General features: G+C 43.3%; 3 protein-coding genes across 16 annotated transcripts in view; all 3 read left to right on the forward strand.

The window, feature by feature from the left end:
- The first annotated feature begins 12,421 nt into the window (after positions 1-12,421).
- LOC148001475 (uncharacterized) lies at positions 12,422-53,515 on the forward strand. The gene is made up of 2 exons (XM_087584698.1): positions 12,422-14,763; positions 53,478-53,515. The coding sequence occupies exon 1, from the start codon at positions 12,443-12,445 to the stop codon at positions 13,382-13,384; it is 942 nt and encodes a 313-aa protein (XP_087440824.1). The 5' UTR covers positions 12,422-12,442; the 3' UTR covers positions 13,385-14,763; positions 53,478-53,515.
- Positions 12,572-67,393, forward strand: Peli1 (pellino E3 ubiquitin protein ligase 1). Of its 4 annotated transcripts, none has more exons than XM_087583529.1 (7): positions 12,572-12,910; positions 56,025-56,164; positions 58,034-61,081; positions 61,194-61,509; positions 64,104-64,301; positions 64,386-64,574; positions 65,053-67,393. In XM_087583529.1, the coding sequence occupies exons 4-7, from the start codon at positions 61,501-61,503 to the stop codon at positions 65,617-65,619; spliced, it is 963 nt and encodes a 320-aa protein (XP_087439655.1). In that variant the 5' UTR covers positions 12,572-12,910; positions 56,025-56,164; positions 58,034-61,081; positions 61,194-61,500; the 3' UTR covers positions 65,620-67,393.
- A 68,850-nt stretch (positions 67,394-136,243) lies between these two features.
- The window catches only part of Vps54 (VPS54 subunit of GARP complex), a 78,736-nt gene continuing 70,800 nt past the window's right edge, over positions 136,244-144,179 (forward strand). For 4 of the 11 annotated variants that reach the window (XR_015636504.1, XM_087582374.1, XM_087582373.1 and 1 more), the window contains exon 1: positions 136,540-137,303. The gene's annotated coding sequence lies outside the window, so the exon portion shown is untranslated. Of the gene's footprint in view, positions 136,340-136,539; positions 137,304-144,179 lie in introns of those variants that run through there. The other 7 variants (XR_015636501.1, XR_015636502.1, XM_087582372.1 and 4 more) reach the window with 5 other exon arrangements.

Consider the following 144,179-nt stretch of genomic DNA (forward strand, 5'->3'; position numbering starts at 1 on the left):
TACTTGAAATCAGACTCTACCACCTTCCACTGTGTGACCTCAGACAAAGTATTCAATTTCTCTATCTCGTTTTTCTCATCTAGAAAATGAGGTGGACCATATTACCCACCTCAGAGATTTTAAGTTACCAATTCATGGAATCATCCCTCAACCATAGCTAACGCAGATGACAGGATTTATGAAGGCTAGCAAAGCATTTCCATTGCTGCCAGCCTTGGGATCTGGAGAGGACAGAATCATACTTAAGTTGATGTTTTCTACTAGTAAATTTTGTGAGCATTAACTATATCGCTGCTGCTGCTGCTGCTGCTGCTGCTGCTGCTGCTGCTGCTGCGCCGCCGCCGCCGCTTGGCCTCCCCCTCCCCTCCCCCTCCCCTCCCCCTCCCCTCCCCCTCCCCTCCCCCTCCCCTCCCTCCTCTTCCTCCTCCCTTCTTTCTTCTTATTCATTATTAACAGCTCTGATCTACTCTGATTTATGGAGTCCTGTTTGACTATCGGGTAGATGGTCTCAAGACATTTAACATTCTCACCCTATAGAACTGGAGGTAACCTATCTCTCCCTCTTTGTTTTTCTTATTATGTGATTTGGCTCCATTTTCTCTGTTCCATTTACAAGGATAGGCTTAAGGGTTTTTCTCTCAGCCAGCCAGTTTGCCAGCATTATCATGTATAAATGTTTGCCTTTTACTCACAAGTGGCCATTATGTCAACAGCCCAGTCTAAAAACTCACCCTGTTATCAGTAAAAGTTCCCAGTGGTTATGTTTATAAAGCTTAACACCTTCCTCGTTTCAGGACGGAGAATATTGTAAAGTATTTGCGTTGCGCCCATTCCACTTCTTTGTGTCCAAATATCATCTGTTTGCCTTCAGCCATTAGCACAGATCTAATCCTCCAGTTGAATAACTTATTAGAATTTAGAAATGGAGAGGGAAAAAAACGAGGGTGAATCGTCACGCGTCTCGACAAATTGCTTGAGACGGTGCGATGATCTCATTAAATGGGGCGCATTTGCGGCTGTGTTGAACAATTAAATCTAGAGGTTGCATAAACAGAAGTTTGGCTGAGCTACAAGTTATGAAAGAGCTTGTTTTGTGCGTATCAGTCTCATTGCTCAATGCTCTGCCTATCATACATCGAGACCGACTATGCCTGCTGCTTCTGACATCAACAGAATTCCAATAGTGGTTTCTGTGTCACATATAAGGAATGGGTGTCTGTACCACCTCCTCCAATTATCTCCTTCCCTTGGGCATTTCCCCCAAACTACCTACGAGGCTGGTGAAGACACAGACTCTGATTAGGGTTGGGTGGCCAGGATTTAGGTGTGGCCTGCTAGAGACTTGGAAACTCAAAAGCTTTCCCATAGAGGAGATAAGAGCTTGGGGAAGAGGGTATTCTTGGCGAGAGATGAGAACATCCCAGAAGGCATTTGGCATTTGCTCAGCGACTATACTGAAGCAAACATTTTTATCAGTGGGTGAGAGGCAACGGTGAGGACCAGCTAAGGACCTTTTCCAAGTCTCAGATCTGAACTTAAATCTAACATTACACATAACTTACTCGTCTTGCCCTTTGTTACTCTTGAAGCCGCACACAGGATCTGCCTTCAGAATAACTAGACGTGCTCCGATTCGACTTTTTAATAAGTGCTGCCTGCTTGTCCACAAAGCCTAGCCCAGTCTAATCCCACAGTCGAAAAATCTGTTGGGGTCTGGGACTGAGGAATAAGAAAGGTAAGTAGATAGCTATGGTTGGAATCTGAACAGCACACGTTGTTTGCAACGGTCGGAAAATCGTCTCAAGAGCTGTGCATAACTCAGTTACAACAGTGAGATGCGGAAGCTAGATTAATGAAAGTTCTGAAGTTGTGTGTTTTTATTTTACAGCAACCCCAATACTTTAAACAGAACGAGGTTTTAGCTGCCTTCCCTTTTATGTTCATTGATTAGTAAAACTATCCGTGATTGATGGGGCTCCCTTTGATTTATCTTCTGAGAGGAAGGCATAGCTTATCACAACTTTCTTGAATCTTGTTAAATTCTGCCAGTCAGGAGTAACAGTGAGGGCATCTGTTTACAGTGATCATGTAGGATCCGTGGTTTTCTTTAGGAGACTGCTTTCGCCCCCTCTTCCATCTGTTTACCATTAACTCTTTTTTTTTTTTTCTATTCTTTTTTTTCCGGAGCTGGGAACCGAACCCAGGGCCTTGCGCTTGCTACACAAGTGCTCTACCACTGAGCCAAATCCCCAACCCCACCATTAACTCTTTTCAATGTCTCTACATACTCTTTGGAATTCCCACATAGAGGCAAACAAACAAACAAACAACGAAACCACGCAGTGAAAGATCTCCAGTGAGAACAGGATACCCGGGCGTGCTGCACAGGTTGTCAGGACAGTGTCAACATTGTAGGAGGGGAGTCTGGTGGAGTCTCCCAGGCTGCATCTCAGCATGGGGTAGCCCCCCCCCCCCCCCCCCCCCCCCCCCGTGTGAGTTAACCAGGAAGCTTCAGCTGAGAGGTTTTCAGTCCAACAAGGATCTCAGGGTGCTTATCTGACTGGAAGGGAAGCTTAAGGTGAAAGTGAAACAAAAGTCTATTGATACATTTGCTGTTGCCACTGCCGGAGAGTAATAATAGACCTAATTCAGGAGAGATGATACACGTGGGAGGAGAGGAAAACGCTGTGTTCTGACGTCACCGCTGTGCATTGTGTAACGTTCCAGATCCAATAAATGCATATGAATATGATGTGCCGAGAGAGAGAGAGAGAGAGAGAGAGAGAGAGAGAGAGAGAGAGAGAGAGACTATGTGTGTGTTAGTCCAGTGGACAACTTCAGGTGTCTTCCCTCAGGCGTTAGCCATTTTTCTTTTTGTGGCAGGGACACTCACTGGCCGCGAACTTGCCAATTAGGCTAGATTGGCTGGACAGGCAGCCCCAGAATCTGCCTGCCTCTTCAGTACTAAGACTGCAAGCCTAGGCCACCACAACTGGATTTTTTTCTTTTGTTCCAAAAGCACGGGTTCTGGGATCAAATCCAAGTCCTTGTGCTTGCAAAGCAAGCACTTTACCAACTCGGCTATATCGTCAGATCTTGATTTTTATTTTTAGCAATAATAATAAATAGGTCTGGCAAGATGGCTCAGCATGTAAGGGAATCTGTCACCAAGCTTGATGTCCTGAGTTTGAGCCCCAAGGTCCATATAGGAGAAGAAAAAACATATGGACTCCAGTAAATGGTCCTCTTCTACACACGTACCACGGTAAGAAGGGAAACACACACATATATGAACACAAAAACAAATTAAACATAATTTTTAAATAAAAAATATTAAAGTCAAGTAAACTACAGCCTGTGAGTTAATTCCAGCTACATAGTTGCTTTGACAGTAACATTTTATAAGAATTGAACACACACACCAAGAGTAGCAATGGGGGTTAGAAGCAGGCAGTAATAATTGGTCCACAGATGCATGGAGAACATGGCCTTTATGCTATATGTCATTTTCATTGTATTGAATTTTTCCTGCACATGTGTGTGCACGTGTGCGTGCTTGTATGCATGCATGCTCATATATGTGCGTGCTTGTGTGCATGCGTGCCTGCGTCTGTTTTAGGCACTGAGGGTTAAGCCTAGCACCTCATATAGACCAGGCAATCACTTTGCTAACATCCTCACCCTCTTTTCTTGTGAGACAAGGACTCAACAAATTGTCCAAGTTGGTCTTGAACTCATTATGAGCTGTCCCTGAACCTTGAATTTGTAATCTTCCTGCCTCGGCCTCCCTAGTAGGATTAGAGGCCTGCACCATTAGGTTTGTTTTCAAGAAAAATGGAATATAATATGTATTTATATATTTATGTATGTATGCAAACATTCTCTTACTTAAACCTAAAATTAAAAAAAAAACCCGTATATTTGAGAATATTAGGGGATCACTTAGAGTTTTTATTTTTAGATGCGATAATGATATTATACTTTGAAGGGGCTGTTTCCTTTTTCAGAGTGGCATGTTCAGATATAAAAGAACTTACACGGACGGCATTTGGAGTTTGCTTTTAAATAACCAGTGGTTGTGGTACAGGTAGAAACAACATGAGACCGACCACCATACGGAACTGTTGATGGCAGTGAGGGATACTTGTGGGTTGCTGGGCTACGCTCTTACCGTATATGTTAAAGTTTTCAATAAAGAAAAGGTTTTAGAAGAACACTTTGGGTTTGATACTTTTAAGGAAAATCATTGTTAAAGCTCAGGTTGGCGAAGTCTAGCAAATAGAACTGCCTGTGTGCTGATCTGAGATATCGATTTTATCACAAATAGAGGCAGGGCCTACGGCAGGAGCCCTGGTAATAGCAGAAGGGGGCGTGCGGTGACTCAGGTCAGTGGGAAGGACGGGGAGTATTCTGCTCTGCGTGGCTCAGTGGGTGGAGGTGTGCAGCAACTTCTCTCAGCAGCAACTGGAGGCAGCACTTCTAAGAGAGTCAGTGAGTAAGGCAGGAAGTGAAACTATAAGGGTGACTCCCTGGAGGAAAATGGCAAAGCTGGAGTTCCAGAAAACTGCTGCAAGGAAGCCAGAGAAGGCCCAATTCCGAGATCCTCAACCTGCAGGAGTTGCTCCCCAGGTCTGTGGCGAGATTAAAAAGAAACAAACAGAGGTGTTCAAGGAACAGCTTACTACTTGAATTACTAAAGGAGCAGAGAACTAGTGGAAATTAACAGGAAGAATCAGGCTATTTGGATCTCCATTTCGCTGGAGGATCAAACAGAATCAGACTGTCACGAACTTATATTTCTTCAACTCCTCAAATCTAAGGAAGGTAGTGTGTAGCTGGAGTTTGGCTACTGTGGGTGTTTGTCTGTCACCACGGTACTACTAGGTCTCATCTGCTAAATTTCTGTCAGTGGACTAATCCAGAATACAATCGCTTCCTCAGGGCCCCGCCTCCAAATGTTGCTACACTGGATGACTAAGCCTTGAACTAGGGACTATGAGCCTCTGCTCCCACCTATCCCCGCCCAACCATAACAAGAAGTCATTGATCTTGATAGGTTCTTTCTACCGTACATAACCAAACCTGAATAAGTCGTTGTACCTTAGAAACAGAAATCATTACTATTTGTTTGGTTTTTGTTCATTTTTTGAGACAGGTTTTCTTTCTGTGGTCCTGGCTGTCCTGGAACTTGCTGTATAGATCAGGCTGGCCTCGAACTCACAGAGATCCACCTGTCTCTGCCTCCCAAGTGCTGGGATTAAAGGCATGCACCACCACAAGCACCACGAGTTCTGTTACATACTCTTAGTCGCTCTACTCAAACACAGACAGAGTTCGTGCCACAGATCCCATTGCCAAACGTCTTGGGATAAGTTGATACGCAGGACTTCTGTGCTGTGCATCTAGATTTTCCCCGGTTACCATCCATACTCTAATGGTCCAGCTATTTCATCCTTCTAAGCTTTCTGACAGCTGGAGCTGTGTTCAACCTTCCTGTTAGTCACCTGCCGGCTTAGCATCTGCTTGTTTCCTGGGTCCAGCAGGACTGCTACTTTCTCTGACATGGTCATGCCTGCATCCTCAGTCAAATTGGTTATTTTCTTTTGCACATTCCTGCTATTCACATAGTTCTTAAAAAGCACCCATAAAATATGTTACTTTATTTACTCAATTAAAAGGGTTTAGAGGGAGGCAGCTGGCTGGAGGGATGACTCAGTGGTTGAGAACCCTGACAGCTTCTAGAGGATGAGGGTTCGATTCCACATGGCAGTTTGCAACTGTTCTATCACTCAAAGATCTGACACCCTCACACAGACATACATGCAGGCAAAACACCAATGTATGTAAGAAATAAAACTAGATACATTGTTTTTCTTTCTTTCTTTCTTTTTTTTTTTTCTCTTTTTCGGAGCTGGGGACTGAACGCAGGCCTTGCGCTTGCTAGGCAAGCGCTCTACCACTGAGCTAAATCCCCAACCCCGATACATTGTTTTTTAAAAAGGGTTTTGGGAGGAGCCAATAATGAACCAGTTTCTGTATCAATAATCTGTAACCATAGTTGACAATTAAGACAAAACGATAGGTGTGTGTGTGTGCCTGTTGTGTGTGTGTGTGTGTGTGTGTGTGTGTGTGTACATGTAGTCAAGGGGACATTATTCCCCTAACTATCTGAATGATTTGCTTATTATTAATGCACTGAGTGAACTCCTTTGTGCATTAGGAAAAAAATGAGATTTTTGTGTTTTTAAAAAAAGACAGATGTGGTGGTAATTAGTGCTATTACTTGGGAAGAGGAAGCAGGATGATCAGAAGTTCAAAGTTATCTTCGAATGCACAAGGACAGCCTGCTTTGCATGAGACAGTATCTCAAAAAGGAAAAAAAAAATCAATTAGTCCATTGGCAAAAACAAAAAAGAAAGAAAAGGAAAGCCAACTTTAAGGATGGGGAACTATGTTTCCTTTCTTCATGAGTTCACCACTTGTCTCATTCCACAGTTCATTTTGCTTTGTTTCTTGAGATAGCCTAACCACAAACTCCAGTCTGGCCTCTGGTTCACCATTCTCTTGTCTTTGCTTCCCAAGCACTGGGGTTACCAGTGTGTGTTGCCCCCAGGCCCGGCTTCATACCATCCCTTAACGTTCTAAAACAAATGACCATATACATATCATTATTTTTCTAGTGCTGAGACTACCCAGGCTGTATTCCTGTTGTACAAGAATTTTCCTTTAAAACATTAAAATCTTAGAGAGCTTGTCTCTGACATTTTCCAAATATACCTAAAATGTCATAGCCAGTATTTGGGGCTTACAGATCCTTTGAGCAGAAGCCCAAGCCTTTAAATTATGTGCCATTCACAGGTTTAAAATAGGAGCATGCTCCATGCTGACCAGGAGCTATTTGGAAACTGTGGATAACTAGGAGAAAATAATTTTACTATGGGAAGCAATGTTGGAAGGTTGGAAGCAAACTGCTTGTAATTTGAACATCAGATTGAACACAAAGCAAACAAAGTCATCACTCAGAAGTTCAGGAAGCTGACAGAATGTTATTTGTGCTCTCCATCTTCCTGGAGGAAGATGCCTATTTCAGATTTTTTTAAATTTGAGAAGATAATAAAGACAGGTTCACTTGCACCAGATGAAGCATTGCCACAAAGGAAGAAAAGTAAGCTTGCAATCATTTCCTCAAGTTGCAAGAAAAGATTGGTATGCCCCGATAACCCTAGGGTGGTGAATGTTGTTTTGAGTGATTTGAATCTTCAGCGTCTCCTCAAGGCCCATGTGGCAAATGCTTGCTTCCCAGGGTGCTGTGGGGGTGGCACTGTGACTCTAAGAGGTGGCACAGGTAGCACTTTCTAGGGTCCAAGTGAGCAACTTTGCTGTGCACCGTAATATGTGGCTTCACACAGGCTGGGAAGCAACCAGGCCATTTGGATCCCAGACTGAAACCGCCATAAATATGGGCCAATGAACCCTTTCTCTTTCCAGCTGTCTCTCCCAAGGCATTCACCGTCCTTAATGGAAAGTTGAGTGGTACCATGTCCACATGAAACACCTTCTGTTCTTATCCTAAACATTGTTTGTGTGTGTTAGTTTGAGGACAGAGTAGAGACAGGAATTTGGTTGATTCTTACAAAGTCTGACAATAAAGCAAAAGCGGAACTGCTTTGGTGAAGGAAACGGAGACAGGAAACTACATCTGGAGACTGGATAGACAGGGTTTGGGAGTGCCCTCATTTTCCATGACAGAACTGTAAGTGTTCTGAATTCAAAGGCTTGCCCTTTTTTTTTTTTTTTTTCTTTTCTTTTTTTCAGAGCTGGGGACCGAACCCAGGGTCTTGTGCTTGCTAGGCAAGTGCTCTACCACTGAGCTAAATCCCCATACCCCCCCCCCTTTTTTTCTAAACAGGGTTTCTTGGTGTAGCCTTGGCTGTTCTGGAATTTGACTTGTAGACCAGGCTAGCCATGAACTCGAAAAGACTTGCCTGCCTCTGCCTTCTTTAATCTTCTACTAAGATTAAAGGGGTGCACCACCAAGCATAGCTCAGGGCTTGCCAATTTTTTTTTTAAAGATTTATTTATGTATTCTATATAAGTACACTGTAGTTGTCTTCAGATGCACCAGAAGATCTCATTACAGATGGTTGTGAGCCACCATGTGGTTGCTGGGATTTGAACTCAGGACCTCTGGAAGAGCAGTCAGTGCTCTTAACCACTGAGCCATCTCTCCAGCTCCCGGCTTGCCAATTTTGAAGAGTTGTATAGAACTATATTGTGAAGGTAAAGACATAGTTTCAAGACTTCACAGATATATATATAATCATTGTAGTTCAGACCAAAGTATTGTGAAGTTCTATTTACTATACCTATATCCTAAGGACTATACTACTAAGCATTGGCAATGTATTTTATCCTGCAAGAGACATCAGAGTTGGGCATTGTGGCACATGCCTGCAATACCAGTATTCCAGCAGAAGTAAGAGAATATCAAGTTTGAGGCCAGCCTGGGGGGCATACAGTGTTCCTAAGACAAGCATAAGACACTTGGAAAGACACTGTGTCAAAACAAAACAAAAAAATGAAAAAGGAACCAGAGGGTCAGCTGGGCAAAAAGAGGAGCTAGCCCTGATCGCATGTGATTCCTAGAACCCACAGGAAGGTAGAAGGCAGGAATCAGTTTCGCAAAGCTGCCCTTTAGTATCTACGCCTACTCACGTACAGAACAATCGTCAGGGAGTAAGAAAGAAAAGGAAAAGATGGAAATAGACGGTGGCATTTCTCTAAGAGATGAGCTTATCCCTAAGTGTTTGAGCCTCAGAGTGAGGGTGAAGTTGCTGGCGGGGCGGCCAGATCCAGTGCAATATGAGTCTAAGGAACACACTGTATTTCATGAAACTGATGTAGGCTCGTAGCTACTTTGCTTATATTGAGCTATGTAGAACTGGGAACACCTTTAAACAAGACAGAAATTTGTTTTCCACGGAATCTTAAGTCAGGAGGCAGAGTCCAGAGCAGTTGTGCCAGCCCGATGACCATTAGGGACGTAACTTTTGTGTTTCTGCTTCTCCATCCAGGGTTTGCTTGTTTTAGGGTTAGACTTTCATCTCATCTTCACTGTTGTGTGTCCATGTTTGTTTTACTTCTGACAGCTATTCCGTGTTTTAGAATACTAACTTACCATGGTTCACTCTAAGCGATATGATTCCGTTTCCTCCTTCGATCCTTTGAGTTATTTGTTGCAAAACATCTTACTTCTGCACAAGGTATGGTCTTATCATACAGTGTTGTGGTGTTGTGGAAGATATCAATCCTGACCTGGGTTTTTACCCTACTTTGATGATTTAGTTCTCATGTGAAACACACACACACAACCTTTATATGTCGTGTGTAGTTTTTGTTATTCTACTTTAAACTCTAGGTGGACTGCACCAGCTCCACCCAGGTTCCCTCAGATCCGTGGATGAAACACACACACACACACACACACACACACACACACACACACACTCACATACACACATGTGCACACAGACACATGCACACGCATGCATGCACACACACACATACACACACAAGCACACACACACACACGCATACACACGCACACACACTAACTCGTTTTGATATAAGCTCAATGGCTGGGGTCTCCTAAGCCTTCCTCAGCTATCATGCCCTTCTTTTCACTCCTAGCTCAACTCCTCTAATTCTGCCCTTTATTTTGTTGTTCAGCTACCTTCTTCTTGTTCTGCACCCTAAATATGCCCTCAGCTTAGTTATGTTTCTAATATATTGTCTGCTACCCCAGGCCCATCTGGGGAAGCGGCTGATGGCCACTCCGCCTGAGACCTCACACGGCTGATGGCGTTCTCCCTCTGAAGCATGGCGAATCTTTTTCTCCTCCTTGAGTTTGCTAGCCTGCCTAGGGGGGAAACTGCAAGCCCAGCCTATTCTGCCCAACTCATTGGCTGCTAGCATCGTTACTGATCGATCGAGAATCAATTGGGGAACAGGACCTTCAGGGTCCACACACAGATTCTCGATCGGAGCATCAGAACAATCCCTACATTTGTAATAAGTCTTAAACAGCACAAAAGCTGGGCAGATGTCTGCCTTCTGTGTTATCAGAATATACTTTCCTATAGATAACCCTGAATTATTACTTAATATTTACTATGTTTCATCTGGGATGCACTTAACTCCCACTAGACAGCCACATTTTTATGGCTCACCTAACCCGTGGTGGCTTCTCCTTCCTCCTCCTGCACACCTCCCACACTCGTGGTTCTTTTTGGACCCCCCAAACCCAAGAAACATAAATGTCACCTATATCTCTTCTTCCCAGCTATTGGCTGTTGGCATCTTTATTTACCGATCTCAAATAAATTGGGAGCAGGGCCACAGGCCTATGTGCAGACTCCAGATCTTGGGGGCCTGCACTTAGCATTACAACAGACAGCAAGACCAAACCTCAACATTATTGTTTTTCCTTTAAATTATCTTTAAAATGGTTTTGATGAAGGGGGATCTTACATATTTATAATCTTTGGCATTCAGCCTGCTAGGCTTAAGAGTGAGTACTGAACCCCACCGACTCGTCTTGAAAGTCTTGGGGTGGTTACATGTGTGTGCATTTAACTCTGGTTAGGGTTGGATTTTTAGAAGTGCAAAAGCTTCTCAAATTTATCTTCTCAAATATATCTTATTTAAAAAATTCATGCTTGAATACTGCTTCCAGAGGGGGGAAAGATGGCATTCTTTTTTTTTTTTTTTTTTTTTTTTGGTTCTTTTTTTTCCGGAGCTGGGGACCGAACCCAGGGCCTTGCGCTTCCTAGGCAAGCGCTCTACCACTGAGCCAAATTCCCAACCCCGAAAGATGGCATTCTTGAGTGTATTACCCAAGACCTTCATGGGCTTAGCTGTCTCCTTCAGTTCTTGAAGTTTCCTCTTGCCTCTCTCCCCAGTGCCCTTCTGCCACTGTCAGCAAATGTACCCATCAGCCTTTGCGCCCCCATGTTCCCTGCTCTCCTTCAGTTCTTTCTCCCACTTTTGCCAATAAAAGACACAAATGTGAAAGCTGAGAGTCAGCCCACATTCAAATGATCTTTGAAGCATTTCCTGACCCTGCCCAAGTCTGAGGTAGTCTGAATTTTCCTATGACAGCATAGATCACACTGAGTCCGTTTCTTCCTTGGCAGAGAAAGGGGACACTGAGTACAAAGCATGTCTCTCTTATATTTTTACAGCTCTGTTTTTGAGGCCCAGTAAAGTGCCTGGCACCTAGTAAATACCTTTACTTGGTTCTTAGTATTTTAAATATCTACACTAAATATTTTAAATATAGGTGTTTTGCCTGCATATATGTCTATGGGCCAATGAGGCCAGCATCGGTGTTGGATTCTCTAAAGTTACAGGAGGTTGTGAGTGTCCATGCTGGTGCTTGGAGTTGAACCCAGGTCCTTCGGGAGAGTGGCCAGTGCTCTTAACTGCTGAGCACTGCTGAGCCACTCTCCTGCCCCTGTGTACTTGCTTCTTAAATTACTTATTTCTTCAACAAGCAAATAATTATGTGGTCTGTGGGCACCCAGACTTTCAGATCCTAAGATGATTTGAAAATGCTTAGTTTCCCGTCTTGAAATGTATGTCTGACTCCTTGGCATGAATGTTTTGTTTTGATTTTTTCTTCTAGAGTGTCGGGTTCTAGGTTAAGAGAAATTGAGGCAGGTTACCACTAAGCCTTCTGGAGAGCCAGTACTGTATCCTGGCTTTCTCTATGCTTCTCACCATATATGCATACCTGGGTATTTAGCATGGGTGTAGACTTAACTGAGTACCCCAACGACATACCCATACCTTGGTTCTGGTTTCTCATCAAACTAAAATTGGCATCGAACAGTTCTGAACTCTCTCCAATTACGTTTTGAATTTATATTTATGGAACCTGAATGTCTGAAGAATTAGAGATTTTCAGATGAACGAACTGCAGTAGAATGATCCAACAGTGTTATTAACGCTGAACTTGAAGTTAAGTGTAACTAACCAAACAAATTATGGGATTGTTAACGGTCATGCTCCCTGCAGTTGTATAACCTAATTTTTAAAACACTAAAAACAAGTAGATTTTTAGTACCTTGGGTACTAAAGGAGGCAAAAGAAGGGGGTATTTATGATTTGCAGAAGAAATCTGAACAACCAGGGAGCCTGCCCTGTAGAGAGGAAGTGAGATTTCACTGGGCACTTGAAAGTGGTTGGGGGTGGGGTGAAGCAGGAGAGACTGGCTGTGGGCAGGAACCCAATGGCACCAAAGACACAAGACCAGCCTTGTTTAGTCAGCTAGGGTCCTGAACCTTCAGGCTTAGTGAATGGGTGACTATGGAAACAGTCCCCGCCCCAACCTCGTTGCGCATGCTCAACGCAGAGCCAGCGGTAGGCTCCTCCACAACAGATGCTTCCCCCCATCAGAGAACTACAGTTCCCAAGAGCCCTCTCGGCACCACCTACCGATGTGGCCCTGCCCCTTACCCTTATGCCCCGCCCTCCTGCTAGTCCCGGTCCCTCCTTCCCAGTGTGTGTCAGTGACCCAAAGGCGGTTCGAGGTGGAGGGACGGTCGGGGGCGCCGCCGCCGCCTTCTCCAGCGCCAGCAGCAGCAGCAGCGGCAGCAGCGGCCGTGAGGCGCCACTGGATTTGCCTGCAGCCCGGGGAGCTCACTACAAAGCGGGCCCGAGCCTCTCTCTCGTCCGCGCTCATCCGCGCTCGGCTCCGCGTTCCACTCGGCCTCGCGGGGCTCGGCAGCTGGCGGGAAGGCTGCAGGCTCCGCCGGTACCTACGTTCAACCGGTGCTTGCGCCGCCCCCGCGTCCCGGGTGTCCGCGCGGCGGGCCGAGCTGGCGTTCCGGCCCCCAGCAGTCGTCCGGTGAGTGCGGCGCGGGCGGGGAACGGGGGCGCCAGGGACGACGGCGCGGAACTTCCTCCGAGCCTATGCCGGTGGCGACGCGCGCGCCCGCCCTCCCGCCCGCGGGGAGGCGGCGGGGAGCAGAGTTTGCGGCGCCGCATCCCGCGAGGTGGGAGGAAGCGCCTTTGTGAGGAGCTGCCCGGAACGCCCTCCCCCACGGCTGGAGCGGGCGCGCGGCGGAGGGGAGCCCCAGCCCGGAGGCCCGGTTCTCGCTCCCGCGGCCCGGCTGCAGGCCGGCGGAGTGGAAGGGGGAACAAAGGGGCGGTGGGCTTTTCTTTTGTTTGTGTGAATCTGATAACTTCTCTGCTCCCTTACATAACGCAGACTTCCAAGTTAGTCATTCTTTTTATTGTTCTGATTATTGTCATCATCTCTGCGTGCCTCTACGTTTCCTTTCATCTTAGGATCTCAGAGCATTTTAAAAACACTAATTAATTTCACCTCCCGGCCCTTGCCAAGCCCGTTTCTGTAAGTGGGTAAACTGAGGTCTGGAAAGCTCTCAAATTGATGGATACGCTCGATGTACCGCGCCTGGTGTCTGAGGCTCCGAAAGCGTTTATGAGTAATAAGTCATCCTCCAAATGCCCTGTGGAAAAGTTGAAGATGCTCATTTTCCTTACAGGTTAAGTGAAGTCTGGAAGAAGTCTAGGTAATTGTTAGGTAGTTGAAACAATAATTCTTTTTAAATAGTGTTTGAATCTTAAAACCTCAGAGGACTTTCTGAAAAAATGTTCCGAGTGGTGAAGATACTGTAAGTCATAAACTCACTTCGCCATTTTTTATGTTTATATGTGCAAGTCTCTTACGAAGTCAGACAGCAACGATGAGGGCTGGGGGTAGTTTTTACTTAACCTACATTTAACATGTTTAATCACTCCACACAATAGTGCGCGGTGGTTTGAGCCTCAGCACTCTTCCCATCAACAAATATTGAGCATCTCATCCCCGGGACGCTTCATTTAAACCAAGAATTGAAGCTTTTGTGTATCAAAGATTGTTTGTTTTGATTCAATGGCTCTTTACTTTCTAGTAGTAGAATGTTACTTTGTCTTCGTAGCTGGTGATCTTTTGCATCAGGTAGGACGATGTTTTTTCTCCACATTCACCGACTTTGCCTAGTAGTGTGAATTTGAAGTTTTTGAATTGTGTAAAGGGTACAGTTCCTCAGTTTATTCTGTTTCGGCTTATGATAACAACATATTTTCTCAGAGTACTCAAATACTTGAAACATTCTCCTCATTGTCTAAATACAGCATATAAATTTTTTTGGGGTTTTTTTTTCCTCCCCGCACCCCTACAGTTAACATCTGTAGTAAATACTCTGAGGGCAATTAATCTCAGTACTTTTAAACACCAAATGGAAGGTGTGAAAAGTTTAAATCAAGTGTTACTTCCTCAAGTTCTTCCCTAAGTTGTGTGAGCTTTAGACGTGTTATAGCATTATTTTCATTTACACACTTAATTTTGTAATGCCCCCAGATTTTAAATGTAGTAGGTGTGTCAGAAAACGAAAGTGAGACTTCAGGTATTTTCTCCTCTGTTCCCCAACCTATCCCCTTTCTGAAGTTTGTTAAGAGGTCTGTTTAGCAATTTGAAAATGGAACAGTTAGGTGTATGGAAGATTGCGTATATGCTTATAGTGTCTCTTCTGATAAATTTAAGGAAACGTACCACCTAGTTTTTTAGTGCAAAACAGTAAACTGGAAATCACCTTAGTTGCAGATTTGGGGGTTATTCACGTGTTCCTTAAAATTGGCATTTAAGTAAACTTTTTTTTTAAAGATTTATTTATTTGTTTGTTTATTTATTTATAAGTACACTGCAGCTGTCTTCAGACACACCAGAAGGGAGCATTGGATTCCATTAGAGATGGTTGTGAGCCACCAAGTGGTTGCTGGGATTTGAACTCAGGACCTCTGGAAGAGCAGTCAGTGCTCTTAACCACTGAGCCATCTCTCCAGCCCTTAAGTAAACTTATACTGAGCTTTTTCCATAGTACTTACCGACCAGCTTTACTGGGGCCTTTTGTACTTTTAAGGAAACCACTACAGTGCCTTTGCTCTATCGGATTACAAGAGTCCAGAGACAGAAGTTAGTGAAGTCTGGCTTTGCTGCTTTTCTGAGTTCTTTAGGAACAAGAAATGTCTCCTTTAAAACAAATGGCTGAACATTACTGGGCAGGAAATAGAGCTACTGAGGCAGTTTTCAGGGGGAAGCCTCAGACTGTTTCTCTTCTTAGTTTCTGCTTCTGTTTCACTTGTCAAAATGTCAGTTGTGTTTTAAGTCCCTTTATTTAGAATGTGGGCACACATTCTGTGGTTGCCCTGTGAAGGGCTGTAGAGTTCTCCTCTGTGAATGGTTTTTCTGTTCGCAGAGAAATGTAAAGCGGATTGAAAAACCAATTGATAGAACCAAACTTAAAAGATGAGGCAGCTGACAACGATTTTAGAAAGTATATTAAATATTCCTGCAAACATTTATAAATAAGGAACAAAATTCTAGGTGAAGTCCCAGACAGTAAATTACACATAGACAGTCTTTCAGTTTATAGATTTATAGCCATTTCTCTGATTCCTTCTTCATATATCATAGAAAAGTATATGTATAAGATAGTCTTTCAGATGACTCGGGTTCTAGAGTTTCTTATTACACTTTGTGGGAGAGGTTTTGCATTGTTAAAGTCTGACCTCTGCTAGGGAAAGTTCACCTCAGCCTACACTAATTTGTAGGACTTTAAAACAAGAAATACAGGTCATTCAAAAGATCTGGACATGATTTCAAGTTACCTATTAGCCTTTCCCAGGTTGTTTTAATACATCAGTGGTTGGAAATACTGCCTAATATTCTATACTTAGTAAATTGTAAGTCATTTTTGTTCCGGTGAAATGAATGTGCACTGAAGAGAAGAAGTGTGAGATTTCTTGGGGGAATTTACAGGTTTGGTTTTGTTTGAGAGTTTTCTTCAGATCAGATTTTGCCTTGTAGTATTTCCCACCGTAGCCTTGAACTGGAAATCCTCCTTCCCTAGCCTCCCCAGCAATGCTCCATGCCTGGAATATTGGAATCTTTGATGATATAGGTAGCTACTTTCAGAAATAATTTAGAGAAAAAGAGCTCCATTGGATGGCTTAATAGAAATGAACTGCACGTGATTTTCAGAACATTTTTCTCTCAAGAATGTTACATGGGATATTTTAGGTGATGGTAGTGATGGTGGTTGTGGTAGTGGTGGTGATGATGGTGATGGTAGTGGTGATGGTGGTGGTAGTGATGATGGTGGTGGTGGTGGTGATTTTGCCATAGTAAATGCCACTTCAGACAGAGGTTTGTGTTTTATTTATTTTTGTGTGTGAGCAAGATGCCCGCCCACAGAAGCTTTTTCTTACAGGTAGATTCCAGAGAAGAGTTGTGGGAGTTCTCTTCTTCCACTGTGTGGGTCTAGAGATTGAATTCAGATCTTCATCCAGGCTCGGCTGAGGGCTCATTTACTCTTTACTCTTGTGTCTTGTAATATTACATTTCAAAATACCATTTATAGAAAAATAGAATGTTACTGATGCTTCTAGATGAGAAAATTCCAACTCCGCACACATGGGATTTACTTCCTTTTCAAGGCATTTGTTTGCTGCTTTTATTTTATAACGGATCTCTTGGGATGGGACTGTTTCCCTAGCTTCCCATGATTTTCTACTTTACTCCTCCTCCTCCTCCTCCTCCTCCTCCTCTTCCTCCTCTTCCTCCTCCTCCTTCTTCTTCTTCTGCCACAATTGTTTTCCCCCACCCCAACTTTCTAGAATAAACAAAGGAATATTTAAAGACACGTAAACACTCTTAATTTATTATGCTAACTACCAGTTGAATTTCAGCATACAAAGTATGGCCTACTCTGTTTTAGAAGTAGAAGTATACGTTGGAGGGCATTAAAGCAAACAATGTCAAAAACGCCATGGTGTATTCTATTTCCGATTGTTTGGTAGTGGCTGCTTATTGTACCGTGTTTAGAAAACTGGGGTTCTAGGTTTCATTTATTGCCACTAGAATTTGATAAGAAAGCCAGACTCTTTTTTTCAGTAAATACTAAGTTTAGGGAAGGGTCTAGTTGTTGACACGTCACACTAAGTGCTCACTGTTACCTCACGCTCTGGTCACAGGACGCAATAGTGAGTGAGCACACTGAGGGGGCTGCTTAGCAGCTGCACCCTCACCACCCAGATTTTAAAATGTTTAAAGCATTTCTCATTCCAAGAGGGAATAGCCAGGCTTACTTCAGTCATGCACTGCAAGCAGTAAGAGAGTAATAAACTGTTAAGATTTAAAATTGCCTTAAGAGGGATAACAACCAAATATGTGGACTTGAGTTGAACGGTGCTTTGAGCAAGTAAACTGTGGAAGGAAATCTGTGGAGAATAATGACAGCTTAAACTCCGGATGTTTAATGAAGAGGAATATAAGTCTTTACTTTGTAGAGGTAAAGTATAATTTTTAGGGGCAGCGGAGATGGCATAGCAGTAGGGGGCTTCTTGCAAAAGCATGAAAGCCCAAGTTTGATCCTTGCATCCATATAAAAGGCTGGCATGGCGTCACCTGCCTATCGGTCCAGAACTGGGTAGGTATAAACAGAATGACTCCTGCGGCTTGCTACCAGCCAGTCTAGCTGAATCAAAGCACCTATCTAAAAAGATTAGGTGGAACCAAAAACCAAACCAAACCAACCAACCAAGCAGACAAAGGATTGAGGTGGAGAGCCTTTGAGGAAGGCATCCAATGTATGTCAGCCTCTGGCCTCCTAGTGTAGATGCACACACCCAATAGGATGTCTTGAAGGTTTCGGTTTTAAGTTATTTGAAAAGGGGAAAACACTGGTGGTATGTGTGTAATTGGCCTAGATTGAAAATGGTTGGGATGGATGTCACACAATAGACATGAGAATTTAATAATTCTTTGTACTTTTGTGTAATATTTAAAAATGTTGTAATGTATGGAAATATTTGAAGGAAGTCATAGAGGGACTGTGGAGAGACAGGAAGGGAAAGGGTCATCAGGAAAGGCCGTATAGGGAAGCATCTGTGTAGGTGGATAGTGCTCCTCTCGCGAGACTTATGCTAGGAAATAGAAGTTCCAGTGCCCCATGTGGGATACCGCATTACGAGTTGTCAGTCACGCAGGGCCCAAAGGTCCCCAAACAATACAGGCTACAGCCAGTTGCTCTTGGTTACCCACCAGCCCCGGAATCACCTTTCACCTCGGTTGCAGGGCATAGGGAGTCATGCTGGAACTGAGTTCAGAGCTTCCCGTGCTTTCATTAAAGCATCTAAATAAGTTTCATTTCTCTGTTTGGAAACATTAACTGTATATAGTACAAAGTAACATTACATTTTCAAAATTAATATCTACACATACAATGTCCTATGGACAAATTTCCTAAACATCTCTGATGGCAGGTGTCTAAACATTTGGATAAGATTCACTTTTTCCAACCCGTGATTCCAGAACCCACTACTACTGTTCTGCTAAAATGACATAGGACTGAACTGCCCTCTACATTTGTATCTCTATGTCCAGATTAGGGCAGCTCTCAGGCCTCATCAGAGAAGTTTCATCGTGCAGTGTATGGCGGCTAATGCAGAAATTCACAACTTGTCAAAGTACAAAGAGTAAGTTATCAGTGGAGGGCTCAGTCACAAATGACACATCTGTCCTACATATCTCCTCCAGGCTCAAGGACCACTGCGGGGGAGGAGGCAGGAAGACTGTTAGTGAGACTTCTGGACCGGACAGGGCAGATGCGCTCATGAACTCATCACAGATGCAGCTGTCTGCACAAGAGCAAGCCAGTCAACATTCCAACGTGGAGGGACCTGAACCCCTAGACCTGGAGGGCTATTGACAGTTGATGGCTTCTAGGAGAGAGAGGGTGTTCTCTAGAGTGTGGTCCCTGGTAGGCCAAGAAGGCTCCAGTAAAGGGTCTTACACCCAGGAATATATGGCAAGTTACTGGATGGACGATTATTATTTTTAAGGCACTGAGTTGGAGATGGGGTGAGGTGGACATGGGAGTATGAGAGTGAATAATGACCAAATATACTGTATGAAAATTCTTAAGGAATTAATACAAACATTAAAGATCTGATCTGCCTATAGTTCTGATAAAGATTTTATTAACTGATCTGAGAAATTAAGCATGAATCCACAATTGGTAAGTCAGACTCATCTGCACATGCACACGTGTGATGGCCAGAGGCTGATGTTGGTGCCCTCCTCAACTGTTTCCCTTACCTTTGAGATACAATCTCTTCCAGAACCTGGAGCTCACCACTTCAGCAAAGTGGTGGCCAGTGAGCTAGAGATCCCCTTCCACCTCTGCAATGCTAGGACACAGGTACAGGACACAGGTACGTGCCACGAAGCTCGGCTTCTGTTCCATGGGTGCCAGTGACCACTAGGTCTTCACACTCACATCCGGCCGAGCCCTCTCCCTGGCCCCACACTCCCCTCTTGACATCATACTTGTTAGTCTCCCAGCTCCCCAGAGGTGTGCCACACCAGCAAGAAAGTCCTACTAACTGGTCACCACTGAAAGTTATGTTCAGCCTTAAACACTATATTTACGAGACCTCTGTGCAACAACTGTTTTTGAGTACTTAGCATCAGGAAATGTTCACGGCCGTGTGTCCTAATTCTCAGAACATGAATATCCAAGCAAGTTTATTGCTTTGCGCACGGTCATATTCAGAGTTACGCCTCATTTCAAATACTGTGATGTCCAGAACATTTTTAAAACTCCTTCTAGGATCACAGGTGGATCGAGTTTTTAGAAGTGGTAACTTTCTTTTAGAAATGCTTTACCTTACTTCCTATTTTCTGTCAAAAAACAAATACAAGGTAATGAACTATTTTCATGTGTGGCTGTTAGACTGGCTTTTAAGGCAGTTAAAAAAAGAACTTTTAAAACTATTCTGAGCAACCTTAATGTTGAATAATACATGGTTTTCATAATAGCTACTCTAAAGACAGTTCATTTTATATGTGTACACACACACACACACACACACACACACACACACACACACCTAAAACAGAAATGGATAGCAAGCCCTATTTATTCATACCCTCTTTATTCAATATGCTCTTTACCATCCTGACATCTCCTAATAGTGGTGGATGTGCGTGTGTGCAAATTCATATTCACATTCTCCTCCCTAGGGCCTATGGCCTCCTTCTCTGGGACTTTTGACAGGGTTAATTTTAAGAGTATGAACTTTCCCCCTGTAGTAGGCTTACAATACAACCTATAGCTGGCTGGTGACCACCGTGATGGCTATGCCACTACTGTAACAGTAGGTGCATCTTGCCTGGTAGAGCAGAACTGTAGATCACATGATTCGCAGTTGCTTTAGACGTCTTTAGAACGTCTTCACTAGACACCACACAGCTCTGAACTTTACATTTTTCTAGTTACATCTAATAAGGGGGGAAATGCTACCTTTTCATTCATGTTTTTTAGAATTTAATGGCAATAATCAGAATTTATGAACTTTAATTTTATAATTATGTAGTGGTCATTAAGACTATGCATATCTGTATTAAGAATACTTTATGGAGTCAGGAAGACAGACGGTCCTTCATAACTGTGAGAAGGCCTCAGTGCTGATGAATACTGCCCTGACTTGATGCCTCGGTTAGCCAAGTCTTGGCCCTGTGCCAAGGTTGAGCTGGTTTCCCCAACCCCTGCTGAACTTCCTCCAGATATTCAGAGAGTGAGAGGTAGAACAGAGTGTTGGAACTGGTGGCTTCAAACAGCTTACAGCCAAGGAGGCTGTGCTGAGTGGTTTGGTGGCCACTGAGGTATGGATGTGGTTTTATATCAGAGAGATCATAGGCAAACGTGGCATTGTTGGCTATGATGTTTGAAGATCAGTCTTTAACATTTCATTTTATTTGAGCCCTTATTTGAATGTTCTTGGACCATGTGTAATGAGACTGCTATCTGAACAAAACACTAGCTTTCAAGTAAAGAAAAAAGGAATCCTTTATTGTTTGTGGGTTGATTGGTTTGGTTGAGACAGGGTCTCTCTCTTTATAGTCCCGGAACTCATTATATAGAACAGACTGGCCTCGAACTCAGGTCTTCCTGCTTCTGCCTCAGGAATGCTGGAATTACAGGCATCTGCCACCATGCCCAGCTGTATTAAGAATACTTTAGCAAAGCTCTGTGTTAAAATACCTTCTGTAAATTGTTAGGGGTGTGTGTGTGTGTGTGTCTGTCTGTCTGTCTGTGTGTGTCTCTGTGTGTGTCTGTGTGTGTCTCTGTGTGTGTCTGTGTGTGTGTGTGCATGTCTGTGTGTGAGCGTGTGTTGTGTGTCTGTCTGTGTGTCTCTGTGTGTGTGTGTGTCTGTCTGTCTGTCTGTGTGTGTGTCTGTGTGTGTCTCTCTGTGTGTGTCTCTGTGTGTGTGTGTGTGCATGTCTGTGTGTGAGCGTGTGTTGTGTGTGTGAGCGTGTGTTGTGTGTGTGAGCGTGTGTGTGTGTGTATGTGTGTCTCTGTGTGTGTCTCTGTGTGTGTGCATGTCTGTGTGTGAGCGTGTGTGTGTGTATGTGTGTGTGTGTGTGTATGTGTGTCTCTGTGTGATTGTGCGTGTGTGTGTGTTTGTCTGTCTGTCTGTCTGTGTGTGTGTCTCTCTGTGTGTGTCTCTGTGTGTGTGAGCGTGTGTTGTGTGTGTGAGCGTGTGTGTGTGTATGTGTGTCTCTGTGTGTGATTGTGCGTGTGTGTGTGTGTGTGTGTGTCTGTGACCCAGGCCTGGTCTTTATATAAACCTACTATCAGGATACAGGAACTAAAGTGTGTAACTTAATGTATTTTAAACACTTTTTTTGCTGGTATGAAATGTAGAGCAGCCCGTGTTTAATTCTTGGGCTTATTGTTAATTCTGAAAGTTTTAAAAGCTGTCTTTGACTCACCTGTAAAATAAGGCAGTTTAAAAAAACAACTCTTATAACCAAACATGTTTAGAAATGTCTTTTTTTTTTTTTGAAAGAAAGAGTGGTTTTGTCTGTTGATTTGGTGAGAGGATTATAAATCTCATCCTCATGTTTTTGTGTGTGTGGAATAAATAATATACAGAAAAAACAGAATTGCTAGAGAGCAAAAGAGGGCAAGAAAGAAAAGGGGATTGTTATTACAACAAGATAGCATGCCAAGAAAAGCTTTTGTACCTGGGTACTATCTAAGTGCCTATGACCTAGAGAAGTAAGGTATAAATTTATAAACTAGGTAAAAAATAGAAAAATATAGCTTCCATTAAAAGAAAACAGTTGCTATGCAAAAAGTATATCATTTTAACACTGTAACCATAGTAAAACCTGCACTTAATTTTGGAAATAATGATTAATAGTAATTAAGAACATTTGAAAACCAGTCTAGAGATGGCCAGATGGCTCAGCTGGTAAAGCTGCTTGCTGTGCAAGCCTGGAAACCTTAATTTGGGCTTTGAAGCCCACATAAAGTTGAAAGGAGAGAACTGACTTCACAAAGTTGTCCTCTGGCCTCCACTCATGCCCCCCCCCCCCATGTACCATGCTCCTACACAATCACAATAATAATACGTATCTTAAAGTCCAGTCAGTTACTTAGGCTTTGTACTTTTCATAGCAATAGGTTCCAGATTGCTTTTCTCAGCCTATGTGGGGCAAGGTGCCCTAACTTCACATCCCTGCCTCATTCACTTTCATCTTGCCAATTTTCTGCCACTGGCTTTCCTTCATTTTTTAAGGTTTATTTATTTTATGTGTATATTTTGCCTCCCTGTATGTATATGTGCCATGTGGAAGCCAGAAGAGAGGTGTCCAATCCTCTGAAGTTGTAGACAGTCATAAGCCACATTGTAAGCACTGGGAACTGGATACAGGTCCTCTGCAAGAGCAGAAGTGCTCTTAACCCCTAAGCCACTCCTACTCCTCTGCTTGTGTCTTTTATGCTCCTTTGCCAGCCTTAGTTGTGCCTGTTGCTGTTGCCTACTGTCTCCCACCCAGCCTGCCACTGTGCTGATAAAATGTACTTGAAATGAAGGGCCAGGAAGTAAGGCCAGCACATGTGGCAGTCCCGCTTCTGCTTGCCTGATGGCGTTGTTAACTTCTTTCTTTATCTTTGTTTTTGTTTTCCCCCATGTGTCATTTAGACTCTATACAACTATTTGACCCGAGGAATATATATTTTCAGATCAGTGTAGGAAACAAATAGGCATTAATAAATACTACGTTCAGGTAGAACTATATTGTTAGACCTATATTTGATAGCAGAATTCATAGCTGAGTAGAGTATTTTCAACTCTTGGTATTGGTAGTCTTCTCCAAAATTGTACAATTGCAGACTTAAGAGCACTGTGATAATATAAATGCATATGACCTTGGGGGGAATGTCCATATTTCATTGAGCCTTTTTCCCATATTCAAGCAGAAGACCGAAGATGGTGAGGCCTTCCTTCCACAAGAGTAAGATGCGAAGTGATTGGCCTTGACTTCTGCTTGTTTACTGTAGTTTCAGCACATCACTGGGGTTGCTTTTGTGAAGGCTTAGTTAAGTTCAGTTTTATGTTCTCACGTAAGTGGAAACATTAGAAGGCACTTGGTTCTTCAAAACCTTAATGCTGCATCCCTGATTCCTAGCAGGACCCACCTTTAGTGCTTCAGTTCCTGTGGGGTTAGCCCAGATTTAATGAATTGTGACTGCTGGAAGTTGGTTTTCTTCATTTCCGGCTATGGTAACGTGGTGAATTTTCTTCAGATTGTTTTCATTACCATTCTGTGTGTTTACCATAAAAGGACAAGAACATCCAAATTACAAACCTATTTAAGTTTATTACTCATAGGAAAATGTGTTAAGATACCTTTCTTTGCAAGGTAGTAGCTGTTTTTAATTAGAAACCACAGCCTTTTCTATATGCTGACTGGATCCATCAGAACACTCTTTACATGTACTCACTCCTTTACTGTAATTCTCACATAAGGTAGGATGACTCAGTCTCTGAACCAGTTCTCACAGTTTAACCGAGAGCTGTGACAGATGTTGAAGATGCTCTTAAACCGTTGAGTATAGGGCATACGCTGACTTCAGTGATCCCCAAATCAAAAAATGTATCACTGACATTTCAAGAAGAAAACATTTCTGCTGAAGTTCCCTAGTTGTGTGTCTTTAAATCAGAGGTTGGTTTTCTGGTATACAGATTACCCTCTTAAAGAATTTGCCTCCTAAAGCTGCCTTGAAAATGGTTTCCAAAAAGGATTTGCTGGGTTTCATAACTGTGTGGGCTGTTAATGATTCAGTAGCCCCCGTGTTCTCCTCCTACCCCTTATATTGAAAGCTCTTTCATAGCATCGAAGTGCCTTGAGTCATAATGGTTAAACTCTAAAGAAGATCTGTCATATGGATAAATTTACCATGTGAAGTGAAATTGTCAGGAAACAGTTTGAGTCAGAGATTCATTGATCACAGTGATGGAGCCTAAAGATTGTGAGCTTCATTTAAATCTTTGAGTGTACTTACATGAACATGTCTTTATTATTGGATTGCAAACCTTGTAATAGTCTCATAAAACCTTCAAAGGTGTGTATTCCCTCCCTTTAAATTTTAATTAGTTTGGTTTTTATCATCTGTTACATAAAACAGTTATTCTATTTTAACTTCATTAGGGAGGAGAGACATTATAGTGCTGAGTTAAAATCCCAGTCCCTGAAATTGAGGGACATAAGAATTCTGATACGTTTGATTATTTTTTGACTGTGTTGTATTTCATTTAACCCACCTTAGCCTCAGTTCCCTATCTTTACAAAGTCCGTGCTCTGGTAGTTAGGTTCTCCATGGAGCCACTCATGAAAGCTACAACTAACTGTTGATCACAAACCAGCTCAGAAGGCTTTGGCTCTGAGTCTGAACCTTCTCTGGGTTACCTGGGCTGGCTTTATGGTCATCCTGCCTTAACTTCCTGAGTGCTATGTTGGAATTCTAGATGTTCACAGCAGTACTCACACAGACTCCTTTTTTGATTTAATATAGCGTGGGCATTTTATATGAAGTCTATTTGCCATCTTCTAGCTTCAAGAGTCCATGACTTCAAATAGTTTGCCTATGGATGTCTCTCTCTATAGAGACTCTCTTTACATTGATGATTCCCCCTTGACATGTGAACTTAAGAATTCTTTATATTCAGGGGTAGCATTTTAATGTTTTATAAAAGTGTATTAAAAGGTTGAAGAAAATTTACATGGACACTACAAATTCCAAAAGTGATGGAAACAAATTAAAATAATAGTAATAACGTGATTTAAATTAATATCAAGTTCTAAAGACTCTAACATAAAGCTCATGTAAATGAAGTTCAGAATGATGCTTGTAGGCAAACCGTGAACCCAGACATGAAAAGCTTGCTTTCCAGCTCTGTGGACTGGCTTTTGATGTGGTTGTCATCTCTATCTACTTAGAGGAACCATTCGTACCATTGCTTTTCAGGTATTGTGTGGATATCAGGGGCTTGTTCTCAGTAAATGTGTCTGAAGGTATTTGCCTACTTAGGATTGATTTGTGGGACATGTTCTCATATGTACTCTCACAAGTTGGCTTTGAACTTCTCTTCCTCCTGTCTCAAACGTCCCCTGTGTTGAAATTATCGGTGTGCTGCTACAGTGAGCCTTGTCCCACATTTACTTAATGAAGCACACAGTGATTCCAAGGCTGTTTTGATTTGGTGGGAGAAGGGGGCTCTCAAAGGCACTCTTGTTTCTTTCTCCCCAGTTCTTCTGTCACCACTAAACTGTGTTTGGAAGTCACTTCTGGACTCACCCCAGTTTTAAGTCTACTAGCTCCTTTCAGTTTGGTCTTTTTCCAAGTCTGTATAATAGTCACTGTGGAAAAAAGCTTTGATTAGAGGAAAACTGAGTCCAGATCCCTCCTTCACAGAATTAACAGCTCTGTCCTGTCTCTCCTGGGCAGTTGACTTGTTTAACTTAACCTCTCCAGGATCTAAACTCCTTTCTACCAGCACAGAAAGGGATAAAAATAGTTTTTTGTTTTGTTTTTTTGTTTTTTTTGTTTTTTTTAGTTTACAGCACAGGGCTAACATAAAGGAGATGTCCAGAAATTAGAAACGACGTTTATTACCCTTATCAGCATCCTGCTCTGATTATTTTTGTCTGATGTCATTGGTTCTAGTGGCCATGTGCTTCTCATGAGTCTGCCATGTTGCTGTCAGTTATCTTCCTGTGAGTCAGTTGCGCTGTGCACACATCGGGTTATAGAGAAAGAACAAACTGAGGCAGTTCTTTCTGAGTGAAAATCACAAATTAGGGAGGGAGATATTAAAAGCAACTAAGTGTACAGGTCAGTACAGAGCAAGGCACTGAGAGAACAGCAGAGGGACCCACGTTTCATTGGATAATAAGAGAGGGCGTTTTGAGGAATTTCATCTGTAAACTGTCAGGAACAAGAAGACCCCAGTTAGTTTGGGCTAGAGTAGTATTGTTCAGGCTTAGCATGTGGCATGAGCAAAGACTGGGTAGTGTGTGCTGAGACTGCTTCAGAAGTCAGACAGTGGCATCGCGGTAGGGTGGGATCCGAAGGATTACAGAAAAGGAAGCACTGAGGACATCAGTTTTCTGCTAGGAGTCATCGCTAGGTTAGTTTTGGTAATGGTGCCATTTACCGAGCTGCAAGTTCTGCAGTGGGCCAGGTGGGGCCAGGGTTTGACCCCTTGAGCTTAACAGTGGAGAATCTGCGCAGATAAGACATGGCTCTGTCAGCCCCCTGCACTGCAGCTCTGTTTCCTGCTGTGTGCCCGAGTGCACTGCCTTGGCTCACAGAGTCTGTGTGGCCTGCTCTAACCTGACTTGCTTGCTAGCTTGCTCCCCTTCATCCTCATGCTTGACTTAGTTTCTTTTCTGTTGCCATGATAAAACACTGACTTTGGCTCAGCCACTTAAAGAAGAAAGGGTTTCTTTTGGCTTATTCTTTCAGGGAAAGAGAGTCTGTCCTGGTGGGGACAGCATGTCATGTCATGTCAGCAGGAGCAGGGATCTGGTTGATCACATTTTATCAGCACGTAAGAGGCAGAGAGAACAGGAAGTGAAGGGAAGCTGTAAACCCTCACGATCTGCCCCTCTCTCCAGCGACCTCCTCCTCCAGCAAAGCGCTGTCTTCTGAAGATGGCCTAAACTTCTCAACAGTGCTGTCAACTGGGGTCCAAATGTTCAGATAGTTAACCTGTGAGAACGTTTCTTTGAAACCACCACAGCGCCTAAACCATAAAGAAATTCTCTTTGCCAAAGCAGTTTTGATCCTCTGCATAGGTTTGTCCCATTGTTTGAAATAAATGCCTTTGTCTGCGCCTTTTCCATTAGTCGGACATTGGTGTGTTACGCAGAGAATCTTCCAAGTTTAGGGTCTCAGACCATTTACTGTTCGGTTAATGTCTTTGTGATAGCACTTAGTAATACCCTTCCCTTTCACCATCCTCTCCTCACCCTCCTTCCTTCTCCCCTCGGCATTTGTAGCCCAGGCTGGCCTCCAGGATGATCTTGAGCTTTTGATCCTTCTTCCACTTCCCAAGCACCACAGCTCCAGGCGTCAGTACCACCTCAGACCTAATACAGGCTAAAAGCACTCAGCAGCTGAGCTGCTCCCCAGCCCTGGGAGTCTCTCTTAACTCACCCGGATTCACTCTAGAGGGCATGAGATGTATGTATGGAGAACTAAATTTATTATGTTTTCTTCCTAGGGCCTAGGCACTCAGAAAATCCAGTGAGTGGGCGTTGTTGTTGTTGTTGTTGTTGTTGTTATTATTATTATTATTATTATTATTATTATTATTAAACCAGTCAGACCTGAACCTCTACACTCTAGAATTGGATGAATGTTCTTTGCTCCATGATGTCCAAGCAAGGTTTTACCAGATTTTAGCTTTGTAAGGATACGGATCCGCTGTTAGTTTCCTTGTTTCCCTAGCGCCTAATATAGCACTGTGCAGGGTTTTTTGTTTCGTTTTGTTTTGTTTTCTTGTTTTTTTCAGTTTGTATTTGACAGGCATCTTACTATTTAATCCAGGTTGGCCTTAATCAGTCTTCTTGCCTTAGCCTGAGTTCTAGAATTACAGAATTATAAGCACTTAGGTGCTAACTTGCAGTTGGGAAAATCTTCATTTTAGATCATAGTTTCACTGTTGAATGCTTATCCAGTGTTCTTAGTATATAGTAGTATTGGTGGCTAGCAGAGAGACAAAGTTTGAATGTAATATCAACATGTCTCAGATTGTTTGCAAGATATATTAACTTTTTTCATATGTTTCTTAGTTATGGTGTCTATTGCTGTGACAAAATACCACGACTAAAAGCAAGTTGGTGTTGGTGCCCCATGCCCGCACAGACACGGTACTGAGAATCGGGCGAAAGCCTGCGGGATTAAAGAAATACACACACACACACACACAGGTTACTCGTGTCAAGCCCAGAGAGGAAGAGAGAGACTCCTGTAGCTTTATTCACCACTTATATACCCAAGTTCCCCAGGTAGAAAATATCTGGGAAGCACAGTGGGAAACCCTGGCACGTGACTACCTGGCTCCTGACTTCTTTGGTAAAAAGACCAACTACGTGACCTGAATTAATTAGGGAGAAATCCGGGAAGACCAACCTAAACTCTAGAAGACAAAAGGCAGGAGCGAATTGACCACCGCCCAGGTGTGGCCCAGGTGTGGCCCAGGTGTGTCGGCTCCACATGCATCAGCTGGGCTCAGCAGGGGTCAAACCTAGAAGGCTCTGACAAGTTGGGGAGGAAAGGATTTATTCTACATACATGTCCACATTTCTAGTCATCACCAAAGTCAGGACAGGAACTCAATTAGGGCAGGATCCTGGAAGCAGGAACTGATGCAGAGGCCACGGAGGGATGTGACTTACTGGCTTGCTTCACGTGGCTTGTTTAACCTGCTCCCTTATAGAACCCAGGACCCTAGCCTAGGAATAGCACCACCTACAGTGGTCTGGGTTCTCCCCCACTGATAACTGAGAGATGCCTTACAGCTGGATGTCATGGAGACGTTTTCTCAACTGAGGCTCCTCCCTCTTGGATATCTCTACCTTGTGTCAAGTTGACACACAAAACTACCCAATACAGCATGTATGAGTTTTGCCTGCTTGCACGTGTGGGCACCACATACGTGCCTACCGCCTGTAGAAGCCAGAAGAGAGAGTTGGATTCTCTGGAGCTGAAGCCATAGGTAACCATGAGTCTCTTTAAGTGCTAGGATGTGAACCCAGGTCCTCTGCAAGAACCACAGACTCTTGTCCACTGAGTCATCACTCTGGTTTCTCAGAAGCTTGCTTTCTAATTCTGATTATAAGCTATATAGTGATGTTAATAATACTGACCTCCACAATCCCTTGGAAAGCCGCGAGGGTCACTTACCTCTTCGCCTCCATGTTATTGTCATTTCATTGTCTTAGGACTGCAGCCACCATGGTTTTAGGCCCTCCCCTTCTTTCCTGTCTTCTCGATGCTCTTTCCCTGGGTGTGGTTGCTCTATCTGTAGACATTGTCAGGTTTCTATTCTCGCACATCTCCCCTCCAGGTTCTAGAGTTAGACATGCATTCGTTTCTCACTTCCTCATGGGTGTTTGAAAAGCATCTTAAATTCCAGTGCTTAGGACTCGTAAGAATTTCCAGCATTTTCTCCCTCTTCAAGTAATTCTTTTCAGCAGAAAATGCTTTCTATAAATTATTTTAAAGTAATTGGTAGTATAAAGATTCTAGTAAGTAGAAACTTTTTCAAAAGAGCACTAATCATTAATCATTAAGTCATACTACTATATTCTAGGTGTTTAATATCTTGTAATAATACTTTAAAATTAAGTAATACTGGTTGCATATATAGGTCCTTAGCCAGATTTCTCATGGTCTAGTCCTAAATCTCACTTTATGTATATAAATGGTTTTCCTGCATGTGAACCATGTGCATGTGTTACCTGTAGAAGTCAGGAGAGGGAATCAAGCCTTCAGGCGATGGAATTTCACACAGCTGTGAGCCACCATATAGCTATTAGGAATAGAACCTGGGTCCTCTGGAAGGGCAACCTGTGTTTTAATCACCTCTCCGACTGTCTTAAATGTCACAGTTTTTAGTTTGTAACTTCAGGTAACTAAGGTCAGTGTCAGTGGTCAGACATAGGACAGTGTGAGTCCTGGACTCTTTAATATCACTTTACCTTATTTCATCCCAAGTGATAACTTACCTCATCCGCTTGCACGCGGACTCTGCATTAATGGCTGTGATGAGAAGAGTGTTGTGACGCATTCAGGGATGCATGCCTGGTGCTTTAGGATGTAGATGCTTTAATGTCCTGTGACGTCTCACTTTGTGTGATCTGGGAAGCACAGTGCACACCATAGTTCCTTCTTATTTTGTGTGCATTGTTTGCTTTTCTCTCAATTTTAAGTTTAAATTGCCAAAACTCTAGCAAGTGTGACTGCTATAGTCTCACAGTATTATACTGACTTCAGTTATGGTTTACTTTGCTAAGCCTTTTGCTAACCATTTTCAGGACATCTTGGGCACTCAGTAACGTGTCATAACCCCAGTGTGCATGAAGTCAAGGATTTTTATTTTATGGTTAACAGTTTTCTCCTGAAATTATGTAATGATTTGCCTGGTTGTTAGGGTTTGTTGTTTTCATTTTAGTCTAAGACTTGTAAATCCCAGGGTTTTTGCTCTTTTTTTTTCAATTTTTTATTGATTCTTTACCCTAGTCCCTCTCATCTCCCCTTCCCCTCCCCTCCACCCTTGCAACCTCCCCACCCAAAATAAAACACAACCAAACAAAAGCAAACAAAACGAAGCATAGAAATAGAAAACCTCTAATTGGGGAAGGGTAGTGTGTCACAGAGTGTCCCACAGTTTATCCCTCTGACCCCATCTTCACTTGCATGTGTCATTGCAGTGAGTTCATCGGTGTGCTTCAAGGCCTCTAGCTTCTGTGACACCATCAATACTGGGTCCTCACTGGGACTCCTCACACACACACACACACACACACACACACACACACACACACACCCTGTGTTGCCCTGTACCCCTGTACCATAGAGTGGATCGTACAGTTTTACTATACCACTTTGGATTCCTGAATGAAAGACACACACACTGGGTTATTTTTGAAATGCCTTGGCTACCTCAAAGGCCAGGCATTCCTAAACTTTCCCTGCTACCCCAGGCCCAGTCGGGGAAGTGGTCACCCATCCAAGTTCTCACATGACTGGTTGGCTTTCTCTCCTGCAGCTCCCGCATCCCATCCTTCTTAATGGACTCATGGCAATCTCTCTATTGCCCCCTGCCCCCATGTCCTAGCCTGAGGAACTCTAAGGGTCCTGTCCCATCTCCCTTTGCCCAGCCATTGGCCACCAACATCTTTATTGATCAATCAAAATCCAGTTTGGAGACAAGGACGTTCAGAGAACACACAGAGTCCCGATTTAATCTCCAACGATGGAGATCTGCAGGTTTGGATCGGCAGAACTGTCCCTTTCAGACATCCCAACCATTTGAAAATGATATAAAATGTGGGATGATCCAGCTAGGCTATGCCTCCATCTGCCGGCGGCAGGGTTCTCTCCTGCTCCCATGCCCTCAGGTTGGCTCATCCTCACCTCCAGAGCCAGCTCCACTGTGCTGCTCAGTCAAGGCTCAAGGCCCACTGTCCCAGGGGCTGCCCCTGGAAGGGATTGGTCAGCTCTCCATTCTCACAGCCTCAGGAAGAGGCTGGCTCATCTGCACCTTTGCCATCAATGCCAGCTCCACTGTGTTGTCCAGTGAGGCACAGGGCCTGTTCTCACTACCTCCTAACCTAGGGGGCTGCTTTCCCAACAACCACAGGTGGCGAGGGCTGAGGGGGAGAGCATTTTCCCCTGCACCCACAGCATCTCACAGCTGATGAGTGGTGGGGTCAGCTTTCCCTCACTCTTGTCCTCTGGGCTGGCTCACCCGTACCTCCTCCACCAGGGCCAACTCTACTGTGCTGCCCAGGCAAGGGGCAGGGCCAGCTTACCTGCTCTCTCAACCCTGCTGCTTTTACATAGGAACTTTCTTTTTTTTTTTTTTTACTGTTTTTTTTTTTTTTTTTTTTTGGTTCTTTTTTTCGGAGCTGGGGACCGAACCCAGGGCCTTGCGCTTCCTAGGTAAGCGCTCTACCACTGAGCTAAATCCCCAGCCCCGGAACTTTCTTTTTTTTTCGGAGCTGGGTACCGAACCCAGGGCCTTGCGCTTGCTAGGCAAGCACTCTACCGCTGAGCTAAATCCCCAACCGTACATAGGAACTTTCTTGTTAGTACCTTGATGCCTTTGTATTGGAAGTTGTGTATCATTGGATTTACTTAAGTTTACCGTAAGTAAAAGCACACCTGCTTGCACCATAGCTTACCATAAGTAAAGGCATACTTGTTTACAGCATAGCTAGATAATTCACACCCTCATCGTTCCCGCCTGTTACTTGTTACTTTTTTTAATTGCCAGTTTCTTTGTTCCTTTGTAGGATAAAATTCTGCTTATTGATGATCATATGAGGCAGAAAATACAAAGTCCCACGGCCTTGAAAGGAGCGCAGACCTAGAAAACCCAAAACCCAAAACTTTTCCTCTTTTCTTGGAACTGAATTCTATGACCTAATAGATTTACTCAAGGAAAACAAACATACTTGAAATAGTTTTTTTATTAGTTAACACCATTGTCATTAAAAAAAAAAAACCCAGCTTATAACAGAATTAAGTAGGACGGGAATGTATTGATTTGTATAAATTAGAGTTCCACCTGAAGCTCAAATAATGTCACCAACACTTTGTACTCATTAAAAAGTTTTATATGAGTTTGAATCAGCTATATGCCCCCCCCCTTCTACCTTTTCCTACCAACCTCACATGTTCTCTCTCTTTATAAAACCTCACACGTTCTCTCTCTTTATAAAATACTCACTGGATCCATTTAATGCTGCATGTATAGGCTTGGGTGTGAGACCATTCACAGAAGCTTGCCTGAATCCTGAAGAAAACTGACTCTCCCTTTCTCAGCAAGCATTCATTGCCAGTGGCTCCTCAGACAGGGGCAGTCTGTGTGGGATTTGGCTGGCCGGATCTTGTAGAGGTCATAGGCACTACACATTCATGTTTACAATGACCCTGTCACATCTGGCGAATACTGTTCCCTACAGATGTGGCTCTAACAATCCTCCACTCCCTCTTCCGTGAAGCTTGGCAGGAGGAGGTGTGATACAGATGTCCCATGTAGAGCTGAGGACTGCACAGTTCCTTATCCTTTACACAGGAACTGGTTGTGGGTTTCTGTATTAATTGCTATCTACTCAGAAAAGAAGATGCCCCTGCAGGCATTATAGGCTGTCAAAAGACCCAGTGGGGGGCACCATTACTGCCCTCAGACATGACAAGGCTGTTACTGTTGCTAGAAGTTGAGGGTAAGACCTTATTGCTGAAGACAAGACATGCAGAAAATAAGCTAGTATCAACTTGGAAGAATCATCCCCACTTGCTAGCTTTCAGCAGGTGGTAGCAGGTTTCTGGGCTACCAAGGGAGCTGTGTGAGCTACAGCTGACCTGGCAGGGAAGTAACTGGGTAAGTAACCTGGCAAAGGTTGCTAATGTAATGAAATAGTGGCCTGGCACTATGGGAGCAACCAACAGTTTTATGCTTGGATTTAAAGCCTGATCTTCAGGGATCAGCAGTGTGTTGAGTGTTTGTATAGATATAGGTCTTATGTTTTTACAAAACTTGGATGCTTTGTTTGAAATAGGTTAAGTGTTAGAAATTTTATAGACATTTTGATGAAGAGCACTTTTGCTACCATAAAAGAAAATATATTTCATAAAGTCTTAAAAATTCAAGTCTCCAAATACAATAATTCTATAGTCATTAAGAACAGTAGACAAAAAACTTTTCAAAATGTTTCAATTGTAGCGTATTGAGTAGGAAAAGAGCCAAATTGACTTAAACTAATAAGATCCCCACACTTCTGGCATTCTATACCTAGTAGTTTTGCATTGCCAGGTAAAAGTTCTTCCATTTATGTTTCTTTGCAGAAGCTTGTTCTGACTGTAACTTAATGATTTTTACAATTTATTGCTGTCTAAAAATTTCCCTTGACTTCACATTCTGTTCTGGATGTCTTGGTTTCTTCCCTCCTCCCACACAGTGAAGCAGGAGTTGCGAAGTGACACTGAATTTAAGAACCCTGGCTTTTTTTCAAAACAAACTAACTTTAAAAAATATGAGTGCTTTTTATTGAAACCAAAAGAAGAACGGCTTTGGCAAGTATTCACTAAATGTGCGAATAACCTAATTGATTTTCCTAGCATGATTAAGAGGCTTTGCTGCCTGTCCTTGTAGATATCTGGCTCAGTAATTACACAATAGTGAGAGACTGATTAACCTGTGATGAAAAGTTGTGGGTTTAAAGTCATCAGTTTGTGCAATTTTATATCCATGCTGCTTTCCTTCAGAGAGGAGGGGGGCAGTGTGGCAACTAGGCTCTTGTTATTCTGTGATGAAAATGATCATATAAACTTACTTCAACTCAATGTTTTATTATGTGAAACTATCAAGGGATTCTTGCTGAGGATTGTGAGGTGAATGAAATTTAGATATTAAATATTTTAAAGTTTAAACATACCGTTATATATTCCTCAGTAAAACTAATGAAAGGGCCAAGAAGTCATAATTAATGCAAAAAAAGTAAAAACACAGATAAAAGTATACATTTAAAAACTCATTACAGGGGGGTTGGGGATTTGGCTCAGTGGTAGAGCGCTTGCCTAGGAAGCGCAAGGCCCTGGGTTCAGTCCCCAGCTCCGAAAAAAAGAACCAAAAAAAAAAAAAAAACAAAAAACACTCATTACAGGTGTCACGGTATTCCAACTCAATCTTTAGCTCAGGTGACTAACTCAGGCTAGAATATAGTATTTTAGGAAAGGATTTGAGATCCGGGAAGGAGAAAACTACCTGTGGTGTCAGAAGGAGCTAAATCATCACACCTCAGTATGTGATGTGTGACCTCAGGTCTGAACGCTTAGGTTAAAGGCCGTCACCTTTAAGGCCATTCTTAGATGGCTAAAAATAGGAAATCACAGAAAAATTCTGGAAGGAAAACAGTTTTGCTGAGTTTTAGTAGCTCATACAAGATAAGAGCACTTCACATGCATCTGTCAGAGGAACTGGGACCGTAGTAGGGGCTCTGTGATACTCAGGGAACTAACCTGGCTTTTTTTTTTTTTTTTTTGGATTTTATTTTATTGTATATGAGTACACTGTAGCTGTCTTAGACACACCAGAAGAGGGCATCAGATCTCATTACAGATGGTTGTGAGCCACCATGTGGTTGCTGGGATTTGAACTCAGGACCTCAGGAAGAGCAGTCGGTGCTCTTAACCACTGAGCCATCTCTCCAACCCCTAACCTGGCTCTTAAGATAAGCAGAGCAGCTTGTTTTTCCTGGGCTTCTATTAGCAACGCCCATCCCCTTGGGTCTCAGTTTTGAAGAAAGCTGGTTGGTATTATTTATTTATCAAATCTTGGTCACAGCAAAAATTACTAAGGGGGAACTTAGATTTTATTCTTTTTGAATATCTAAACTTTATAAAATAGTGACTCCAAATTTTATAAATGAAATTAATGTAATTAATGCCTGAACTATAAAATAAGGTGGAGGATTGGCTTGAAAACAGTAAATATATATCCTTACCAGTATAGCTAAAGGAAAGCTAAATTTCATCTTTCAAATGATACCTAACCCAGGTCTCTAGGTTAATGACATTCTCAAGTACAGTAATCTTACAACAAGGAAAAAGAGACATTCTGAGCAAAATTATAGTGACAAGAGTCAACAACAGCGCTGGGAAGTGTGGGGAGGGGTAGTTAAAATGTTACTTAGTGGGGGGAAACACACACACACACACAAGAGGGAGAGTGAAACAGGGTTTCTCTGTGTAGCCCTTGCTGTCCTGGAACTCACTTTGTAGACCAGGTTGTCCTCAAACTCAAGGGATTCACCCACCTCTCCCTCTGTGCCTTGCAAGTGCTGGGATTAAAGGCACGTGCTATCACACCAGGTTTAATGTATATAATTTTTAATGCAACAATATTTTCTAGAAGACATTTCATTTTAAGTCACATTCATTTGTATTAAAATCCCAAGTCACACTTGGTTATAAATACTGCTCTGATCCACTAACAGTAAATTTTGGGTATAAAACTTTTCAGAACTTTTCAAATAAGATCTGAATGGCTTAGAATTTGATGGATTTGGTGCCTTTTCCTTTGGACCCTTTTGTTATTTAGTAAATAGCAAAGATATTTAAACAAGCTAGTCTCTCAAGAATTAATATACTTTAAGGGTGTATTTTTCAGGTCTTAATATCTACCAAATACTGTTTTATATTTTGTTTTGCAGATTTTAAAATTGATTAACTGTTGATGAATAATTACTTAGTTTTGTTCCAAATTACTTTGTTTTCTCCATTTCCGTAAATAGGCTCATGCTTGATCAATTTCTCCCAGTTCTCAGTACCTAGGATTATAAACTGTCTTTTGTGACTTGTTTATAGTGTCTATCGTGCCTTTTGTCTTAAGTGCACATATAGCATGCTTTTCTCTCAGTCATTGGGTTCATTGAATTGCTCTCTCAGCTGGTTGCTGTCAAAACTGGCCAAACAAACAAACAAAAAAAAACCAAAAAAAAAAAACAAAACCAAACCAATTTGCCCCAGTCAGTAACAAACAGACTAAAAGTTAAATTCGTTATGTTTTGTCTGAAACATTGTTATTTTGCATCATTTTTTGGTCTTGATGGCTTAATAAGTTTGTTGTTAATTTGTTTGTGCAGAGTAGAAAATTACAGCATATGCTAAAATCCAGTCCTCAACTTTTACTGACTACTTTTAAAATGAACACGTGCAAATGATTAGCATAACTTCTATCTGTCATGGACTATTGTAAAGATTAATTTTAGTGTATATGGAGTTTTTATGCCTGCTTTGTATGTTTGATTTCTTTCTGAAGCCTCAAAGAGTGGGTGATATTCAGTCTCTGTTATGATTGGACATACCAGGCACTTTTTACCCTCCAGGTGCATCTCATTCACTTACATGCACGCACGTGTGCGTGCGTGCGTGCGTGCGTTTAATAGTTTCTGAGCACAAAAGCCTAGCCCCTGATTTCTTCTGGCTTTTCCTGATCTAGCCAATTCTGTACTCCAGGAAGCCTAACGGCTTGCCCTTACCCACACACACAATGGTCTTCCTTCCCACGATTTCCTGTCTGGATGGCAGTTGTTTCTTCACTTAGCTTCCCTTCCCCACTGCCTTCCAGGGTCCAACCCAAACACCCCTCTTAGAATGAAGCTTTCCCTGGAACCACTTTTCTTTGATGTCATATGTATTTAATATTAAGGAACATTGATACTGTATCTAGGGGTGGGCCAGGTGGCTCAGTGGGTAAGGTTCTACTAAGCCTCAAGACCTGAGTTCTGTCCCCAGGACTCACATGTTGGAAATAAAGAATCGACTCTTCCAAATTTCCTCTGACCTGTACACCTGCTCTGTGACACGAATGCCTCTTCTGTACAATAAATTATTTAAGTGTTGTATGTCTTGGGCTGACTGAAATACACCTTTTTCATAACCATGTTAATTAACGTTTTTGCTTTAGTTTAAATGTTCTTGCTGCTTCTGGTTGTATGGTAAATAGTATTTGTTGAGTTAGTGATTACATTAATGAAAACTCTAGGTGGAGAAATTACAAGCAGAGATACCACAGTCCATAATTTGGACATTAGTCCAACATCCAGGCTAATTGAAGCGGAGGGAGAGGCCAAAACTGTTGATAGAAGTTGGAGTACGCATTTTTGGAAAGCTAACCTAGCCTCTCAAGTGGAGGCTGGTTTATATCTTCCAGTGGTAGAGGACAGCCAACGGAACCTAGAAGTAGGAGTCATCAGAGGACTCTTAGGGATCAAGCAAACGACATCACTGAAGTAGACAGGTCTGCTGTTTACGCTTTGGATTTAACACCAGATTCGTGGTTTGATATCTTTGTTTTAAGTCATATTAAACACCCTTTCACACCCAGGAGTTTGCCTCAGTTTCCCTTAATAAACCTATATTGTTCTACTTTAAAAGGGGGGCGGGACTTAAGTCAAATATGGCTGATCGTGGGTTTGTATTGAGCTATTTATTTGACTGCTCAACCTTTGGTGCTGTGCTAAAGAAAGCTCCAAGCATGCTGAGTGCTTAATGCCAGGCAGGGTTCCGAGCGTAGAACTATAACTAGCCCTTGGTAATCATAATAGGAGTTCCTTTTAGATCAACCTTGAAGTCATGTACGTGACTGACTTAGAATGGAATCCCTACTTAGCCTCAGGATGGGACTGGTCACCAGAAAGACCAAGTGACTAGATAGTGCGAAGGAAGACCATTGTGGGTTTGGGTCAGTGAACTGGGCTCTGGGAGTGTCATGTCTGCACAGGGCATGCAGCCCTCGTACCATCACTTTCAGTGCTCTGCCCTTCCCTTTGGCCGTCTATACGTGTTACTGTTCGCTTGCTTTTCTGTTTTTAGTGGGCTCCTGGGTTCAAGTGATCTTCCTGCTTTAGGCTCCCGAATAGCTGACTCAGACTTGTCGTCTTTAGGAAACATTCTTTTGTTCTGTGAGTTCTTCTGTAAACTGTACTGATGGATTATGAAACCCAAGGAAGGGTAAGGAGCCCAGTAGGTCAGAAGTGCAGGTTGTCTGGGCTTCTTTTCTTGTTGTGACAGTCTCACTATGTATGACACATTTGGGGATAGTGCTGTGAGACTAAGATCTTGAGCTTGTGACTTTATTTGCTAGCCGTTTTAATTGTTACCTAGTTCCTCGTGTGTCTAGTTATCCTGTTAATTGTTTTTCTGGTGCTTTATTCATTGGCCTTTTAGTCTCACAGCTGTATGGAGGTCTAATTTACATATCGTTCAATTTGCCTACTTGAAATGTAGTCTTAAATGGTTTCATAGATTTGTATAAACCATCATTGAAATTTTAGAGCACTATGTTACATGAGATAAATGTCCTTTATCTGTCGCTCTCATCTTCTATTTGCCTTACACACAGAAGGAGAGAAGAGGGGGGAGGAGGAAGGGAGGAAGAAGGAAGGGAGAGAGAGAGAGAGGGAGAGAGAGAGAGAGAGATATAGATATGCAGGCAGTCATTCACGTACCAGCCCCTTCTCTCTGACTGCTGTTCTGGACCTTTCCTGTAAGTCCACTGTGCGTCTCGTGACTGATGGCTTTCACTTAGCTAATTGTTTTGAAAGTCCATTCATGGTGCCGCATATCAAGGGCTACCAGTATAATGCCTCATTGCGAGGGTGTGTGCGTTTTACTTATTTATAAGTTGGTAGACACTTGGTCTGTCTCCACCTTGGGGCAGTTATGAATATTTCCAGTTTGTTGCAATGCTGTAAACATTGATGCAGTTTTGTGTGGACCTAGGTTTTCATTTCTCTTGTGTCTGTGCCTGTGGATTAAGTTGCTTAGTAGTGTGGTAACTGTATATTTGTGAAAGTATTTTTCAAAGTGACTGCCCCATTTTCTCACTAACAGCAATTATAGGTTGTCATATTTCAGTAGCCTTACCAGGCTTATATTATTACTATTACTATGATTATCGCTCTCCTGTGCTAGATAAGGGAAGTGACATCCTGTAGTTTCCTTTATCAGATGTGGGGTTGAAAACTACTTTCCCATTCCGTGTATCAGTCATGGCAGTACTTTCCATACCAGGATTTCTTGTGTGTATTTGAGGAGACTTTCAAGTAAGCAGAGCCCACAAAGTAAGTGTCTGAATAGCTAGTTCATGCTGTGTCTGGTGTGCAAAACAAACACACAAACAAAACGTCTCAGTACTGGGGAGATAGCTGAGAGGATTTATAAAGTGCTGTGCAAACACTCGGTCTGAATTTGGATTCCTAGCGTGCACATCAAAGCTAAGCATAACATACATAGCTGTAACGAGCGCTGGAGAGCTTGGGTGGGACAGAGGCAGATTCTGAGGGCTTGCTGACACCCAGTCCAGCAGAAACAGCTAGGTCAGCGGGGGACCCTGTCTCAGAACATGAGTGGGAGCTGTAGAGGAAGATGTCTGATGTTGGTCTCTGCAGGCACATGCACCTCACCCCCAACCCACACATGTACACAGAAAGGAAAGGCACGTATGTCACCGTGGTGCCTGTCATCAAGTTTTTGTCCATTTTCGCTTTATGAAATAACTTCAATTAGGCTGGAAAGCAGCTCATCAGCTAAGAGTACCTGCAGCTCTTCTTGCAGCGGACTGTGTGGTTGCCAGCATCCACATGGCGGCTCACAACCGCCTGTCGCTCCAGTTCCTGGGGATATGACACCCTCTTCTGGCCACCTTGGGCACCAGGCATGCACATAGTACACACACACACACACACACACACACACACACACACATACAGAAATGCAGGCAAACATAAAATAACAAGGAAATCTTTAAACAGTTATAACAAATAAAGAGCAGTACTGAATATTTTACTCCCTGTTTACTACTACATGGTGCATTGCAGTCGCTTGTTGGCTGATGGCTTCGTTCTTTGGTGTTTGGGATGTTTCCTACAACTAAGTCCTGACATGGGAATCAAGTGTTTCATTGGTTAGATCAGTACTTAGCACTCCAGCCTTCATCAAATAACCTGACCTTATACATATGCCTACAGACTTTCTCATCTATAAAAGAGCAGATTTGAAAGGAGCAAATCGAACAGTATATTTGTTGAAGTTCTTTTCAGCTTCAAAGTATAGTTTCACTAGTGACTTTTTATTTACTTTTTATTGCTCCTGACCAGGGAGAATTATGCTTTGTTAACAAAACTTGGACTTAATGAATACTTTCTTGGAGATTGGAGTTACATTGATTTGGCAAATAAAAAACTGGGCATATCCATACGGCCAATTAAAAACAATCAATCAGCAGCAGCTCACTGTGGAAAGCAGATGCCATCCTAATGAATTGTACTGTGGCTAGTCAAACGTGACCAAAGCAGCACCCCCCAGAAAGGCCGACCTGAAGGAAGAGAAGTTACACACCTGCTTAGGGTGTGGCTAGAGGCACAGGACTGTAGGAATGTGTCCTTGTCTGCAGCCTTGCAAGTATGCATGGCTCATTAGAGAAGCAAGTTCTCAAAGGACAGCTGTGTCCAGAGGTGAGGCTGAAACCTGGCCACAGCACATAAGAAAAAGAGAGGACAGTAAAGGAAAGAAACACACAAGACTGGCTGACACTGTGAGGTGAGTGTACCTTGTCTTGGTTACCCTGTGAAGGATCCCTATTTTAAAGGTCTTTGGGGACAAGTTTATCACTGGTCCTTGAGTTCAGCTGAAGTATATGAGTGAGGCGAGGAGGTGGAGCTCTAATAGTCCAAGCCAGGTGTTTAGAACGGAAGAAAGTTTGCCGGGATTCAGGTCCAAAGCTTAGTAACTTAATTCCCACCAGCCAAGAAAGCTACTTAAAGGTTTGGTTATGTTTTGTTTTTAAAGGTTTGGCTTCTTTGATGTTATTAATCAAACATCATTATAAATAAAAGTAAATGTCAGAAGTAAAAATGTTTTGTTAAGTAGTCAGAAATTAGATAACAGAAGAAAAATCTAGAATTTAATTCTAGCCATTCTGTGTTATGGCTATGTCTTTAGCCCATAACACAGAAAGCAGTTCATCACAATCATTGAGAACACAGGGAAGTTTTGTTTTTAGTATATCTTCTCAGAGCTCTTTAAGAAAAATGTATTGTCTAGGATACATAGCCTGAAATAAGTAAGGATGGGCTGTTTGATTGTTGGTTCCCCTAGGAATGAACAAGAAATACACTTCCAAATGTAAGGAGAGTTGGTGTGTTAATCCAAAGAGTGGCAGGCAGGTCCTTAGGCTTTGTTTTGGCATTCAGCATCACAGCTGCACTACATTCTGTTTGGTATGAGTGTTGAACCTGTCATGTCCGGTTTCTTGAGCAATCCTTGGCCTAGAATAACATGACAGCCAGTGTCCTCAGATAGAAGGATCCCAGGATGTATTCGGACTGTCTAACTGAGCTTTAGGGTCTGGGTATCTATACTGGACATAAACAGGCCACCTGAGCGTCTTTATTTCACTGTGTCCTAAGTGGTCCTGCTGCCAGCAGAAGGACCAGAAACAATGGTGGGAAGGTCCCCTGGAGGGAGTTTGAGATGTGCTGACAGTTACAGAATGCTGGGGGGAATGGATATAAACTTGCCAGCTCTCAGGGCGCTCATTTTTGCCAAGGCACTAGTGATTGTGACAGTATTGTCTTAAATATTACAAACATGCTGTGAATCAGAGCTGTTGACCTGTGGGTGCATTGTGAGAGAAGGCTTCGCAGACAAATTTAGGGCCAGCAAAATTATTTTTATGACTTCAAAAACTATTTCTAGGCAAGACTTTTGATTCTAATTAAGATCAATATGAGCACTTACTGACTTTGGAATTGTGTCACTAGTAATGGTACTATTCAATATAGCATAATTTAATTAAATCTTAGATCGTCAAATCAGAGAGCATTTCCATACTAACTCCTAACCATGACTACCAGTATCAGTGTGAGGGCAGGCACTTTACTAGGGCCGGACACTTGAGTACCACTAAGAACTTTATTATTCTTCTTTGATGTGTGTAGGGGTTTTTGTTTTGTTTTGTTTTCTGGATATAGACTTGTACCCCATGCATGCCTGGTGCCCCAAGAGGCCAGAAGAGGGCATCAGATCCCCTAGCAGTTTACAGTTATAAACCCAGGTCCTCTGGAAGAACAGCCAGCACTCTCAGCCTCTGAGCCATCTCTAGCCCTGACTGGAGAGCTCAGTAAGAGCTCATCAGTATGTAGGTACACATGGAACTTCAGTTTAATGTAAAGAACTTGCTTGTGCAGCTTGGTGAGCAAGTAGAAATCAGCATTTTTCTCAATTAAATTTTACCCAATTAAAAAAAAAACAAACATAATTAATCATGTTTGGCTATACAGAGAAGTAGATAGACTTGCTCGGTATAGTCCTATTCCTGGTAGATAAAGGGCTTTTCTAGAAGGGGAATGGAGAAGGAATTTGCAAGTGGGGTGGGTGGTCCGAGATCAACAAAACGTCTTACATAGGATGCCTTCAGGAGGGAGTATAGAAAGCTCAGTAGACTTGTGTCTAGGTAGTGCTGTGATTTCTCCATGATCACAGACAAATCTGATTTGTTTGTCTGTTTCGTCTGTCTATTCTTGCTTTCCTGAAAGTGGAACCTTCTAGGCAAGCATCCCACCTACAGAACTGCTCCTTAGCACTAGCTTATTTTAAAATACAAAGCTAGAAATTTATACCTGATTTTATGCCCTAGATAATGTAGTATTTTGTGACCAGATCAGAAGGAAAAAATAAATTCATTTCATAGTACTAAATAGATAGTTTGCACATGTGAATTTTATTGATTTTAGTTTCTCATGGAGTGTTTAACTGATTATTATACTGCATCTGTTTTTTATAAAAGCAGGCTGTTTTAGTTACTATCATGAGCCAATAGTTCACCATCTTAATTATATTTTCAGCATTTACAGAGCAGGTACATAGTTAATCTGAATGGCTTTTTAAGAAGTAGGATATTTTTCTTTTGAAGTGCTTTATTCTATAATTTGCTGCTAAGCCTGTGTTAAAAAATTATTCTCTGCTTCCTCTTACTTCCGTTTCTTCCCTTTTGGGCCACATACAAGAAATGAGTTCTTGCTTCAACCAATAGAAGCTCGACTCCCATAGTGTTTACCTACTTTGCGTAACGCAGGCCCGCCTACACACATTCTGAGGTGTTTCAGTGAAAGAACACTGAACAGACGCTCAGCACAGCGTTGGTTCCCAGAGCAATCGGCAGTCTGACGAGAAGGAGGTTTAGCTCGTGGTGATAGCAACAAAATTAAAAGGTGGGTGCTCTGGGGCTTGATTTTAAGGTTCATGCTGAGCTTGGGGCAGAGGTAAACTTGCGAAAGGAAGCGAGCTGAAGCAGACTGCTTTTAATTGTCGTTTTTCATCCTTAACTCCAGAATTGTGTTGTGTGTGATTAAATTTCCTCCATCTTAGGACAAAGGCTGGGTAAATCTCAAGTCCAAAGTTTCTGTGTTCTTAGAATTTAACTATTAACCTCCTATCAGCAGTGAGAAAAGCCAGAGAAATATGCTAACTACAGGTGTTATGGCTGCCGATCTCACACCAGCCGGAAATGGAAGCGTGCTCTCATTTTTGGCGTTTGAAGACCAGCCCACAGCACTCAGCTTGTGTATGTCGTAGGACCTAATGTTATCAATCTGTTTTCCTTCCAAGCTTGAGAAATGTGTTGTTCTCTGAAGAAATGTATTTAGTAGTTCAGCAGTGTGCTGCTTTAGGGAGGCTTAAGGAGTGTTTCCACCTGGGTATCCTAATTGTTCTGATGGTTATGGTAAAGAGATTGAATAGTGTTATATCTAATCAATTATTAACTGCAGGGAATCTTTCCACCAAAAAGTAACAGGCATTGTTTCTCAGAAGGGTTCTGTTTTCACCAAAAGAAAAAATATATCTGAAAAAAATTGTTTTTGTGGTAAATTCTAAAGAAACTATGTCTGATCTAGATAGTGGCATATATGATCATTTCCCCCAGTTTTCTAGTCTGTGAGGAAGTAATTTCTTGTACATTAAAAAGATAGGTAAGACAAATTGGAAAATTGATCATAATTTAGATGTTTGGGATATTTGTAATGTGATAATGTAACAGTAAGCAGATGGGGAACAGCCCAGACATACGCATGTATATGAAGGGGGTTTGGTTCTAAAAACAGAACGTTCTTGACTTTCACACACATTGTCTCTAAACCACTGTTACAAAGTTCTGGAGAACACAGTATGATTTGGTCAGAGAAAGATCACCTGTGAGCCTTCAGAACTTTGCAAGGACAAAGAAGGAAGTGAAACTACAGGATTAAACTGCCATCATTTGCTGAGAGTAGCAGTAATTGTCATTTTTTAGTAATAGCTTCTCTTTATGGAAAGCTACCTTCTCTGAAAAAAGTTACTTCACTCATAGTTAGAAATTCAACTAAAATTTTCTTCTTATTCTTTTTTAAATGAAGTTTATTAAAACATTTTGAAAAGAAAATACCTAAAAATTAACTTCTATAAGAGTAGTAAAAGTATGTCCAAACTCATCTGATTTTTCTCTTTAAAAGATAATACATAAAAATAAAATTTCATATATATGAAACATTTGATGTTAAAATGAACTGTAGTAGATTTTGAGATTTTTAAGATTATATCTTAGCTGTTAGCACTGATGGGATAGATATTAGCCTAGTTACCAAGAAACACAGTTAAATCAGAGAAATGCGTAGGTCTTAAGTGATGGGGCAACACCATCATAACAACAAAGCATTTATTAATCTCTACTTGTATTCTTAATTAAATACTTAGTAGGTATTTAATAAGTACTTGGGTTTAGAACATTTACTTTTCATAGACTACATTTTGATCATGTTTTTCCTTTCACCCAACCCCTCCCGTATCCCTCCTACCTACCTCCTTACTCATCCAACTTTATGTGTGTGCATTCTCTTAAAATAAATAAATACCATAAAACAAAAAGCCAAACCCTCCACAGAGTTTATTGACCAAGCGCTCCTGCTGGGGGTCTGCCCTGGAGTATATGGATCTACCCAGTGACACTCTGTTGGGGAAACACGTTCCCTTTGCCAGCAGGTATCAGCTGCAGATAGCTTCTTGGTTAGGGTTGGGTCTCCATGTCTACTTTGCCCCCTCGCTGCTGGGGTCCTGTCTGGCTTGAACCTATACAGATGTTGTGTGTGCCACCAGTCTCTGTGAATCCATTTTTCATCAGCCCCATTGTGTCTGGAAAACAGTTTCCGTGAAATCATGCATGGCTTTGGCTCTTGCAGTCTTCCTGCCCCCTTTGCATAGGGCGTCGAGGGGAGGGTTTAATAAAGACATCCCGCTTAGGTCCAAGAGCCCCAGAGTCTCTCGCTCTGCACATTGTCTCATTATAGGTGTCATCAGCAAGGTTGAAACTACTAATTGGACACTAGTTCAGTTTCTCTGATCAATGACATAAGACAGTGTTGTCTTAGGGCCTTGCCATCAGGTGAGAGAGACCAACTAATAACAATGGCCATAGCTGTGATTGGCCAGTGATTCAACACCGTGTGACCCGCTCCTGGCAGGAGGTCTGTCCAGAGCACTGTCCTCTCTGTTGCTTGTTCTCTACTTAGATTACTTCCATACACGTATATATTTAGGGAGCGTCTGTAGCATGATTTCTCAAAAGACTGAGTGTTGTTATCCCTCCACATTCCCTCCTTTCCCTGCTCTGCCACCCCTCCCTATTTAGTACTCGTATTCTCCGTCTTCCCCCTTTTCTCACCATAATACTATATACTGTTTCCCTTCCTTGGAAGATCCTCTCCTCCATCTGACCCCATACTAGATACCTAGTTGCTGTGCTTATTTGGGTTGGAGCGTACATACCTAAAACTTAAAGGCTAAAATCATGTCTGAGAGAAAGCGTGCAACACTTGTCTTTTGGGGTCTGAGTAACCTCACGCAGGATGATTTTCTTCTAGCTCCACCCCTTTGTCTGTAAACTTCATTTTTCTTACTAGCTGGATAATATTCCAGCTGGAATAATTTTATGGCACCCTGGACCCTATAGCTTTTAGTTATTGGTAATTTTACTGAGGCACAAATTTGAATCCTGCCAGGTGTAAGGTTGCTTTATAAAAGGAGGCAAGGGTATTTGATGAGTGAACCCAGCACATGGCCCAGCATTGAAATCTTACTGCAAACTTGTTTTGTTTTGGTACTCATGAGAAATCCTACCCCTCAAATAACAGAGGATGAGTATTGTCCCTGCTTTTATGAGATAGGAGACCCACGTGCTGAAGAACTGGTTGGTAACTTTGGGAGTTCATAAGGAACTGGGTAGAGTTCTTACTCGAGTCCCAAGATTTTAGGGTCAGTCCTATGTAGTGATAGCTTATTTTACAAAACTATCTCTGAAGGAAGCACTGTGACGATGAGATAATTCAAGAAAACACTTAACTTTTAGCTTTTAAGATTTTATTTAAAAGCTTTTTAAATGAAATATACCAATCTTACTTACCTTAGGGTTTCTGCTTACATTTCATGCTTCTTCCTCTCAGGGCTCCCTTTCCTAGGCCATCTTAAATTTTTGCTTTAATATAGCTGTCTCCTGAGAGGCTCTGCCAGAGCATGACAAATACAGAGGCGAATGCTAGCAGCAAACCACTGAACCCAGTTGGAGGAGTTAGAGAAGGGATTGAAGGAGCTCAAGGGGCTTGCAACCCCATAAGAACAACAATACCAACCAACCAGAGCTCCCAGGGACTAAACCACTACCCAAAGAGTACACATGGACAGACCCATGGCTCCAGCTGCATATGTAGCAGAGGACGGCCTTGTTGGGCACCAATGGGAGGAGAAGCCCTTGGTCCTGCCAAGGTTGAACCCTCAGTGTAGGGGAATGTCAGGGCAGGGAGGTGGGAAGGGGGTTGGTATGGGATAGGGGGGTTATGAACAGGAAACTGGGAAAGGGGATAACATTTGAAATGTAAATGAAAAAAATACCCAGTAAAAAAAAAATCTTGCTTTAAGAGTAAAATTCGCTGAGATTACATAGCTGGCAGAACTGAAATAAATGCAGATACTTTTAAAAATTTCACTGTATGACATTCACTCTGAAGCTGTGTTACTAGTATATAAAGTGGTTTTTAAGACCATCCACAGCTTAATAAGACACCTTTATATATGTCTTTTTTTCTTTTTAAGAAAACATAAAGAATTTTGGTTGTTGTGGGTAGAACTGAAGACACTTTGTTGGTGTCACTCCAGTGGGCCCCTTGGTTAAAGGCTGTGGACAGGACATGGGAGCCAGGCAGAGATTGGATTTAATGGTTAACATTACAGAGATGTCTTAGTGGTCATGAGTGCCTGCTGCTCTTGCCAGAGGAGCAGAGCTGGGAACCCAGCACGTGTTGAAAGGCCCGTAACTACCTGTTACTCCAGCTCCAGAGGACCCAGCACCTTCCACATGTAGGTGCAGGGAACTGAACCAGGGTCCTCTGTAAAAGCATCAGTGCTCTTAACCCCTGAACAGCTCTCCAGCCCAAATAAAGCAAATCTTCAGAAATAAAGCAAAGGACCTGGAAGACACTGGGATTTGGAAAAGTGTGCAAGCAACACAGAACTTAAGCTGTGAGTTGTATGCAGTCGTGAAAGCAGACTTTGAATCTTGAACTTACTTTAGAATTATATTTATTTAGGGAAACTTTCAAGAGTTTTCTCCTGCCATGTGAGTCCCAGAAATTGCACACAGGCGTGGCCACAGGTGCCTTTATTTGCTGAACCCTTTGCTGCCCTTGAGTTCATTTTTTAATGACTTGACTTTAAGAAGCTTACCTTGCTTTCAGGTGCTTTGTCGTCGGCGTCGGCGTCGGCGTCTATTTTGAAATAGTTTGGTAAACTTTACCAGATGTTTTTGTCAAGACCAGGAACTTGACGCTGTTGGTACAGTGCTGTTTGCTTAACCATATGGTTTCAGCAGCCTTTCTCCCAGTGTGTGTCGTCTGGCACGGGATCCAGTTCATGTCCCCATGTTGCATGTATCCGTTGTGTCTTACTCTTCTTCAGTTTCTGAGGCTGTGAGACCTTTGCAGTTTTTGTAGTAATTTTGTAGGCATGCCACTTTGGATGTGCTTCGTGGGCTCTTGTGCTTGGATTGGGGCTCTTTACAACATACCTCATTGCATCACCAAAGAAAAGTGATGACAGCTCTTTGATCAGGCAGTGCTAAACTTGATCAGTAGGCCCACACCAGTAACTACTTCATTTCTTCCTCTTTGTATTTAGTATTTTCCCCTAGGGTAATTAGTAAATACCCTTGGGGAGATATTTTGACATTAAGGCATTATAACAAAAGCATGTACTTTTACATATTTCTACTCTTCAGTTTGGTTTAATATTATAGTTCATGGGCGTGCGTGCGTGCATGTATGTGTGTTGTGTGTGTGTGCGTGTGTAAAGTTCGGAAACCGACTTTGTGAAGTCAGTTCTCTCCTTACCCCTTTAGGTGGCTCCAGGGATTGAACTAAGGTCAGGAGGCTTGTGCAAGCACCTTTATCTGCTGAGCCATCTCACCCGCCATAATTTATTATTATTAGCGTATCTACTTCATACAAAGTCATGGTTTGTTGCAGCTTTTTGTGCATGTATAATCATATACTTTACTCAGAGTTACCCTGTCCCATAACTTTTTCTCCAGCTTTCCCAAAATATTACCCCTTGTACCTTTATGTCTTGAAAATATTTATAACAGTATTGATATTTTTTTAATCTGAGTTCCACACATGAGGAAGAGGGTGGCTTATCTCGTGTACCATGGCCTCCAGTGCTCCACTTTCCTGCAGGTGACATCATTTCATTCTGCATTACAGCTAAGAGAAGCTGCATTGTGCCAATGTAATGTTTCCTTATTTCTCTGACTCACAGAAGGTGGCTGTTGTTGCTGTTCTAAGCAGTTGTTCTCAGAATCATCATTTAGTGCTACTTTCTTTCATGGTCTATTTAAAAATTATTTCCTATGCCTAAAAAAATAAAACAAGGGCAATACGATACAATGTATTACTTGGTGTTCTAACTTCCAAATTTCTTACATTGGTAATAGTTTGAAGCTCTAGGGGGAATTCATTATATTCATTTTCCCTGAGCTTAAATTTTATCCCTTGTACATTAAAACTCAACTTTAAGAGGTTCGTTCTTAAGATTGTGCCTGGTGGACAATAGAACCAGCTGTACAGACCTTGTGTGCTTCGGTGTGCAGAGTTGAGCTGGTTAACTTACTTTCCAAGTGTAATCCTCCCCCCCCCACTCCCCCCACCCCCGTGACCTTAAGCCTAGTGTTCCAGCATTTACAGTGGTAGAGTATGAGCTGTTGCTTCAGTGGTCTTTCCTATTAATTGAGCCTTAGAGTAGCTACGATCTCTTACAGTTGTTGTGAGGTTTAAATCACGCGTGTCAAATGTTTAGAATAGTGCTTGGCACAGAGACAACCCTGCATCAGCTATTGTAAAGGGGGTGGGGGCAGATGGTGTTGGTATGTTGACTTAGGAGCTAGAACTCCCTTTACTTTTCCTACGCTTGTATTCAGAGTAGTGCTTAGTCCCACCAGACTTTCCCTTCCTGTAAAACGTTGTTACTTTAATAGTTAATAGGGGGATTTCTGTCTTACTTTCTCAGAAACATATATAACCACTTCAGCAATTTAAGTAATCTAAAATTGCCAAATACAGGCTAGACATGGACAGAGGACAATAAATATATTCGAGTTCCTGGTTGTTGTAAAATTACATTTTCTAGTGACACAGTGAATACAAGGACTTGGGGTCTGAGGGATGACCACTTAAGCAAACCCTGCTTCCCTTATCCCTCATCGTAAAGGCTCTCCCTGCAGCTTCTTCTTGACTCACATGCGAGGGCCTATCTTCCTGAGCTGTCGGGACTCACTTTTCTGTTTTCTTTCTGATGGTACCAAGAATGTGCTTTTATACGATACTGTGTTCCCCCTTGAGTTCCTTTTCCCCTCCATTATTAAAATTAAGTATACATTTATTGAAGATTTTGTTGATGGTCATTACCAGGTCTTAGGGTTGACAGATACACTGGACACTGAGGAAGTGACAAAGGTTCAAATGATCTCAGAAAGCACCAGTCATGGTTGTATTTCCATTACTAGTTTATACTATACTGTAATCGTTTGGGGTTTATTTTATACAGAATGCTTTCTAGTTTCCTAAATGACACCATAACAGGGTATCTTGGTTCTTATGAAGGAGCTAGCCTGTTCAGCCTCATGTGTGTGTCAGCCGTGGATTAGAAAACTTGAGCCTGCTTTCCTGCTGGGAGCCTCACCCACGCTCCTCCTATAAAAGAATGACTGCACTCACAGTTATGATAGAGAGGAGACAGGTTGGTGTTTCTTGGGCTGAATTAACATGGATTTTAGTCCCTGACCTATTCAGTTCCTTTGTCTAGAAAATGGAAATTAGTAAGATTTTCATATTCAACTCCTATATCTGTTTTAAGAGTCAAATAAACAATATTATGTGAAAGCATTTTGTTAATTCGCATTCTGTACGAATTCGTATTCTGTTGATCTCTGGGCAAGATCGGCCCTAGCCCATGAGTTGTTCAAACTGACATTCCTTTTTACTAAAAGGATGTTCTCATCTTTAACAAAGCTTGCTTCTATTTTTTTTACAACTGTGAGTAGAGGCCCAGAGGATCTCTCCTTATCTGACCATAGCCCTGGCCTTGGACTCATTCTGTGGTCACCCCAACTCCACTGCCTTTGCTGTGAACACTTGAAGAGACTCTGTCAGACATTTTAAATGCACACACACGATGGTTAACATCATTTATCAAGATGAGAGGGTCTCCTGTCCTCCTGCAGTCACTGCTAGTAAAACACTGAACTGCAGCTACACTTTCAAACCATCCCTCTATTAGCACTCGGCCTCATACACAGTCCATAAAGACAGTAGTTAACACCATGCTAATAAGCAGGTACTTGTAAGTACTTTTCTCTGTTCTAAGGATCACATTAAAATAGGGGAACTTTCCTGTGTTAGATCAGATTCTCTCATTCCCAGTTCAAGATTAAAGAGGTGGTTGTTCGCGTGGTTGAATGGAGTAGTGACATTTGTGTGGGGGTGGGTGGTTATGTTTGAGACACCCTGGCTAGCTTGCGCTTAGCTGCCCTTCACTCTCAGGTACTGAGAAGGCTCGGCCTGTACTACCATGCCCAGTACCACAGGATATTTTTGATTATCACAGTTATGTACGTTACTGACAGACGTCTGCGTAAAGGCCAGGGATGCTCCTGACATGTCTAAGGTGTACAGGCTCTGCCACTACAGTACCAAGATGTTGGTGATCCCCAGGCTGAAAAGCCCCAGTTGAGAGGAACTATCCTTGGGGGAAATAGTAATTTCTTTCTTGTCAGGATGGAATATGCCCTCAGAACTCTGAAGATGCCGTTTGGCTGATCTGGAAGTGGGTAGGTAGCAGAGTACTTGTGGTTTTGGGAAGGGGCCTATGGTTTTGGGAAGGGACCTATGGTTTTGGGAAGGGGCCTATGGTTTTGGGAAGGGGCCTATGGTTTTGGGAAGGGGCCTGTGGTTTTGGGAAGGGGCCTGTGGTTTTGGGAAGGGGCCTGTGGTTTTGGGAAGGGGCCTATGGTTTTGGGAAGGGGCCTATGGTTTTGGGAAGGGGCCTGTGGTTTTGGGAAGGGGCCTATGGTTTTGGGAAGGGGCCTGTGGTTTTGGGAAGGGGCCTATGGTTTTGGGAAGGGCTGTGGACTTCCCTTGCCTGCCCCGCTGCTGAAGGACAGTGAGAACACAGAAGTGCTAACTTCCAACTTCCCCTCTGACCCACTGTTCTGTGTAAAAGCTGCTGGTTCATCCCACTGATTACACAACAACAAAGGTCTCAGCAAGGCTGTTCTCATAGCATTCTTTCCATTGTCTTGGTAGAATGAATGGCGGTGTTTCAGATTCTTAGTGCCATCACACAGGGACAGGACTGCATGCACGGTATCAGCTCAGTAATGTAATGACAACAAGCAGACTGGGGTTGAGGGTGAGGACAGGCTTTGTCTGTGTATCCACAGCAAATACTCAAATGACTCAGGAGTTCGTTTTGAAGAACTCAGACTGAAGAAGACCTAGAGAATATTTAAGGGAAATGGATACAAAAGCTCTCTAGCAACTGAGTTTATGATAAAAATGCTGACCCGTTACATAGACAATGGCCTTCATGTAAACATTCTAGCAATTCCTGTTACAGCCATCAGTATGTACAAGAATTCCACTAAAAGAGAAACGGCAGTTGTGACACATTTATTTGCGGTTTAATAATGCTAATTCGATGTCTGTTGATTGTATTTAAGAAAACTCAATCCCAGGCAGGTGGTGGTGCTGCACGCACCCCTTTGATCCCAGCACTCGGGAGGGAGGGAGGGAGGGAGGGAGGAAAGAGAAAGAGAAGAAAAACATCTTGCTAGTCTTGGATCACTTAAGTATGTCAGTACTGATGGTGCTGAATGCTTTTAGGCTTTAGGATATTAGAGGTAAGAGTAGAACTTGAGTTTGAGCTTGTTCCTGTGACTGCAGCTTTAGTGTTACTGATAAAAATTTCCAGCCATGGGCTAGAGATGGCTCAGTGGTTAAGCTGACTTAAGATGGCTCACTGACTGCTCTTCCAGAGGTCCTGAGTTCAAATCCCAGCAACCACATGGTGGCTCATAACCATCTGTAATGGGATCTGATGCCTTTTCTGGTGTGTCTGAAGACAGCTACAGTATACTTATATATAATAAATAAATCTTTTTTAAAAATTTCAGTCATAGCAGTAGCAAAATTAAGTTATGAAGTACCAGTGACACAATTTTACAGTTGGGGGTCTCCACAGCATGAGGCACTGTAGTAAAGATCACAGCGGGGGTTGGGGATTTAGCTCAGCGGTAGAGCGCTTGCCTAGCAAGTGCAAGGCCCTGGGTTCGGTCCCCAGCTCCGAAAAAAAAAAAAAGAAAAGGAAAAAAAAAAAAAAAAAGATCACAGCGTTAGGAAGGCTGACAGCCACGGCCGGAACCTCTCCTGAGTAATATCACAGTGCACATTTTACTAGTAAGTCCTCAGGCCCGTCCAGGTGCTTGCTTATGTTCCCAGCTCCAGAATCTCCTCCATTCTACTTTAGTCCCTTTATTCTTAGAGACAGAGAAAACAGACTGCTTTGCTTAAAGAGCTACAGCTAGAACCAGGCTAACACTTGCTAGCTCTGTGGTACGCTGTCACTCAAATATGTATGTAACACCTTCAGACTTTAGGAGTAGATCTACTTTGCTAATACTATAATTTGAAGAAAATAAAAGAGGTCTAGTCATTCCTTTATGAAGTACTACTGGCAAGTTCTTTAAAATTTTCTCTACTTGAACATACACTAATTCCTTCCCTCTGATTTAATTGGATACAGATTCTTCTGTTGACAGTTTGTACTATACATACAAACATTAGATTGAACAGGTTGTATGTATGTATGTATGTATGTATGTATGTACCAAGAATTAGAGAAATAGAGGCCATGAATTTGATAGCTACAAGAGAGTGTGTGGGAAGAACTGGAGAGAAGAAACAGAAGGGGGAAAATGATGTGTTACATTTTAATTCCAATAAATAAATAATTTAAATATATTAAGCCACTATTTTATGGATCTCGTGGTTTCTTATGAGATTTTATGCTATCATTCTAATAGCTTCTTCACTGTAGATAAAATACCACTTTTTGTTTGTTTTATTGTTTTGTTTATCTGATTTCCATCTTTAGAACTTTTATCAGGATGCTGAGACCTTTGGGTTATGTAGAGACAGAATTGTTTAGTTCATGAATCTGTGCTTTCTCAGCCCGGGTTTGTTGTGTGTCGGGCATTATTTCTTTGAGCACTGCGGTGGTTCGCACGTTTTCTTCTTAGGCTGCAGTGATGCAGAGTTAGTTCTGGGCTGACCAGAAGGCTCTGCCTCCTCTGTCCAGCCTGCCTCGGGGGCCCTTGCCGCAGTTTAATCTGCCTTGGTTTAGCGGTTTCCACTTTGTGTCCGAGACGTTGTACTTTATCCCCACTGTCCAAGATGCAGTTGTTTCTTGGAGGTTTTATCATGGCTGCGTCTAACTCTGTTGGGTAGTCTTAGATTCCTCATTTCAGTCTTGTCCCCTGTTGTCCCCTCTTCTGCTTTAAATCTTTTTAGTTCTTGGTATGTTGGGATCTTAAGTTGAACCCTGGGTATTTCAAATTCTTTTTTGAGACTGTATATTCTTTGTGCTGCCATTTCCTGACACTGCTTCGTCAGCATCCTGGATGTCTGTCTGTCTGTTACTGACAGAGATAAAGTGTAGGTTCCCTACTGAACCTCTGTTGGCAGATTTCAGGAAGTATCCTTCTTACTACTGCCGAGTGCATGTGGAAATGAGATTCATCTGTGTGGTCTCCAAAGCTGTCACTAGGACTGACCACCAAAGTGGCCTGTGCACCTAGGTAAGCACCTTGGCTCCTTCCCAAGCCTGCATGACACCATCCTACTTTGATTTTCAGTCTCTTTTGTGGTTACAATGGTTGTCAAGACTCTACACCCAGCTCTGGCTGATGAGAATGGGCAGTTTCTGTAGTATTTGGGTACAGTAGAATAGGTAGAGTCAGCACTTTTTCTCTGCCAAACTGACACTTAATTGTTCAAAAAGGAAGCATGTTTTCACTCTTGTCTGTACTAGTTCACTTTTCCAGGTTGCTGGCTTCCTCGGTTCCATCTGGCATATATTAGCCAAAGAGCACAGAGAATTTACTATCTTGTTGTTCCTTAGATCCCGAAATTCCTACTGTTCTGCCTCTCTCAGCTTTTTATATCTTCTTACATATTTTTCATGTTTATTTATTATGTGCCCACATGTACCATACTGTGCATGTTTACAGCACTTGGTTCTTTGCCTTCACCACGCGGGGTCCCAGCTCAGACGCCGTCATTGGGGCCTACTCAGTGCGCAGCACCTTTACCAGCTGAGCGTCCTTGCCAGCCCCCCCCCTCCCCCAACAGACTTAGAAAACACTTTCTATGTCTGCTTACATCATTTTATCCATGGTCTTTGATTGTACTTTGTAGAAATAATAGGGAAATAGACAACTTTATTCTGTAAAGTGGCAGACAGATGTACATTTAATCTGTTTGTGTCAAATACAGAACCATCGTCAGGGAATATCACGTGCCGGGTATTCCGTGTGATTTTCACGATGTGTTTGTGAAGACTTGGAAAATACTCTTTTTCATGTTACTAATAAAACCTTTTTATCTCTAGGAAATAATGCAAAAGGTGTCTCAAGGCTCCTGACCAGTGAACAGAGATTTGAGAAAGACAGCCAAGCTCATGTTTTCTCCTGATCAAGAAAATCATCCTTCCAAAGCCCCAGTAAAATATGGCGAACTCATTGTCTTAGGGTAAGATTTCTGCATGATGACACATAGAACTCAGTTTAACATGGTCATTTTGGTCTGTGGGTTAGAATTGTTGTTATTTTGTTTTTAAGAATTTGTACCTCACTGTGTCCCACGGAGTGTAAAGCCTACAGTGTTAGCAGTTAGAAGAACGTTAGTGACCATGTTTATGCCATTCTTGTAAGCACTGACATGCTGCATAAGGGCTGGACAGACAGACGGCTCAGAGACTGATGGTCACACCACTCAGGATTCCTAACTCCCAGCAGACCTGAGCTCAGTGTCCAGCACCCACATCAGGAAGTTCAGCGTGGCCTGCAGCTCCAGGTCCAGAAGATGTTAGCACCCTCTTCTGGACCATAAGCAGCCACATGGAAATGTGAAAAAGCTTTACCTTGTCCTTACTCTAGAAAAAGAGTTTGCATTTCTTCTGATAACTTTTCCTTAGCTACTTGGCCAACTACCAAAGACCCTTTCCCTTTCCTGCTTCAGGTAGTTTTGTGTGCCTCCGTGTATATTTGTTCTTTTGCCTTCTGAGGTAGTGTTAATGTGTGCATAAGGACCAGCTTTGCTTGTACTCCTTGGTAAACAGACCTCAGGGAGCAGTAAACACATTTGTTTCAACAGTCACCTCACTCATTTAAACTCTGAGAAAAGCAATCTGGAGAGTGAAGGAGAGGAGATTCAGTTATTTTAATCTAAACCTGGAATAACTGTAAAATGTAGATACAGTCTGTTAGTTAAGAAGTCTAGAAACCGAAAATTATGGAATCTCCCATCCACTTGGTACTTATTTTTTTGCCTAAATGTCTGGCTCTCTAGACTTTGTTATGCTTTTGAGAATCAGATTATTATAGCTTCTTGTTTATTTATGACCTTTTAAAAATCTAACTGAATGTGTATGGGTGTTTTGTCTGCATGGATGCCCGATGCCCACAGAGGCCAGAAGGTAGCTTTACATCGCCCAGGACCACCAGCCCAGGGGTGGCTCCACCCGCCCAGGGGTAGCTCCTCTTGTATCAATAATCATGTCTTGCTAAGGTCCATGACTGACTCTACTCCATTCCTCTCAAACGCCTCTAGACAACCTTGTATCAATAATCAAGAAATGCCCACAGGTCAGTCTGAGGCTCCCTCCTGCCAGGTGACTCAGTTTCTGTCATATGTGGCAGTCATACTTGGATTCGTATTCTGGTTTGCCAGTGTCATTCGGGGACTTGAGGAAATGAGGTGCTCTATGCCTGTTTAATCCAGCAGGTTTTGTTTGTTTTTGCTTTTGAGTGTAGGACTGACTGATGTGTGAGGTGGAGTTCGGTGCTTCCTGGTGGCGGTACATACCCAGATGTTTCGGTTTGTTTTCAGTTTGCCCAGTTGTTTTAGTTATATTTCTTGCTTGTTTGCTATCGAGATTTATATGTGCTCTAGAGCAATGATTAGAAGATTGAAACAGCAGGCGTAGGTGTGGCCTCTGATTGGGCTAGAACTCAGGTGGACAGGAGCTGGCAGCTCATCAGTGTTCCTCTGTTCGGGCAGCTAGGAAAAGTCCAGACACGCTGGTTTCAAAAGTTTAGCATTGAAGGTGTTGGGTTCACAATCAAAGGAGATTGTATTTCAATTACCGTTGCAAAAAATATACCTTAAAATATATAGTCACAAGGATCATTGTTACTCAGTCCTTGCTTATATAAATAACTTAAAGCTGGTTTTAATTTTGTCTGTGGCTCAAAACATAGCAAGAAAAAAATCTCATTTTGATTCAGACCCAAGCTGGTCTGGAGATCAGTTTCGAGAAGGAATCTGAGGTAATTAACTGAGAATTGAATGTACATGTAAGGCAAACTATAACTTTGTTTTATATTCCTTTCCTATCAGGTATAATGGGTCTCTCCCAAACGGCGACAGAGGAAGGAGGAAAAGTAGGTTTGCTTTGTTTAAAAGACCTAAGGCAAATGGGGTGAAGCCTAGCACCGTGCACATTGCATGCACTCCTCAGGCCGCCAAGGTAAGACAACGTTCTAAAGAGGTTACCTTGGAAAACTGAAATGTTCCCATGTGTGGTCTGTGTTCTCTAGTGCTTCCCAGTTCTGTCTCAGATTTTCCTTTTGTTTGTACATATGGAATTCCCCATCCCTTTTAATGACAGAGCAGAGGCAGGTAGGAATGGAAAGTGTTCTCATCTCAAGGCTCTCTGGGCCTCTGATTTCATTTTCTTCTTGGCGTATACATGCTGAGATTTTACCCCAGCACCATGTACAGCGGAAGTGCATTCTCAGTGGTGCCCACAGTGTAACCTCTCACCCCCGAGGCCTTGTCAGTCAGTCCTCCCAGCCCTGTTTTATTTCCTCACCAAGTTTTAGAGGCTAGACCTTTAAGGCACTGTGAAAGTAGAGGAAGTTTTGAATCTTCATTTTGTCTTGGAATTTCTCTCTTTCCAGTTTATAGCACAAACTGAGTTGAGTTCCTTGACTTCTAGAGGTTATCAATAGCTAAGTAGCCCCAGAATGTATATAGACATTATACATCTGTGTTAGGTCCTTGTTAGGTTAAATGAGCTGCATTAAACTGGTATATGTTACTGTGTTAGGTGCCTTGTCCTTGAGGCTGATTAGATTTCAGCCAGAGAGGAAGGACTGTTGTTTCTAAGGTGCCCCCTCCTGATCCTCTGTGGAGAAGGAATGTGTTCAGGACAGAGTGGCTCAGTCTGGCTGCTCTGAAGTGTCTGCCACAGACTGCAGTCCTTGGGCCCTGTGTACTAAAACTCAGTCACTAACATCACTGATAAAGTAATGCCTCTGAGCTATGCAGTACCAAGGGAGATGTTCATAATCTACCTCTAAAGTCCTTTCTCCCTTTGTGCGTGCACATGCGTGTGTGCAGTGAGTGTTTGTGTACGTGCCTGTGCAGGCACAAGCCAACACTGCTGTCTTCATTCTCCATCCTGGTCTTTGAGTCAGGGTCTCACTGAAGCTGGTGGGCTTTGATCACAGTGCACTGACTGGCTGGTGAGCCCAGGTATCTCCTGTCTCTGCATCCTCAGTCTCTTACATCACAACCCTGACTTTCAGTGAGACTCCGGCTTACCCAGATGTGGTTCTTTTCCCTGATCTATATAAGAAAAGGTGTGACCACTTAAAAAAAAATGTAGCTTGAACACTCAACAATTCTTTAGAAATTAAGAACTAACTTTCAGAACTAAAGCTGTAACTCCATGGTAGGGTTATTTATTTCCTAGCATGTGTGATGTCCTGTGTGTTTGATCACAACAGCAACAAAGCTAATTCTTAGCCTTGTGCACACATCTGTAATCTCAGTCCTTAAGAGGCTAAAGAGGGATGGAAAGTTCTAGATCAACATGGGCAACACCGTAAGACCCTGTCCCTTGCTCTCTAAAGAAAATTCCAGAAGTTAACAGTTATTTGAAAATGTATACTCTTAATGCAGGATTGTGTAGGCTTTAAAGTGTGGAACAATTATAAATACTTATGAATGCATAAATACGTAGTAAAACATTAACACCATGCTTGTAAATTATCTATACTACGTTCTTGCTACGTTCTTGACGCAAGAGGGCTCCTATGTTAATGCACTTCTCAGTCAACCTGGCCTACCTCGTTTGTACCCTGGAGCCCACATGGCAGAAGGAGAGAACTGACTTCCACAAACTGCACTGATTCCCACCCGTGTGTGCACCACCCGTGTTCTCACACACACACACGCACATGCACAAATAAATAAATGTAACTCTAAAAAAGCATAAGTCTGTTTGATTGTCCACACCTGTATAATCCAGCACATGGGAAACTGAGACAGGAGGATCCAGAGTTCAAAGCTATTCTGCACTGCATAGTGAGGTGCAGGTCATCCTGAAGTACACAGACACAGTCAGTAAACCTAATAGATGGGACGAGAGCTGGTGTGGTGGCACGTGCCTGTCATCTCTACAGAAGCCGACACACAAGATCTCAAGCTTAAGGCCAGCCTGGGTTATACAGCCAGATGCACTCTCAAAGCAAACAAGCAAAAAGGCAGAAGCCCAGTACAGTGGCTCATACTTTCAATCCCAGCACTCAGGAGGCAGAGGCAGAGGCAGGGGGTTCTCTGTAAATTCAAGGCTAGCCTGGTCTACATAGCAGGGCCAACCAGGGCTATATACAGAGATGTCTCAAAACAGTGCACAAACAAGAGAGATGGTAAATTTGCATTTTAAAACCAGGTAGTTGGTGCTTAGGTATTTATTACCTTTAGATGTTTGAAAAATAATTTTCTTAAAAATATTAGAACTTCAAAAGGCCTTAACTGTTACAGATTAGCTAAAAAGCAAAAACGAGCATTTTCCCTTTTTTGCTATGTATAGTCACGCTTGTTTCCTTTTAACTGTTTTCCTCTTCTGCAACCTCCTTTGTGCAATAACCAGGTTTTCCTCTTCCAATATTGTCTTCAACTCATGACCATGGGAACACCTGAAATAAAACTGAGCGCTTCTAGGAGAGCAGTTCAGTTTTGGATAAGTCAAAAATACAGCCGTTGGAGATGCATCTCTCCATGTACTATTTGATCGCCCTCTACATTTCTGTGTCTGGTCTAGCATAGGTAAAGCCCCTGTAATCTGTAGGACTAGACAATGAACTGATAATTCTACCTTAACTGTATATATAATTTTATGTCACTTTAAAAATAAAAGTTTTGGGCTGGAGTGATGACTCAGCCATTAAAGGCTAGGCTCAACAACCAAATATATAAAAATAAAAGTTTTTTTTTCTTGAGATTTTGAATTTTCCCCTTAACAGAGAAATATTGGGCGTTGGCTTTGTGTCCACGTGGTATTTGATACTAATTCCCTTAGAATTTAAAGTGCTTTTAAGAGAAACACAGATTCTTAATAATTTTAAATTTATGTTTTTGTTCCATGACTATTAAAAAGTATTCTGGGGTTGGGGATTTAGCTCAGTGATAGAGCGCTTGCCTAGGAAGCGCAAGGCCCTGGGTTCGGTCCCCAGCTCTGAAAAAAAGAACCAAAAAAAAAAAAAAAAAGTATTCTGTAGTCCCTCAACAATTGAAGTTATATAGAGTTTCTTGCCTGTTAACCTAAATTACAGAAGGGAAATACATGTGTGTGTGCGTGTGCGTGCGTGCGTGTGTGTGTGTGTGTGTGTGTGTGTGTGTGTAATATTTTATCTTCCTTTAACGAAGAGATTTTTCTGATTTGATTGACTGCTAATATTTGCTGTTAACCCTTTCATTCCCAGGCAATAAGCAACAAGGACCAGCATAGCATATCGTATACTTTATCTCGAGCCCAGACAGTGGTGGTTGAATATACTCACGACAGCAACACTGATATGTTTCAGGTACTCTAACATGATTTTTTTTTTCTTTAAAAGTAAAAAGGTTAAAAAATCTGTTGTTGGTGACTTTGCTATGATCAGATTAAATACTATGCTTTCATGCTGTATGTTTAAAATATGTGTTGATTTTTTTAAACCTCATATCTAAACATGACTGTAGTGTGGTTTAAAGGTGGGCTCTGAGGTTGAGTCAGGAGCACTAGCTGCTCTTGCAGAGGACCTGGGTTCCCGGCATCCGATACATTAGGAGGCCCCCAACTGCCTGGAGCTCCAGTTCCAGGAGATCTGATGTCTCTTCTGGCCTCCAAGGCATACTCATGGTGCACATATGTGCATGCAGGCACTCGTACATACACACAAAATAAAATATAAATAAAATAAAAATAAAATATAAAAGAAAAGAGAGGTGGGGAGGAATCCTGGGACCTGGTAAACATTTCTTAGCTACTCTGTGCCTCCGTGCCCTCCTCCTCCACAGATCTGTGTTTGTGCGTGCATGTCTGTGCGTTGTGTGTGTGTGGCCACCACCTCCCCCCTTCGTCTCTGAGCAGCAGCAATCACAGGTAATCTCTCACTGTTGACATCGTTGTAGGGGTTTGGTTTTTAGCACATGTCTGGGCAGAACTCCTGGTATAATAAAGCTCTGTCTGGCTCCCATTCTCAGAACCAATCTGGTACTGGTATTTATTTTTATATCCTGATTATAGAGCAGTGAAGCCTGAAGACATACATTCTTGTTTTTTCAATAGTAGAATCAATCAATATTAGATTTTCTAAAGAAGCCTAACTAGAATCAACTATCATTCAATTAAAATTATTGTCCCAATCACCTTTTTCATTTTTCTTCATAATACTCAATGAAAAGGCCCAGAGACATATTTAATTTCAAATATTAGCAAAATATTTTTTTGAGGTTGATCTTTCCTCTAACCCTGTACATGAGCCATAGATTTAAAGAATCTTTACAGTTAGTATTAGAATATGTTTGTTTCTCATTGTTTTTACTAAACTAAATAGACAGCATCCTTAGTGATGAAAGGTTGGGTAATGGATCCTGGTAAATAACGCGATAGTAAACATTAGCCACATCCAATCAACAAGCAGTTAAGATATGTGGTTAGCTCTTTAAAATATCAAGATGATATATAGCTGTTTGGTCATAGATTTGAAATTTAACTCCAAAAGTCCCTTGTATTTATTTACTTCTTCTTTGTAATGGGCTCCTTGTTTTCCTGAGTTAATCTTCTAGTATCAGAAATTAGTTTCTACATGCAGCATCCCTATAGGAAGTTGCACATGCTCTGTGAGGCCCAAGAAGCCAGTCTGTTAATAGTAAATTAGCTCATCTTTGAGAAGTGATCATAGCTGCCTTCATACTGAGATGAGCGTTCCCATCCAGTCTGTCAGGTAGAAATTCAGATTCCAGTCGGCTAACTGTAGGTGCTGCCCTAGTGTGTAAGTGCAAAGTGCAGACTGCTGATGGGAGGAAGGGACATGGAAGTCTCCTCAGTCTTGTAACCTGTGCTTCCTCACCACACTTAGTAGAACAGCAACCAAGACAAAGGCATCATGCGAGGGGAAAAGATCGGATGTCAGAGAAACTGTATGAAATGTGGTAGATTGACGACTCTAGAATATGGTGCATAGAAATACCAGGAAATTAATTTGGATTGACTTTTTTTAAGGCAAACCTTGTGTCAACTTCTATCTCCTGTGGAAAAATAGAAAATATGCACTATCACTATAGTACAGAGTTGTAATCCCAGCTACTCAGGAGACTAAGGCAGGAGGAGGTAGAGTTCTAGGCCACCCTGTATAGCTAGGGACTGTATAGCTAGACCCTGCCTTCTCCCACACACACTCAAAGGCATCATGGTTGTAGAGAGTTGGTGTTTTTTGTGTGCATCATTAAGTTGTATAATGCTGTGTTATAATACGTTAAAGAACGATGGCCTCTGAACGATGGCCAGTGAAGGCTTAGTGGACTGTGCTTTGGAGTTTAGTTATTGATGTCTCAATCCTTATCAGCCTAAGTGGTTGGAGGAGAGGCTTGTTGCTAAAAGCCAGCACAGCCAACAGTAAGAACTGGCAGCTGGTGACACAGTGAGAAGAGATGGAGACTCCCCAGAGACTCCAAGAAGGCTGTGCACAGCCAGTGACCGGTCAGTGCTGACACAGCTCCTGCACACAGCAGCACTTTGGCTTGGACTCAGTGCTGTCCACAGCGAGAGCTCTAGACTTACTCATGTGCAGGGGGTTCCATTAAGGTGGGTAGTTTATGGTAGAAACATGATAACATTGCCGCCTTACGGGGTTAAAGCCGCGCGCCGTCTAGGAATCTGGGCCACATTGGATTCTTTATTCCCTGAGTTGTAGACATTCCATCATGTGCCCCCACTTAATTCTATGCCCGAGGTGACTGCCGAAGCAAAGAGTGTGAGGGTTAGCTTTCAAAGGTGTAGATGTCCCCACAGTGAAGGATTGTTAAGTTTGAGCTTTAGGAATTTCAGAGGCTTCATGTTTTTACATTATCCTTTCTTAATGGATTCCATGGTGTTCGTTGACTCGTTTTATATTAAATTCTTTTCCCCCTTTAGATTGGCCGGTCAACTGAAAGTCCTATTGATTTTGTGGTAACTGACACAGTTCCTGGAAGTCAGAGTAATTCCGACACGCAGTCCGTACAAAGCACTATATCGAGGTTTGCCTGTAGGATCATTTGTGAACGCAATCCTCCCTTTACAGCTCGGATTTATGCTGCAGGATTTGATTCATCAAAAAACATCTTTCTTGGGGTAAAAAGCTTTTTGATCACTAATGCTTTCTTTCATACCAGTTTCTACTTATACACAAATGGAAACTCACTCCTCTTTCTACAGGAGAAGGCTGCCAAATGGAAGACGTCCGACGGGCAGATGGACGGCCTGACCACCAATGGAGTTCTTGTGATGCATCCACGCGATGGGTTCACAGAAGACTCCAAGCCTGGAATATGGAGAGAGATATCCGTATGTGGGAACGTCTTCAGTCTGCGTGAAACCAGATCAGCGCAACAGAGAGGAAAGATGGTAGGTACTTGCGCGTCACTTCCTTTTACTACAATAAACAGAGGATGAGTTGGTCTGAGTACAGTGCGCGTGCATCTTGCTTTTTTCAGCAAAGCTCTTAGACATGTTGCTGACACAGAAAAACCAAGACCTTCAAACACAGACTTCCAAATACTAATTGTAGAGGGTAGTTGTTTCCGTTAGGAAAGGTTGGCTTCTGTTCTTTGTGTCCTTGACTGTACCTTACCAAAATTAACTAGGTTTGTTGGTTATCCAGATGATTAAATCAGAGAGAGGTTACTATTCAATGTGTTGTTGTTGATTTTCAAGTTTAGCATTTTTTACAACTGCTACTTAAAGTTCTATTTCCAAATTACATGCAAACAGAAACTTTCTTAAGTTTAGTGGGTAACCTTGGAGGTCTCCTGTCTTGTTAGACATACTGAAGATGTAGTGTGAACACAGTGGTAACTTTAGTTTTGAATCTTTTCTCCTTCAGGTGGAAATCGAAACCAATCAGCTGCAAGATGGCTCCTTAATCGACCTCTGTGGTGCAACCCTGCTGTGGCGCACAGCAGAAGGCCTTTCCCACACCCCTACTGTGAAACACTTAGAAGCTCTGAGACAGGAGATCAATGCAGCTCGGCCTCAGTGCCCTGTAGGCTTCAACACACTAGCCTTCCCCAGCATGAAGAGGAAAGATGTTGTAGATGAGAAGCAACCATGGGTATATCTGAACTGCGGCCATGTTCATGGTTACCATAACTGGGGAAACAAGGAAGAACGTGACGGCAAAGATCGTGAATGTCCTATGTGTAGGTCTGTTGGTCCCTATGTCCCTCTGTGGCTTGGATGTGAAGCTGGATTTTATGTGGACGCCGGCCCTCCCACCCATGCCTTTAGCCCCTGTGGGCATGTGTGTTCAGAAAAGACAACGGCTTACTGGTCCCAGATCCCGCTTCCTCATGGTACGCACACTTTTCACGCAGCCTGTCCCTTCTGTGCACATCAGTTGGCTGGTGAACAAGGCTATATCAGACTTATTTTCCAAGGACCTCTAGACTAGCAGCTGTCCTCCAGGACTGCATTACAAGTTCATAAGCTAAGTGATTGGGTTTGCCGACCCCTTGTCCGTGTAAGTTTCTCTGCTCTGGTCATTTGCATTAAGATGAAGAATTTTTTTAAATATTTATAATAGCAATTTCTGAGAAAAATTTGGGAAACTCGAGAAAAGGAATATTTGAAAGTTCCAGACTTCTGAATTCTGAGTTTTGAAAATCTATTTTGAGGAAAAAAAGACATAGTCTAATTTGATGCCTTCGTTTAGTGTTCTTGAATCCCTGCTCACCCTCAGTGTTGAGAGGTTGTTCTGTAGAACTGAGGGTCTGTTGGTTCAAACTATGTTAGTTTACAATTTGTTGCAAACATTGTAAAATACAGCAACATGTATATTAATTTTCTATTTATCTTTATCATAGAAAATACCTTAGAATGTTGTGATAGGTAGCATGGTAATGATGGTGTCACACACTTGGTGTGAGTGGTAGGTTAGTGGGCACGCAGCTCAAGGATTTGCAAAGTTAAGGAGAAAGGTAGGAGAGCTCCCCCAGCCCCATACAAGTAGGGGATTTGATGAACTAGAATATTTCATAAAACCAGATTCACATTAATTACCATTGTCTAAAAGGTGTTTGTTTTTAACCACATTGAATTTAACCAGAAAATGGTTTTTTCCTTCATGTTTCTCTCAAGTGTAGTACTATAACAAAAGTTAATGCTAAGAAACGTTTTATATGCTCCTTTGAATATGCAATTAATCTAGATGATCTATTTTTCTCCCATGATAACTGATCTGTTTTTAGTGCCAGCAACATTTGGCAAGTTTATTTTTTTGGATATAAACTGTGGTTCATCTGTTCACTGTTTCTAAAAAAAAAAAAAAAAAAAAGGAAAAAAGAAAAAAAATTCTATGAGAAAGTGAAGAAATTAACAAGAAAATTACTTGATTTGCTCTAGAAAAACTAAACAGTGTTTTGTTAATTCTTCTGCATTCGGACTATTGCAGGCATTAGAGCATCCAGAGCTACGAAGGGCTGGCTGCAGCAGCACCGCCCTTTGTAAGCCAGCAGACCAGCCTTAACTGTGGGCTTGACTCCTGCGAGCTGGCCTCAGTGTGACTCAGAAATGTTTGATTAGCAGATGAGAGAGCGAGGACACACCACGAGGGCTGCGTTCTCTTCCTCCAGCGCTGTGCAGGACAGTTTCTTCTCACCCTAGCCTTTTTAAATGCACCAGAAGTACAGACAGTTGCACTACACAAACCCTTTGAACACTTGTAGAAATCAGTCCACCGTAGATTAGACAGAATCACCTTCCAATCCTTTGACTTCTTTTCCTTTCATTTGAACAATTGTATAATAATTGACTATTGTCAAATTTTTGTCTGTGGTAGTATCGCTTTAATTTATCTTAGTACATCAACGTTTTGATTTAAAAAAGAATTAAAACAACAAAAAAAGTCACTTAGAAGCCATGAACTTTTTTTTTTTTTTGATTGTCAAATTTTCTTGTTTTGAAAATTATCATTTGGGTTCACTCAGGAAATGCATGTCAAGATTTGTATTATAAGTTAGCTGTGATGTATCAGTAACTGCTGGTTATTACCCTTTTTTCAAGGAAATTTAATTGATTTTGAAGTTTTCTGGTCACAACCTCCGTGACTAGGCAAGGAAACCAAGTCCTGTGTTGTGTTTTGTCATTTCTGTTGAGGCTCTATATTGTAGCTTAATTTTTATTTGCAATTAATTTATTCAAACTAAGTAAATACTTTTCAAAATAGACATGTGAATTTGTCTGTGTGGGCTCCTTTTTGCACAGTTGGAAGTATAGGAGTTTCCGTTTACTGAGAGAGACACTGTAAATATCAGAGAGAAGTCGTCATGGCAGTGACAGCGTAGAGCCCTTGTGAGGTTCAGCCTGAGTTCCCCGAATTGTACTTGTGAAGATAGAGTCCATGTTCTTTCCAAAAGCCCTAAATTTTCTCTCCTATCAGCTGAGAAAAGAAAACACAAGATGGTTCATTTTCTATAAAGTTCAGGTTTTTAAACCTTGGGAAATATAAATCACGAGCTGGATCTTTTGTTCAAGCACTTTGAATAGTGCTTCTGCACTCTGTATTAAAGACATTCGGGACTGGACAGATGGCTCAGTGGTCACGAGCCCTTGCTGCTCTTGCAGATGGCGGGAGTGTTAGACAACCCCGTTCTCGTGGCTTACACCGCTTGTGGCTGCCTCCAGCGAAGCGAGTGCTCCCTTCTGACCTCTGGGAGTGCCTGCACCTGCACCTGCACACACGTGCACACGCATGCACATAAAATAAATAATATAAAGAAGTGAGAAATGTCTGTATTTTGGCCAAGGGAAAAAAGGTTGTATATACGTTTCCTAAATGAGCTCGTAAGGAGGTAATCCTTAAGGCCGCTTATATCAAAGTGATCTTTGTATTTAATTTAACAAGGATTCTATTTCTATTTGTGTAACATGTTATTGGTCACAATTTCTTTTGTTTGTTTGATTTGTTTGTTTTTTTTTAACTGTTTTATTTATTTACATTGCAAACGTTGCCCCCCTTCCTGGTCCCTGCTCCAAGAGTTCTTCACCCTGCCCTCCTCCTCTAGACAGTGTCTTTGCCAGGCTGTCCCCATCCTACCCCACCGGGTGGTGCTTGGTGAGCGTTCCTCGTTAGCTGTATTTTACCAGCTCCTTCTGACGTCCTGATTGCTTGCTGTGCTCCAAGAAGAATTTTCTGGGACGGGCCAAAATAAATAATAATTTTAGATAATAAATTTGCATAACAATGCAAATAAATAACTGCATCTGACATTTGAGTATTCCCCTTGGGATGGCTTGGGACCCAAGAGTGATAATGACTTTCTGACACAGGTGGAGAGCACCAACAGGTATCTGTCCAGTTTCCCTTTAAATTTATAAACAAGTTTAAAGAAATCTATGGCACTTTGCCTCAGTGTGTCTTATGTGGAGAACTTTAGAGACATTTGCATTGTTTTTTCTCAATCCAGGAAGCAGTCACCCTGTAGCAAACCAGCTCAGGTGAGCTCTATTTATCCACACTACTCTACCTCACACTTCTGTCAGATTTCCTCTTGAGTGTGTCCTAACACCTCCCCTTCCACTTATCACTCATTCCTATAGGGCACATACTTGAGTGCCTGGTGTGCACCAGCTGTGTTCTACGTATTTACTGAATGACATAGCGAGAACCTCTACCATGACTATAAATCTATTGGAAAAGGTAGATCTAAGCAAGGAAATGTAAAATCTCCAACGGTGTGGACAGTGAACCATACCTATGGGACCGGGAGCTGAAAGGGGAATGTCATATGTCAGCTTGGGACCAGAGGAAGCCTTAGGAGGAAGGTGGGGTCGGAAGGAGCTGAAGGCTATTGGTACTGTGCAGAAGAAACAGAAAAGAGAAGCCATCAGTGACCCCAAAAAGGAAGTGTACCCTGGGTGTTCTATAAATAAATGTAAAATCAATATGGTGACATGGTGTAAGCAAGGGTGAGTAGCAGGTAAGGAAACAAGGGGCAGAGGGAAGGCTACAACTACGTCCTGAATGGTCTCTTAATTCTGTGTGGGATGGGAAGAGCATGAGCATGCGAGTCAAAAATGCTGGTTCTTAAACTATCGGAGCAGGCAGAAGTGGAGAGCAGGGAGGTCGGTGTAATCCTAGAGAGAAATCAGTGTCTTGGGCCAAGATGGCGGTAGTGAAGGTGGTTGGAAAGGGATCGGGAAAGCTGACAGGTCAGGGGCAGGGAAGGAGATAATGAAGACAACTGCTTGAGAGCGAGGAGTGGCTCAGTGGGGAAGGCTGGGCTCCGTCCCCGGTGCGTGCACATGCATGTGAGCACACGCACCCTGCACAGAATGGCTCATTTCCGTCAGCCTCAGCACCTGGGTGGATGGAATTGCCGTCTAAGTAGGTGTATTCTGGAGACATCCTGATAGGAAATACAGAGTACAGTCATAGACATCAGATCAGGACTGTACAAGGTTTTTGCCAAAGGTGGATGTTTCCACTCTGTTCACAGTGCTAGGGATTGGTGCCTTGACTGTGCTAGGCAACACTCTTCCGTAGAGCGAGATTCCCAGCTCTGTGTTTTCATCGGGAGCTCACTGTGTAGTCCAGGCTGGCCTTGAACTCATGATCTCCAAACCTCTCCTGACTGTTGGGATTGCTGCCACGTGCCACCATACCCAGCTTTCACTTTCTTTTAGTTGCCAACAAAGTTCTCAACCATTATAATCCATGTCTGTACACCTTGCCATGACTTAGAAACAAATTGAGAGGAAAAAGTGTTTCTCTTGATGAATGGCAGACTTCCTTTTGTTGGCTCAGCTCTTGGTGTCTCTGCTTTGGCCACCCTGAGGAAATGAAATTCTTTTCAATGGGAATGACTTCCTGTCTGGAGAATTTATCTTACCCACTCATAGTTAGTTGGGGTTTTTGTTTTTGTTTTTTTAATGGTCCTCAGAGGCCTGCAAGAGGAATTATTGAGTGAAGGCACACCCTGCCAAGCTTTCCAACCTGAGGTGCCTGCATGGTAGAGGCAGAGAACCAGCTCCTGTAAGCCGTCCTCTGATCCACAGGCATGTCCTGTAGTAATGCACCCCCAACACAAGTGTACTTTTAAAAAGTTGCTTTTAGGGGTTGGGAAAGTTGCTTTTAAATTAAAAAATAAAATGCAGTTTTCTTTAATGCTAATAAGAATCATTAGTGTCTTTTTGACATGATAGTATATTTTATTTTCCTTAGTGCATAAAAAAATCTGGAAAGCAAGCTCTTGGGCTTGTTTTATGAATCTAGATTTTAAAAAATCTGCTTCCCTGAAGGAATATGCTTCTCTCTGTTAACTATCCATAGTAAGTAAAGTCAAAAGCTTTCCCAGTAACTGACAGCCTGGGAAAGCTGGTCTAGACCCAGAGCCTGGGAATGCTGGTCTAGACACAAGCTGTGATGGGTAAGCCAGTTTCTTTGTGTCAGATTGGAAACCCAGCTGTGTGAGTCTGAGGTAAGCCACTGAGTTTCTGCTGTAGCCAGTCACTGTTACAAATTGAGAGAGAATATTAGTGTTATTCAGGTCCACCCTATGAGGTAGAAACTATTATTTGGAAACCCGTCACAATGTAACTTACTCAAGGTTCACATGGTTTATAATGGAAGGACTCACAAGGTAAACATCTCAGTTTGTGAATGCGGTTTCCACATTTTATTAAGACCATATCAAAGGATTCTTAATTATCAATGCAAGTCGATAAGTATGGTTCTAGCATATTTAAGACACAAGCAAGGTGAATGTTCAAAAACTATTTCTCAATCATCAGAAAACCAATTAAGCTATAGTCACACACTTTTAAGAAATACTAACAAAAAATAACCAAAGAACAAAGGCTACAGAAGCTCTTGGCCTCTATCAGAAAACGTCTTTACCTTGGCTGAACAGAAGACCTATACAGCACGGCACTAACCTGAAGTTTGGCAAGATTGCAAGAGAAAAATCTATGAGGGGTGCAGGAAAGAAAATGTTAGTATGGAGAAAAGAAACACCGTGTATCATCCACAGTTAGCTTCAGCTGTCAACTTGCCCCAAACTGGAGTCACTTGGCAAGGGGAACCTCTGCTGTCGGTGAAGCATTTTCTTAATTGCTCATTGAAGTAGAAGGACCCTGCCCACTGTGGGCGGTGCCATTCCTAGGCAGGTGAGCAAACCTGTAAATGGTATTTCTCTATCTGTTTTAGTTCCTGTCTCCAGGTTCCTGTCCTGACCTTCTGTCCTGGCTTCCTTCATTGATGGGCCGTAACCAGTAAGCTAAACTACACATTCCTATCTCCACTGGTTTTATAACAGCAACAGGACAGCAAACTAGAAAATCGAGTGTAACTAAACATTTGGTGCCCAAATGAGGAAGAGCACAGAAGGCAGCCAATACTTGTAGAAAAAAATATGATTATGTCATTGTAGATGTACATCACTGTACAAGTAGTGAGTTTTCAAGTTGGATATAAACTAAGAGGATCCTGGATATCAGGAGACTAAGTCCTATCCAGGTAAGGCAGCCATCCACTGATACCTGGTATTAGGTCCGCAGTCTATTACATTTGCTCTAATAATGATCTGTTGAGACCAAGTCTCACTCTGTAACCCATACACTCACTGTATAGCCAGGCTATAACCTAGCCTGGCTTTGAACTTCAGTGCTGCTGCCTCAGCCTTCTGAGGGCTGGAATTCCAGGTGTGAGCCACCCTGTCCAGCTTATCCTTTGTTATCATTTGAGTCTCTAAGACTTAGAATAGTCTCGTGTTTTTTAGTTGTTGACACGTAGGTAATACATCGAATTTAGGAGCTTTTTATTTCTGAATTCTGAGTGTTTACAGAATGGAAATAACTTGTGAACACACGTTCCCACATGTACGGAATGGGCTGCTCCAGATCTGGTTTCATTAAGCAACCTGTTTGGGGGCTGGGTATGGTGGTGGCACCCTTAATCCCAGCACTTGAGGACAGAAGCAGGTAGATCTCTGTGATTTTAAAGCCAGCGTGAGGTATGTAGTTCCAAGACAGCCAGGGGTACAGAATAGAAAGAGCTTGTTTCAAACAACAAAGTCTACTTGGTTTTGGAAGTGAAAGAGGAGAAAATCCAGGATCCATCTGATGTGTCCCAGATATGTGGTAGGCTGAGATAAGATCATGTGTGCTCAGGAGTCCGCTCTTAAACTGGGAACTTTAGGGTGAACCTCCCTCAACCACCCAAACTCGGGGAGTAGGAGGCAATTCACTGGTTTCACTTTGGTGCTCTGTGTAAGTCATAGGTTGTTCAGCAAATGAGTGTGCACCTAGGGGCAAAGCTTTCTTTGTTCTATCCACTCAGGAAGTTTGAGCAGTTCCTTTGCAAGTCCCACTTCTGCAGAGCTTGAGTAAATTCATATCACTTGGATGCTTTATTGAATTCCCATTAAAAAGTTACTTGGACATCTGAATGCCAGATGCTGATACAATGTGGGTACCAAGTAATGGACAGCTGTTCACTGCGAGTAAACTAGAAACAGGGAAGGCAGTCAGAAAAAATATCAACATAAGCCATTCAGGGACCTATGCAGTCAAACCCATAGCTGTGGACTTGAAACTCATTATCTAGATTCTACCAGGAAAGTAACACTCTCCCACTTTAGTAGCCATGGTTCAATGGTCATAGTTCATCTTATGTTTAATTTACAGTGAACAAATCTTCAGATGGAGATGCACAGGGACAAGAGAAAGGTGGTCAGATATCCACAGCCAGGACACTTCAAAGCTAAATTGGGCTCAGAGGGCAGCTGAGGAAGTCATGGGAGCAGTTCTCTGTGGTGGGTGTTGATACACAGGTAGGAGCCACATTTGTCCATGTACCAGATAGCTGCTCCCGATTCTAGGATAAGTGTCTAGTTAAAAACAATGTATTCACTTGAGTGTGTAAATCTGACAAGTTTTATTATTGTCATTTCTGGATTATTCATTCTTTGTGAATACAAGTGTTGATGTATATATTCCTCTTGATTTTACTAAACTGGTAAGAATCACTAAGTCAATTGTGCTGTGCAAAGTTGGTGTCCGCAGGAGTGACGTAATAAAACGGTGACAGGGGACTTGTCTGATGGAAGTCAGATATGTGGCCTATGTAGCATGACATCAAAGAGCTCAGGGCTTCGGGATTTCTCCAGACTTCACAATCAAGAGTGTGTCTGAAGATGCTTTTATGGGTCTCTGGTGGGTGTTCCTGCCTTCATATACAGCAATATATATTTATGAAATCATTTTAATACCTCTTTAAACACAGAAAGGACATTGAAGATACCTAGGTGGGATTCCACAGCCACAAGCCACAAACCTTAATTTGGCCTCTAGTCATCACTGGACACGGATATCATTACCTGGCTCTATAGGAAAATAACCCAGTGCTCAGGGTACCATAATCTGATGCTCATTACCTTATCTTAGTTCCCCGGGTCTTTGGAGCTGATCCACGTAGAATGAGATTGTGCGGCAGATGGATCCCAGGTAATGGCTCTTTATTTGAGAAGCTCAGTCACCTCTTAACATAGTCAAGAGTATGTTAAATGTGTTTTAATGGTATCCTTAGTCTATAAAGCCTGTTAATCATGTAGTAGATAATGGAAAAGTTAATTGAAATAGTTCATAGCCAGAACAGTTCTGAGATGGTACAAAAGAGTTTGGGGTTGGGGACAGGGCAGTGACCACAGGACTTAACTACCCATCCCCAGTTGCTTGGGTCCAGTCCTTGAATAGTTTTGTTTTGTTTTGTTTTGTTTTTCTTTCTTTCCAGCTGAGCATGGTGGCTCAGACCTGTAATCCCAGCACACAGGAGGCTCCTACAGAGGGTTGCCATGGGTTCTAAACCAGTCTGGGCGATAAGAGTCAAATCCTGTCTCAAAATAAAGTTCCTCTCTATGGACTAGTGAGACAGCAGAGACATGTAATTAAAGGGCTCTTCCAAGGTGGCTGCAGCAGCTTCCTGGCCACAGAAGTAAGCCAGTTCCTAAAGGCTGGTCACGTGCTCTTCTTTATTTCCAGCTAACTCGATGATTCTGAATACCAGCACTTTGTGTTTTCAAGCGTTGTGTCTAAGCAAACAACGCATCCTGGATACCTGTAACATGATCTCATATTCCTGTGGGCTTCCAGTGATTGGTTCTCTTTCAAATAGAGTTGAAAGTCATTCAGTCAGTCATCTGTCACAACATGATCCTGTTTCTTGTCCAGTTACTTTTTTTATGGCAAAAAGCAGTCTGTGACTTGCACTCTTCACAAGTACATTTGAGAGATCTGGATACATGGAAAGGATTGGAGAGTGGGATGGTGTGCTGCACATCCATCAATATTGGACAATTATGACAGCTCAGAGAAAAATCCCTTTTGGGATCTTAGGAATGGTGTCTGGTCCTGTAAAGCTAGAACTGAAACTGTTGATTTTATTGTATTTTGTAAACCTTTAGCAAGAGAGTTAAAGTTGCCTGTCTATTGTTTGTGCAAGGAAATAAAACAGGTGATGGGACAGTGGGTACCAGGCTTAACACGGGACTCTGAGTTTAAGTCCCTAGAACCCTGATAATCTAGGACAGTAATGTGCAACTGTAATCAGAGATCCTATGGTGAGATGGGAGGCAGAGATAGGAAAATCACCAGAAACCTACAGGCCCTCAGCCCAGCATATGTAGTGACAGAGACCTGTCTCCCTATCTTAAAATGGAAGTGAATATTATCAACCAAAATTGATCTCTGACCTCCACAAGAGCACCCTGACACATGCACACCCTCATACATACACACACACACACACACACACACACACACACACACACAGGAGAGTGAGACAGAGAAAGACACACACACAGAGACAGAAGACACGGGATAATGGAAACAACATGGCATCCTGCTTTCAGCCCACCTGAAGTTAAATATTCATCAAATACTTGAACAGAGAAGATAAGAACTGGACCTTTCATCCTTCATGCATTGAACTACTTTTAATTTCATAGCAACCTTGAAATCAGAGGATAGGAGAAATGGAAAAAAGGAATAGGAAGCAGTAAGTGTCTCCACGGACACTCGGGACAGATCATTCTCTCTCCTTGACTTGGGCAAATCGTAAGCAAGGAAGACTGTCAGCTTAAACCAGAAAACAAGAGTCCACTCTCTTCATGAATATCACAATTTATAGTGCTCCGTGAACATTAGCAACTTACAAATGTTACAGAATCTGGAGAGGATCTCTTTCATGTACCTGAAAGGGGTCACTACACTGAATAGCCTTAATCGCCAACTAGTCAAACATGTTAATCCATTGAGAATGAGAGTAAATGCATCAAACACAGTACACCTACCTTGGATTCATTTATTCAAGAAAAATAACATTGGGACAGTGAGAGGCGCTGAAGACAGAAGGGTTAGTTAAGTTTCTTCTGTGCTGACAATGTAGGAGGAACCAATGAGCAGTTAGGGCACGGCATAGTGCCCAGCAGAAGTAAAGACCTTTCCGAGCACATACCTGGACATTAGGCCTGACTGCGGAAGTCAGAGAAGACACTAACAGAAATGGCAGAAGTCAGGGACCTGAAGGAAGAGATAGCCAAGAGGAGAGCCGAAGAGCACACCCAAGAGAGGCCATAGAGACTTAGGGCCACAAGAGCCACACATGCTTGGGAAACAAACTGAATGTAAGAAGAAAAGAAGGGAACGGCAAGAGAAGAGGCTGAAGAAACCGTAACTGGCTTGGGCAGCCGGTGGGAAGCTTAGAGGAAGACAGCAGGGGATAAGTGTGAGTCTGCTGGATACATGGGACTGAAGTTCTTCCCAAACAGATCCCGTCTTGAAATACGGCTTTGGGGGAGTTCTAGTTTCCTTTCTGTTGCTGTGATAAAAACACTCTTACCAAAACAGAATTTAGGGGAAGAAAAGGCTTACTTGGCTTCGACTTCCAGGTCCAGCATTGAGGGAAAGTCAGGTCAGGAACTCAAGCCAGAACTTGGACATAGACAGCATCAAGGAACAGTGTTCTGTCTTGCTCACAGGCCCATGCTTTGCTGGCCCCTAATGTGAGATGGCACTTGCCCACGGAAGACCCCCCCTGACGTGAGATGGTACTGCCCACAGAATACCCTCCCCCCTAATGTGAGATGGTATTGTCCACAGTAGCTGGACCTCCAGCATCCATCCCTTAATAAGACAATCCCCATAGACATGCTCACAGGCTAAACGGACCTTAGCAACCCCTCCACTTTCTTAGGTGACTCCAGGCTGTGTCAGGGTGACAGTTAAAACTCTCTAGGACAGGACTGGAGAGATGGCTCAGCCGTTAAGAGCACTGACTGCTGCTCTTCCAGAGGTCCTGAGTGCAATTTCCAGCAACCACATGGTGACTCACAACCATCTGTACTGGGATCTGATGCCCTCTTCTGGTGTGTCTGAAGAGAGCAAAGTGTAGCCACATACATAATAAATAAATTTAAAAAACAAAAAAAAAAAACAAAACAAAACACAAAACAACAACAAAAAAACCTCTCTAGAATAAGGGTTCAACTAGCCTAAGGTCCCACAAGTAAGGAAAACCTTCTAGGAGCCATTTTCTGGATGGACTGAGAACATTGGTGTCTGTGGGGTGTTATGGTAAGAAAGAGCTCCTCACTAAATCCTGAAGGAAAGAAAAATAAGGGTTAAAAACAAAACAAGATCTGTGGTATGGAGGCCAAGAACAAAACGAGGTGTGGTTTGCTGCCACGTGCTACGGAGCAGACAGAGTTGAGGATTGAGACTGTGCACTGGGTTTAGATGGAGTTCTGTGACCTTAGCAAGCAGAAGACAGTTCCCAGGGGCTCTGAGAAGATCCTTAGGGAAGGAGACTCCGCAAACCAAAAAATTGTGGGGTAAAGAGAAGGGGGGTGGGCGGCGATGCTGGCCATTCGAGTTTTAAATTATTAGATCTATTATAGGAAATCTGAAGGCTGAAAGAAAGGAGCCAGAGGAGTAGGTGATACAGGACAGTCCCTGACTGGGACCAAGGAGAGAGAGAAGGGACTAACCTTAGGCTAAGTCCACTAAACCTGAAAGACCATGATGATGACACAGTAATCTTGCTGGTGTGAAGTTGGGGTTGAAATTCAGGGTTTCTTAGATAATCAGCGGTCATCTGATGAGAGAGACGGCAGGGGGATGGGTTAGTGACCAATTGAAGGAGCATGAGGAAGACTTAGAGTAGCCGCTGGGGTGGATGCAAGAGACTGCTTGGCAGCCATGAGGTCTGCCGGGGCTGAACAGCGTGCTGGGTGTTGGTACTGATTTATCGTATGCTTGGACCGTCAGTGGGGGTGGAGTAGGTTAGTCCAATATGATTCTATCAGTTATTTTTGCCTGGGAATGACAACACCAGCCCTAAGCCTAATCCCTATACTGACCCTAACCCTTGCAACTACCCCTACCCTTACCCTTACCCTTAATCCTACCCAAACCCAACTCCAGCCCCTAACTCTACCCCTGTTTGGGAGACACTGGTTGCTTAAACATGAAAAGAATTTAATTTTTTTCTTCTATCAAATTCTTCCTGGATCCAGAACAGAGTTTTGTGTGTCAGGAGTCCTGTAGCTCTTTCTTCGCGGTTTTCAGGATTTGGCTTCCCCGTGGTTCAGGATCATTTTCTAACCCCGCCCTCTTTGCTTGCATTCTAGCAAGCAGAATGAAGTGTCAGAGAAGAGGTTTGGTGTAGTTTAAAAAACGAACCATGGGGGTTGGGGATTTAGCTCAGTGGTAGAGCGCTTGCCTAGCAAGCGCAAGGCCCTGGGTTTGGTCTCCAGCTCTGGAAAAAGAAACAAAAACAACAAAAAACAAAACAAAAAACAAAACAAAACAAAACAAAATGAACCATGCTAAATCCAGCTAGGCACCGGCATTGGCAGTCTCGCCCACCCCCGTGGCCAGCCCCAAGCAGCTGTCTTGCCCTGGTTTCCGAGGCCAGCCTGCTGCCAAGTCGCTGACAAAAACCCATCCCCAAGCTAGCTCTCTCTGTCTCGGCTTGCTATGCTGACCGAACCAGCCTTCCTGAAATGCCTGGAGCCACTGATCCCACTTCCCAGGCCATCCAACCCCTGTGGCTAGCCTGCAGAAAGCCCGCTACCACGTGCTCAGATCCCCTTAGCCCCAAGAAATGATAAACGCCAGAGACTTAGACCATCCAGATTTATAACGGTAAATCTCCAACCCCCAAACGCCCGTGCAAAGTACACAAAACTCAATTGATATAAATATAAGCTGCATGCTTAGATTGGACAAATGTACCCTACACGACTCTACTGCCCATCCGAGAAATCCTTAGCTACTTACGGGTCTTTCAGGTCACGTGGTTCTGGTTCATCTTCCGTCCACCTCCCTCCATCTTGTCTCGCCCTTCTCTCCCCCTCCCTTCCCATTCTGCCTGGAAGATCTGGCCTCCATATGAACCAATCGAATGACTAGGGGAAATTCCCTTACGGTTTGGCTATTTCTAAAATCCATCGGCCATAGCGTAGTCCTGTGGCATAACTAGCTAGCTACAGGGAAAGTGGGCAAACACAGTCTTTATAACAGACATCCATGTTCCCACATAAGTCTTTTGAACCTCTCTTTTCAAGGGAGTCCATGAGACACCATTGGCTACTCCCACAAAAAAGGGGGGAGGGCTCAGTTACTTAAGCTTAAATAAATCACTTTAATATTCAAAGCAGTTCGATTCTTTGCCTACAAAAGAAAATATGAATTATTATAACAAACAAAGTTGGACCAAAAGACTGAAATCCTTGCAGGGGAGTGTGAAAGAATGGGCAAGAGGGTCTGAGTGCTGCAAGAGGGGCTGGCATCTTGGGTAAAACCGGGGGAAAGAAGTATGCTGATCTGGCCAGATGTAAGATTTCACAAAAATCAGTCTTTGTTCTTTTGGGCTGGGGGGCTGGGGTGATCAGAACAGCTCTATCATTGTGCTAGGACAGCTCGGCGTAGTTTATATTTCTCCAGTGTGCAAAGGAAGAAACCTGAAACTCCTCAGGCCCTGTAGTGAGTAGTTGGCAGACATCAACCCCATTGAGTTTGGGCTCCCAGGCCTAAGTTCCTTCTTCTACCTCCCCATTACGCTGTGATGTCAAAGGGGTGTGTGACCAGAGTGGAAAGAAGCACCCCTTTTCAGTCCCTTCCACACCTCCCTCCACTGCAGTGCGCAAGGGCCAGCAAGATGGGTTTTTCCCCTAGAGAAGGATGTACTGAATTAGAATTGCAAGTGCGGATGGGTCATGGTAGCTGCAAAGGGGAACCAGCTTACAGAACCCTTGTCGACACAGGGGAAAGGGTGACACATGGCACGCCACAGAGACATGACAAAGATTCTAGAGGGAGAAGAATGTAATGTTCCTTGTCGAACAGCAGGAATGCCAATTGTTAGGCCTATTTTTACCGAAGAGATTTACTTTTCCGTCTTTAGCTTTTTGGATGGTTTGTGTGTGCATGTAGGAAAAAAACAGCATCCATGCACAGTGGCAAGTGTGTCCCACATGCTCTGCCCGATGTTGCTTTTCTCCTGGCGATGGCTAGGACAGAATCTACCTTCTCCTCTCACCCCTTTTCTCTCCCTGCTACAGGCAAAGAAACTTCAGGCTGAATTCTCTTCACTTGCTAATAAAATAATGCAGGCCGTCCTAATTCAACAGGATTGAAATAGACCACTAAAAAGATCAAAGACAGAAGGTAGATAGATGGATGATAAATAGATAATAGATAGATGAGATAGATAGATAGATGATAGATAGATAGATAAATAGATAGATAGATAGATAGATAGATAGATAGATAGATAGATAGATAGATGAGATGGGTGGGTGGATGGATGGATGGATGGATGGATGGATGGATGGATGGATGGATGACTGGCTTTATTGTTGTAAGACTTTCTTCTGCAAAGCCCCACTCCCAGTGCAGTAGTAAATGCTTGGTCTTGCCAATTGAAGATCTTAGTTTCTTAAGAAGCTGGTGAATTTATCCCTTTAGGAAATCACTCCTCTTTTCCTTTTCCAAAATCTCTCTCACTGACCTTGCTGAGAAAATGCTTCTTCTCTCTGTGCTTTTGACCCACATGGACTCAGCCACTAACTGCTTCAGCCATAGTTCCAGCCTTCCGTGGTAGAGCGTGGTGAGCTTTTTGTACTCTCCTCCCATGTATCCTGTCTAGCTCCATTGTTCACCCTCTGGGCCTCAGAGCAAGCACAGGCTCCAGGACGTGGAAACATGGTATAAAGTTTTGGTTGCTAATTCTCAGTTTCATTGATCCATAATCGAGGGGGGTAAGCTGGAGGGCAGGGATCAGGGAGAAGGGTCCATACTCAAGGGTCCATATCAAGCCTTCCCCCAATCTGGGGTAACTCTGTTCGGTTTTTTTTGTTTTTGTTTTTTTTTTTGTTGTTGTTGTTGTTTTTTTTTTTGTTTGTTTTTTCTTTTTTTTTTTTCGGAGCTGAGGACCAAACCCAGGGCCTTGCGCTTGCTAGGCAAGCGCTCTACCACTGAGCTAAATCCCCAACCCCAACTCTGTTCGTTTTTAATCTCCCACCTTCCTACCTGTTTCTCAGCTTTTCATGCCCCTTTCCAGCCATGTGGCGATTGGTGTAGGCATCACAGCATCTTGTGTCTGGCTTGGCTCTACCTGTGCTCGGGGAAATCTTTCACATTCTGCTTTGCTGGGGTATAAGAGTCTACTTGGTTCGTTTCAACAGGGTGGTTTTTGTTGATCAATATCACTTGAGTTCGGGGTTGGGGATTTAGCTCAGTGGTAGAGCGCTTGCCTAGGAAGCGCAAGGCCCTGGGTTCGGTCCCCAGCTCCGGGGGAGAAAAAAAAAAAAAAAAAAAAAGAACCAAAAAAATATCACTTGAATTCAAGATTTTGTCTTCCCCTGAATTAAAAGAAAATAAAAAGTCCTATTTTGAAGTCCGCCTAAGTGATGACTCATCACTCGGCTGGCTTTTTCCGTACTCACCAGGTCGGGGAACCACGGGGACAGGAGTTTATGGGAAGGCAAACACATCGGTCCAATATGTCACACGTGTTATCTCTGTGCCTCAGCATGTCCCCCGTGCCAGCGAAGGGGAAGCCAGCATCAGTACCACAACTGCTGCTCAGGGACAGTCACACCCACTGCAAGTGCAAACATCAGTGGGTGCCGCGTGAGCCTGGTCAGAACGTAGCCAGCATCCGCCTCTCTCCACCCATCTACTCCGGTTCAAACAAGTCAAGCTGCATTGCTCTTGGCTTCGCATCCCACCTATCAGCTGTCAGTGTTCCTGAAAGGCCCTTCCTAATTTCACAAAGCCACTGTGGGCCCACATTAACCTCGCTACTACAACCCTAGGCACACTATGTGTCTGTCCCAGGATCTCTGCCCCAGTTGTTCTCCCTGACCTCCTCCTTCTGCGTTTGACCTACAATATACAAAGTAGCCTCAGTTCGCAGTATCTGTCGGTCTGCAGCTTCCCTATAGCATCTTCCTTCGACGCGGCTCTGCCTCTCTTCCCTTCACCACCATTTCCTCATCCCCCTGTCACCCTCCTCATCCCCCTATCACTCTCCAAGCCTCCCCCTTACTCTGCTGCAGCCATACTGCTGTCTTCCTGCTGTTAAACACAGGCTCTTTTCTACCGCAAGCCCTTCACGCGCTTCCTCAGATGCCCGCATTGGCCCACACCGTCTCCCCGCAGCCCTTAGTTTCTGTAGCTGTGTTGCTTGATTTCGTTATGCCTTTAGTCAGCTCTCACATCCCTGAATGGAAAGCAACCTTCTCAGAGCCTTTGCTTGACCTAGCCTGGTACGTAGTGGGCATCAGTAAGTGCTCTGGACTGGAACTAACGTCAAGCAGAGGAGAAGGGAAACAACAGGTAAAGATCGATTTATTGTGCTGGGAACTGAACCCAGGGCCTTGTGCATGGCAAAATTCCACCTCCGAGTTCTGTCCCTACCTGAAGACTATGGTTTTTTGACCCCCGTAAAACTAATGGCTAGCATTTATTTCTCTGTCCAGACACACTAATCTCTGTGTAAAGCAGTTGTGTTGTGGGGATAATGTGCTCCTCGGTGAGGAACTTGGCTGGGAGACAAGTAGTTGTCTATAAGACAGCGTCTTAAAATAAGCAGGTCAGATCAAGTAGCCATTGGACATCACAGTGGTCGACTGTCTTTGCAGGAGTGAAGTCTGAATGGTTCCTGTGTGCTTTGCTGTAGACTACCCCCTGTTTTAAGGTTCCCTAATTGCTGAAACTTACTTCTTTATTTCTTTCAGTGTGAGCAAAGCTAAGGTGTCAAGAAGTAATTGCAGGCACTTGTAGTGATTTTCAAGTATCTCATAACAATCACGGGTAATTTTTTTTTCAAGTCCGAGCTCTTCTTGACATGTCATTTAACATTTCGAATGACACTGGAAAGCCCCAAACGACGACTGAACTGCAGCAAGGACTTTATTCATAGTTTGTTTACTTTGAAAGAGGATCTGTCATGGCTAAACCACATTGTTGTACTGGCTGGTTTTGTGTGTCAACTTGACACAGGCTAAAATCATCGGGGGTGGGGGGGGGAGGGAGGAGCCTAGAAAAAGGAAATGACTCCATGAGACCCAACTGTAAGGCATTTTCTCAATGAGTGATCAGTGAGGGAGGACCCCGCCCATTGTGGGTGGAGCCATCCCTGGGCTGGTGGTCCTGGGCTCTATAAGACAGCAGGCTGAGCAAGACATGGGCAAGCCAGTATGTAGCACCCTCCATGGCCTCTGCATTGCTCCAGCCCTGCTTGAGTTCATGTCCTGACTTCCTGCAGTGATGAACTATGATCTAGAAGTGTAAGCTGAATAAATCCTTTCCTCCCCAAGTCGCCATGACACTTTATCGCAGCAGTAGAAACCCTAACTAGACAGTTGTCAACTTGACGTACTTGGGAAAGGGAAACCTTGACAGAAAAACTGCCTCAGTGAGACCGGCCTGTGGGCATGCCTTTCAGGGCATTTTCTTGATAACTGATTGATGTGGGCCGGCCACCTGTGTAAGAAAGGTAGCTGGGCGAACCAGGGGAAGCCAGTTGGTAAGCGTCATCACTGCAGGCTCTGTTTCAGTTCCTGTCCTGGCTTCTTTCTATGATGGACCATAACCTGCAAGCCACCCAAGCCCTTTCCTCCCCAAGTGGCTATTGTTCACCATTTTATCACAGCAACAGAGAGAAACCCAGAATAATAATAACCCATGCTGGACAACAGGGTCCCACTGTGTGACCTATGCTGGCCTGAAACTCACAATCTTGCTGCTTGGGCCACGTTAAGTCCTGAGATTACAGGCGTGTATCAAGGAGAGACCGGCTGTCATTGTCACTCTTCTATCGCTGTGAAGACACACCATGACTAAGGCAATTCTTATTGAACAAAGCATTTAATTGGGGGCTGGCTGGCTTAAAGTTTGAGAGGCTTAGTCCGGGGCCGGGGGTTTAGCTCAGTGGTAGAGCGCTTGCCTAGTAAGCACAAGGCCCTGGGTTCGGTCCCAGCTCCGAAAAAAAGAAAAAAAAAAAAAAAGAGAGAGAGAGAGAGAGAGAGAGAGAGAGGCTTAGTCCATTATCAACATGGTGAGGAACTTGGCAGCACGAGTAACACTGGAGAAGAAGCTGAGAGCTGCATCCTGATCCTCAGGCAGACAGACAGACAGACAGAGACAGAGAGGCTGGTTCTGCTGTGGGCTTTTGAAACCTCAAAGCCCATCCCCAGTGACACACCTTCTCCAACAAGGCCACACCTCCTAGTCCTTCCTTGACACTCACGGACTGGATGGAAACTAAGTGTGCAAATATTTGAGCCTATGGGGCCAGTCTCATCCACCCCGTCACGCTGTTCTTTGTGAGGACTGTTGAACGAAGGTAACATGTGCTGTTGTTTTGTTGAGATTAGATCAGGGCAAAACCCTTCATCTCTGCTGTTGTGGTGGCCACTGTTTCCACCTTCCCCTATAGTCCTCTTCCCAAAGAGAACACTCCTGGCAATAGAGTACCCCGATTTAGGGGACATTGAAGCTAATCAGACCCATATTCCTCCCTGTGGGAGAGATGTCCAGTAAGAGAGCCCAGGTAGATGAAGAAGAGAGGTACCAGATTGGTGAGAAACACCTGATCTGAGTTCTTCTGAACATACAGTGGATCTGGTACAGTCGTTGTTGATCGGCATTGGGATAATGGAATCATAATGGGATGAATGGTTAGTGGATGACTGGTTAGTGGATGACTGGTTAGTGGATGAATTTCTGATGACAAATACTAGTCTAAGAAATCTTTTTAAGTGCAAGAAGTATTATTATGTAACATGAATTTTGATTTTTATTTCTTCAAGTTAAGCTCCTAAAGGGATGGGTATAATTTGAGGAAAAGCCCTTCCCTCCCTGGCTACCTCCTCCTCTCCCTCCCTTTTTTTCCCCTTTGGGGCTCAGGATCATACCCAGAGCCCTGTGCCTGCACAGTACCAAGGGCTCTAGACAGAAGAGTTATTTTCTTTTTTTTTTTTTTTTTTCGTTTTTTTTTTTTTTTTTTTTTTTTTTTTTTTCGGAGCTGGGGACCGAACCCAGGGCCTTGCGCTTGCTAGGCAAGCGCTCTACCACTGAGCCAAATCCCCAACCCTAGAAGTTATTTTCAAAGGGACTATTTAGAATGAGTTGGGGGTGAACTGGAAGTTTAAGGGTAGCTCTAGGAACTAGCTAGCTCTAGGAGCAGCAGGCGCTGGATTCCCTTAGGACCTAAGGGTGACAACTGAATGTAAAATGTCCCCACAGCCTCCTGCGTTTCCCAGCAGGGGGCACTAGTCCAAGGGATTGTGGGATCTTTCGGCCCTCAGTGTGATGGTGCCCGGCCCCGCACTCTCCCTTCTGATTTAGTGAGATGTGAAGAAGCCGAGCTCTCACAGCCACGAGCTCCGCCACGCTTTCCCTGCCGAGGTGGACTACAGCTGTGCCGGTGAACAAACCCAGAAAAAGCTTTCCTTGTTTAAGTTGCTCCCGGAAGCGCTCGTCACAAAGCCTGGGGAAGGGTGCCTTGTGGAGCAGGCCACCTTGAGAGGAACGATGCCTTCACTCAAGCATACACAGTTTAGCTAGGAAAAGACAAGGTTCCCGTACTTTCATTGTTCTCCCTTCTCTGGTCTTCAGTCAGGAGTTCCATTGGCTAAATCCAACTGAGAGCCACAGAGAAAGAGGTGCTTTGTAGACTTCGGCCTCCCGGGGCAGGGGAGAAGGTGGAACAGTGTTAAAAGCAGATGTGTGAGAACAAGTGGAAGTTCTGTGGCATGAGGACACCCACATTCACTTGGCAGGACAGGGAAGCCATTGCGCCTCCCTCTACATCTGTACGTGTTTCGTATCTACTGCATGCTGAGCCCTCATCCCACGGCAGCCATTCTATATGGGGAAGAGGACTGAAGGTTGGGGCAAAAGTGAAAGACTCTTAGGTCATCCCACCAAGGGCTCCAGTACAGAAACAGATTTGCAGAGTTTCTATCTATAGAGTTAAGGCTAAAGGGGTGATGGGTGTTGGTAAGGAGAAAAAAAAATATCTAAAAAGTCCCCATAGCAAGCAAAAGCTGTAAAAGGCGGAAGAATACAGGTATAGACATCTTAGCTGTTCCCCATTCTGCCCTATTCAAAGCTACTTGGAAGGCTGAGGCAGGAGGATCATGTGACCTAGGAGTTCAAGGCCAGCCTGAACAGCATTGCGAAACCCAATCTCAAAATCAACTACAAAAATCTTTTCCTGTTCAAATGCCTGGTTTTGTTATGGCGCTGAAGCTCAAATCCAGGGCTTTGCGCTATACAAGGGCTCCACTATAGAACCACACCCCAAGTCTCAATTGCTTAGCTTCTGGATCAACCCAGACAGATACAGGGCACTTAACTTTGTGACAAGAAGAAAAATAATCACTGAAATTATGTTAAAATCAGGGAGCCAATTCTTTAAAAAGTTCCAGGACACTTTATAGCATGTGTGGACATCAGTCTCCAGCACCTGCCTCTTGGATGGTTGTTTGTGGCCAGCATGGCTGGCCAAATTTGCTGCTCTAAATCAGGTAATTCAAAAGATTCATTGAAAACCAAGGTTGGAGCAAGGTTTTCTGAGCAACCTTTGACTAATGCAATGTATTCCATACACACACACACACACACACACACACACACACACACACACACACACACGCCCCGTCTTGCAGCAGGGCACAGAGAGAAGCTGTGTCTTGCTAATGCCCTTGACCAGGCCTTCTGAGCGTCCTCCATCAAAGTCCTTCATTTTACTGCCAAAGAAGCAGGACCAGAGGTAGAAGGAGACTTTTTAATGACTCTCTAAGTTCCTAGAATGTGGCCGGCACTGTGTTAATATTAAAAGCTCCAAGCAATAGTAATCTCATATTTTATTTATTATAAAGCCGTAAGATGATAAAGCTAATGATACATTACCTCTCCACCAGGGGAATGAGCCAATTCAAGCCAGACGAGGGAAGGTGCTCTTGGGCAAATTCACTGGCCTCAAGGGCCAACACTAGGAAGTCACCATGGGGAGCGGGGGAGGTGAGAGAGAAGGAGAGAGCAGGGAGACCGAAATGTCTGATTATATACAGGGAAGAGCCTCTGAGGGAAGGGCAGCCCAGACACTGGGCTGGCAAGTTCAGGGTTGGGGACAGAGTATGCCAGGTAGGGGCTGTAGGATGCTGGGAGCCGCTGGAGGCCAGGTCTGCTTTGATGTGTGAAATATGCACCTCGGTCCCTTGTCTCAGGGTCTGAAACCAAACAGTTAGTAGAGAAGCGTGTGAATGTATTTGGGACTATACATTGGGAAATTTGTTAGCTGTCTTCAAAAGGCACAAGCCACAAAATAAAAAAGGGTGTCAGGCTTGGCAGAAACAAAAACAGTGCTGTGACCAACCCGGGCAAAGGGCAGCTGGAAAGGGACATTTAGAAAGTCTCAGCCCTACAAGGAGCTAAAACCTAGCTTGCAAAGGAGCTCTGGGAAGTCGGGGAAGGCACAGGACAGAAATGCTGTCGAAGGGCTAGGTGGCCAGCTCTCAGAAGCAAGAACACAAATGCTCAAGAGTCAGGAAAAGTTCAGAGACCCAGTAACCAAGAAAAGTGGTTATGAGAATCCTAGATACCACCTAATGCCCTTTGATTTGTAAAAACGGGGAAGTGGGACAAATGTGACAGTCTTAGAGAATATGTAAAAACAAGAACCCGTGTCCACTGGTGCTGGGAGTGCACACACATGTAGCTATTCTGGAGAGTTCTCTGGCTGCATATGTGTGAGTGTAGCTGTGACTCAGGAACCCCCTCTGCACAGGGCCATGAGGAGGTGGGCCAGAGTGCGTCTATCACAGGACTGCTGTCTGTGGTGCAGGGTGGTTAGAGGCGGTCTGCGTTGTGTCAGTTGGAGATGGGATAATTACACATAGATGCCATGGGACTTTCTACAGCAGCAAGAAGACATGAGCTGGACAGGCATAAGAGAACACAGAACGGCCTTTAAAACAGCACTGTGTACACACAGACATACAGACATGCACACACACACACACACACACACACACACACATACACACACAGGGGTGGGGGGGAACAGGGCCAAGTGTGGTGGCTCACATCTAGAATCTCAGCACTCAGGAGACTGAGGCAGGGGGATCACTGTAAGTTTGAGGATAGCATAGACTACTTAGTTTCAAGCCAGCCTAGCCTCAGAGTAAGACATTATCTCAAACAATCAATACCTAACTAAGAAATAGAACGGGAGCCGTTGAACAGTATAGAATTTTAATATCGGTACTCATAAAACAATATTATATATTTCGTTACACATACAAACTCAGGGAGAATACTGGGACGATTGTTCCGTAAGTAAAGTACTCGGTATGCAAGCATGAGGACTGAGGACCTGCATTCATTCCCAAAAATTATGTTAAAAGCTGGGCAAGGTGGCCCACACTTAAAATTCCGGTGTTGGGAGGTAGCAACAGGTAGAGATCTCTGGGACTCAGTGAGCTTAGCCTAATAGGTGAGCACAGGTCCCAGGTGAGAGGCCCTGTTCCCAAAACAAGGAGAAGGGCTCCTCAAGTTGTCCTCTGGCCTCCACATGTGTATGTATGTATGTATGTATGTATGTATGTATGTATGTATATATATGTATGTATGTGCACACAAAGACATAAACACACATGGATTCAGGGAAACATCTGTACTTAAGCATATCTCAATAAGTTAGAATACTGGCCCTGGAGTCAGCCTTGACGTTCGGTAATGCTGGCTTCTGCTGAAGGAGAAAGGTAAAGCAAAATAAGATAGGAAAAGGAAGGGGCACGGAAGGTCACGTGACATGATCCTGGGGGGGGGGGGTGGCGGGGAGGATTAGGTCAAGTCTAGTACGCAGAACAACGGAGCTGGAGAAACAGATCGAGCCCCATCCTGTGGATGGGATGTGGGGGGTCTATGTTTTGAGGCAATCAATATAAACAGCTCTAAGAATGGGACCCAAGCCTCGTCCCAGCCTCATCCTTCTCTGTTTCAGAGATGCTTGAGCAAAGCACACGTCCACAGGATGCCGGAGAGTGAAAATGCAAGAGCAGATGGATAACTCTCTTAAATCAAAGTTCACATGTAACAAACTAGAAATGCAGTGGGCGCGGGGATGGGGTTGGGGTGGCGTGGGGTGGAGTGAGGGGGGATGGGGACTGACGGACCGGGTGAGAGCGCTGTGCTGTTTCACATCAGCAAGCCAAGCCTGGTTATTTCTATCAAGCAAAGAGACGTTATTTAAAGTAATATTAACTATGGGGGAGGGGGGATTACAGAAGACACACTGGCAGGTCCAAGGCATCTGTGGAGGTCATCAGTTGGTGGTGGTACGTTATCTGGTATCATCAGGCAACGGAGAATGCCTGACTGTATAGTACAGTCTCCAGATTGGCTTGTTTTCTTAAGTGGACTGATCTAGGATTTGTTTCAAGTTGTTCTCAGCCGAACAAGCACAAGGGTCTGGTTTGATTCCAGAACTTTCTTTTTGAGGCTGCCAGGGCTGTCCTCTTGCAGCAAAGGAGGGTGTGAGCGAAGCTGCCTGTCTTGTTTCTCAGAAGGCCTCCTTGGCCTGGGTCCTCCCAAGGCCTGCCCTGGTGCTGCTCAGTCTTTCTCAGCTCCGCCTGTCTGCAGGGCAGATGCTGCCGGAAGTCACATGGCCTTTGTTTTTCTCGGCTGTGAGACAAGGACTCCAAACAGGAAATGGTGGTTTTAAACAGAGGTCTAAGAGGTGGGCTTGGGGGAAGGGGGGGAGAGCCTTGATGCTTTGAAGTTCTATTATCTTTGGTGCCTCTGAGCTGCCTTTTGTACTTAAAATCTCTTTTAAAGTCATTTTCATTAAAGTAAATGGTCTCATAAACTCAGGGTACTTAGACGATGTTGGAGAACGTGTTCGACTCCAGTGAACTTACAAAAGGATTCAACTAAAAGAATATCAAGATATTCTTTAGAAGTACACCGAATTTAATTATGAAAAACTAACTTTGAATATACATAAACTTTAAAAAAAACAATCTAGGAGTAGCAGTGCATGCTGCAATCCTGGAACTCCAGGGTTGACGAAGGAGGATGGAGAGTTGAAAGCCAGAACGAGCTATATGGTGAGAGTTGGTCTCAAATGTAAAATAAAAACATTTAAACTTTGAAATGCGTAACGTCCTTAAAGCATGTGAAGACACACTACTGATCAAAAATCACCACAGAATCAAGACAGGCGATTCCTGAACATGCTCCATGTTGTGCGCATGCCCAGCACCCAAGCCGCGCGTCTTCTTGTGAAGGCTTATCTTTAAAGAACAGGCATGTGTCATAGCTCCAAAGAAATCCCCACTTTATCTTCATGCCAGGTTTATTTGTGTTTAGAGGCTGACTGCATCGTGCTAATCGATGATTAAAGCAACAGTGTGATTCACGGACTTTCTCGGCTTTTATCTTTGAAGTTTACGACATAACACAGGACATAGGGCCATAGACACAAAACAGGTAAACCCCAAGTTCCTAGACACTGGGCTCTCTGTCTCTCATCTCTCTGTGGGGGGTGTGTGTGTGTGTGTGTGTGTGTGTGTGTGTGTGTGTGTGTGTGTGTGTGTGTGTGTGTACTGATGTCAGGATATCTTCAACTGCTTTTCCACCTTCGTTTTTGAGCTGGGAGCCCACCGGACCTGGAAAACATTGCTTGGTCTATAGTGGCTGGCCAGAGAGCCACAGGCATACACTGCCACGCTGGGATTTTTTTCGTGGGAGATGCTGGGGATCAGACTTGTGTAGTGTGCATGTTAGCCGCCATCTACCCAGCCCTGATTCCTGTCCCTTGTAAGCCTTATAATTCTATAGCTCCTCGAGGTTGACAAAAGTATGGAGCACCCAAAGCAACTTTTGGGACTAGTGTAAAAGCGTTTATTTTGTCAGAAACCCAATGGCAAACGCCAGTTCACAATTTGTATGATATATAATATCTGGCTTTGAATTTTTTAAATTTTTATAAAAGTTGCAAAACGAAGATAGTTTCCCATAAATTGACTTCCTAGAGGAAAAGCATTTCTCACATACACTTTGTCTTCATTTTCTTCTTAAGAATATCTTACTTTCGGGGTTGGGGATTTAGCTCAGTGGTAGAGCGCTTGCCTAGGAAGCGCAAGGCCCTGGGTTCGGTCCCCAGCTCCAAAAAAAAAAGAACCAAAAAAAAAAAGAATATCTTACTTTCGAATTTTTACCCCTATTGACTTGCTTCTCCAAAGGTGAGCTGGGAAACCAAGTTACCCTACGCAGTGCAAACAGCCGTTGGCTTGGAGGCAGGGAGCAGCTCCCAGTCTGGCTTGGAGGAGATGCTGTCACTCTCCAATGTTGGTAGAAAGTCTTCAGCGGGAAACATTGTGTATGTAGGAAAAGCTAAGAGTTGGGCCTACCTTAGGGAAAGAGTAAATTCTCTCAGATCAAGCAAGCAGGGCTTTCTTGCTACTATATCCCAGAACAATGTAAGTTTGTTCCTGGAAACCAAGTAACCGTGGATGTATCATGAAAAACCTTCTCCGCCTCCTTCTTGATGGTTCCATGCAAACACACAATGAGCGGTGGCAATAGATCTGCGTGCCTTGCCTGTGGCAGAAGGCTTTGCAGTGTCTTCGAAGCTACTGTGATGCAGGCTGCTGTAAGAGACATTTTCGAGCTGTAAGAGAGTTAGCAACGCCTCCTGGTCTTCAACCCTAGGCCTTTGCTGTTCAGTAGAATTTTCTGTGACAGAAATGGTCCTCTGTGTTGTATGACAGATACACGTAGCCACTGAGCTTTTGAAATGCAGCCGGTATAACTGAGGAACTGAGGTTTTAGTTTTAATTTTTTTTTTTAAATTCATACTGATTTCACTAATCTGCACCAGTCCCCAGCTCTGTCCTGTTTCTCTCTAATCACCACACTTCCCTAAGACACAGTGAATTCATCTAGAGGGACTACAGAGACATCTATAGGGACATTCGCCTCTGTGTCTCCTCACTCGCTGTGTTTCAGACATCATCTCTTTGTACACAGCATTTCTTTCTTTCAGTGAGGTATATGTGTGCCGGTCTGCATGGGGGTATATGCATGAGTGCACTTGCTGTGGAAGCCAGAAGAGGGCGGAGGGACCCTGGAATCTCAGATAGTTGTGAGCCACCTGCCGCAGCTGGTGAGAACCAAATTATTTTTTTTTAATTGGATATTTCTTATTTACATTTCAAATGTTATTCCCTTTCCCGGTTTCCTGTCCATAAACCCCCTAACCCCTCCCCCTCCCCTTCTATAAGGTGTTCTCCTCCCCATCCATCCCCTCTTACCGCCCCCCGCCTACAATCTCCTACACGGGGGTCCAACCTTGATGGGACCAAGGGCTTCTCCTTCCTTTGGTGCCCCAACAAGGCTATCCTCTGCTACATATGTAGCTGGAGTCATGGGTCAGTCCATGTGTAGTCTTCGGATAGTGGTTTAGTCCCTAGGAGCTCTGGTTGGTTGGCATTGTTGTTCTTATGGGGTTGCAAGCCCCTTCAGCTCTTTCAATCCTTTCTCTAATTCCTCCACTGGGGTTCCTTTTCTCAGATCAATGGTTTGCTGCTAGCATCTGCCTCTGTATTTGACATGCTCTGTCTCTGTCTCTCAGGAGACATATATATCCGGTTCCTATCAGCATGCACTCCTTAGCTTCATCCATCTTATCTAGTTTGGTGGCTGTATATATATGGGCCACATGTGGGGCAGGCTCTGAATGGCTGTTCCTTCAGTCTCTGCTCCTAACTTTGCCTCCTATGTTCCCCCTTTTAAGAAGGAGTGAGGCATCTGCACTTTGGTCATCCTTCTTCTTGAGTTTCATGTGGTCCATGGATTGCAACTTGGGTAATTTAAGCTTTTAGGCTAACATTCACTTATCAATGAGTGCATATCATGTGTGTTCTTTTGTGATTGGGTTACCTCACTCAGGATGATATTTTCCAGTTCCCTCCATTTGCCTATGAATTTCATGAAGTCATTGTTTTTGATAGCTGAGTAATATTCCATTGTGTAGATGTACCACATTTTCTGTATCCATTCCTCTGTTGAAGGGCATCTGAGTTCTTTCCAGCTTCTGGCTATTATAAATAAGGCTGCTATGAACATAGTGGAGCATGTGTCTTTTTTATATGTTGGGGCATCTTTTGGGTATATGCCCAAGAGAGGTATAGCTGGATCCTCAGGTAGTGCAAAGCCCAACTTTCTGAGGAACCTCCAGACTGATTTCCAGAGTGGTTGTACCAGTGTGCAATCCCACCAACAATGGAGGAGTAGAGAACCAAATATGCACTCTGAAATGCTAAGCCATATCTCTCCAGCCCTATAGTACTTTTTGGTAAATAGAAGATTCATTACTTTTCTTATTGTTGTAACAAAATTCATGAGGCAAGCAACTTAAGGGAGGGAGGGTTTGTTTGTATTCCATCAGAGCATAGAAGTCCTGCGGCCGCTTGTCACATTGTATCCATGGTTGGTAAGGGAGAGAATTGCTGGTACTCAGCTTGCTTTCGCTGCTTTTGCCTTTCTAGCTTGGATCCAAACCCACCAAATGGCACATAATGATTGGCTGGCCTTCCCACTTAGGTTAACCTTAACTAGAAAGTCCTTCACAGATATGCCGAAGTTTATCTCCTAGGTGATTCAAGATCCCGTGAGGTTGACAATAGTAACCATCACTAAAGGTAATCCTGTAAGAAAGCAGGGCAGACAGGTAGGCTTCCGGCATTAAGATTCTCCACCAAGTCTGACTTTTTACTAAGAACTTTGCAAATCTGCGTCCAAATAACCCACTGTACTCTGTAATTTAGCAGATTAGCTCTCACGGCTGTTCACAGGTCTGGAATGGAAAAGGGGTATTTCTGCTATCAGATGCATTTCCAGTACACAGCCGATGACTTACGTTCCAAGTCTCTGGGGCAGCTCTGTGTGGTCCTATGTCCTGTTCAGAGCCCCTTTCTCAACCTCATGCTCACACCTGTGCCCTGACTTGGCCAAACTCTCTTGGGCCATCCAACTAACTCCTTAGAGACAGTGTCTCTGGGGCCATCTCTGGAAGATGCCCACATATCACCATGCCAGGGTTCAGGCTCCTGTTCCCCTCCCTTCTGTAATAAATCCATCGTTTCGAGTCCTGATGCTTGTATCAGAGGAAAACAAACGCAAAACTGAACTGTTGAAGCCAAAGCCAGCTGTGCACTGGCTCTCTCCCTCTCCCAGGGAAAGGCTGCCACCTGCTGTAACACATTAGCATTAGGGCTTTCTCAACCAGGTCGTCGCACACTCATTTCCTACATTCAAAATTAATGTGCATACAACCTCACTGCCTGCCGTTCCCCGGGCCGGGCTTGGAAGCAGGAATGAAAACTATGAGCACCGGGGAAAGTCACCCACATGAAGGGCACCCGAGAGGAACTGTCATCTCCAGAATGAAGGGTGCCCTTCATCACTCAGCTGTAGCAGCAGCTCACATTAGCTTGTTGTAATCATAGGCAGTGCTGACTGGCTTTCTGCTGCCTCAGCCTTTCGAGCTCTGTGCCCTTACTCTCCGCAGCCCTAGCAAGGTTCTGACAGACGAGAAGACTGAAGGAGAATAAAGGTTGAGAACTTGAGGGACGGCATCTCTAAGCCGGATCCTGACTCCCTGTACCAGACTCAGAAATCCAGCACCATGACTGGAATCCAGCAATGTGACTATTTTGTCACACTAATACTTTGTTTGTGGCCAGCCTTCTTGGTGCAGTCAGTGTGCCCAAAAGAAGCAAGTTTGCATGAGGAAAATCAAAGTGAAAGAACTGGGGGCATGACACCCCCAAATTTGCTGCTTGGATGTGCTGATCTCAGAATGGAATCCAAAAATCAGCAAATACAGGGAAAGGCTCTTTCTGAGTTTCCTTCTCTGCCCCAAGAATAAGTTTTCTAAAAGGAACTCAAGGGTAGTAGGTCCCTCCTCATCTGTTGGAAGGGTCTCCCCATCTCTCCCAGATCGCTAACTCTCTGCTAACTTGTCCATCTTCCTCCTGTAGATGGAACATCACCTCTCTCGTCTCCTTTCATTGGCTGACGGCTGGTTCTTTCTTCTGCTCTGACAGCCGCAGCATACGTGCACTTCAGTGGCTTTCTCCTGCTACTCCACTTCCGGTCAGATAGTTCCCAGATGTAGCTATTTCCAGAAAAGAAACTTACCAGGTTTCCTCCAGAGGCTGCCAGATACTGTGTGGGTATTTGACGAAAGTGCCATCCATGCCGTTACCCCAAAGTCAGAAAGAGTAAAACCAGGCGGCAAGACATTTTTTAAAAATCTTGGAACACAGAGAAAGGTCTCTCTCACACAAAGGCCGAATGGGGTGATGGCGCCCACTAGCCCAGTCTCCAGAGTCCCGTCGTCTCCTCTCCTCCACTTTCCACCTCCATCCTGGGCTAGTTACCCTGGCCTCCTCCAGCCTCTATCTTCTTCATTTACCAGCAGTTCTAGGAACTTGACAAACTAGGGAACTACTTAGTGATGATTTCAGTGCTGGGTAGACTTAAATATGGGTGAACTTGTGTTTACAACTAAATACCGAACTTCAAGAAAATTTTACAATTAAAAAAAAAAAAAAGGAGCTAATACAAATGGGTTCTGAACAAAAATAGCCTTAAAAAGAAAGCCTTGGAGCAGGGGAGAAGTCCTCTGAATCCAAATGGTCAGCCCTGAAACATGCATACAAGTAACACGCAGACTGAGCAGGCTATACTTAGGAATATGTAGCTGGGTGGATGGTTCAAGCCTTTAGTCTCAGCACTTGGGAGGCAGAGGCAGTTGGATTGCTGTGAGTTCAAGACCAACCTGATCTACATAGCAAGTTGCAGGACCACCAGAGCGACATAGTGAGACCCTGTCTCAAAACAAAACAAAACAAAAAAACAAAAGCAAAAGACACACAAAAAAGACATACACACACATACATACACACACACACACACACATACACATACACACATGGAGTGATATAAGGGGGGGACGATGTAATTAAATTATTAAAATTTTAAACAAAAGGGAAAAAATTTTTTAATGCCCTGCTGTCTGTTTTTGATCTTTCTGAGTTTGGGGCAACAACATGGCTTTTATTATGAATAGCAGTTGACAGCCTCTGGAGGAAGCTGTGTTAGTTTCTTCTCTGAAAACAGCTCTACATCGCTGCCCACTAACTACCATTTGCAGGTGCAGAGGCAGGAAGTGAAGCTAGCCACACAGGCGGCAATGTCAAGAAGGGTTGGGAGTGTCAGGAAAGCTTTCCTGAGTTGTACCAATAGCTAAGAAGAAAAATGAACCCTTATAGGATCTGGCCCTATAGTTCCTGTGTGAGAGTGTGTGTGTTTTCTGTCTCTATAGTACATTTTGTGTGTTCGTGTACATGTGCATGTGCGTGTGTGTATGTGTGTGTGTGTGTGTGTGTGTGTGGTGGGGGGTTGGCCCTAAATTACATTGTGTGTGTATTTGTGTGCCTGTGTGTGTTTTCTGCCCCATGTGTGTGTGGTTTTTTTCTCTATAGTACATTGTATGGGGGGAGGGCGGGGAGAGACAGAGTCTAGTTGTACAGTAGTCCAAGTACTCAAAATTCTTCCTCTGCCTTCCACTCCCCTTGGCGTTGGTATTTCAGACATGCACCACCATGTATAGCCATCAACATTTCATTTATCAAAACATTACATAATCACACTGAACATTTAGAATTCTGTGTTCTTACATTTTTTGTCTCTGATTTTCCACTGCATTTTACTGCCTCGAGCTATGTTTCTATTATGTCCAAATCCTGCTGCTAAAGATTGAATTTGTTAGCTGTTCATTTGAGTTAAGAGTTAATGGATACCTTTGTAGCAAGCACCTTTCTCCTTCAGTAATTTACTATCTATTATAGTGAAAAGCCCACAGTTACTTTCAACAAACATCTATTAAACAAAACAAGTTATTTATAATCAGTTATCAAGACTGACGCTGGGTTGGGGATTTAGCTCAGTGGTAGAGCACTTGCCTAGCAAGCTCAAGGCCCTGGGTTCGATCCCCAGCTCCAAAAAAAGAAAAGAAAAGAAAAGTGACGCTTAGGTTAAACATTAAAACAATTCCAGTATAAGCAAGCTGAATATCCCTTGATACAGATCACTAAAAAGGGCTTTCTAAGGGAATTTTACTCATGTGCAATATCAAAAGATAACACACCTTTCCAGTGATAACATTATTTTTAAATCTTGCTAAATTAACAAGAGCTTAAGATATGAGAAGGTTGTTGAAATGAAAGGTCACGAAAAGTCTGGGTCACTGTGGAAAATGTGGGTCATGTTTCTGGTTGTTTTTAAAGTCTACACCTGACTCCTGTTTAATTTTTCAGATTTAAGGGCAGAGTATGTAAGGAGATCTGTTAACCGCCCACGGTTTGATTTTTCAGTTTTAGGTTGAAGTAGAGCATAGTTCCTTCCAAGGTAAGGATGGGCTAGAGAGGGAGAAGAGACATGCTACAGCTCCTTAGCTGTCCCCAGAACAGTTGTTCTAACTTCACTGGGAGTTCCCTATAGAATTGGAGGCTTCATCTCAGACTGGCTGAAACAAGATCTATATTTTATCAACACCCCAGGTAATTTTGGGGCACACTGAGTTGGAAAAGCAGTGCTGTAGATAGCAAAATCGTCATCGCCAGGAATGAAGCCCAATGCAAAGTGTGAACGTGAATATGGGTATAAAACAGTAAACAGACAGCGAGGTGGTTCATCTGATAAAAGTGCCACATATCTGATGACCTGAGTTCCAGCCCCAGAGCCCCAAGGTAGAAAGAGCACCAACTCCCAGAAGTTGTCCTCTAACTTCCTCATGCACCATGTACACACTCAAAAATCATCATCATCATCATCAACAACAACAACGATATAAAGACAGCAAACACCCTTCCTTTGCTTGGTTCTATTAAAAACACCCATCATAGTATAGCCTAGATTTTAAGAGTCAAATCCATTTTTGAAATGTTTTAAATATAAGCTTAGTGTCTCATAGCAACTAGGGACCATCTCTATTTTCAAGCAGACTTTATTTAACCTTCCTAGCAGCCTCAGGATATAGTTGGTAGAGTGCTTACCCGGCATGCACAAACTTCAGGCCTCATCCCAATTGCATGAAACCAGGCGTAGGGGCTCCCCACCTGTAACCCCAACCCTTAGGAGACGGAGGCAGGCTCAGTTTGGAGAAGACTTCTGAGGCAGCGTTCTGCTCACAGCTTTCTCAACTGCTCTCTCCCCTCTTGCTATTCTAAAAACTCTCTGGATAGCTTATCTCTCGGAGATCAAAGGTCCAGTCTTTTATTTACGTTTCAATTCAGTGATTATCTCAGGTTTCCTTTTGATTATCCCATGAATCAGCATTCCAAGACCCAGCACCTTGATTCTTAAGAGACAACAAGGACATTTTTAACATTACAAAATAATTCAGAGATCTGCCTGCCTTTGTTAAGCATAGACAGTAAGATAGCTAGGTGGGACCCTGCCCTAGAATTATCATCTCTACCAAGTCTGGGTCCAACATAACTCCACCCCAGGCTCACCTTGAACTTTGTATTTTTCTGACAAGCTTGCTTACAATGTAGCTGCCTCTGTTCCTTTAGAGCTGTGAATCTCATTATACAATTCATATTGCATCCTTATATTTTGCATAGTTGAGACATTACAGACTTTTTTTTTTTTTGGTTCTTTCTTTCGGAGCTGGGGACCCAACCCAGGGCCTTGCGCTTCCTAGGCAAGCGCTCTACCACTGAGCTAAATCCCCAACCCCTTTTATAAATTTATTTTTTAAGATTTTATTTTATTGGGTTGGGGATTTAGCTCAGTGGTAGAGCGCTTGCCTAGGAAGCGCAAGGCCCTGGGTTCGGTCCCCAGCTCCGAAAAAAAGAACCAAAAAAAAAAAAAAAAAAAGATTTTATTTTATTGTATGAGTACACTGTAGCTGCCTTCAGCCACACCAGAAGAGGGCATCAGATCTCATTACAGATGGTTGTGACCCACCATGTGGTTGCTGGGATTTGAACTCAGGACCTCAGGAAGAGCAGTCGGTGCTCTTAACCGCTGAGCCATCTCTCCAGCCCCCCATTACAGACTTTTGAACTCATGTTTTCAGAGTTCTTTTCCACAGCCTTAAGGGCTATCCTGAAGGTCTCAGTATTTAAGTATTTACCATTTTGCTGAGACATTAGCCACACCCTCACCTCCCAGACTCTGACTGTCTCTGATTATAATAGAGTCAGAGAGGACGTGCCATGAAGGAGGAACACGAATGTACACTATTATACAAACAAGCCTTATGCCCACAGCAACCATCAATACCTGTGGAGGCCCACGCCTGCTGGCCCTGTCCCACCGGTCGTAACCATGTCACTCCATCCCTACAAGGCCATGTCGTCTTCCCCTTTCTGTTTTAATTCAAGAGTTTGAATGTTAACTATGAGTGTGGTTACTCAGTTGCTTGATGAAGACTGGAAGGAGAAAGAAAACCAATAAGAATAGCCACCTCAATCCCTCCATTTATCAGCAAAACCATCCAGGAAGATGAAGAAGTGAACTTGAAAGAACCTAAGCTCGAGTCTCAGGATGGCGCACTACAGGAAACACTGATCCCGGACGAGCCCCCAAATGAAAGATTCCCGAAGAGAGAGACCCTTACTCAAGTCTTGGGAAATCGCGGACCCCAGACACAGAGAGACCATTTTGGATGTAATAAGCAAAGGCGAGGTTTATTACGGAGATCTATTACGGGGATCTCCAGGCCGACACGTATCCCACGCAGGAGACAGAGGTGTCGACCCCAAAGCTCAAAAGTCAGGGGTTTATATAGGGAAGGCTAGAGGGTTTGGCGCGGTTACACACAATTGGCTAATTTCTGGCGAGGCTATAAGTGATTGGCTCATTTAAACATGGCAGTGAGATTACAGCACAGCAGGAGAGTACGTGTTGACTGGAGCATACAGGATTTTAGAAGCTAGGGATGTATTAGGGTTTGAAGGACATCTGGTTAAGGTGTGACTCTGAGTAAGCTGGGGGAGGTGCCCTTCTGCCAGATGGTTTGAGTCAGTCCTGATAACTCAGGCTGGTTCCTGCATTCCTTTTCTTTATCTTTATGGTCTGTTAGTCCTAGTGGCAGGGCGGGGCTGCCTGGTCTTGCTTTTCACAGTGTTTAGCCCTGAATCTGTGAATTTTGAAACTTATTCTTTTAGTTTTATATTTTTAAACCTTAAATCTGTATAATTTTCCTTTCAAACTCATGTGCAGCAGAGGCAAAGGCTGCAGACACTTCCTCAACAGAAGTGGATCCCACTCTAGAGTCACTAATATCCATGATCTCATGATGTAGGGAATCCATATCCAACGCCAAATTAGAATTGTTCCATAGCCCCTTTAAATGAGACTGAATTTTAGACCACTCATGTTCAGAGGCACTATACTCCAAGGGAGTTAGTTACACAGACCTAATGGAATATCGAATGGCATTGCACTGAGAGCCTGATCTTAGTGGGTTTTTTTTTTTTTTTTTTGGTTCTTTTTTTTGGAGCTGGGGACTGAACCCAGGGCCTTGCGCTTCCTAGGCAAGCGCTCTGCCACTGAGCTAAATCCCCAACCCCGATCTTAGTGTTTTGAATTTGGTTTCCCACAAGTAGAACTACTTCTAAAGCATGGAACCTATCCTGGGGTCCCCTGTCCATAGTCTCCTGGATCATGAATGCTATCGACATTTTTTTTTTTTTTTTTGGATAACTGATCTACATAATGTGCTGTGTGACTCTCTTTAACCAAGGATGTAGTAGATAAAGCAAAACTAGAAACCTCACTTACATTAAAGCAGTGATCTGCAATATCAAGGCTGCAACAAATCTTTGAGATCTCTTGAGAGCCAAGGTAGCCCTATGCAAAGCCTTTGTAAACAATTCTGACTGAGAAGGGCAATCTCCCCTGAGGAAATGTGGCTTCATCATGGGTGAGACCCAGCCCAGAGTATACCAGGCTCTGGCTGTCTCTTTAGACGCTGTATGTAGATTGGGTCTCTCCAGGCCAGCTAGCTGGTGACAATTGAGAGCCTCAAGGACCTCCTCTGCTCCATCAGGAGAGTCCAGGGATCTGTCTGAGTTGCTTTTGATGACTGATGGCAAAAGACCTGAGGAACAGTCACTACAGGAGTAGAGAGAGAGGGTAATGCACTTGTTACGTCTGTAACAGTTTGACTGGCAGCTTATCTGTGCTCTGTTATGAGCCTAGAAAAGAGGCATGGGTGTTAGGGGAATCTTGGCTCTGGAAGCAATCCTTTAAATGGGAAGCCACCCGTGTCGTATTAAGAAAAACAGTGTTGGGAATTATTTAGTTCCTCTGCTTTAGGTAGCTGAGGAAGAGGATTCCATGTTAATTATGTATCTAGGATAGGCAGTAACAGCTTGTCTGTGAAAAAGAAACAGGCTTAAACAGTAGACAGTATTATTCTATTAATTAAGGATTAAACAATAGTTATTAACATAGTCGATTTGACCAATGGGAGGTAGACCCAATGTGATTGAAAAGCATGAACATTGTCTCAGGTGGTCCTGTTATGAGGGAAAAACACACATTTAAACACATTTTAGAAAAAGAAACGTGGGGCTGGGGATTTAGCTCAGTGGTAGAGCGCTTGCCTAGGAAGCGCAAGGCCCTGGGTTCGGTCCCCAGCTCCGAAAAAAAGAACCAAAAAAAAAAAAAAAAAAAAAAAAAAAAAGAAAAAGAAACGTGAAACTTTTAAGTTCTAGGTGAGCTGTGTTGTTCCAAGTTGTCAGCAGCAGGCTCTCTGACCTACTTGATTCAGAATGATGTTTACTTAATTGAAGGGCTAAAAAGGCAAAGGTTTGGACCTTGCCTAGGTCTTTTGAGTCAGAATGTCTGGAGGTGACAGATACTCCTATCCCTGATTCTAACGTACTAACAGCTTTGAGAACCATTGTCATTCCAGTTTTGGTAAAAAGCAAAATGTCTGAGCAGCGTCACTGGACAATCAACTCAGCCTCCTGGAAAACTTAAACTATAAACACAACCCTGATACTGCACTTCTACATTTCCAACTGGTTTGATTCGCCAGGGCTGGGGCTGGAGCATACAGCCTGGAGGGAAGAGTGCTTTGATTTGTTAGGGTGTGCCCTGTGAAGGTTGTCGACCTGTTATGACATTGTCAGTTCTGTAGCGGCAGAGAGCTGGGTACTGGTGGACTTGTCCTTGTTAATCTTGTGCTTGTCCCTTGTCTCGGCATTTTGTAAACATGCAACTTCCTCACTGGTTGATTGGCTTAATAAAGAGTTGATGGACAATAGCTAGAAAAAAACAGAAAAGGCACAACCTTCCAGGCTGAGAGAGGGCCTCTAGGAGAAGAATCAGGCAATGAGATTTGAAGAGGTCGGACATACTGGGAATGAGAAGTACGTGTGTGGGGGGTGGGGGAATGAGGGAGGTTAAAGTGTTTTTTTTTTTTGTTTTGTTTTGGGAGCTGGGAACCGAACCCAGGGCCTTGTGCTTGCTAGGCAAGCGCTCTACCACTGAGCCAAATCCCCAACCCCTAAAGTGTTTTAAGAACCATTAAAAGTTTAAAAAAAATTAAAGTTACAGTAGTGCAGGCCAGGTAACCACTCTGTCACTGACCACATCATCAACCCAAAGTATCTTTTCGATTGTTTGTTTGGACACAGAGTTCCTCTGTGTAGCCCTGGTTGTCCTGAAACCCTCTCTGCAGACTAGGCTGTCCTCTGTAACTTAATTTGTTCAAACCTTACTTTTAGTGATGGTTCCCAAATGCTTTGACCTCCTTTTTAGCCCACCTCCCTTTCAGTGAACCGGTTTAGAAATTGTTCTTTGGAGCAACTCCCATTTTGTTGTCTGGGAATTGGGAGTTCAGCTCGCAGGTCAGCAGCAGGAGCTCCATCCACTCACAAACACTTCTCGGCTACACCAGCAGTCCAGTTTGGAAGAGTTGGGATAGCAAATACAAATCAGCAGCAATGGCACCACCTAGCAGAGACAGCCAGCCCTCAGCCTCAGCGCTAGTCAGCAGGAGGGACCAGCAGGAACTCCAAAAGAAGTTCTTGGCTGTGCCTCTCTCAGGGAATCAAAGATCATAGAAGACCCGACATCCACAAGTGTTGCACAGCTAGCTCTATAAGCAAGGCAAGCTCAGCCCCCATCACTGTCCATTGAGTGCTTTTTATACTTCCTCCAAACATCACATGTCCTCCACATGTCTTGCCTCAGCATGTGCATTTGTCTTAGCTGACATCACTCTGCCAATCAGTCTGAGGAAGTGGCAAGAAACTGCAGCACACCACCGGAAGATTTTTTTGGTACATTTCTCTCTATGGAGTCCCGACAAACAGCTCAACTACACAATGTAAGGCAGACCAACACATGTGTGTCATTAATGAAGAATCCTTCACCATGTGTCTTTTCACATGCTTGCACCCTCCTAGGCCTCGTCAGTGCTTAATCCTTGCTGAGCCTTGCTGATGCATGTGGAAGCCTTTTGTTCCTAACAAAGGAACATCCAGACCTTTCTGTTTGCCCTGGGCAGTATACCTGGGTAGTAACACTGTTAAATCGGTTCCTGTTTTATGTTCCTGTTTCTTTGTTCCTGAGGGTGTAAGCCTGTTTTTCCACTGTGCTTCCTGGATTTCTCCACCCAGTGAACTTGGGGTAAATATTCTGTGAATCTCAGTAAAAGATTTGGCATTCTTGTAACACGAATGACCCGAGTATGTGTTTTTTCTTAAACCTCAAAGGCCTACACCCAGTTCTCGGTACTGTGTCAGCGGTGGCACCCACAAATGGAGGTCCCACTAAGATTGGGAAAGTGAGGAGTCCTTGACGAGGTCGTCCCAGGAGGCAGCTGGTGAAGCGAAGGAATATATTGGGTAAAATGGACCACGAAGTTAGAGCCCCAGTAAGTGGGAGACAGTGAAGGACACCACCGAAATTGAAAGTACTTGCAAAGGAAAATAAAGATTTGGGCTAGCGGTGAGTAAACCTTGTAAAAAGGGACAAGGTAATGGTAAAGTGTTTTTGTGTATGTGTTCTTTTAGAGTTATGCTAAAATCTAGAGAAATTAAGACAATTTCATAGATTCTTTTAGTCTTTGGACCCTGACTAGAGACAGTTTACACCCTAGACATGATGGAGAATGGGTCTGAGAAAAACAGTCCTCCCGGGCTCTCCACAGATGCTTTGGCAAAAGAGAAGGAAAATGAGCTTAAGCTTTTTCAGAGCTCTCCTAAGGACAGAAGGAGGGTGGGAGCCATCCTGCCTCCTTGCTGGCTTCTGTTGGAGAAATGCTTATTTCTAGTTCTGGGTTCCTTAGGTAGGATATCTGGGTCCCTTTAGTGGGACGCCATCTAGTTCTTTCCCTCTATGTCTATTGCCTGTCCTTGGTGCACCAAGCTGCCCATGTATGTCAGTTTATGTTTTTTGCTTCATCGCTTGAATATTCTGTGTTTCATGTTTAAAAGAAAAAATGGTTAAATCTTTAAATACTGGTTGTTCACCCATTAATTTAGTTTTAACTCCTTTCAAAAAAGGAACAAATGAATAAAAAGCAGTTTCAATCGGCCTTTGGAGCCCTGCACCTGTAGCTAGGAGCCTAGGTCAGCTGGAGAAGCTCCCCAGGGGTTGAGGGTCTGCACTAGCCAATCTTAAAGACACCAGCAGCTTCTCAGCTTCTATGGTAGGGAGCTGGTGACTGTTTTTCTTAGAAAAAGCCTTGACTGTGATTATTGTATTTAGCAGGTGACAAGGTGCTTCTCTTAAAATTGCAGTTAGAAAAAATAAAAATTGTGCTTGATCTAAATATTAAAGATATGTGTAGCCACTTCATTTTTGGTTTCTAATTGGTTTTAAATGTATAAATATGCTCTACATGTCTTGGTTATAGATTATTGGCTTTTAAGATATTGGGTATGGTTAAAAATTTATAGCATTGGTAACAGAAAGTTGGCTTAAAACTGGTGATTTGGATGGAATCCTTCTAGACAACACATGGCATGAGCCAATCTGGGGAAACAGGTCTAAATTGGGATAATATTTGTATGTAATTCTTATCCTAGAAACCAGACTTATAAAAAATTTAGGGCAATGTCTCTTTATTGAGGTACTAGAGTCTGCACCATCATGCATTCATATGCAAGGCTTGGCCGTCAAACTTTATTGCATGAGAGATGGACTTGGTGTTTTGGAGAGACTGGATTTTGGAGACTAGATTGTTTGTTGGAGCTTGAGTTTTGCTTTCCAAAGTTGTGGTTGTGCTCTGGTGTTACAAGGAGAACTTAAAGATTGTGGTTAAAGATTGCCAGTGTTACATTGGCTACAATTTGCAGTTTGATCACAGACAGGCTCAGGATTCTAACTTACACATATTTGTAATTAAGAGAAAAATCAAACAGGTGGAGATTGTTACAGGATTTACGAAGGGTGGATGAGGCTATGTACTTGTAAGAGAATTACAGCCTGTTTGCTTACTCCAACTGCCATTTCAAGAAATACATGTAAAATTATTATAGATTTAGAGGGTTTTTTTTTTCTTTTTTTCGGAGCTGGGGACCGAACCCAGGGCCTTGCGCTTCCTAGGTAAGTGCTCTACCACTGAGCTAAATCCCCAACCCCTAGAGGGTTGTTTTTATGCTGTTTCTTTACATCCTGGTGATTGTGAAAGGTTTTCATTTAGTGAGCTTGCTTATAATTTTGGAGAGCCCATGAAGTGATATCTTGGAAAGTTTTACAAAGGAATGACTAATAGCCCTATGCTATGTAAAAATTTGTCACTGATTCAAAGAAGTTAGGCTTTGAATCCTTGAGTGTATATTATTCATCATATGGATATTTTATTAGCTAATCCCTCTGAAAGAGTTTTACTACAAGCCTTTGCTCTTACAACGAGCTTTAAATTTTGGGGAGTAGTTGTTGCTCCAGAAAAGATTCAAAGACAATATCCTTTTCAATATTCGGGACGTCAGTTAGATCCTAAATAAATTGTGGCACAGAAAATTCAAGTAAGAAAGTCATTTTTTTTTTTTTTCAGAGCTGGGGACCGAACCCAGGGCCTTGCGCTTCCTAGGTAAGCGCTCGCTCTACCACTGAGCTAAATCCCCAGCCCCAAGAAAGTCATTTTTTAAAGCTTCTAAGATATGTTAATTGGTTAAGACCCCGCCTTAAGCTTACCACAGGTGGACCTAAGCCTTTGTTTGATATTCTTAAGGGAGATGCAAATCCTAATTCCCCTGGAGAATTCACTGATAAGGGAGGAATAGCTTTGCATAAGTAGAGAAAGCTGTGTTAATAACAGATGCATCAATTATATAGACTATGATCAATTGTTGGTTGTTTGTACCCACAGTAGCCCTTTGGCAAAAGGAACATTAACATGGACTCATCTTTCCTCTCCAAGTAAAAGTTTTAATGCCCTATTATGAAGCTGATATTGATTCTGTATTGTGTTAATACAGAATTGTAGGAGAGAGTCATGAAAGTATTTTGAAAAAGAACTTGATGAAATATACCTCATTCCAAACAGCTTATTACAGAATACTGATATTTGGCCTATTACATATGCAAACTTTTCAGGCAAAATTGATAATTTTCCTCTAATAAATAAAAAAGGGGGAGTTATATCCCTGTATGCCATACAATTATTTAAATAATGTTCCTTTTATTTTAAATTTTAAAATTTGGATGCCAAGGAACTCTGAGTGTTTATGGCACCCTACAACTAGGCATACTTCTGCCTAGGTGAAATGGAAGGATCCACATATTGGCATATGGCATGATCCTGTTCAGGTATTTAATATGGGGAAGAGGGCATGGTTGTGTTTTCTCTGCAGGATGCTGCAGGAGTGTGCTAGCTGCCAGAGTGGCTGATGAGACATGCTGATGCTGGAACAAAGAATGATGCTGACCTGTGAGCTTGCTGAGTGCCCTGACAATGGTACTGGAAAGCTGTTTGGACATATGTTCCTGACCCATCTTTGCTTACCTATATTCCAGATTGGACAAGCTGCCTTGCTTCAAGCTTTTAGACCTTGTGGGACAGAGAATATGGAGACTGTGGAAAATGCCTTCAGAAAATCAAAGAGAAGATATGACTCTTCTCTCTTTCCTTTTATGTGACAAGTTATTCTGACTCAATTATAGACTGGTCAATTCAAGTTTTCATTTGGAAGATTGGTTCTGGACATTTTCAGAGACATTTAAAAGTTCACAATTGTCTTGTATGAAGTTACATTTGCAGTGGAAAAAATTGATACAGGATCTAGATTTTGAACAAATGTTAGTACATGTGTTAAAACTCCTAATCTGTTATTTATTGGTCATGTTAAAATTACTTCTGTTTCTTCTACAATATTTAATGTAAGTTATATTGATTGCACACTTTCTAATTTTGTTACTGTGTTGAAATCTAGCAGGTACCAGCTTTTGTTTTTTGCTTGTGAGTATTATAGAATTTTGATATTCTGAATAAGGCTTGAAAATATTGGAAGAAGTGAGGCAGGCTTTAAACAGAAGCAATAGAATAATGGGTTTGACTATTGTGGTATAGTAGCATAGCTATTTAATTAATAACACTATTGCTTTGACCCAAGAAGCTTAGACAGTTACTTTTGTTATTCATTTAGCAAAAATGTTAACATTAATGTTCTGAGTATTCAAGAAGATTTATGCGTTTGGAACAATGGATTGATGATCTTTGTGTTACCCTAATGGTGCTAATGCTGGAGATAGTGTTGACTATTCTTCACAGGAATGCTGTCTACATAAAGCTGCTGGGGACCAGGGAACTCTGCCCTCGTTGTGCGGATCTCAGGCATAGTTCCATTGCCTGCTGGTCATTCAGGAGAGGGTCAGCTGATCCTGAACCATCATGAGAGAGACTTTGACATCATCGCTGCTATTGTAGCAGCCATTGCCACTGAGGTTGCGGTGTCTGGGACTGCCCTCTCCCAATCTGATGTTAAGGCAAGCACAGTGGATAAACTTTCAGGAGAAACTGCTGACAATTGGGAATTCTAAATTTAAATCAACAGTCAGTGCTTTTATAGGAACAGCTTATGGCCCTTGGTGTTATGGCCCTCGGGCACCACGGTAGTTGGCCTTGTGCTTCTTCTTTTTTTTTTTTTTTGTTTTTGTTTTTGGTTCTTTTTTTTTTCGGAGCTGGGGACCGAACCCAGGGCCTTGCGCTTCCTAGGTAAGCACTCTACCACTGAGCTAAATCCCCAGCCCCAGCCTTGTGCTTCTTATCACAAGTGTAGACAGCACTCCCAGTCCTGGGCAGCAACTATGCAGTTGTTGCTCTCCTTGGCAGGAGACACTCCCTCTGCCCAAATCTGACTCAGCCTTCACAAGAAGTAGTTAGCCAAAGATGGGCAACTCTTTGGGACCAATGCCCACCTAAGGCAGGGGTTCTGGGACAGGTAGATATTCCCAGAGATGGGAAAGGGGTTGGCTCCCCAAAGTGTCCTAAGACAGGCACTACTTAAAAAAATAAAAAAAGGGGGGACTTGTCAAACCCTCCTGGGCCCCGTCAATGTTTGACCCCTGTTGAGCCTTGCTGATGCATATGGAAGCTTTTTGTTCCTAACAAAGAAACACCCTGACCTTTTTGTTTGCCCTGGGCTGTACACCTGGGTGGTATACCTGGGCAGTAACACTTTTAAATCGGTTCCTATTTTTTTTTTGTCCCTGTTTCTTTGTTCATGAGGGCATAAGCCTGTTTTTCCACTGTGCTTCCTGGATTTCTCCACCCAGTGAGCTTGGGGTATATATTCTGTGAATCTCAGTAAAAGATTTGTCATTCTTGTAACACGAATGACCCAAATATGTGTTTTTTTTTCTTAAACTTCGCAGGCCTATTTTTTCACTTGTGTCTGCTTCAGCTAAATGTTCCTTCATGAGTCTGCCTTAGCCTTTCACCTGTGTCCACTTCAGGAGAACACTCCTTCAGGTGTTGCCCCAGCAAAACACCATCCTACACAACCGACTTTCCACTTTAGTCCTCGAACTCAGAGATCCATCTGCTTCTGCCTTCCCAGTGCTGGGATTAAAGGTGTGCACCTCTACTGCATCAATACTGGATCCTCACTGGGACTCCTCTCAGATACACACACACACACACACACACACACACACACACACACACACACACATACACACACACACAGGTTAAATATCAGTTCCACGGGGAGATCCCAGGATCCTTGAGCTGCACCCAGGCATGAGCTGGTGGCGGGGTGTAGTGTACTCTGTTTGGAGCGCCTTGTCCAGTGAGGTGAGGGATCACGTGGGATGGTCACGGACCATCTAGGGAACAAATAATGAAAGAACCTGGCTCGAGTCTTAGGATGGCGCGCTACAGGAAACACCGATCCTGGACGAGCCCCCAAATGAAAGATCCCCGAAGAGAGAGACCCTTACTCAAGTCTTGGGAAATCGCGGACCCCAGACACAGAGAGACCATTTTGGATGTAATAAGCAAAGGCGAGGTTTATTACGGAGACCTATTACAGAGATCTCTGGGCCAACACGTATCCCGCGCAGGAGACAGAGGTGTCGACCCCGAAGCTCAAAAGTCAGGGGCTTATATAGGGAAGGCTAGGGAGTTTGGCGCGGTTACACACAATTGGCTAATTTCTGGCGCGGCTATAAGTGATTGGCTCATTTAAATATGGCAGTGAAATTACAGCACAGCAGGAGAGTATGTATTGACTGGAGCGTACAGGATTTTAGAAGCTAGGGGCGTATCAGGGTTTGAAGGACATCTGGTTAAGGTGTGACTCTGAGTAAGCTGGGGGAGGTGCCCTTCTGCCTAATGGTTTGAGTCAGTCCTGATAACTCGGGCTGGTTCCTGCATTCCTTTTCTTTATCTTTATGGTCTGTTAGTCCTAGCGGCAGGGCAGGGCTGCCTGGACTTGTTTTTCACAGTGTTTAGCCCTGAGTCTGTGAATTTTGAAACTTACTCTTTTAACTTCATATTTTTAAACCTTAAATCTGTATAATTTTCCTTTCAATACTACTACATTACTGTGTACAAGAACTGGAGAGGGGAGACTATTCAAGAGAAAAGGATTGTGAAAACAGCAAACAGAAAATAGCAGGAGACATCCCAACTGAGTGGGAAGCATGGGTTAGAGGAACAAGAAAGACTCTACCTACCATGGAAGAAATACTAAACAATGAAAAATGCAGAGAAGAAATTAAAATAAAAAGTTAAGATTTTTTTCTTTTCTTTTTTTTTTTGGAGCTGGGGACCGAACCCAGGGCCTTGCGCTTCCTAGGCAAGCGCTCTACCACTGAGCTAAATCCCAAACCCAAAAGCCAAGATTTTTATGAAAAAGATAAACTCAGTAAAGAAACCAGCCTTTGCCTACTGCGACTCAAATTAAAGGGCATGACTCTCCCCCATGTTTTCGAAAGTGCTCCCACCAGCACTGGCAAAACTTTCAACCAGGATCCCGGGTGCCAGAAGACAAAGTCAGTGAATGCGCTGTGGTGAAGTCATCACTTATATGGATATGGCTATGTTAACAAATAGAAAAGATTAAAAGTTGGAAGAATATCAGTTCCACGTATAAGAAAGAACATACAATATTTTTTCACCTATTACTCCTCCTTCCCCTTACATACTTTCCTATTTTCACATCACTTATGTTATTATATATGTATATGTTACATGTATTATATGTTATGTTATATACTATATGTTAGATACTAAATATTAGATATATCATCCAAGTTCTATAAATGAAAGAAAATGTAATATTTATTCTGAGTTTGGCTTGTTTGGGGTACTATGATGATCTCCAGTTCCATCTATCTGCCTGCAAATGACATAATTTAATCTTTGTGTGACCAGACCCCCATTGTGTACTTATACCACTTTTTCTTTATCCTTTCATCTGCCGACAAGCATTTTTGGGGGGAAGGGGGGCTGCATTGTGGCTATTTTGAACAGGGAAGCAGAAGACATAACTAGGTTCAGATCTGCCGTATGCTGACTTACATTCTGTCAAGTAGATATCCCAGGAATAGTAAAACTAGATCATATGGTGATTCTATGTTTAGACTTTTAAGGAAGCTCCAAATTGATTTCCATAGTGACTGCACTAGTTCACATTCTTACCCACATAGATAAGGGTTCTTTTTGTTCACATCCTCAGCAGCATTTGCTTGCTTTCTTGGTGTGCCCGTGTGTCCAAAAGCACACCTGTGTGTGCCAAAAGGCCTGAGACTGACACAAGAGTCTGCCTCTGTCACTCTCTGCCTTATTCTTTGACGCAGGCTCTCTCAATTGAACCCAGAGCTTGCTAGACTTGACTTGAAAGAGCGAACCCCTAAACGGGGAACGTGTCTCTCGCTCCGATCGCAGGGTGGGGTGCCCCCAGGAACCACGAGTAGCCATTCTTGATGTAAAAGCACGAGGTAGCTTTATTAACGAGATCCCGGGTCTTAGCGGGATCCCAGGTTGACACGTATCTCACACAGGAGATAGAGGAATCGACCCCGAGCCTCCAAACTCGGGGGTTTATATAGGGGAGGTTAGGGGCATTCTCGAGGTTACACATGATTGGTCAATTCAAATGTTGCACAGTTACTTTCGGCGCGAAATTACATCAGCAAGGAGTACGTGCTCTCTAGCAGCTCGGCAGGCAGGTAGGGTGGCTCATCTCACTCAGGGGGGTAAAGGAAGGGGAGGGGGTGGCTACGGATGGTCAGTGTCCTTGGGGCTGATAGCTGGTTTGGCAAGTCCTGTCTCTGGCTCTCCCTCAGGCACGTCCGGCCCTGCACATCCGGACTCTGACAATGAGTAACCTTTTTAAAACTCTAGTTCTACAGACTCACTAGTTGGCTTGCTCTTGAGATCCCATGTCTGCCTTCTGAGCTCTGGAATTACAGGAGGGCCATCAAGCCCACTGAGCATTCAATGGGTTTCTGGGATCTAGAGTCCAGTCCTCACACTTGTACAGCCAAGTACTTTAGTGTGTGTGTGTGTGTGTGTGTGTGTGTGTGTGTGTGTGTGTGAGTGTGTATGTCTGAATGTGAGTGTGAATGTGTATAAGTGTGTGACTGCACATATGAGTGTGTGAGTGAGTGTGTGTGAGTGTGTGTGAGTGTGTGTGTGTGTGCGTGAGTGTGTATGTCTGAATGTGAGTGTGAATGTGTATAAGTGTGTGACTGCACATATGAGTGTGTGAGTGAGTGTGTGTGAGTGTGTGTGAGTGTGTGTGTGTGAGTGGAGTGTGTATGTCTGAATGTGAGTGTGAATGTGTATAAGTGTGTGACTGCACATATGAGTGTGTGAGTGAGTGTGTGTGAGTGTGTGTGAGTGTGTGCACACACACACACTGCAGTATACGTTGAGGACAAAGGACAACTTGCAGAGTCAGTCTCTCCTACTGTATGCAGGTTCCAGGGATTGCACTCAGGAGTCAGGATGACATCTTGGCACCGGACAGCTTTTACCCACTGAAGTACGTCTACACCCTCTATGTGTTTTCTTTCTCTCTTTTTGAAAGACAGGGTTTTGCTATGTAACCTTGGTTGGCCTAGAACTTAGAGGATCTGAAAAATTCACAGACATGCATGCGGTCAAAATGCCAATACATATAAAAATAAATAAATCTTTAAAAAAAACCATTAACATGGTTTGGAAGGTTTGGACGTTCTAGCAGGGAAGCTTAGCTAGCTAGCCTTGTGGTTTTAACAGATAACCTTTCCTCTTCTATTGGAGAATGCCATCCGATCCAGTGTGCAGCTCCCAGAGGGATACAAATGGAGAGTAAGAAGAAGAGGGATACAGCCCATCCCTTAACCCTGTGGATCAGTGACAACACCAGTTGCAGCCAGTTCACCCTCTATTTTGACAATTTTGGAATTTCAGTTTCTTTAAAGAAAAAACACAGAAGTGTTATAAGAATGTGTTTTCATTTTAATTCCAGGTGTGGGATGCAAGGCTACAAAAGTAATTTTTTGTGCCCCTTTTGCTCCCAAATAACAGCAGGGTTCTTCTACACTGGCTCTAGACCTGGTATTTTTATTAATAAACTGCAAGCCTAAGTTGGGCATGTTCTGATCTCTCTAACCCGATGAGGCTGGTATTACCCTGGTGTCCCATTACTTGCCATCTGGTCTTGCCCTGGTTTGTAGTGGTCCAGGTGTGTTTCTCATGGCTGCTCTCTCTCTCATCCTGGTCTCCTGGTGATTCCTCCTGGTCCCTCCGTGTGGTCTCTCCATGCCTCTTTTCCTTGTGGTCCTTCTCTACTCTCTGGTCTCCTTTGGGACCCCTGACTGGGATCAGAAGTACTGCCTTATCTCTTCTGCCCAGCTAATAGGCTCATCAGCTCTTTTATCAACCAATCAGAGGTGATGGGAAACAATCTCACATAGCATTGCCACTGGAAATACTTAACCAAGCCATTATCTGGACTGCAACCAGATGTCTGGGCATAGAAACCAGCATCTGAATACACAGTGCACAAAACACCCCCAACCTGGGGTTGCTTCAGATTGTGCACAGTAGCTGACTATGATTTGCCTCTTTTGCCAGATGGTTTCTGGGATTGTATGACATTTGCAATTCTGGGGACCTTTCAGAGGGTGTATAAATGCTAGGGTCCCAAGAGAGGTGGTTGGTTGTTGTGGGTTATTGGTTGTGGATTGCTAAGTATTTGCGCACAAAGAAGAAACAACAAGAAGAAATTAGACATCCTGAAGGTGAAGATCAAACTTGCCCCAAGGAACTCAATGCCCCTAATCAGCAGGAAGAGTTTAACAATAATAACTATGAGCCCCTGTCTGTCTCCTGACTTTATTCAGGGATCTCTTTCCTTCCCTTCTAACTTTTTTTTTCTCCTACCTAGAGTTAGGGGGTTCAAAGGGAAGAAAAAAGGTAGAGAAGAGTAGAAGAGAGAAGAACCTATAAAATAGCAAAAGTCCAGCTACCTTCATATCCAACACCTACTTTTGTTGGAGTTTTAGGGCACCCTCATCTCCTCCGTTACTGGAAGAAGTGTGTTCATATAAAGTCTTTTGGGAGGGGAATTTAAAACCATCCAAATTCTGAATTGCTTCCCTCAAATCGGTTTGTGTGTGGGTCTATGGGGACTCATCTTGACTGATGACTCCTGTGGGTGGGACCATCCCTCCATAGGTGGCAGCACCATCCCTAGGCTGGTGGGCAAGCGCCTTTCCTCCATGGTTCCTTCCTCTGCTCTTCTTGAGTCCCTGCCTTCACCTCCCTCAGTGACCTGTGACCTAGAAGCCTAAGATGAAGTAAACATTTCCTCCTCGGATTGCTGTTGGTCCTGGTGCTTCATCAGGGCAACAGAAAGCAGTAATGCAGAACTCAATAGGAAGGGTAGACGTCGGCCATGGAACCCCAGCTACAAGTAGGAACCTCTTGGAAAGTGCAGAGATACCAAGGTAGACAAGGCAAGAAGCAGGAGATGTGGTCACATCAGAAGGCTGAAGATAAACCTGGAGAGAGTGATGAGGGGGTGTATCTGCTTCAGACGATTCCTCTGAAAGGTGCAGGGATGTGGGGATGTTTGTCTAGCCGGAGGCATCGCATCTGCTCTACCATATCCTGTCTCTCTGCCTTAGTGGCTTTAACTTGGTGTCGCATGCTCCCCTTTCCACTGGGAAATCATCACGTTCAGTTTTGCAGTGACAAGGTGTCTGACCACTTATGAGTCATTTTGCCACAAGCCAATTTTAAGTGTCTCAATAGTGAGATTCAAAGGTGACACTGAGGCAGACTCTCCTTTTAAAAAACATTCAATTATAGTACGTGTTAGTGTGTGTTGCCTGCATGTATCCATGAATATCGTGTACCCGTCTTGGTGCCTATGGAGGTCAGTGGAAGGCATTGGATCCCCTAGAACTGAAGTTACAGATGGTTATAAGTCACCATATGGGTACCGGGTACAAAACCCTGGTCCTCTGCAATAGTAACATGAACTCTAACCTGAGCCAACTCTCCAGCCTTCAAATTGTCTTTTGAACAAGAGATTAATTAGAAGAGTTATTAATACTAAGAAAGATATCTTGTCAGTGGCTCTGGGAAGACTTTCGGCCCAAGGTAGAATAGGGTCCTGTCTTATAGGTTTCAGAGAAGTAGGGAGATCCCACATCATGTAGATGATGAGTAGCCCATAGCACATACTCATTGTCTGATTGTCTTCAATTCCTGGGGGGCAGAGCAAGGGTTCTTTCCTTCAGTCGATGTGTGTCTGTCATCCTTATGATGCCAGTAGCTCTGCTTGCTTGGGGTCTTGGTAAACGTTCTTTGGGGAAGTGAGCATCACAGATTCACAGGAAGATGTAGAGCATGGTTTTTCTGTGTGGCAGTGAGAATAACGGTCATCTCAGAGGACAGGCAGAGAAAGAGGCCCTGGACAAATCTAACAGATAGAGCTATGGGGACACAGGAAAGTGGCCTCTTGCCCCAGAGTTAACCAAGAATCACATCACACAATTAGCATGTGTTTAAGGCCTTATCCCTCCCCACTGTAAACCTATACTTTTTCTTTTTTAGGAATCTCACTGGAAACCCTGTATACTAAGCGATTGTCCTAACCTTATACAGCTCTAGCAGACTATGATCCCGTCCAAGGCAGCTCAGACCCACCTTTAGAGTCTCACTTACCTTCCAAGAGAGAAGTGGGTGGGGATGAACACCAGGCTTGCAGCACAGACTTTTAATCCAGCAACGGAACAGGTGAAGGTAGAACTCTATGAGTTCAAGGCTCGTCTAGTCTACATAGTGAATTTCGAGCCAGACTAGGATAGAGGATTTCCTTAGGGACATGTGTTTGTCATACATTTATCCTGCTCCCATTGGGGCATTCACCCAGTTGTGGCACGGGACTTGCCTTGTCTACCATTTATGTCCTAACTTGTCAACCAGTATATCAGTTACCCACGTGCACGTTTCTTTCTGCCAAGTAAGACGTCAGTTCCCATGGAAGTTTTGGGAACTTAAACTCTACTGACTACTACTCAAAATGGAAGTCTTTTTCCAAATACTTTCTTATATTGGTACAGGGTCTCTCTTATGTTGGCGGTCCATCTCAGGGGCAGCTTATAAAGGCAGATACCACAAAAACTTATACATAGGTGCAGGACATGCTGTTGTGTGGTTGGTTCGGGTCCAAGCATATTGTGGGTAACTGTACAAATCAGGTCTGGGAAACAGGGCTCTAGCCATGGGGAGTCAAGGCACCAGACAAGAACTACCACTGTGAGCGTCTGAGAAACAGGGCTCTATCCTCTTCCGCAGTGAGGGAACCATTGTCAGATGACATCCTGTCACCCCCAGTGATCCCTGTCCTTGTTTGTTTTTTTTAATTTATTTATTTATTATATATAAGTACACTGTAGCTCTCTTCAGACACACCAGAAGACGGCATCAGATCCCATTACAGATGGTTGTGAGCCACCATGTGGTTGCTGGGATTTGAACTCAGGACCTCTGGAAGAGCAGTCAGTGCTCTTAACCACTGAGCCATCTCTCCAGCCCCGATCCCTGTCCTTGTTGATGTTGCCCTGGTCAAGCTCCAGCCCAGTAGCTACAGAGAATCACCAGGTACCTCAGGTTACCCTTGGCATCACACCTGGCCCTAATCAATGGCCCAGGACTATTTTCAAAAAAAAAAAAAAAGTTTGTGTAGTAATTAACGTCGATGGAAAAACATCCCAAAACAAAAAGGATATTATTAAACTTTGCCTTGAATTTTTCTGATTTAGAAACATCCTTTTGCCTTATATGTAACGAAAAGACATGGCGTACCATCGGGACCTCATCCGAGAGTCTCAGTGAGACTCTATAACAAGACAACCAGGTTCCCTGCAAAGTATAATCGTTCACGGTAATGCTCTGAGACTGCAGGTAGGATCTGTTTTGGATAATAGAATTCATATTGACTCTATTAGTCATATCCTCTCTGAGTGGTCCTTTTTTTTTTTAAATAAAGCCTGCTCTGACAGACAAACACCATGTGGCTGTTTGTCTGCCACATGTGTGACCTCCATACTTACCTAACTCAAGCCACAAGACTTGTTCCCTGAGAGGTTGCTGAGGTTTACCGTTTGCCTACCTGCTCCCATAAATTGTCCTTTCTTCTGAAGAAGTGGAAGAAGCCTGAGAGATTTCACTGCTAAACTAAAAACTAAGATAATGAGATCTATCTCACATGACCTGATGGCTCTTTAATAGTCTAACAGTAACACAAGGGGGAAACCCTGGATGGATGGATGGATGGATGGATGGATGGATGGATGGATGGATAGATAGATGGAAGGATGGACAGATGGATGGAAGGATGGACGGACGGATGGATGGATGGACGGATGGATGGACGGACAGATGGATGGATGGATGAAAGGATGGACAGATGGATGGATGGATGGACGGACGGACGGATGGATGGATGGAAGGATGGATGGATGGATGGAAGGATGGACAGATGGATGGATGGATGGATGGATGGATGGACGGATGGATGGATGGAAGGATGGATGGATTGATGGAAGGAAGGATGGAAGGAAGGAAAGATGGAAGAAGGATGGATGGACGGACGGATGGATAGATGATTGATAGATGGTAGATAGAAAATACAAAAGACTATGAGTAGGTATGTATATATGTGTGTATAAAAAACTGGGAAAGTATGTCCTTGGTTCTCTAAGGTTTATATTTTAAATCAAATGTGTCAGATTCAGCCTTAAGGGTTTTTTTTGTTTGTTTGTTTTTGGCTTTTTTAAAAAATTATTTTATTTATTTACATTCCAGTCATAGTCTCCCTCAGTCCCCCTCCCGCAGTTCCCCAACCCATTCCTCCTGCCCCTTGCCTCCAAGATGGTACTCTTACACACACACACACACACACACACCAATCTCCCCCTTCCCTGGGGCCTCAAGTCTCTCCAGGATTAAGTGCACCCTCTCCCCCTGAGGTCTGACCAGACAGACTTCTGCTGTATTTGTGCCAGGGGCCTCAGACTTGCCCATGTGTACTCCTGGTCGGTGGCTCAGTGTCTAGGAGTTCCCAGGGATCTGGACTAGTTGAGACTGCTGGTCTTCCTATGGGGTTGCCCTCTCCTTCAGCTTCTTCAATCCTTCCCCTAATTCAAGCATAGGGGTCCCTGACGTCAGTCCAATGGTTGGGTGAAAGTATCTGTTTCTCAATCAGCTGCTGGGAGAACCTCTCAGAGGAGAGCCATGCCGGGCTCCTGTCTGTGAGCACACCATAGTATCAGTAATAGTGTGAGGCCTTGGTGCTCCCCCATGAAATGGATTCCAAGTTGGGACAGTCAGTTTGTTCTCCATTTTTGTCCCTGCAGTTCTTTTAGACAGGGACAGTTCTGGGCCAGAAATTTTGATTGTGGCTTAGTAACCCTGTTCCCCTGCTTGAGGCCCTGTCTACTAGAGGTTGAATCTTTAAGTTTCCTCTCCCCAGTGTTGGACATTTTTGATTCCTTAGAGTGTCTCACCTCCTGGGTCTCTGGTACTTTCTAGAAGGCTCCCCCACCTTCACCCCCTCCCCCATGCTACTTATCTTTATTCATTCTCTTGACCCTCTGGGTTTCTACCCCAACTCCCCATACCTGATCTTGTTCCTCTTTTCCCCTCACCCTTCCCTTCCCCACCAAGGTTCCTCCCTTCGTCTGCCTCCTATGATTATTTCCTTCTCCTTTTTTAAGTGGAATTGAAGCATCCTCACTTGGGCCTTTTCCCTTGGCATACTTCTTACAGTCTGTGGGTTATATCCTAGGTATTCTGTACTTTATGGCTAATATCCACTACTCAGTGAGTGCACACCATGCCTGTCCTTTTGGGTCTGAATTACCTCACTTAGGGTGATATTTTCTAGTTCTATCCATTTGCCTGCAAAATTCACGATGTTCTCTTTTTTTAATAGCTGGATAATATTCATTGTGTAAATAATCCTCATTTTCTGTATCCATTCTTCCATTGAAGGATGATGTCTGGGTTGTTTCCAGCTTCTGGCTATTACAAATAAGGCTGCTATGAACATGGTGAAGTACATGTCCTTGTGGTATGGTGGGGATACTTTTAGTATATGGCCAAGTGTGGTATAGCTGGGTCTTCAGGTAGAACTAGTTCCAATTTTCTGGTGAACCTCCAGACTGATTTCCAGAATGGTTGTACCAGTTTCCAATCCCACCAACAATGGAGGAGTGTTCCTCTTTCTCCACATCCTCACCAGCATTTGCTGTCACCTGAGTTTTTGATCTTAACCTTTCTGACTGGTGTGAGGTGGAATCTCAGGGTTGTTTTGATTTGCATTTCCCTGATGACTAAGGATGTTGAGCATTTCTTTAGGTGCTTCTCAGTCATTCAATATTCCTCAGCTGAGAATTCTTTGTTTGGCTCTGTACCCCATTTTTAATAGGGTTATTTGGCTCTGGAGGTTAACTTCTTGAGTTCTTTATATATTTTGGATATTAGCCTTCTATCAGATGTAGGTTTAGTAAAGATTTTTTTCCCAATCTGTAGGTTGCCGATTTGTCCTATTGACGTTATCTTTTGCCTTACAGAAGCTTTTCAGTTTCATGAGGTCCCATTTATCAGTTGTTGATCTTAGAGCCTGAGCCATTGGAGTTCTGTTCAGGAATTTTTCCCCTGTGCCAGCGAATTCAAGGCTCTTTCCCTCTTTCTCCTCTATTAGATTCAGGGTATCTGGTTTTATGTGGAGGTCCTTGATCCACTTGGGCTTGAGCACAGTGCAAGATGATAAACATGGGTCTATTTTCATTCTCCTACATACAGTCCATCAGTCAGACCAGCACTATTTACCATTTATTGGAGATGTATATATTTTTGGCTTCTTTGTCAAAGATCAAGTGTCCACAGGTGTGTGGGTCTACTTCTGGGACAACTTTAGGAGTCAGCTCTCTCCTTCCAGCTGCACATGGCTTCAAGTTGTCGGGCTTGAGCGGCGAATGCTTACACAGTGACATTAACACCCTACGGGCCCGGTGTAATTCACGTCTGAAACAATTCTACAAAGTCGTTGTTTTAAAGTGACTTATAGGGGCTGGGGATTTAGCTCAGTGGTAGAGCGCTTGCCTAGGAAGCGCAAGGCCCTGAGTTCGGTCCCCAGCTCCGAAAAAAAGAACCAAAAAAAAAAAAAGTGACTTATAATCCATCCCTCCACCCAGCGCTTACGTCTCACACCATAACTTGTGGGGGATGACGTGAGCTTTGGGTGCGTTTTTCTGGTTAAAATCCTTTATCTTTTGATCACATTGCCTGACTCAGAATTTTGAGCTGCTTCAAGTTTCTGAAAACCGTGGCGTTATTGAGGGCAGGATACGTTACCGGTTCCTGTTTTGATATTATTTTGCCGCTGTAAGTGTTAGTCTTGTTTTGATGGCAGCAGATCCTCTCTCCTCCCACATTCCTCATCCTTTCTGTCTCTGAGTGCAGTTGGAAATACCAGTTAATACCAGTTAATCACCTTCTGGTTAGTTTGGGCTTTTCTTGTCAGTCAGTTAAATTATCTCTGGAAACACCTGAAAGAAACCCCTCTTCTTTTTATCTGCTGGTCCCTGGTCCTTTTAAAATTAAAAGATTAAAAACACTACAAAGATTTATCTTCCAACAACTTGCAAAACTGCACATTAACAATTATGGAAGGTGACGTTCTACTTAAATTTGCTGACATGTAGTTGGTGGTCCCGAATGCGTGAGATCCCTAAAGCTGCTGAGAGAGAACACAGCCTATGCAAACTGAAGGAGTGAAGAGAGAAACAATTAGTTAAGTAGTTCTGGGTCATAGTCAGGGGAAAAAAATAGTTGCCATGTCAAAAAGGCACCACAATGATACCATGAGTTCACTCAGTGGTGTTTTTGTAAAGTCAGCTTGATGCACGCTTTTGTATTGGGGCCACAGAGAACACAGACATGGTCTTGAAAGCTGATATGGAAACTAAGAGTCTCAGTGGTACTTTGAACAGTATCATGTGGCCATAAACGGCTATTGCTCAGCAAACTCAAGACGTGAGATTTTGGATAAGAGTGATTTTTGGGCTGTGCGAGGCCAGGGAGCGTGGAACTGGGGGAAGGGGTCTTGGAGCAAGAGTGGGGTCAAGATGTGGCAAACCCCAGAAATCTCATCCTGAGATTGGCAGGGTAGGATCGATACCCACACCCATGCCCCACTCTATCCTGAGTGTCTTGGCCCAGTAGCCAGGTTAAAAATGTCCTCTCCCCTTATAAAGTCAAGTCCAGCAGCATCTGCAATTCTTTCTGATGCCAAGGAGACATCCCCAGCACCCTGGCCTCTGTCAGTGATGGACACTCACCCATAACCCCTTCTTACCCCCAAAGCCTTTGGTCCCATTAAAATGAGCTGTCTCACTCGGCTGCCCCTGGAGAGTCCGTTCTCCCGCCTTCACTCAGGCCGACGCCGTTCTGCCTGATTCCCCACTCAGGATCCACCGGTTGTGATCGTGGGCCAATCACACCACTGTGGATGGGGAGGCAGGACCTGAATGGCGGAGCTATACGATAAGATTGTTTTATAAAACAGATTATGTTTATACTTGGAAAATGATAAGATTGTAGTAATCAAAATCGACAGAGTCCACCAAAAGCAAAGAGGCAAGAAAGCGCACCTGTGTTCAGGGGCTGTAGAGAAAGCGCTAGGTAACACTGGCAGAGCGGCGTAAGACATCCAATTAGCATCCAATTAGCACCTTATTCCAAACAAGCAGGTTTTGTTTATTTGTTTGTTTTGCTTGTTTTGTTTTGTTTTGCAGCAGCAGACAGACCCCAGTGCCAATCCTGCTGTACGTGATCTTGGCTAGTCCCTCACCTTACCTCTCCGAGTCTCTGATTGATCATCTCTTTTTCATAGGTCTGTTATCAAAAATCAGATGAGATTGGGTTATGAGGCACTTGCTCATTTAGAAAACATTTATTGACCTTCCACCGTGTAAGTCCCTGACAGTGAACTTTGTCCTGGTTCTAGAAAGATAAAAATTAATTTCCTGCCTTCAAGGAACCCACAGAGCTAGCACAGGACTGGTGCTTTGCACAAGTCAGTAAACAAAACATCAGCTCGGTGTATGTGAGCGCCGGGCTAGAGGCACTCAATAGCTCACATCCAGGAAGAGGGTGATACAGATTACCCAGAGGGTATGGTCACTGAGTCACAGAAAGGAAACCTTAAAGTAGCATAACTTATTTCCCATGGTCTGGTTATTAGCAGAAACAAATCTTTGTGGTTTTGGTAAGTGTTGCTCCTTTGCATTTGTATAGTGGATTGATTTTTGTCTATTTCAAACACAGAAAAATAGAGATGGGACAAGGTCTGATTCTCAGCAGACCAAAGGGATGAAAAGGAGAGTCAATCTGCAGAACCACAATCCACAGGAGCAGTAGAAGAGGTATGCTGGCTAACTCGAGATCAAGAGGAGGAGCGCAGCTGAGTCCGCCATTACTCCAGACCTGCCACAGACGATGGCTGGCTATCTAGGTTGCCTTTATTTCATCCCCTGAAAAGGAGTCATAGCTCTGCTTTGTCTGTGGAGGACACATTGTTGTCCCTTCCCTTCTGCGTTCTGTCGATGTTGGTCCATTCAATTTCACATCCAGAGCTGGGTATATTCAGGTTCAGTCAATTGCAGCCTCACAAGGGCTCTTGTTACCGGTCAGAGACTGATGCACGAGCCAATCAGAGTCAGTGAGCCGCACAGAGCCGGTAAGACAAACGTGGCTGCTGCTTTTGGAACATGGGAAGTTGCTCGTCTTCTTCCACCGAGTGAAGCCATGTGACGCCCTAGACTATGTGACGCATAGACATTATGGAGGGCAGGGATCCTCACAGGAGATTGGCTCTTGCTTAATCCTTTGTGCTTCTGAACGCTGTGCATGGTGCCGTTTTGGACCCCTTCCAGATAACGTGAAGCAATACTTTTGTTTCTCCTCATGTTCCTCTTTCTCTTCCTCCTCCTGTTCTTTGCTTAAGCCAGACTTTACAGGGCGAAAGGGGATCAAATTCAATGCAAAGTTTTAGATTGCTTTAGATTTTGCAAGCCATAAAATAATGTTAATGACTGAATTTTTTTCATCTTTTCCAAGCACGTTCAAATATCCTCTTCATTACAGCTTTCTGTTTCGTGGTTTGGTGCCATTTAAGAAGCCGTGCTATAAACTCCTGCTACTTCACCTTCCCTGTGAGGGAAACACGAAGCTTTGCTCTCTTAAGTTGCCTCATACAGACATTTTATCAAAAATCGAGCACCGAAAACTGGTGTTAATGTTGTGGGAAACCTGAACAACTGTGCTCTCAAAAAGAAAGAAGAAAGAACTGTGGTTCGGTGGTGTAATAAAATGTTTATCATGGGGTTGGGGATTTAGCTCAGCGGTAGAGCGCTTGCCTAGCAAGCGCAAGGCCCTGGGTTCGGTCCCCAGCTCCAAAAAAAAAGAAAAGAAAAAAAATGTTTATCATCACAGCAAATCTCTATTAGTACCAAATGTGAAAATTCTGAATATCTAAAATGAAATTCTGAATATCTAAAATGAAAATGACTAGAACAGAACTATAATAGCCATGAGAGCAAGAGCACCATGTCATCTTCACCATTGTCTTGTGGCTTCACGCTCTGTCTCTCTGGGAGAGCCACTCATGGAACTTCTGTTCGGAGGTAGTTTTGTTTTTTTATTCCTATGTGGAATAGCTGCTCTCTCTCTCTCTCTCTCTCTCTCTCTCTCTCTCTCTCTCTCTCTGTCTTTCTCTTTCTCATCAAAATTCTCTCACTGATCTCATGGTTTTAAAAGTCCTGTCTGGCATTTTCGTGCTGCTCAATGTAAGCTACACGAAGGCAAGTAGAAGCCATCCACTCTGGAAGGATACACCCTGAAAATGAGTCACTGTCCCCTGTGCGAGGGGAGCCACACGTCTTCTTGACCCATGTCCTGCACATACTGGAGCAAAGTTCTATGGGGATGAGATGCAATTAAGGAACAAGTCACCATTTCTTTTTGGTTCTTTTTTTTTTTTTTCGGAGCTGGGGACCGAACCCAGGGCCTTGCGCTTCCTAGGTAAGCGCTCTACCACTGAGCTAAATCCCCAGCCCCAAGTCACCATTTCTAAAAGGCAGTATTCATGTGTGACCCGTCCTACAAGGATATCCCATTATGAAAATGTAGTTTCTAATACAGCAGCAGAAGAAGCAGCAGAAGTCAGTCTTGCTTTTGAGACTCCTCCGAATCTCTGTTCTTGAGTCGCTGCTGTATACTTTAGTTCAGTCTACCTTCTGCAGAGGCAGCTTGTCCTCCCCCCACCTTTCCAAAACAAAACAAGTTTGTCCAAATCTCGTCCTAACTCACTATGCTTTGCCTCTAGTCCCATGACTCCCAAGTGAACCCGTCTGGCTCACGCTGCTAAATCTAACCACCAACACGTGTCTTATTTGCCAGAGCTGACAGCTCAGAGCTTCCTCAAACATCTGTACTTCCTTCTTCAAGGACACTGCAGTCTCTCCTTTTCCCCTCGTATTTCTCTGCTTCCTCTTTCTAGCTCCTTCTGGTTGACATTCCTCCTCCCGAGATCTTGTCTAAAAGCCAGAGGGATGGGAAAGCCATTTGGAGTCAAAGCGGCCCTACTGATAGAAAGGCAGACGGTGAAGACAAAGTTATTTCTGCAAATACGTTTGCTCACCGGTTTGATGTATGCTTGCTTGAGTGGCTCTGCTCCCAACCTCATGCTCTCTTCCCTTCTGTACTTGACATACTCACTCCTTTGGGAATCTTGTGCACGTTGATCTGTTGTTAACAACAAGTTAATCTTTTTAAATTTATACATTCATTCAGGCCTCTTTTTGGAGCCCAAGCTCCATGTATCTGTCTGCCATCTTGACATTTCTTCTAGCTTGTACTGAAACAAACCAAAGTTGGACACGCCGACTACTAAATATACAATCTCGAATCTCTCCCTTTTGCAATGTTTCTTAGGGAGAACACTCTATTATCCTCCCAGAGGTTTGTGTTAGGGACTTAGGATCATCTTTAATATCTGCTTGGTTTTTTTAGCCCCTTCAATCAATCGTCAAATACTATCAAAATTTCGTCTTCAAATGCTTCTTGTTTGTTTTTTTTCCCCCGGAGCTGAGGACCGAACCCAGGGCTTTGAGCTTGCTAGGCAAGCGCTCTACCACTGAGCTAAATCCCCAACCCCTTCAAATGCTTCTTAAAGCTGTTATTATACATTGGGTATTTGTTTCCCTCCATGTTCCCATGTTGAAGTCCTAACTCTCAATGGCGCTTTGGGATGTTCAGATGAGGTCTTAATTGAGAAGACTCCCTTGGGGGAATTCGTGCCTCAGAAGATGAAAAGACCAGAGTTTTTTTTTTTTTTTTCTCTCTACCATGTTAGGACACAGGTGGACATCAGTGGGAACAGAGTGCTCGTTGTAACCTGGCCATGTTAGCACAACAGCCTTAGACTTTGAGCTTTCAGAACTGTCGGGAACACATTTCCAATGTTCAGGCCATCGGGCCTACAGCATCGCTTAAGGGCAGCTCAAGATGACTACGGGTCTGTTAATTCTCACAGCTGCCACCCTCTTGCCTGGCTTCTGGACTCCTTGTGTATCTTCCACCCTCTACTTCTTAGTCACCTCATGAATGCATTCTTCAAGGAGTAGTCAAAGTAATCCTTTACAGATGAGCCTCATCCTCTTGCTCAAAGCCTCCTGGTAGCTTATTATGAGGGTCAGAATCCAAGGTGGCATAAGCCCTGTCACCTGTTTCATCACCATACAGCCACGCTGTCCCTTTGAATGTTCCCTCGACTTGGCCAGCTCTTTCACCCCACACAATTTCTTTCTGGAGACATTTTCCTCTGCCTGGAACTCTTCGCAACCACTCATTTTCCTTCCTTGACCCACAGTTCTTTCAAGTGACAGTACTTCCCTGAGTAAAGATTCCTAGTCATCACACCTATCTTTCCATGGCACAAATCCCAACCATTGTCCAACAATACAAACGATTGTTCCTTTTCTGACTTCAGATTTTTAGGCCAGAGCACCATCCAAATCTTACACACAGCAAGCACACAGGACCCAGAACATCTTTAATGAACATTTATCAGATAGCTGAATGTCTCTTTGAGACTAAGAGTATGTTCCAGAGAGCTAGGAAATGCTGATATTGGAGCATTTTTCCTACTTCTTCATTATGACATGGGATTTGATATCAGAATCTGGATATTTTTGGCCATTTAAATAAATCACAACTCTGAGGAAAATTAACATTCCGGGGGTAGTTATAAGCAACTGAGGGAGTTGTTGATATACTGAAGGGAAATACAGATATTTTAGGAAGGCAGAAATCGACTAGAAAGGTGTGAGAGCAAGGCTGAATTAACATGGATTTTAGTCCCTGACCTATTCAGTTCCTTTGTCTAGAAAATGGAAATTAGTAAGATTTTCATATTCAACTCACAACTCAGCCCAAGAAACACCAACCTGTCTCCTCTCTATCATAACTGTGAGTGCAGTCATTCTTTTCTTTTTGGTTCTTTTTTTTCGGAGCTGGGGACCGAACCCAGGGCCTTGCGCTTGCTAGGCAAGCACTCTACCGCTGAGCTAAATCCCCAACCCCCATGCATTTTCTAAAAAGCTAGGTTCTGGCAACCAAGAATAGGAACTATTATTTGGACGAGAACTGATGAAGAGGAGTTTAAATAATAAATTAATTTTAATTTTACCTCTCCATTATTCCCTGTCAATAAATAGCTGCAGTCAAGGGAAACGAGGTTGTTTTTCACATAAAAGGATCTGGCCAGACGCCCTTGTTAGGGAGGCGTCATGTTTAAATCTTGTGTGGCATCTTTGACATGTTCCTGTAATGCTCATGGAAAACAGAGTTGACCTGGAAGTCCAACTACTTCCTTAATCCCTTCCAACTCTTGGATGTGTCTTAGTTAGGGATTTAATGCTGTGAACAGACACCATGACCAAGGCAACATTATAAGGATAATATTTAACTGGGCCTGGCTCACGGGTTCAGAGGTTCAGTCCATCGCCATCAAGGCAGGATCATGGCAGCATCCAGGCAGGCATGGTGCAGGCAGAGCTGAGAGTTCTACATCTTCGTCTGAAGGCTGCTAGTAGAAGATTCCTTCCAGGCAGCTAGGGTGAGGATCTTAAACCCACACCCAGAGTGACACACCTACTCCAACCGGGCCGCACCCCACAACACTGCCACTCCCTGGGCCAAGCATATACAAACCATCACAGGATGGTTATCCCAAAATGCTTCATTATGAGAACAGGTAATATAGGATCCAAATGATCTGATTGTCCCTCTGAGGGGTGGCTGTGGTACTGATGGGCAAGAACACTACGAACCACTAGGCCATCTGGGGCATCTGGAAAATAACTTATCTCTGGAAAATTGTTGTCTCATATCCAGGTGTGCATGGGCTCTGTGTTCTCAACTAATCAGGAACACGCTGTTGGTCAGTATGGTGCCAGCTGTCCGTGCAGGTACCATTGCCCCATGAGATGTCAAAATGGCAGTCCAGAACACTGATATGACTGATAATGGGGTATAAGAAGACCTTCTAAGCACAAGTGTTCACCACTGAAGGAGACTTGTAGTTGATAAAGATCAGAGCCAGCAAAGCCACTCATCCAGCAGGGCTTAGACAGTGGTAGCTTCTGTGAGTTGGAAGTGCTTGACATCCCAGGGAGACTACATTCTCACTTCCTTCATGGTAGCTACAATGTTATAATATTTGTCTACAGTTTGTTTATCCAGTTGTCTCAATGCAACATTGTTGCATCAGCAGGTACTAGAGGGTCTTTGTCTATGGAGACGTATTCGAGTAAAGGTGTGGTTGTTCTAAATCTAAGGTCAGAGTTTTGAAACTAAGACTATAGTGAGAATTCTGGAATCCTCTTGTTTCTTTAAAAACAACAACAGCAGCAGCAGCAACAACAACACAGAAATACAAGAATATGCTTTTGTTTTAATCCCAGGTGTAGGATACAGGGCTGCTTCAGACTGCAGCAGCTGACTATGATTTGCCTCTAGCAGGGGTGCAGTTTTGTCAGCTGCAGATAGTTTCTGCAATTGTGTGTGATATTTGGAATTCTGGAAACTTTTCAGAGGGTAGATAAGTGCTAGGGCCCAGAGAGGCAGTGATGGTGGTTGGTTCAAGGGGTTTGGTTGAGGTCTCTTAGTGTCATGCTCGAAAAAGAAACAAGAAAAAAGAAATTAGAGTCGAGGAAACCACCCCCCCTCTCTCCTTTATCCTTCCTCCTCTACTATCTACTGATAGGGAGTGAAACCAGAGGGATAAAAGATGAAAAAAAAAAAAAAAAAAAAAAGAAGAACCCACAAAGTAGCAAAGCGACCAGTTACAAGCGATGCCTCAATGTGGGACTCAGAAGATAAGGACAAAAGTGGGAAATTTGATTTTAAATGACATAGAGAAAATGGCAGGGAATGAAGGCATGGATATATATTTTTCAAGACTTCAGCAAAAAAATTTCAGAGGGTAGATAAGTGCTACCACTGGGAATGTCTCCCACTTTGCTCCCAGAGGGGATTTTTCATGTTCTTCTTTTTCATATATTCGGTTTCAAAAATGGTCTGAAGAACCGCTGAGCAGTTGGAAAAATTACAGGTGGAAATGGAGGGGCCCGAAAGGCAAAAACTGGCTGAAATGGGAAAACAAAAGGCATCACTCTGCTCTCAACTTTTCTGAAAGAATGGTAGAGTTGCCTGTGCAACTGGAGAGGCTGCAGGTGGAGGTGGAAGCTCTTGAGAAGCCAGGAGCACCAGAAAAGTGAGCAAAAATGCTCAGTCCTAATTACTGAGAGAAAAAGAGCAAGAGTTTCACACAGGAGGAAAGAGGGGAAAACAGTGCTGGAGGGTGGTCAGGTCAGAGAAAAGCTGGAAAACAAAAACAAAAACAAAAACCAGGAGGAAAATTTGACGAAACAGCCCATTTCAAGAGAAACGTTTAATCTTGAACTGACCACACTGCCAGTGTATGTGTGGGGGCTGGGGGGGTGGGGGGCTAGGGGGGCTGGGGGTGGGGTGGGGAGCGCTGGTGGCAGGTTTACAGGACCACCGTCAGCTTTCCCAGTAGTGATACAGCATATGCCTGCTAATGATGTGGAACAAGGTTCTGACAAGATAGGATGGTATCCTATAGAAATGATAGATCTAAGGCATTTTAAAGAGGTCTTGATTTCATATCCAATGCACTTGCCTTATAGGAAACAAGTTCTGAATAACTAGTCTACTCAAATAGAATCATGTCTGACCCTTCTGGGCTCTCTCAGTGTTTGCCCCCTGCTGAGCCTTGCTGACACGTGTGGAAACTTTTGTTTTTAAGAAAAGAACATCTTGGCCTTGGCTGTTTGGCCGATGGGCAGTATCACCATTGAGTCAGTTCCTGTTTTTATCCTGAGAACATAAACTTGTTTTTCCACTGTGCTTCTGGGGTTTTCCCACCCAGTGGACTTGGTGTATATATTCTGTGAACCTCAGGAAAGCTTTGGCATTCTTGTAGCATGAATGACCCGAGTCTGTGTCTTTTGTTAAATCCCCCAGGCCTACGCCCATTCCCCAAGACTGGAAGGGATTGGCGGCAGCTGTACTGGAGGACAGTCTGCAGCTGCAATGGTTAACATGGTGGAGGAAGAAACTTTGAAAATTGAATGGCAAAATAGATTGAGGGAATGGGTATAGTCGAAGATGAGATGCTGGGTGATGTCCAAGAACAGATTCAATCTGATGCCCGTACTCTAGAACAATGTCACTTAGTGGCTTTAAGAGCTTGGGACAAAGTTGAGGAGCCCAGGAAAAAGTCCACCTCGGTAACAAAGATTATACAAGGCTCTGGGGAAGGCTCTGCTGACTTTTTACAAAGATTAGTCTCAGCTGTGGACAAAGCCATATCAGACCCTGATCGAAGACAGGTGTTGATAGAGACCTTGGTGTTTGAAAATACAATGCCAAATGTGAAAAAGTTATTAAGCCATAAAAGGCTGGAGCAGCACCTGTGGACGAGTGGATAAGGGCTAGAACCGATATTGGCTCTAACCTGTACCATGCTAGATAATAGGTCACGCTGTACAGCTAGAGATCTCCGACATCAAAATGCCCAATGCTTCAGTCATGGGAAATGCGGTCGTTTGCAAAGTGACCATGACCAAGCTGCTAAAGGTCTCAGACCTCAAAATAGCTGGCGCTTTAATTGTGTAAAATTTGATCATTTGGAACAAAATTGTGACCAAGGCATCTGTCTCTAAAGGCGATGCTTTTTCTAAATATAAACCAGGAAGCAGGCTTCCAGGGGTGTGCAGGTGATATGGTAAGGGTTGCCATTGGAGCAATGAGGGTAGGTCCAAAAGAGAGTCAAGGTAATCTCTTAGCATTTAGAAACTTTTGTGCTGGCTTAGATCCCCGCAGCAAAACTTATGAGCCATTTGAATTAAGTCAGCCTATATACTATAAGGGTGTGTTGATATAGTGGAAGCCAGTGAAAGTTTTGTGTTGGGGATGATGCAGATTTGTTTCTATATCCACAGGAGATGAAAAGCTGTAGATATGATACCTTCAAACTGATAAAGATTAGAACTGAAGAGTCGAGGTCTACTGAAAACATTGGCCACAACCTGAAAAGCACTTATGTCATTGAAAATATCTGTAAATAATTTCCTGTTACACAAAGAAAGCATAACTAATGACTTAAAACAGAAGGGGAGAAAGGTAGTGAAATTCTGAACTGTTGGTTTCTTTAAAAAATTGTGGAAATATTATAAAAATGTGTTTTTTTAAAAATGTTTTAATCCCATACGTGGGGACATGGGGCTACTTTGGATTGTCCACAGCAGCTAAGTATGATTTACCTTGTGCTCTAGGAGAGGTGTGGTTTTTACCAGCTGCGATTGTGTGGCCTGTGGTATTTTGGGAACTTTTCAGAGGGTATTTTGGGTCCGGTTGCGAAGTCTTCTTAGTGTTATGATTCTTGGAAATGCTTGTCTATTTTGCTTATAAGTATTTCTGTACTGCCTGATTTTATTTTATTTTTTTAAACATAACGAGTTGTGTGAGAATTTGTATTCCTTTTGGTGGGTAAGCGCCTTCTGAGAGATGGTTGGGTTCAACCCCATACCTATGTACTGTGTAAGACAGCTCTTATGAGAATCTTTTGAAAGGTCAACTCTGGCCTCTGCTGGTCATAGAACCCAGGACCTCTGGAGTATCAGCAAGTGTTCATAGCCATTGAGCCATCTCTCCAGCTGGTCTAACAGAAGTTTATTCTACTTTATTTTACTTATGTATTATTTGTTCTTTTTCGAGACATTGTCTCACTTTGTAGCTCTGCCCATCTTGGAACTCACTCTGTAGACCATTCTGGCCTCAACCTCACATATGTCCACCTGCCTCTGCCTCCTGAGTGCAGGGATTAAAATTGTGCTCCACCACACCCAGCTGTAACAGAAGTTGTAAATGAGAAAATGTTTTCCTAATAAATATGTTGTCTTTGTAGACATACGTTATTATTCATTGAACTCTTACTTTGCACCAGGCATTGTTCCAGGCAAAGTGATAGGTGGGACAAACAAAACTCCTTCCTGGAACATACGTTGATGTGGGAACAGACAGATAATAACACCTTTAAATGAGAATATATGATGCTGATGACTGGCATTTTTTACCTTACTTTTTATTATTAATTCATTTATTTGTGTGTACGTGTGTGTATGAACGTGGGAACACAACTTGTGGGGCCAAGGGATTGAACTCCAGTGGTCAGCCTTGATTGCAGGGGTCTTAACCTGCTGGCTTGGCCATCTCACATGACCACCATATTATTTTTCAGTGCTGGGATCAACACAGACTCTTACTCACCTGAGGTAAACATTCTGTGACACTTAACTTTAAAAAAAAAAAAAAAAAAAAAAAGGTCTCTGGCTTTATCAATCAGGGCAGTTGTATAGATCAGGCTGGCCTGGAACTTGCCCTGTAGCCCAGGTTAACCTCAAACTTCACAATACTCCTACGTCAACTTGCTGAGTACTGAGGTTCTGGATGTGTGTCATCACACCCAGCTTTACTTTTTTCTACCTCCAGAACATCCTTTTTTAAACTTCCCTTTTAACTTTAGCTTATAATGAACCCCAGGGCTTCATTATGGTAGTTTTCATACATACGTGTCACCCTACCTGTTCCCATTTGTTCTCCCACTGCCTTCCCTCATGCCCACTGATCCCCTCGTTGGTTCCCCACCCCACCACACCCCAATAGTTCTCTTTCTACTTTCATACACATATATTCTATTACTCCCCTTTCCCATTGAGATTTCTTCCTCTTTTCTCCCATGATCACCAACACACACACACACACACACACACACCACATTCACGCTCATGAATATATAATTTTGTGCATATATAACTTTAAATTTAGGTTTCTTTTTTTTTTTCTTTTCTTTTTTTCAGATCTGGGGATGGAACCCAGGGCCTTGCGCTTGCTAGGCAAGTGCTCTACCACTGAGCTAAATCCCCAACCCCAAATTTAGGTTTCACATATGAGAGAAAACACATAGTATTTGTTTCTGAGAGTAGCTTACTTTGCTAAACATGATGATTTTCCTGGAACTGTCATATCATTTTTCTTTATGGCTAAGTTTCCATTCTATGTATCTACCACATTTCCTTCATCTATTCATTTGCTGGTGATCTTCTAGGCCTGTTCCATTTCTATTGTGTTCTATTGTGAGTAGTTCAGTGTGGATGTACAAATATCTCCGTGTTATGTTAAGAGTCTTCTTGGTAAATACTAGGAGTTGTATATCTGATGCCCATTCTTGTCTTTAATGATTTGTTTTTGAGACAGGGTCTCCCTGTGAAGCTCAAACTAGTCTTAAACTCTCAGAGATTTTCCTGTTCTTAAGCTTCCAGTGCTGGTATTACAGGACAGATTCATTATATGTATGAATGTATAGATACCTGAGGAGCTCAGAAGAGAGTATCTGAGTCCCTGATTTGGGATTTTCGGGCAATTTGAGCCATTCCATCCGGGTACTAGGAATTGAATTCCCTTCTTTTGCAACAGCCGCAAACACTGTTTGTCATTTCTTTAGCCTCCTTGCCTTTTTTAAAATTTATTTATTTATTTATTTATCTATTTATTGTTTGAAGTAGAAACTTAAGGGTTCTCTGGAAAGCCAGTTGTGTTGAAAGGTGTTCTGCTAGGGCAAACACAAACACAAAGAAGTGTTTTCCTGAAGTAGACACGGGTGAGAGACTAAGGCAGGCTTGTGAAGGAACGTTTAGCTGAAGCAGACACAGGAGAAAGGATGTTCTGCTAAAGCAAGCACATAAAAGGGCATGTGATGAAGGACTTTTTGCCAACAACGTGCATGTATTGGTCCGCCTTACACTGTGTAGTTGAGGTGCATTTGTTGGAACTCTACAGAGAGAAGCGCACCAAAACACTTCCGGTGGTGTGCTGCAGTTTCTTGCCCCTTCCTCAAACTTGGGCTGACTGGCACGTGCTGAGGTAAGACTTGAGGAGGACACAGGACACATGACGTGTGGAGAGTATACATAGGACTCTATGGACGGTGACAGGACTGAGCTATGCTTGCTTAGAGAGCTCGCTGTGTAAAGCTTGTTGGTCTCAGGTCTGGCTGATCTTCACTGTCCTGAGAGAGGCACAGCTGAGAAGTTCTCCTGGCATCTCTCCTGCTGAGTGGTGCCAAGGCTGAGGCCTGGCTGTCTCTGCTAGGTGGTGCTACTGCCGCTGTTTCCTATTTGCTATCCCAACTCTACTGAATTGGACTGCTGGTGTATTGTGAAGTGTTTGCAAGTGGATCGAGCTGCCGCTGCATGCTGACCTGTGAACTGAACTGCAGATTTCCAGACAACACAGACAGAAGCTGCTCCAAAGAACCTTTCTAAACATGTCCACTCCCCCTCCCCCCCTCCCCCACACACCATACTTTCTTTTTCACTACCTGTGGTGCATAGTGGGCTACAAGGGAGCACTTAAGAAATTAAAATATTAAAATTGCAATTATTTATTTATTTAAAGATGTCTGTATTTGGGAGCAGGGTCCCACGCCTTTTGTCTCAGCACTTGGGAGGCAGAGGCAAGAGATATCTGTGAGTTCCAGGCCAGTCTGGTCTACACAGCCAGTTCTAGACCAGCCAGGAGTTGATACCTTGTCACAAACAAGATTTCTGTTACTTTTAGTCCTCAACAACCATAACAAAAAATGCCAAGTAGACTTTTAGCAATATTGTAGCTAAGCAGGGCGACATTTTCTACCAGCTTTTCTGTGGCCTTGATATTGGAAAATGAGCCACAATAGTGTTTCTACACAGGCTTGTAGTTCGGCATTTCTTTTTTAATGCTAGAATGATTCAAATGACAGCAATGGAACCTAGTATTTAACTCACTATTGAACTTTCCTCTTAACAAAATTACTTGCCCAATAATGTTTTTGTTTTAAAAAGCCGATCATCAATATTTGCTTTTCTGTGTAGATTTCAGCTTATGAATCGTTCTGTGACAAAGTAAAAAGTAAACCTTTTATTGGGTCTGGAAAAGAACCAACCACTAACTTAAGGCTAGTTTTCTTCTTAAGGCTAGCTATCAACAGCAGCGGGCAAACCGGTTTGTCCTGTTCTACTGTTCAGGGAACACCCAAGGCACTTGTACTCATCCATCAATCCAAGTGCAAACTAGAACAATTTTGAATTTTGTTTTTGAAAAAGGTGTGTTTAAATCACTCTAACATATCTATTACTTCAAGTAATGTTTTAATGTTGAGAATATTTAAAAATCTACTTTTTAAAGAACATTTGAAAATATACACTGTGCAACAAACCACGAAATTTTATTCATTTAAACTTAAAGATGGTTCATTTGACCACCTTCTTGTTTAGATTTCTTCACCCCCAGACCCTGGTAATGTATTATCTCCAGATTGTCTCAGAGCAGCCGGCTCCCGAATAATGGCATGGAGATTTATTATTTGTTATAGCTTAGGCCGTATGTGGCTGGCTGGCTACTTTCTAGCTAGCATCTCTAACTTAAATTAACCCTAGTATTCTAGTCCGAGTTTGCCAAGTGACCCATTACCTCTCATTCAGTCCTGGCATCTTCCTCCTGCTGGCAAATCCTCCCCTCTCAATTGTTCCCTAGAGACCCACTTCTTTGCCTGGAACTCCTGCCTTTCCTCTCCTGCCTCAGCTATTGGTTGTCAAGATTTTCATTAAACCAATCAGAAGGTGAAGGAGGTGGAGGTTGGCAAAATACTGAGGCATTTGAGGATCCATAAAAATAACCATACCAAAATTCAGCCAGTGTTCAACTCTGTGCCGGTACAGAAGTCACCATTCGAATAATACAAAGACAACCTTTACACTGTGCACAAGAAGAATACCTCAGTGATGTTCCGCTCCACTTCTCTTGTCAACTCCTCTGGTTTTATAAAAAATCAAGAATTTAAGAGGACTTTAAAGCCAGGTGGTGGTGGCACTTGGGAGGCAGAGGCAGTTGGAGCTCCAGGTTTGAGGCTAGCCTGGTCTACAGAGTAAGTTTCAGGACAGACAGGCTACACAGTCTCAACAACCCTCCCTGAAAGGATTACATTTTTTTTTTTTTATAATTAAAACGTTAGTTTTTTTGTTAACTTGACATAACCAAGAGTCATCTGGAAAGAAGGAAGCTTAATTGAGGGATTGCCTTCATCAGGTGGCCTGAAGGGCAAGCCTGTGGGACATTTTCTTGGTTAAGGGTTGGTGTGGGAGGGCTCAGCTCACTGTGGGTGGTGCAAATGGTCCTGAGCGGTATAGGCTGAGACAGCCCTGTGATATAAGCCGTTCAGTAACAATCTTCTCAGGTCTCTGTTTCACATCTGGACTCTTTGCTCTGACTTCCCTCAGTGACATTGTGGCCTGGGAGTTGAAAAATACTGACATAAACCCCTTTCTCTCAGTTTCTTTTTCCAGCTAACTACTGAGTTACATTTTCATCAGTTTCTTTTTCCAGTTAACTACTGAGTTACATTTTCGCTTTTGCTTTGTAAAACAGACTTTTGAAATGTGTGAGATTTATTTGTAGGCAAAACATAGTTTCAAAATGGAATAAAATCCTCATAAAATTAAGAAAGATCCTCAAGAGATTGAGACTTTTTCTTTTTTCTTTTTTTTTTCCAGACCGTGGTTGCTCTGAGTCCCAAGACTCCTGACTCAACCAAAGGTGATTGGAGACTTAAAAAATATATTGTAATCTAAGACACGCTATCTTGCAGATTGTATTTTTACTAGTAAGATTGCAATTCTCTCTGAACTCAGCCTATGGAAATGCTGTTGGGAAACACAAATAGATTTTAATAAACACACACACACACACACACACACACACACACACACACACACACACACACACACACACACACACACACCTTTAAAGGACAGGGACAACTGATTTATGCACCTGGGAAATGTGACAGGTGATTGGAAGGCCAGAGACTGGGGGACAGGGGTAGCCTCAAAAGGCCTTAAATATCTGGAGTTGACCTTTAGTCTTTGAAAGTCATTAATTTTGGAAATGGAACCATATTTGTTTACTATAAGGGGCGGAAGCCAGTGCTTTAGTAGGTGTGGGCGGCCCGGAGTCAGTTGGTCTGGGGGGGCGGGGGTGGGGGCGAAGGGTCCGCTCCGGTCCGCTTGCCGGGAAAGGCGGAAGGCAACGCTCGGCTTCTCTGGACAACCTGGGCGGGGGGAGCCGTGCGAGCTGGAGCGCAGTTCCGAGAGGACTTCTGCCTTTACCAGGGCGACAGGGGGAGGCGCGGGCCAGCCACGCGGGGTAGTCCCCGCTCGGGGGACGCCGGCTCTGCGGCGGCCGCACCAGGCCCTGTCGGAGCTGCGCGGCGACTCCCCGGTCTGGCCGCGGCCCTCCCGCCCCGGCGGAGCCGCGGTGGATTGTGGGCTGGGGGCTGCGGCGGCCTGGCGGCGGCCTGCTGCACGCTCTCCGCGGACCCAGCGGCGCCGGGCCGGTGGCGTGAGGCGGGCGGCGGCGTGGGGAGCTGAGGCGCCGGGGGCGGTGGTCGCGGCGCGGCGGCGGCTCCCCTGGAGGCCGGGGATGTGGGAGAGGCGGCGGCGGCAGCAGCGGCGGAGGCGGCGCTGCGGACCCGGGGGAGACTGCTGCCTGACAGGACACCCGGGCGAGACGTGAGGGGCCCGCCGCGGCCGCTCTGCCCCCGAGCGGCGCTGGGCTCGAGAGGGCGGCCCTGTGCTCCCGGGCCCGCTGGCCAGCAGGCGCGGGGCGGAGGCGGGAACCGGGCTCGGACCCGGCGCGCAGGGCGGCGGCGGCGGCGGCGGCGACGACCGCGGAGCAGCAGTCTCGGCGCGACGTGGAAGGATGGAGGCGGCGGTGCACTAGGCCTCGTCTGGGGCTGCCGCCCGGGACTGCAGGTAGGTGCGGGGCCCGCGCTTCGCGGCCACCCTCCCCCGACCCGGTGACCGGCCGGGCGGCGAGACCCCCCCCCCTCCGTGTCCTCGGGACTCGGAGCTGACAGAGTTTGGGAGCCGGTGACCGCGCCGAGGCTTCCATTCTCCCCGCCGCCACCACTTCCTTCTCGGCTCTCCCAGAATCAGGGCCGGCAGCCGTGCCCCAGCCCCTGCCGGCGTCCGCAGGTGCCGCTCCAGTCCCCTCGCCCTTCTCCCGTCTCTGGAATCCCGGACCAGCTACTTCCACAGTCCTTGTAGACGCAGATCCCAAACTTTCCGGGTCTCAGCCAGGCCCGTAGCCCCTCTTGGAGCCTTCTAGAATAAAAACAACCTCCCCTGGAGAATAGTAACCCGCAGAAGAACTCGGCATTGTGCAGTTTTCTATTGTAGTATCTTTTATTTCTTTCAGTTTTGCTCACTCCTGACTGCAGCGATACAAAAAGACAGGGTTCCCTGTTCTCCGTGGGTTGTTTGGGAACTTTTGCCTGACCATTATAATTAGCCACTTGGCCTGTCCGTGTATGACTTAGGGTGGCTTTTTTTTTTTCCTCCCTTAAAGAATTTTGGCCTATTAGAGTTGTAAAATGTTTCTTAAAATTCCTTTTTAATCAAGTTTAGTTTTGGGTCTTTATAGAGACTTCTTTTACTTTCGAAGAATTACATTGGAATACTTCTGTTCCCTAATTGATTCCATTTCTGGTTCTCAAACTCGGGCCAGACTGAAGACTTGGTCAGTGGGCAGGGGATATTAGGATAAATTATTTGTAGTCTGTGGAGAAGTAGGTGATACCTTAAGCCGCGGATTTTGATGGGCATTCAGTTTTGTAAATGGGGAGCTCTAATTGGAAAACTGTTTGACTTCCTAGCAGTTAGGCTGGGACAGATGGAATGATGGGATTTGTTTGACAGTAGTACAGTGAGTTGGGTTAGTGGTTATGGGTGCCCTGCACTAATTATCGTTAGGTAAAATTGGTCACTTTGTACTTGATAGTTGTATTTTTGGACGTTAGATGCTAAGTTTCCTTGTGCTTTGGCTAGTTTTAAACAGTGTTCTGGCAAACTTAGAACTGTTACTGTACATACCAGTCTGTTCTCAGTGAAAGTGTAAACACTATCCGTGTTTTGTTGTTGATGCTCATATAATCTGTTCTCGTGGTATTGTTTCTACAGCATTTGGCTTTCTGAAATGTTTTTGATTGTTTTCAAAATTATAACTGGCAAAGTAAGTTACCTAGAGTTTACTAGGAAAAGAGGATTAAATTTGCATCTGATTTATGTTTTGGAAAAGCTAAATTATATTTCTGAGTAAGAACTTTTATTACAATTAGATCTTATAGATAAACCATGAAAGGACTAATCACACTTATTTTCCTGTCAATAACGTTGACTATTGATTTTTCTTTTTACTCTTTTTAAAACAGCTTTGTGGAGTTAACATACTGTAAAGTTCACACATTTTAACCTAGTGGTATTTTGGTTTTACCTACTTGTTAAGCTTTGCTGAAGTTGAAATCCAAGGCCTTGTGAATGTAAGGAAGGGACTCCACCACAGGCTCCCTTCCGTACAGTGTTGGCTGTATTTACTGTTTGAAATCCTCAGACATTAGTGTGAACTCCCTCTCCTCAGCCCTACTGTCCTCCAGGCAGCACTAATCCATTTTCTATCTCAACATTTACTTAATGTGGGTCCTTCACATAGATGATGTGGAATTAATAGCTTTTTGAAAAATTAAAGTCAGTTTATATAATTTTTTAAAACAAATTCGGGTCAGGGAGTAAGATCCTCATCCCCAGAATTTTAAATAATTTTAAAATTTTAATAACTTTTTGTAAATAACTGATAGACTATATGGTTGGTTGTGGAGCAAGAAGAGGAAAAAGCATGAATCACTTTGGTGGTCTTAAGAGTATTTGTGAACTAAGGGTCAGTCAGTGAAAAGTTGAAGTATTTTTAATATTGGAGTATCAAATTGGAAAGGTCCTTATAGGTCATTGTTAGCATACTTCCTGCTTGCCTAAACAAAGCGGAAACCAGAGGAAGAAATCTGAAGGGTTGAAATTTGAATCTCCAGGATACTTGGCACAAGATCGATGATAGGCTTATGTAAAGTAATAAACAGTGGGTGTAGGGGTGAGCTGGATTCTGGAATTATTTAGATTCTTGTATGTATGGATTTGACCTCAGGCTATTATAACTGGGCAAGAACTGGACATTCCTCTAACATTAGGGACAAGTGCTGACTGAGCTTCTGTGCAGACAAAATACATGTTTTAAAAACGTTGAAAATGCTCGAAAGCATGACAAATATTATTTTGAAAAGTTGTTTTTAAAATCAGTTTACTTTTTTTTTTTCAGTTTGGGTCAGGGAGTAAACAGCTGATCTTGGGAATAAAAAGAACATTGAAAATAACTTCTAGACTATATAAAGAAGAAAAACAGCATGAGGGGCTTGGGTGGCCTTAAGAGTTAATTTGGTGAGCTGAGGGTCAGTCAGTGAAAAGTTGGATCAGATCTTACATTGTTAACATTTTTTTTTTCTTTTTTTCCGGACCTGGGGACCGAACCCAGGGCCTTGCGCTTGCTAGGCAAGCACTCTACCACTGAGCTAAATCCCCAACCCCAACATTTTTAAAGATCCAAATTTAAAACAATTTTGAGAATTATGATTAACAAGTATATTTGTGTTTGGAGGCTTTTTTTCTCTCAAGTTTCAGAGTTCTAACATCTAAACCGATAGCTTATCTAAGCATGACTTTGTTCTCAGAACTTTGAAAGTGTGTGGAGATGGTTGTTGGAATAATGTCGGATGAAGGATGTTAATATGTGTCATATAATACACAGGATCTTTCCTCTCCCAGAAAAGAAGACTGTCCGGATCAAAGTCTCAGTAGTACTGTTTAAACTCATAATGCGTATGAGTCTGGTAAGGGCTTGATTTACTGTTATGGAATCCCACTGAGTATTATTTGGTGGAGTGGACAATTATTTAATTCACCTAGCAATTCTCTTTATTGGGGGGAAGCAGTTGAGAGCAAAGCAAAAGGAAAGAATTTGACATAATGTAGATACTTTTTGGTTTGTTTAGTTTACAAATCTGAACAAAAGTACACTTTTAGAGACTAGAGAGATGGCCTAGTAGTTAAGAGTCCTGGCTGCTCTTCCAGAGGACCTGAATTCAGGTCCCAATATACACAGCAGTCTGTAATTTCAGTTCCAGGGGATCTGATCACCTCCTCTGGCCTTCTTGGACACCAGGTAAATGTGGTATATAGACTTGAATGGAGGTAAAACACTTATATACATAAAAGAAAAAAAAATACTCCCTTTCACTTAAAATGTCAGCCTTATATTAATGTAAATTTTAATTACTGTATTTTGAATTGCTGATTATTACTGCATAGGTTTTAGAAATAAACATAATACTGTTTTCTTTAGCATGAGTGATCCTATCTTCATACATCCCCTACTCCTACCTTCTCATAACTATCAAGAAAGAAGCTAAATGTTCAGATAGTTTATATATACAAGTATTATGTAATAAGTGTCCAGAATCTTCATATTTTGTATGCAACACTCATTTCTACTTCTCCTGTAGGTCTCACTTTTGACTCTAATGTTTTAAAATTAATTTTAAAATTCATTAAAATTTAAATTAATCATTTAGAGACAGGGTTTCCCTATATAGTTCTGGCTAGTCTGAAACTTACAATGTAGACCAAGCTGACTGGAATTTGCTGTGATCCTTCTCTCCTTCCTGGGTACTAGAATTGTAGACCTGTGCCACTGTGTTTGGCGTTTAGGTGATGTTTTTGGTAGTAAAAAGTGTAGAATCACCTTTGCTATTTACTGTCCATGTATCTTTAGAGAAATTATTAACTGTTTCTGGGCTTCACTTTTCTCATCTAGGAAATAGTGAGTGTGGTTGGTAATTACTGCACTACAAAGTTATCCAGTGTGAGTGAGTTTATGGGTTGTAAGCGTCTGTGTCTGGAGGGCCAGACAGTTCAGTGGGGAGAGCATTAGCCTGAAGATGCTTTGTTGGCTTTAACATTCAGAAAGGGTGTGTAGGACTCATCGAAACAGTGTGGACGTAGCCAGGTAACGAATGACTGACAGCCCCAGGGAGAAGGAAAGTACTCAGTGTCTGCCTCCCTCAAAAGAACCACAGAGTACATTAGTACCTGAGGTCCTTGCTCTAGAGACTGACTTCAGTAGCCCTGAGGTTGGCTCACTGCAAGTTCTCTGTCAGGCTTTTTTCTCTAATATCCCCTGTGTTGTAGTCATTGGTTTTTGTTGTTGTTGTTGTTTGTTTTGTTTTGTTTTTTTGTTTGTTTTTGTTTTTAAAGGGTAAATCTGATTATTAATTTTTCTGCTTAAATTCTAGCTTTTATAATTAAGATTGAGTTCTTATTTCTCATAAGATATGTGAATTCTTTCCTGTCTTTATGGCCTTAACCTCCTCAGTTCTCCACCGTTCCCACATACGTAGTTTTCTAAGGCACGTCACGTTCTTTGTGGTACCTGGCGAAAGATTCTTTTCTTCTAGTCTTTTCATGTACTGTTTGCCTTTTCTAGAACTCTGTCACTCCATTTTCTCCATCAGTCTGACACATTCTTTTTTTTTCTTTTTTTAAGCTTTATTTATTTATATGAGTACGCTGTAGCTGTCTTCAGACACACCAGAAGAGGGCATCAGATTCATTACAGATGGTTGTGAGCCACCATGTGGTTGCTGGGAATTGAACTCAGGACCTCTGGAAGAGCAGTCAGTGCTCTTAACCACTGAGCCATCTCTCCAGCCCAGTCTGACACATTCTTTAGTTCTTGATAAGCTGTCATTGACTCTTTCTTTCTTTCTTTCTTTCTTTCTTTCTTTCTTTCTTCCTTTTTTTTTTTTTTAACAAAAAAAGCTGTTTGTACTGTGCATGTGTCTGATGCCCTTAGAGACCAGAAGAAGGTGCTGGATGCTGGACCCCCTGGAACTAGAGTTATAGGTGGTTGTGAGCTGCCAAGTGGGTGCTGAGGATTGAACCTGGGTCCTTTGGAAGACGGTTCTTGACCACTAAGCCATCTCTGCAGCCTCCTGGCATTGACTTTTTATTAAGATTTTAAACCATGGGTAACTGAAGGAACAGTAGAGGGAGCACCCCCCCCCCTTTTTTTTTTTTGATAAACCTGTGTAGATATTCCCCATGTGTCACCCAGTTATAAGACTGTTCTGCAGGATTATAGTCACAGTCTCTTAAGAATGTCAGCATTAACATGGTAGCATGATTTCACAGAGAGGGAACACTTAAGCATTCTCAGTTGTCCTCACTGTTCTCACTTAATCTGCCCCACTCTATCACCATGAATTGAATGGTCAAAAGTAACTTAAAAAGGAGTCCTCAGGCTAGACACAGGGCTTCTACTCTCTAGTGACAGTTTTGACATTTTGGTTTCTTTAAAAAAAACCACAAAAGTATTCTAAGACTCTGTTTTTGTTTTAATCCCAGGTGTGGGATGTGGGGAGCTTCAGACTGTCCGCAGCAGCTGCCTCATGCTCTAGCAGCAGCGTAATTTCCCAATGGCAGACAGTGTTTGTGTGGCATTTGGAGTTCTGGGAACTTAGCAGAGGCTATGTAATGCGAGGGCCCACGAGGCCGACTGGGTGGGTGGCTGCTGGTGGATGCTGTTGGTTTCCATTTGTTAGGTGGTCATGCTTAGAGGTGAAACAAGAAGAAGAATGAGACACCTGACAGTGGAGCTCACCCCTCAGCAGGAAGTCGCCTAATGTTAATGTCGCCCCCTCTTCTCTCTGTCCTTCATTTTCTCTCTTGTTTATAGAGTTAGGGATAGGAAAGGGTGGAAGAAGGGGGATGGAGAAGGGCAGGACAACAAAGAACCCAAAGTAGCCAAAGGTCCAGCTACAACTCTCCATATTTTTAAAAAAATGTATCTAATTGCTAATTATACACAACTCCTGCCTTCTTGACATGGAATATAGCTGTCTGTTCTTTTCAGGATTAACCCAGTGTCTGACTATTCACCAATTCTAGTATTCTAATCTCTTGGTAAAACCAATTTTCCCAATGCCAAAAAAGTTTAAGCACCAAATTAATGTTCTGTTCATCAAACCTACCATTGGTACCTTGAGCTACCAATTCTTGATTCTTCCTCATTGCCAAACCCCCAAGGCTCACCTCTTCAGCAACCTGTCTTCCATTTCAACACTCACTTGGCTTAGGGTAAAAGAAAGGCCTGCTCACTAGGTCTAGTAGCCTATGTAACATATTCAGTCTTCATCTGACTTGACTTTATTGTCCTCAGAAGTGACTTTAGAAGATAGGAAAAGTTAGAAAAGCATTATTTGTGATTCACTAAGGTAACGATTTAAAGACAAGAACATTAATGGATAGCAAAACCATCAATTGAAAGGCTCTTAGGAACAGGGTATTTATTCTTCAAAAACTTGTATGAGAGACTTTAGGGTTTGTTTTAGTGTTTGTATGAGGACACTAAAAGTCAGTATCTATCAGTGTTCTAATTTCACTCTGATTGGCAAAAGTTTTGCTAATAATGCAATTTTATCAGCGATCCAAAGAAGGAATAAAGTATCCAAATTCCTTTGGGTTTTCCTGAAGTATTTATTCACTAGAAACAAGTTGACCTGTGGATTAAATTTAATAACTACTATACTACTGCTAGGGGTCTCCTATTTCCATTTTGAATATTATTTTAATTTTAAAATTGTAAATTATAATTTTGTTCCTGAAAAGGATGCCATAAACTATCAGGTATTTTATAAGACATTTAAAATATGCAAGTATGATGATCAGAGTTCAGGTCTCACTTAAATC

Source organism: Rattus norvegicus, chromosome 14 (genome assembly GCF_021556685.1).
Source record: "Rattus norvegicus strain SHRSP/BbbUtx chromosome 14, alternate assembly SHRSP_T2T, whole genome shotgun sequence".
NCBI lineage: Eukaryota > Metazoa > Chordata > Mammalia > Rodentia > Muridae > Rattus > Rattus norvegicus.

Excerpts from the sequence above, each read along its gene's own strand:
- LOC148001475 (XM_087584698.1), top strand. The coding sequence starts at position 12,443 with ATGCTTCCCCCCATCAGAGAACTACAGTTCCCAAGAGCCCTCTCGGCA.
- Peli1 (XM_087583528.1), top strand. The coding sequence starts at position 56,094 with ATGTTTTCTCCTGATCAAGAAAATCATCCTTCCAAAGCCCCAGTAAAA. Across the intron at positions 56,165-58,033 it reads GGCGAACTCATTGTCTTAGG|GTATAATGGGTCTCTCCCAA; the intron begins GTAAGATTTCTG and ends CTTTCCTATCAG. Across the intron at positions 64,302-64,385 it reads CAAAAAACATCTTTCTTGGG|GAGAAGGCTGCCAAATGGAA; the intron begins GTAAAAAGCTTT and ends CTCTTTCTACAG.